The sequence below is a fragment of the Styela clava genome, chromosome 12 (assembly GCF_964204865.1).
Source record: "Styela clava chromosome 12, kaStyClav1.hap1.2, whole genome shotgun sequence".
NCBI lineage: Eukaryota > Metazoa > Chordata > Ascidiacea > Stolidobranchia > Styelidae > Styela > Styela clava.
The window spans coordinates 11,360,925-11,492,834 of NC_135261.1; the positions used below are offsets into that span (position 1 = coordinate 11,360,925).

The window sequence follows — 131,910 nt, forward strand, 5'->3', positions numbered from 1 at the left end:
GTTTTGCTTCCAAAGTTTGCATACGTGTATGAAAAATAAACTGTTTGTTCTAACACGAGGATATAAGTACTTCATACAAAACAATGAATTATAGAATATCTGAATTTTGTAACTTTATCACGAAAAATCAATTTTTAAGACTTACGATGGTCATGCATCTGAAGCGCACTTTCAATAGATTCGAAATCTTTTATTTGTGATATCATTTATACGGATATGACAGCTCTTGATTAAAAATATAATAATCTTTAAAATTGGTATTTAACTCAACATTTCGTGTTTTTGCCTTGAATGTGATGGAAATACACTCAAAATATTTAGTATTTTTAAATTTTACCATACTGAAGTAGGATTCAAATGTTTTGAGAATTCCAAATTCGGAAATAAAATTTTCGACTCTGAGACCTATGACGAAACGTGATGATTATTAATACCCTAATTAGTCTTCTCTTCAACGATAAACTCAAATTTTTAGGTAAGGTTCGAAATAATTGATTATCTTATAAATGAATGCAAACTTCACCAAATTCCCAATATTCGACCAACAGAAAACTCGGAATATCGATGGATGTTACTACAATTTTTATATTGCGATAAATGTTCCGTCCTCTAAATTCAAATTTAACGCGAATTCAAATTTTTACACTCGGAATTGGAAAAAAATCGATATAATGCGAACATATGTTGAATATATTTAATTTTTGCAAAGCTGACAACAATCAAATTTCAAAAAAATGGCTGGATATCACAAATATATTTTTTACCATAATACCTTCTGACATTGGTCCTCTCTCTATTTAACGCGAAATTCAGGGTCTTGAACTTGGAACCGGAATTCTTTAAATGATGCAATTATCTGATAAACATGAGGGCCATACACAAATATATGGACACGAGAACCGAAACGAAACAATTCACCATCAATTCCCAGAAAACCATGCAATGTGCTTAACGAAGCTGTATTTTAAAACAGCTAATGTACGATAACTTACCAGTATGTTTAAAATGTTCGTTCCAATTTGAAAATTTTGTCCGAAATCAGGCAATCCAATACACTGCGCTTTTTAGCCTAAATATGTAGACTCTTTGACTAGTTTGAAGACAGGCAATGATATGCCAATTCATAAATTTTGTCCTAAGTTAGGCAATGTCATGCTGATTTAAAATTTTTGTCCGGAGTTTTGCAATTCCATTTTTTTGGTTAACGAAATTTATTCCACTACCAGACATTTGATATGCTCGACACTTACGTTATTAGAACTGAAATCTTCAATATGTTTTCTGTTTATATTACAGTAATAGTTTGTAACGAAACTTTCCTTATGAAAAAGCCTGCGACTTGTTCTTCGCGACTTACCGTACCTCGATGAGCAACACATCGCTTAAAAGGCGCGCTATTCCTAATTTTGATCAGGTCATCGTACACGGAAAAAAAATTCCATGAATCCCACAAAAACTTTGGAAAGGAATAAAAGTTATAGCCTTCTAGCGAACAATACAATCTTTGACAACTGGAAATTTCAAAGCAATTGTTCCAGTATTTAGAAAAAAAAATAAAAGATCAGAAGAAAATAACAAGTACAACATAATAACAAAACAACATATCATCACCCTGATAAAACATTAGGTTCAATTTTTTCAAAATTCGGCAGGAATTTCGCTTGAATAGCGATGTTCTGGAAACATCAATGCACTTTCTTCACCAAAAAATTGTACGACATCTTAACGTCAAAAAACGACAACATAAGGAAAATCCATTTTCTAATCAATGTACATGTATTGTTAATATATAAAATAAAACCAATGAGCAACGGTGAATAATCGAATCACAGTTGAAAATAAGTGAATAGAGAATTTCTGTTCACCAAATGGCGTAATTCACAGACTCCGTGTTCTTTTCAGTTTTTTATAAAAAATGGCATTCTTGCATATTGTACTTTCTTGTTGTACCTTAATGGTTCATTATAGAGATGGATATTGGCATTAGATGTTAATTCCTTATATATGTACCAGGTACAAAGTGTATCCTTAATTGTTATAAAATGAAGATTTTTTATGAAACGAGAGTTATACCATAAATTTCCTTTCAGTAAACAATGTATTTCTATATCACGTAAATAATAAAGTTCAATGGTTTTCCAAATACTCTCTTTTGACTCATCTATGAGGTGATACAACCATTTCAGTTTTTAAAAAATAAAGGTACTTTCTGTTAGCGAGAATCATAACGTGTTTCTAATTTGATGACGTTTTACGTTGTTACGCAGACGTTGCAAACGTATCGACGCAGCATTATTGCGACAGAGTCCTGTTTCTCGATTAATCCCGGGAATTCTAAATTATCGCCACGCTGCTTCGATGAGTTGGCACCTTCTGTCCTTGTATACAGTGTAATCTATTGCGCTAGGAGTTGTTTATCGTGTTTAATATTGGGTTTACTATTCGCGGTTAGGATAAACGATTCGAATTGAAGTTAATAATTGGGTTTAAAATCAACGGTTCATACTGGAGTTGTAATGTAATGTAGGGATACAGTTTAGGGTTGTAATATAGTCCAAATAGAATGATAAATACTCTTTCTTGTATTTAGTCACATAAGTTAAGTTGTATTTACTTTGGATTATAAATTGTTGAATTGAGTTGCCTGGAGATCCTAAACATTCGGTATGTAAATATTGTTTTATCTTGTATGATTTATTCTGTAATTTAGTATTGTGAATACTATTTTATCCTATGTGATTTAATCCGTACATAATTGTGACATATGGTTATCTGCTAATTGGTGTGAATTGTTATTGCTTGTAAAAATGGTAATGCTGTTATATTTGATTAATTGTGCCATATAAGCTATTTAGTTTTATCTATTATTTTGGCAGAAAACCGTTCCATTAACAACGTTCCTTTACGTTCCTCATACCCGGTATCAAGATTTACGTTACGTTCCATTAACAACGTTCCTTTACGTTCCTCATACCCGGTATCAAGATTTACGTTACGTTCCATTAACAACGTTCCGTTTCCGGTACCCAGCAAGTTCTATTTTCCTGATTCATGTTCGAGATTTGATTTGAAGTGTCTGTTGATTGTTATTAAAGATATTCACCGATTTCAAGTTGAATTATATTGGGGCAGCATTTGAAATGCACAGAAGAATCTGGCGGCACTTTAACCGCTGTTTACAGACTTTAATTGCTTGAAAGCACGGACTAGTTGTAACAATTAACCGATATAGGTTTGGGGTCAGGACTGGGGTATTGGGACGCGTTTTTGAAGTCTCCAATCTCTTAATGTGCGTGAGAAGTAACCAGGCTACATAGAATCGAGCGCAACATTAAAGTTTTCGAATGCAGGAAAACTGAAGTTTTCTATTTCGAAATCAAACCAGAGTATTGTAAGCAGCAATTGAAAGATATCAAACTTTTCAATTGATCCTAGATTGAGTGAAGAAAGTTACTTAAAAGTCGAAATGGCTGCAAAACCAGTTTCACAAGAAGAACTGGAACGTTTATTGGCTGATCTGAATGGTCAGTATAGATCAGCAGAAGAATTGATGTTGAATCCAAGAAATAAGGAGATTCTACACTCCCAAGTAAAAGAAATAGATGCAATGTTTGTGGAGTATTCTAAAGCTTATGAAATACATGTTGCAGAACTGCCAGTAGATGAAGAGGCTCAAAGAGTAGCTAAAGAATCTTTCCAGAGAGAAAGTTATGGATATGAAGAGTTCAAAGCACATGTTGAAGAGTGGCTTTCCAGACAAGAAAGCACACAAATCGTTGAGAATCCTCCATGAAAACCACAATCTATAGCTAGTAGAAAATCATCTAATATGTCAAGACCTCGATCTGCAAGGACAGCATCGAGTTACAAAAGTACAAGTTCCAGTTACAAGAGAACTGAGGCAATAGCTGTCAGAGAACTTGCAAAATTGAAAATGAAGCAACTGTCAGAGTTGGAACAGGCGGAACGAAATACTCAAGAAATAAAATCAGCATCAGAAAGAGAAATAGGGCGATTACAAGCTATACACGAATATCAAGCCGCATGTGTAGAGGCTGAAATGTGGGAAAGAAGCTCTAATCGCAATGAAAGGGTCCAGTTTCAAGAAATGGACCACCGATAGCACAATTGGTAGAATGTGAAGCAGCACAGGCTGAAGTAAACACACCTCAAGTGGGTCAAACCAATTGTATTGTGCCTCCTAGAGAGCCACAAGTTAGATTATCCCTGGATCCGGTCCAGGAAGTGGTTGCGGAAGTGATGCATCCCGTTAATCAAGAATTTCGAACTAGACAAGGTGGAATGAGACAGGCTAATTTGGTGAGTCCTGTAGAAGTACCTAATATGCCATCACAAGATGTTGGCTCAATTCTTGCTACTATGACATCTACAATGCGTGACATGGTAGATTTACCTAAACCCGAATTACTTTCGTTTCATGGTTCACATGAAGAATATACAAGGTTCATGAATAGTTTCAAGATAAATATTGAGAACAAGATTTCAGATGACAATCTGAGATTGACTTACTTGCAACAGTTTTGCAAAGGTAAAGCAAGAGAATTGATTCGTCAATGTTCTGTATATCCTCCTACAGAAGGATTGACTTTAGCAAAGAGACTTCTAAGAGAAGCTTACGGAAGACCATTGTTGATTGCCAGAACTTATATGAAAGAGTTAATACATGGTCCAATGTTGAAACCAGATGATCGAGATAGTCTTCTGGATCTTTCTCATAAAATGGAAGAATGTTACCTAACGCTGTCGCATTGGAAGCAATATTCAGATCTAAATAATTTTGACAATATTGCTCAACTTTCATGTAGATTACCCTTGAAGTACCATAATAAATGGGAAGAGGAGGCAGCAGATTATGAGAATAGAAACATTGAACTAAAATTTGAACATCTTTTAAAGTTTGTCAAGAAAGCAGCAATTACGGCACAATCATCGATGGGCAAAGCTATGAGAGCTCATAAAGAGAGGGAAAAGGCTAAACACCCTCAAAAGAAGAGAATTTATGCAAATTCCACTTCAACAAGTGGTGATGGCAAACCTGAACAATCTACCGAGAGAAAAGGTACACTTGTGAGAAATAGATACAGATGTGTTATCTGTTCAAAAGATCATTTTCTTATTCATTGTCCAGAGTTTGAAAGAAAATCTGCAAGTGAACGCGAGGCTACAATTCGTGAATTTCATATTTGCAGAAACTGTTTATACATTGGTCATATGGCACGGCAATGTCGTAAGAATCCTGCATGTACTGAGAGAGGAGGTGGTGGCAGACATCATAGAATGCTTCATCGAAATGTTGCAGATACTAAGCGAAAAGAGCAAAGTACAAGTTCCGCTACTCAAACTGCTACATCGGGATCAACCTTAACGAACTATACCAGAAATTCAGCTGGAGTATACTTGAATATAGTTCCAGTGAAAGTATCCTCACCTCAAGGTAGAGAAATTGAAGTATACTGTTTCCTAGACGAGGGAAGCACCTCTTGTCTATGTGATAAAAGATTGATGGAACTTTTAGAGATGGATGGTGAACCAATGAGTTATTGCATTACTACTGTAAACACACCGAATCCACAGAAACAAGATGGATTCGCTCTTGACTTAACTGTTAAACCACTGAAAGGGGAAGGTTGTGTGACATTACATCGTGTGCTCACTGTGGATGAAATTCCGACAGTACCGAATAAATTACCTAAAAGGATTGAATTACAAAGACATGAATATCTCGAGGGTATTGAATTTCCAAAATTACCAGATGAAAGAGTGATGCTCATGATTGGCGTGAATGTACCTGAAGTATTCTGGGTAAAAGATGAAAGGCGTGGTACTACAACTGAACCAGTTGCAAAAAGAAGTATTCTTGGTTGGTCACTGGTTGGGCCTGCTTTTAATAAAGCTTCTCGGAATGAAAGTTTTCATGTACAAGTAAATCTTGCTGAAGTGAAAAGTGAAGATCTTCAACGACAAATTAGAGAGATGTGGGAAACAGATTTCAAAGATATATCATTGACTCCCACACCAACATTGTCAAGAGAAGATAAGTATGCATTACAACTGATGGAAGATAATATAAAGATGGTGGATGGACATTACCAATCTCCGTTACCATGGAAACCAGGATGTCCTGAATTTCCTAATAATCGTGATGCAGTTATGAGAAGAACCAACAATTTGGGAAAACGCTTGTTGAAGAATGATGTTTTAAGGGACAAATATTGCAGTACCATGGCTGAATTTATAAGGAAAAGACGGGCAAGGAAAATTCCTGCTGCTGAATTTGAAGCACCCATTCGTAAAGCGTGGTATCTTCCTCATCAACCCGTTACATCAGAACAGAAACCTGGTAAAGTACGCCTGGTATTTGATGCAGGTGCAAGATATTTGAACACATCACTGAATGATCAATTACTGCAAGGTCCAGATATGGCAAATGGATTGTTATCTGTTTTGCTACGTTTCAGAATGTACAAATATGGTATAACTGCAGATATAGAAGCTATGTTCTTACAAGCTCGTGTAACTCCTAGGGATGTTGATGCATTGAGATTCCTATTTTGGCCTGATGGAGATTTGACAAAAACTCCTGTCGATCATCAGATGTTAGTGCATTGTTTTGGAAATACATCAAGTCCATTTTGTGCAAATTACTGTTTAAGGAGAACTGCAGAGGATTTTGGAAAAGACTTTCCATCAGATATAAGTGACAATATCAAAGATAATTCATATATAGATAACTTCCTACTTGGAGCAGATAGTATATCTTACTTACTTACTGAACTTACTGAGCTTACTGAACTTACTTACTGAGGTTTTCATTTAAACAAATGGAGGAGTAATTCAGAAGAAATTATTTCTTGTGTTCCAGAAAAGGATAGAGCACAAATTCAAACAAACGTAAATTTAGACTCAAATCGTTTTGAACGAGTTTTGGGAGTTGTGTGGTTCGTGATAGAAGATTGCTTTGGATTTAATACAAAGCTGAAGACAAAACCTGCTACGAAAAGAGGAGTTCTAGCAATTCTTAGTTCCGTATTTGATCCCATGGGTATTGTATCACCTGTGATATTGCAAGCAAGACCTATATTCCAAGAGTTATGTCGTCAACAATTGGGATGGAATGAAACTATTGGAGCAAATGAACAAATAGCATGGGAAAGCTGGACTAAAGCAATTCCAGAATTATCAGAAGTCAAATTACCAAGATACATTAAACCGAATTCATTTGGGGTTATTGTTTCACAAGAATTACATCATTTTGGCGATGCATCACAAGTTGCCTATGGAACAGTTTCATATTTGAGGTTATCCGATGAAAACGGTCAAATTCACTGTTCATTTTTACTTGGAAAATCAAGATTGTGTCCTATCAAGACAATATGTTCACTTCCACGGCTGGAAATTACAGCTGCTGCGCTTTGTGTGCGAGTGGATATGTTTTTAAGACGTCAATTAAAATTTGAGAAGAATGTTAAGTCTATATTCTGGAGTGATAGTACAGCTACTATCCAATCAATTTACAATTCGTCGAAAAGATTTCCTACTTTCATAGCTAACCGATTAGCAAAAATTGAAGAAGGTTCAGAACCACATCAATGGCATTATGTTCCAAGTGAATTGAACCCAGCGGATTATGCATCCCGTGGAATGACAGCAAAGAAATTGATTGCAAAGAAATCATGGTTACAAGGACCAGAATTTCTCTACCAGAATGAAGAGAACTGGCCACAAATGCCAGTTAAATTACCAGATTTACCATTGGAATTTATTCTGAAGAAGCCAATTAACGTTCTAGTGAATCTAGTGACAGAGAATAAACCTTTGGACAAGTTTATCAACTAATATTCTTCATGGTATAAGTTGAAGAAAGCTACCGCATGGATTATCAGATTCAAAATTTATTTACAAGCTAAACCAACAGTTCAAAAAGGTAAATTGCAAACAGAAGAGTTGAGAAGATCCGAAAATGAGCTGATAAAGTATTTACAAAATTGTGAGTTGAATAAAGTTATTGCAAAGTTACAAAATTCTGATGTACAAGGGAAAAGTGTGCTTAGAAATTTGAAAATTGCACCTTCAATGCAAAAGTTGAATCCTGTTTTAATTGAAGGAATATTGAGAGTGGGTGGAAGATTGCAGAACGCACCCATAGAATTTGATTTGAAACATCCAATAATACTGCCAAGTAACCATCATATCACACAGTTGATTGTCAGAGAATACCATAAAAGTTCACATCATTGTGGAGCAAGTCATACATGGAATTTGCTGAGACAGAAGTTCTGGATTATCAATGGAGCTGTTGTTGTAAAGCGAAATATTCGTAACTGCATATTCTGCAAAAAGAGAAATGCAAAAAGAGAAAAGCAATTTATGGCTGACCTACCTAAAGAGCGTGTGACACCAGATCAACCACCATTCACATGTGTTGGAGTTGACAACTTCGGACCGTTGTTGGTGAAGCAAGGAAGAAGTTCTGTAAAGAGATGGGGCTTGATAATAACCTGTGCAACAACTAGAGCAGTGCATTTGGAAATTGTGCATAGTATGGATGTCAATTCATTTATTAATGGGTTAAGAAGATTCATAGCCAGAAGAGGCAAGATTTCAACCATTATTTGTGATAATGGGAGCAATTTTACAGCTGGAAATAAAGTATTGAAGAAAGAAATTCAAATTTGGAATTCCAGTAAAATGGGAGAATTTTGCAGACAAAGTGATATCATATTCAAGTTCAATCCTCCCACAGCTTCACACTGGAGGTTTCTATGAAAGACTCATCAGATCAGCAAGAAAGATACTGACTGCTTTATTGCATGATCAATTGGTTACTGATGAAGCGTTGTCTACTATATTTTGTGAAGTTGAAAGTCAATTGAATTCAAGACCACTTACACCTATTAGTATGGATCCTTTGGATGAAGAACCACTTTCACCAAATCATTTATTGTTGCTGAAGCATAAAGCAAATTTACCACCAGGAATATTTGACAAGAAAGATTGTTATGCGAGAAGAAGATGGCGTCAAATACAATATTTGGCTGACCAATTCTGGATAAGATGGTCCAGAGAAGTACTCGTCAATCTACAAGCTCGACATAAATGGTTGAAGAAGGAAGACAATTTCAAAGTCGATGATCTTGTGTTACTGGTTGACAACACAATACCAAGAGGGAAGTGGTTGACTGGCAGAATTATGGAAGTTATACCAGACAAATTTGGAGCTGTCAGACAAGTGACTGTCATAACTTCTCATGGGTTTTTAAGAAGACCAATAGCAAAACTTTGTATGATTCAGAGAGCTGATGAGTAATTCATTGTTAGTTGTATTACTTATTTGTGATGATTCTCACTTTTTCTTTTTGAATTGTAAGATGTATTCTCTTCGTTCCTACATCTGGGGCGGGGAATGTTAGCGAGAATCATAACGTGTTTCTAATTTGATGACGTTTTACGTTGTTACGCAGACGTTGCAAACGTATCGACGCAGCATTATTGCGACAGAGTCCTGTTTCTCGATTAATCCCGGGAATTCTAAATTATCGCCACGCTGCTTCGATGAGTTGGCACCTTCTGTCCTTGTATACAGTGTAATCTATTGCGCTAGGAGTTGTTTATCGTGTTTAATATTGGGTTTACTATTCGCGGTTAGGATAAACGATTCGAATTGAAGTTATTAATTGGGTTTAAAATCAACGGTTCATACTGGAGTTGTAATGTAATGTAGGGATACAGGTTAGGGTTGTAATATAGTCCAAATAGAATGATAAATACTATTTCTTGTATTTAGTCACATAAGTTAAGTTGTATTTACTTTGGATTATAAATTGTTGAATTGAGTTGCCTGGAGATCCTAAACATTCGGTATGTAAATATTGTTTTATCTTTTATGATTTATTCTGTAATTTAGTATTGTGAATACTATTTTATCCTATGTGATTTAATCCGTACATAATTGTGACATATGGTTATCTGCTAATTGATGTGAATTGTTATTGCTTGTAAAAATGGTAATGCTGTTATATTTGATTAATTGTGCCATATAAGCTATTTAGTTTTATCTATTATTTTGGCAGAAAACCGTTCCATTAACAACGTTCCTTTACGTTCCTCATACCCGGTATCAAGATTTACGTTACGTTCCATTAACAACGTTCCGTTTCCGGTACCCAGCAAGTTCTATTTTCCTGATTCATGTTCGAGATTTGATTTGAAGTGTCTGTTGATTGTTATTAAAGATATTCACCGATTTCAAGTTGAATTATATTGGGGCAGCATTTGAAATGCACAGAAGAATCTGGCGGCACTTTAACCGCTGTTTACAGACTTTAATTGCTTGAAAGCACGGACTAGTTGTAACAATTAACCGATATAGGTTTGGGGTCAGGACTGGGGTATTGGGACGCGTTTTTGAAGTCTCCAATCTCTTAATGTGCGTGAGAAGTAACCAGGCTACATAGAATCGAGCGCAACACTTTCAACGTCTACCATTTCAATTCCACCTTTCATTTTTGGGTCAATCAATGTTTTACGTTTGATTCTTCCCCAATTTGAATTCCATAAACGAAATATTAAAGAATTCAGTGATTTAACAAATTTTTTGGGAATAGTAACAGGTAAAAATGTAAATTGATATGTAAAGAGCGATAGAATTCATGATTTGATTACACATACTTTTCCTAGAATTGTTAAATTTCTCCTACGCCAAATTTGGATAATGTTTTGTACTTGCTGCAACATAAACGGTAAGTTAAGTTCATATAGTTGTTTCAAATCAGCCGTAATTGTAATTCTCAATAATTTAAACTCATAAGTCCAGTTGAGATTGTGATGAATATTTTGTTCAATTATGCCACATTCAGTTTCAATATTCATTGCTTGTGATTTTCAGCATTTGTTTTGCATCCTGATATAGTTCAGCTGTTCGAAATAAGGTTTCAATGCTTTTAGATGAATCATCAGTGAAGACTATTGTATCATCTGCAGCTAGGGCTATTTTAATTTCGTTTTCTGCAATTTTATATCCAGTGATATCTTTATTATTACGAACCATCGTTGCGAAAATTTCTATTACTACAAGGAATAAATACGATGAGATTGGGTCGCCCTGATTAAGCCCGAATGCTATTAGCGACTGGAACAGGAAACGCCATACGACACTATCAAATATCCAATCCAATAATTGTACCAGGTATTTCATTGTATGTTGTATGGTTTATTATATCGCAAAGTAATCGTATGTTTTCTCCCATTTGTCTGTTTTGAATAAAACCTCTTTGATCTTTGTGAATTATATTGTTCATTACTGTTTGGATTTGTGTCGTGAGAACTTTACTTAAAATTTTGTAATCCGTATTCAATAGAGTAATGGGTAGATAGTTTTTTAAATTATCGGCGTCTTTTCCTTTCTTCAATATGAGGGTTATTATTCCATCACATTGAGTTTGGCTCATGTGACCAGTGATACACGCCTGGTTATAACATTTCAGCAGAGAGTCTTTCAAATCTTCGCAAAAGATTTTAGGTTAATAACGACCAACTCGACTTAATAGCGCAGACATGCGGAGATAATATCATAACAACACAATTACACTTGGATATATAAAACAAGCCCATATTTGTCTGTGATGATAGATCGTCCGGAAAAAGAGCGTTGACAATGTAGTCATTTTTTCCTAACTCAGGCTTTTTTGTCGTTGTTTAATTGACCCCCGTGTCCATAAAATTAGACATTGTCTTCCTTAATATATATACGAATCATGGCAGAGCCCACAAACACTAAGACAGACACCTGGAAATTATACATTGTGAATAAAATAGTGTTTGCGTCCCAACGCCGCATCATCTCTTCTCCTTGTTTCGATGCAAGTTTCAATGACTTGCGCCATAAAATACATGCGTATAATGAAAAGAATTGTTCTATTCACAAAAGTCTAGTAATACTTTTTGGCGTTAGGATATTATACTTGTTGAAGGAGCAACTGGAACGCGTATTTAATTGAAACATTCTACGCAAATTGTTGAAATTAACTTTGGTTTGAAGATGAATGGGGTGATTTCCGAGTGCAATTATGCCTGAACACAAGTTTTAACAAATTTTGATGATGGCTGATCTTCGGTTTTCAATTATCCACTTCTTACAGGATGTAATCACAAACATTGTTTTGCTTACAATTTTTGAGCATCTATTATCTAAACAATGACATGTTTGGTTTGATTGACGTTGTCAAACGATATTTGACGCGAGTCAAAAGTCGAGTTGCACATTGGCATATAAAACTTTTCCAGAAATAGAAATATTTATGCATGAGAAGAATCCGGGAAATATTGATGATATATAGAAATTTGTTTCGAATTACAAAAATATATCTCAAAATCCATATTTTTAAAGGCGCCCAATATGAAACTGTCCGCTAGTTGCAGGGGATGTAGTTGAATTATTTTTTGGAGATTCAGTATTCTCGGAGAATGACAACGTCAATCAATCAATCAATCAATCTATCGAAACATCAACATTTTGCTTCTAAAGTCTGCATACGTGTATGCAAAATAAACTGTTTGCTCTACAATAAAGATATAAGTGTTTCATCGAAAAACAAATGTTTTACTTGTGTTTAATATGCATGTGTGATGTTCACACTCTTTGAGGCAGGGGTAGGCAACCTAAGGCCTGCGGGGCGAGAATCCTGCCCGCGACGTTTCACTGAAATATAGTAACAAAACACCCGTTTCGACGATTATATTCTATACGTAACAGAATTTATTGTGAGACGAGCAAATAAAGCAAATCATAACTATAGCGATTAAAAAAAAAACGTTACAAACTTGGCGCAAGACTCATTGCTGCTAAAAGGTCGCAAGTATGCAAGTATGCAATTATTTCGCTCACGACCAACTCGACCTAAAAGCGGGGACAAGCGAAAATGATATTATGACAACACAATTACACTTTGATATATGAATCAAATCCATATTTGCTTGTGATAATAGATCGTCCGTAAAAATGGCGTTGAAAATGTAGTTATTTCTTCTTAACTTGAACTTTTTTTCGTTGTGAATTGACCCTCGTGTCCATAAAATTGGACATTGCTCTCTTATATATATACGAATCATTGAAAGGTCTACAATTATTAGAAAGACAACAGTAATTACACATAGTAAATAAAATAACTGATGAAAACCCTTTTTCTTTGAAGGAGATCACAGGTCATGGAAGTTTAAGGACCGCTGTTAGGATAGGATAGGATTCACATATTTATCCCGGGGGAGAAGAAAGCCGATAAGACGGCTTATCCATATGGCGAACCACGGCCTCTCGTCCGGTTACCATTCCAAGTCCGGTATGTGATTAGTTATATTGTTTGTTTTTGAAAGCATGGACTTGGTGGTGGAGGAAGCTGTAACCGACCAGCCGTTACGTGAACCACCCAGCGACGGCGAGGAGTCCAGCAAGCCGCTCGCACATAACCATCCCTGCATGGGATTCGAACCTGCGAACCTACGCAGAGTAATTAGAGGTGCGGTGGCGAGCGTATTTCTAACGCTTCACCCGTTGAGCCACACCGCCGCGCCTGTTCTAGTTGCTGACGCGCCAACGTCGCATCATCTCTTCTCCTTGCTTGGATGCAAGTTTCAATGACTTGCGTCAAGACATACGTGTGCATAATGACGAGAATTGTTTTATTCAAGAAAGTCTACAAATAGATTTCGACGATGAGATTTTATACTTGTAGATAGAGCAACTGCACCGCGTTTTTTATTAAACATTCTTCGCAAATTGTTGAAACTGACTTCGGTTTGAAGATGAATGAAGTGATGTTCGAGTGCAATTATGCCTGAACACGAGTTCTAACAAATTTTGATGATGGCTGATTCTCGGTTTTCGATTATCCACTTCTTAAAGGGTGTAATCACAAACATTGTTTTGCTTACAATTTGTGAGCATCTATTATCTAAACAAAGACATGTTTGGTTTGATTGACGTTGTTAAACAATATTTGAAGCAATTCAAAAGTCGACACACATTAGCATGTTGAACTTCTCCAGAAATAGAAATATTTATGCATGAGCAGAATCCGGAAAATATTGATGAAGTATGGAAATTTCGTTCGAATTACAAAAAAAATATCTCAAAGTCCATATTTTTGAAGGCGCCTAATATGAAACTATCCGCTAGATGTTAGGTAAGCAGTTGAAATATTCTTTTCGGATTCAGTATTCTCGGAGAATGACAACGTCAATCAATCAATCAATCTATCGAAATATCAACGTTTTGCTTCCAAAGTTTGCATACATGTATGCAAAATAAATTGTTTGTTCTAACATACGGATATAAGTGCTTCATCGAAAACAAACGTTTTAAATGTGATATCATTTATACGGATATGACAGCTCTTCATCAAAAATATAATAATCTTCAAAATTGGTATTTAACTCGACATTTTGTGTTTTTGCCTTGAATGCGATGGAAATTCACTTAAATTATTTAGTACTTTTCAACTTTACCATGTTGAAGTAGGATTCAAATGTTTTGAGAATTCCAAATTCCAAAATAAAATTTTCGACTCCGAGACCTGTGACGAAACGTTATGAAACTGGATATTTCAACTTTATTGGTGTTGTCTCGACATTAATTCAATCGGTATCTTTTCATTTGGGGGTTGTGGTTGGCGTTAGATATATATAATATATGTTTAAATGCCAGCAATTGAACAGAACATAAAATTCGTTTTGAAATTAATTGGACTATTCTACACTAATTTCTGCTTTATCATTTTGAAGGTGAAAAAATAGTTCCAACTCCAATACCACTGACAACGAGTGAAATATTCTTCGTGTGCAAAATTCATGTTCAAATAACTCATATTACAGTGTTCAATCATTATGGCTATTTCAGATACAATGTTGATGCTCATATAATCAGGGAAAATTTTTGATTGATTGACGCTGTCAAGCATGAGAACGTCAATCAATCTATGATTCAAAAGTCGTACATTTTGATTGTTAAAATAATTGTATGCGTATGCCAATAAGTAAATAATAAAAATAAAGTGTCGTTGAAAAACTGCTATGTTTTTAGTAATGCTCTTCAATTGGATGTAATACCTGTTGACTAACTATCTTCAATCCTGAAGTTATATTTATATAAACAATGCGCACTGATGAAGTGAATAGCTATGCCGAGGTGGTATCCTATTAGTTGAAAAATAATGTACTTCACAATATAAAGATTAATTAACAATTACCATTTTACTAAATGCACAATGATGGAAGATTTAAATGAAATAAACTGAACTTTCTGTTATAACTACGGCATAGCGATTCGAGGCAAACATTTGTTGCGCTTATGACAATTTCAATCATTGTGGTCGAGACAAGAGATCACTAATGTAACATTAAAACCCAAATGAGCTGATACTTGAATTTGGAGGGAGGGGAGAAATCCTATATATACAAGCGCACAACAGGGCTTTGACAAGTCGTTGTTCAACAACCTGAATAAAGACGATCATGAAGATTCTATTGTTACTTCTAGGCTGTTTGGCCGTAAGTATTTGATAAATAGTGCCCTTCATGTCTTTTTATCAATTTTGCCAAAATTATAATGTTTACAGGTTGCCAATGCCGCTTTATACCAACCAAGTCATTGCGGATATGTTACTTACAATGTTGGGCAATTTTACCGAATCAATTACGGATGTTACAGTTTCCGAAGCTACTACTGTCCTGCTTGGTTCACAACGAAATATTACTCTAATGTTCTGAAGAGCTATCCAGGAGAGAAATGCACAGAGGATGGATTCGTAGGTAATTCAGAATTGTATCTTGATATGTTTTCCTGAATAATTTGAGAAACACACATTTTGAGGGCATGAATTTTTGTATTATAGAGATGACGGTCGACGTTTTTGAAGCTGAAGTTAAAAAACAATTGAAAGAAGTGGCCGATAAAATATATCTTGATATGCAACAAAAATATGAAGATTGGGATGAAACTGCAACAAATCAAAATACCGAGGCAAAGAAAAAGCACGAAGACGCTATCGAGGAATATGCAAAGCAGTATTTGAGGTTTGTATTTCTTCTTACAATTTTTTCTTACGTATTCTTTTTTTACTCAAATTACTAACATCGTGAATTTTTAGAATTACGGGATTGCAGGAAGAGTCAGAAGAAATGAAGGAGACCAACAAGAAGGCTATTGAAAATTATAATACAAAACTAGATTCATTGTTGGAAGAGGCAAAAAAAAATTATAACGATGACATGCAGAAAAGATACGCTTGTGTGCTGGAATATCACGAAAAACTTGTCGAGAGGTGGGTTACTGTAAGTTTAAATGTCCGTTTACAAGAGAACGAAAATTCGAACCTTTCTTATTTCAGGTCTGTTACATGCTTCACCAATCGTTTAGCTAAAATAGCAGAATACAAAGAAGCTCTCGAAAAGCGCGTGACAGAGTACGAGACAAAGTATAAATGTGTCATGGAAGCCATCGTGAAACAGAGATCTGAAGTGTTCCAAAAACTCATATACAGAGCCCATTGTAAGTTTTTTCTATTCTTTCGAATTTTGCACATACTTTTATTCATAATGGAACTTTACATCTAGGTTCTGAGGATTGGAACGAAGCAGAGGTTAATGCAGTTTTGGAGGCTTTCAAAACTAAAGAAACTCAATCATATCAAACACAGTTGGATGAATACACTACGAAGCTAACTGCAGCTATCGCAGAACTTGTGAAAAGCTACGCATGCGCTTATCAGTGCGCTTACGGCGGAACTCTCTGTTTTGGCAGAAGTCAATTTTACACCAATTGGTAATTATAAATAAATGGAAGGTACATAGTATATATCAATATAATTCTACTCCTGGTTTTTTCTTTATAGTCGAAGTATCGGGAAATGGTGGACGTACAGAATTACCACCCAAAGAAGTTGCTTCCGTTTCTTGACCTACAAATTCCAATACAGGACAATCCAATACAAGCAACTGAAAAAATGTGAAACCGGTTAGTGCAATTCCTAAAAATTTTCCACAATTGTCTTTATGTTTCACTGAATTTAATATTTTTATTACACTTAAGATGAAGTTAATATCACCGAACAAAAATTCAAAGAAGACCTTGATACCAAAGCTAAGACAATAATTGAATCTATGAAGAAAACATATGCTGAATGGTTTGCACAAGCAGAAATAACTAATCAGAAGGCATTGGAGTCTTTCAAAAAGATTGTTGATGAGAGACACAAATGTTTAATAACGTATTATAAAGCAAATTGCTTAGTAAAGTAAGTGTCACAGTGAATAAGTATATCATAAGATGACATTTGGCACAATTGCTCTTTATATTTCCAGAAACAATTGCATCACAGCAGACAACTTGACTTCCCTAGAAGAATATCAGAAATCATTAGACGAACAAAAGAAAGAAGCGATTGCAGAGTATGAAAAAAAGCTTGAGGAGCGCCTTTCTCGCGCTTCCAAGGCATACACTGACATGATTGATTGCCACGAGCAAAGGATCAATGAGCGAATTGCCAAATATGTTGCACAATATGCATCATGCCTATCTACCAGAAAGACAAAGATCGAAAACTACGAAAAGTGCTTATCGGAACGGTTTGAAAGAAGACTGAAATGCATTACAGAAAGATTGGAAAAGGTTGGCAGTGTGAAATTTTGTTCAAAAAATATGTATATATATTTATATAATTCTTGCAAAAATGTTTAGATTTCCCAACTCAGAATGGAACAGTATTTGAAACTGCTTGAATTTTATATGGGCAAACCACTCGGCAACGAAGCTCAAGCATTGTACGACGCCTACCAAGCAAAAACGGAGACGGAACTCGCCGATATAGTGACCAAGATTAAAGGAGACTGGGAGAAACATCTAAGTGATCTGAAGGAGCATTACGCTTGTGGATTCAAATGCACATACTGTGTGCAACTTCGAGAACTCAGGATCCATTATAATTATCGCTGCGTGTTACCCACGTCTTCATCTTATTGCTTTGCTTACAAGCAATTCTGGTAAGTCATAGATACGTAATTGAATTGAATCAAATTTTTCCCTGTTTAACAAATTCCTATTTTTAGCACGTACAAATCCTACCGCATTGTCAAGTATGGCGGATGCTTCAGATATGTCAGATGTGTATAAACGCCGGCAACATCAACCGAACGACAAGCGATCATGAAAATATTATTCATTTTAGTTTTAGATTAGGCTGATGAATTTATGCCAATTGCATTTACCATCTGATGATATTGACAATAAATTCTAAGCAAATGCAAATAGAAGTGTTAAAATGTGGTTAGAGGCAATGTTCCCTCTAATTTCTTGTAGTATGTGTGCGCAGAAATTTTGGTATGTGCGCACTTTTTTGGAAATGGCTAATATTTGTGCAAAAACCAATGAAGAAATTTTGGCGTTCTAACCGGGTAATGGGTGGGCCAACAACAAACTTTCTCAACCTACCAACCGAGAAAATTGTTACATTACATCGAAATACGTCTGTGCGCAGTAAATCTATGCGTGTGCGCAGCCTCTGAAAGCTGTGTGCGCGCGCACACGCGCACACCTTAGAGGGAACACTGGTTAGAGGCATCTGTAGTGACCGGGATTTGAAAGTACGTGTGGATTGAACACTATTTCTATACCTTTACATGTAAAATTGTATTATGTAATAACATCAGTTACATACTTCGCAAAGCACAAAGCGCATTATTTTTCGACATGCATGCTTCATACTCCGTGTAACCCCCTTTATTTGCGACCCGGTAACGCCAGGGTGCAAATAGTAGAAAAAGCTGTTGTGTGGAAAATGCATTTCCCAAATCCTTGTTCAAGCACAACCGATTTTTTCAAACTTATCATGAAAATTGTACTTCTAAAAATTGATAACGCGAGATGAAACCTTGAGCGATGCACAAGAAAACATCAAAATGGGAAATACAGGTCAACTTGTTACGTTCAGGAATGACAAATGTTGGATGAGAAATGGAATTATAATGAAAATAATGTCTCTGAACAATCATATTATTGCAAATTCCGCAATTACGAAATATTAATACCATAACGGTAATATTTATGCTCCGGAAAAGAAAGTTTAAGAATCCTCACGTAAACTTCACAATCTGGTAATAATGACAACATTAAATACAAAAACACCAGTAAAATTCAAATCATGCAAATCTCAGTATTTTCCGGTAACCGGGGCTTAAATTTGAAATATTCGTTTAAATTCACATATTTGTCCAGATAGTTTTGCAATAATTCAAGCATCTTCCAGATAAATTCAATTTTTACAGACTTGACGACATTTTTTGTAGAGTTCAAAATTCTACAAATTTTCTTCGAAATATTCGAAAATTTGAGATGTCATCAAAATTATACAATTGCGATATATTAGTCTTCTCTTCAACGATACACTCAAATTTTTAGGTAAGGTTCGAAATAATTGATTATTTTATAAATGAATGCAAATTTCACAAAATTGCCAATATTCGACCAACAGAAAATTCGGAACATCGATGGATGTTACTACAATTTTCATAGTGCGATGTTTTGTCTTCTATAAACCGCGAATTCTAATTTTTACACTCGGGATTGGAAAAAATCGATATAATGCGAATATCTTTTGAATATATTTAATTTTTACAAAGTTGACAACACTCAAATCTCAAAAATTGCTGGATATCACAAATATATTTTTTACCATAATACCTTCTGACATTGGTCCTCTCTCTATTTAACGCAAAATTCAGGGTCTTGAACTTGGAACCGGAATTCTTTAAATGATGCAATTATCTGATAAACATGAGGGCCTTACACAAATATATGGACACGAGAACCGAAACGAAACAATTCACCATCAATTCCCAGAAAACCATGCAATGTGCTTAACGAAGCTGTATTTTAAAACAGCTAATGTACGATAACTTACCAGTATGTTTAAAATGTTCGTTCCAATTTGAAAATTTTGTCCGAAATCAGGCAATCCAATACACTGCGCTTTTTAGCCTAAATATGTGGACTCTTTGACTAGTTTGAAGACAGGCAATGATATGCCAATTCATAAATTTTGTCCCAAGTTAGGCAATGTCATGCAAATTTAAAATTTTTGTCCGGAATTTTGCAATTCCATTTTTTTGGTTAATGAAATTTATTCCACTACCAGACATTTGATATGCTCGACACTTACGCTATTAGAACTGAAATCTTCAATATGTTTTCTGTTTATAATACAGTAATAGTTTGTAACGAAACTTTCTTTATGAAAAAGCCTGCGACTTGTTCTTCGCGACTTACCGTACCTCGATGAGCAACACATCGCTTAAAAGGCGTGCTATTCCTAATTTTGATCAGGTCATCGTACACGGAAAAAAAATTCCATGAATCCCACAAAAACTTTGGAAAGGAATAAAAGTTCTAGTCTTCTAGCGAACAATACAATCTTTGACCACTGGAAATTTCAAAGCAATTGTTCCAGTATTTAGAAAGAAAAATAAAAGATCAGAAGAAAATAACAAGTACAACATAATAACAAAACAACATATTATCACCCTGATAAAACATTAGGTTCAATTTTTTCGAAATTTGGCAGGAATTTCACTTGAATAGCGATGGTTCTGGAAACATCAATGCACTTTCATCACCAAAAAATTGTACGACATCTTAACGTCAAAAAACGACAACATAAGGAAAATCCAGTTTCTAATCAATGTACATGTATTGTTAATATAAAAAATAAAACCAATGCGCAACGGTGAACAATCGAATCACAGTTGAAAATAAGTGAATAGAGAATTCCTGTTCACCAAATGGTGTAATCCACAGACTCCGTGTTCTTTTCAGTTTTTTATAAAAAATGGCATTCTTGCATATTGTACTTTCTTGTTGTACCATAATGGTTCATTATAGAGATGGATATTGGCATTAGATGTTAATTCCTTATATAGGTACCAGGTACAAAGTGTATCCTTAATTGTTATAAAATGAAGATTTTTTATGAAACGAGAGTTATACCATAAATTTCCTTTCAGTAAACAATGTATTTCTATATCACGTAAATAATAAAGTTCAATGGTTTTCCAAATACTCTCTTTTGACTCATCTATGAGGTGATACAACCATTTCAGTTTTTGAAAAATAAAGGTACTTTCAACGTCTACCATTTCAATTCCACCTTTCATTTTTGGGCCAATCAATGTTTTACGTTTGATTCTTTCCCAATTTGAATTCCATAAAAAACGAAATATTAAAGAATTCAGTGATTTAACAAATTTTTTGGGAATAGTAACAGGTAAAAATGTAAATTGATATGTAAAGAGCGATAGAATTCATGATTTGATTACACATACTTTTCCTAGAATTGTTAAATTTCTCCTACGCCAAATTTGAATAATGTTTTGTACTTGCTGCAACATAAACGGTAAGTTAAGTTCATATAGTTGTTTCAAATCAGCCGTAATTGTAATTCTCAATAATTTAAACTCATAAGTCCAGTTGAGATTGTGATGAATATTTTGTTCAATTATGCCACATTCAGTTCCAATATTCATTGCTTGTGATTTTCAGCATTTGTTTTGCATCCTGATACAGTTCAGCTGTTCGAAATAAGGTTTCAATGCTTTTAGATGAATCATCAGTGAAGACTATTGTATCATCTGCAGCTAGGGCTATTTTAATTTCGTTTTCTGCAATTTTATATCCAGTGATATCTTTATTATTACGAACCATCGTTGCGAAAATTTCTATTACTACAAGGAATAAATACGATGAGATTGGGTCGCCCTGATTAAGCCCGAATGCTATTAGCGACTGGAACAGGAAACACCATACGACACTATCAAATATCCAATCCAATAATTGTACCAGGTATTTCATTGTATGTTGTATGGTTTATTATATCGCAAAGTAATCGTATGTTTTCTCCCATTTGTCTGTTTTGAATAAAACCTCTTTGCTCTTTGTGAATTATATTGTTCATTACTGTTTGGATTTGTGTCGTGAGAACTTTACTTAAAATTTTGTAATCCGTATTCAATAGCGTAATGGGTCGATAGTTTTTTAAATTATCGGCGTCTTTTCCTTTCTTCAATATGAGGGTTATTATTCCATCACATTGAGTTTGGCTCATGTGACCAGTGATACACGCCTGGTTATAACATTTCAGCAGAGAGTCTTTCAAATCTTCCCAAAAGATTTTATGTTAATAACGACCAACTCGACTTAATAGCGCAGACATGCGGAGATAATATCATAACAACACAATTACACTTGGATATATAAAACAAGCCCATATTTGTCTGTGATGATAGATCGTCCGGAAAAAGAGCGTTGACAATGTAGTCATTTTTTCCTAACTCAGGCTTTTTGTCGTTGTTTAATTGACCCCCGTGTCCATAAAATTAGACATTGTCTTCCCTAATATATATACGAATCATGACAGAGCCCACAAACACTAAGACAGACACCTGGAAATTATACATTGTGAATAAAATAGTGTTTGCGTCCCAACGCCGCATCATCTCTTCTCCTTGTTTCGATGCAAGTTTCAATGACTTGCGCCATAAAATACATGCGTATAATGAAAAGAGTTGTTCTATTCACAAAAGTCTAGTAATACTTTTTGGCGTTAGGATATTATACTTGTTGAAGGAGCAACTGGAACGCGTATTTAATTGAAACATTCTACGCAAATTGTTGAAATTAACTTTGGTTTGAAGATGAATGGGGTGATTTCCGAGTGCAATTATGCCTGAACACAAGTTTTAACAAATTTTGATGATGGCTGATCTTCGGTTTTCAATTATCCACTTCTTACAGGATGTAATCACAAACATTGTTTTGCTTACAATTTTTGAGCATCTATTATCTAAACAATGACATGTTTGGTTTGATTGACGTTGTCAAACGATATTTGACGCGAGTCAAAAGTCGAGTTGCACATTGGCATATAAAACTTTTCCAGAAATAGAAATATTTATGCATGAGAAGAATCCGGGAAATATTGATGATATATAGAAATTTGTTTCGAATTACAAAAATATATCTCAAAATCCATATTTTTAAAGGCGCCCAATATGAAACTGTCCGCTAGTTGCAGGGGATGTAGTTGAATTATTTTTTGGAGATTCAGTATTCTCGGAGAATGACAACGTCAATCAATCAATCAATCAATCTATCGAAACATCAACATTTTGCTTCTAAAGTCTGCATACGTGTATGCAAAATAAACTGTTTGCTCTACAATAAAGATATAAGTGTTTCATCGAAAAACAAATGTTTTACTTGTGTTTAATATGCATGTGTGATGTTCACACTCTTTGAGGCAGGGGTAGGCAACCTAAGGCCTGCGGGGCGAGAATCCTGCCCGCGACGTTTCACTGAAATATAGTAACAAAACACCCGTTTCGACGATTATATTCTATACGTAACAGAATTTATTGTGAGACGAGCAAATAAAGCAAATCATAACTATAGCGATTAAAAAAAAAACGTTACAAACTTGGCGCAAGACTCATTGCTGCTAAAAGGTCGCAAGTATGCAAGTATGCAATTATTTCGCTCACGACCAACTCGACCTAAAAGCGGGGACAAGCGAAAATGATATTATGACAACACAATTACACTTTGATATATGAATCAAATCCATATTTGCTTGTGATAATAGATCGTCCGTAAAAATGGCGTTGAAAATGTAGTTATTTCTTCTTAACTTGAACTTTTTTTCGTTGTGAATTGACCCTCGTGTCCATAAAATTGGACATTGCTCTCTTATATATATACGAATCATTGAAAGGTCTACAATTATTAGAAAGACAAGAGAGCTATGCTCAAATATATGGACACGTAGAGTCACATAATTTTGATGACGTCATAGCGAAAAAAAAGTAATAGCCTTCTGGAGAAAATTTTTATCTTTAACCACTAAAAATTTCAAAGCAATTGGTCCAGTATTCGAAGAGAAAAGCGACTTTTAAAAACGTGTCAAGCGGTACTGAGTTAGCAGTCAGGCAGCATCTTACCTGTACACTGTAGGCCCTATACGGTAATTGATCACAGAACAGTTGTTCCCTTGCAAATTTTATGTTGTTTACACTTTAGGACAGATAATTGATCACAGAACAATTCTTCCCTTTCAAATTTTATGTTGTTTCCAGTAGACTCTCATCAAAATAAACAAATATAGTAGGCTACAAGTGCTACAACGCTTGCATTACTGCACTGGTAGGACCGTGAAAGAATAAGTTACGGTAATTTCATTGTGGTAAGACACCGGTACCGGCACCAGTACCAGTATCGTACTTACGTACTGAGCTACCAGTACCGGTGAGCAGTCAGCCAGCATCTTACCTGTACACTGTAGGCCATATACGGTACCGTAATTGATCACAGAACAGTTGTTCCCTTGCAAATTTTATGTTGTTTACACTTTAGGACAGATAATTGATCACAGAACAATTCTTCCCTTTCAAATTTTATGTTGTTTCCAGTAGACTCTCGTCAAAATAAACAAATATAGTAGACTACAAGTGCTACAACCAGTACCAGTTGTATCGTACTTACGTACTGAGCTACCAGTACCGGTACCGAACCTGTAGGTCTGATATTCCGTTCCGCATACGATAGGCTATAAAACTTGCATTGCAGCATTAGTAATACCGCGGAAGGAATAAGTCAATTTCACTGCGTTACGGTACCTGTAGGGCAACTTACCAGTACCGGTACCGACCTACAGTAGCTGTAGTACTGAGCAAGACAATCGATCGCGAAACCGCTTGAAATAAGTGTAAAACAGTGTTCCCATGAGTAAAAATAAATACCGCGAAATTTTGTATGAAATATCATATCTCATAGGATTCATATAAAATTTAAGAATAAACAAAAGTAATAGCCTTCTAGCGAAAAAATTAATCTTTAACCACTGAAAATTTCAAAGCAATTGGTCCAGTATTCGAAGAGAAAAGCGACTTTTTAAAAACGTGTCAAAGAACAACAAGAACAAGAACAAGAACAAGAACAACAACAACATAATATTGAAACGATCGTTATGTCCACTACGTGTCCAACAACAGTAATTACACATAGTAAATAAAATAACTGATGAAAAACCTTTTTCTTTGAAGGAGATCACAGGTCATGGAAGTTTAAGGACCGCTGTTAGGATAGGATAGGATTCACATATTTATCCCGGGGGAGAAGAAAGCCGATAAGACGGCTTATCCATATGGCGAACCACGGCCTCTCGTCCGGTTACCATTCCAAGTCCGGTATGTGATTAGTTATATTGTTTGTTTTTGAAAGCATGGACTTGGTGGTGGAGGAAGCTGTAACCGACCAGCCGTTACGTGAACCACCCAGCGACGGCGAGGAGTCCAGCAATTCGCTCGCACATAACCATCCCTGCATGGGATTCGAACCTGCGAACCTACGCAGAGTAATTAGAGGTGCGGTGGCGAGCGTATTTCTAACGCTTCACCCGTTGAGCCACACCGCCGCGCCTGTTCTAGTTGCTGACGCGCCAACGTCGCATCATCTCTTCTCCTTGCTTGGATGCAAGTTTCAATGACTTGCGTCAAGACATACGTATGCATAATGACGAGAATTGTTTTATTCAAGAAAGTCTACAAATAGATTTCGACGATGAGATTTTATACTTGTAGATAGAGCAACTGCACCGCGTTTTTTATTAAACATTCTTCGCAAATTGTTGAAACTGACTTCGGTTTGAAGATGAATGAAGTGATGTTCGAGTGCAATTATGCCTGAACACGAGTTCTAACAAATTTTGATGATGGCTGATTCTCGGTTTTCGATTATCCACTTCTTAAAGGGTGTAATCACAAACATTGTTTTGCTTACAATTTGTGAGCATCTATTATCTAAACAAAGACATGTTTGGTTTGATTGACGTTGTTAAACAATATTTGAAGCAATTCAAAAGTCGACACACATTAGCATGTTGAACTTCTCCAGAAATAGAAATATTTATGCATGAGCAGAATCCGGAAAATATTGATGAAGTATGGAAATTTCGTTCGAATTACAAAAAAAATATCTCAAAGTCCATATTTTTGAAGGCGCCTAATATGAAACTATCCGCTAGATGTTAGGTAAGCAGTTGAAATATTCTTTTCGGATTCAGTATTCTCGGAGAATGACAACGTCAATCAATCAATCAATCTATCGAAATATCAACGTTTTGCTTCCAAAGTTTGCATACGTGTATGCAAAATAAATTGTTTGTTCTAACATACGGATATAAGTGCTTCATCGAAAACAAACGTTTTAAATGTGATATCATTTATACGGATATGACAGCTCTTCATCAAAAATATAATAATCTTCAAAATTGGTATTTAACTCGACATTTTGTGTTTTTGCCTTGAATGCGATGGAAATTCACTTAAATTATTTAGTACTTTTCAACTTTACCATGTTGAAGTAGGATTCAAATGTTTTGAGAATTCCAAATTCCAAAATAAAATTTTCGACTCCGAGACCTGTGACGAAACGTTATGAAACTGGATATTTCAACTTTATTGGTGTTGTCTCGACATTAATTCAATCGTTATCTTTTCATTTGGGGGTTGTGGTTGGCGTTAGATATATATAATATATGTTTAAATGCCAGCAATTGAACAGAACATAAAATTCGTTTTGAAATTAATTGGACTATTCTACACTAATTTCTGCTTTATCATTTTGAAGGTGAAAAAATAGTTCCAACTCCAATACCACTGACAGCGAGTGAAATATTCTTCGTGTGCAAAATTCATGTTCAAATAACTCATATTACAGTGTTCAATCATTATGGCTATTTCAGATACAATGTTGATGCTCATATAATCAGGGAAAATTTTTGATTGATTGACGCTGTCAAGCATGAGAACGTCAATCAATCTATGATTCAAAAGTCGTACATTTTGATTGTTAAAATAATTGTATGCGTATGCCAATAAGTAAATAATAAAAATAAAGTGTCGTTGAAAAACTGCTATGTTTTTAGTAATGCTCTTCAATTGGATGTAATACCTGTTGACTAACTATCTTCAATCCTGAAGTTATATTTATATAAGCAATGCGCACTGATGAAGTGAATAGCTATGCCGAGGTGGTATCCTATTAGTTGAAAAATAATGTACTTCACAATATAAAGATTAATTAACAATTACCATTTTACTAAATGCACAATGATGGAAGATTTAAATGAAATAAACTGAACTTTCTGTTATAACTACGGCATAGCGATTCGAGGCAAACATTTGTTGCGCTTATGACAATTTCAATCATTGTGGTCGAGACAAGAGATCACTAATGTAACATTAAAACCCAAATGAGCTGGTACTTGAATTTGGAGGGAGGGGAGAAATCCTATATATACAAGCGCACAACAGGGATTTGACAAGTCGTTGTTCAACAACCTGAATAAAGACGATCATGAAGATTCTATTGTTACTTCTAGGCTGTTTGGCCGTAAGTATTTGATAAATAGTGCCCTTCATGTCTTTTTATCAATTTTGCCAAAATTATAATGTTTACAGGTTGCCAATGCCGCTTTATACCAACCAAGTCATTGCGGATATGTTACTTACAATGTCGGGCAATTTTACCGAATCAATTACGGATGTTACAGTTTCCGAAGCTACTACTGTCCTGCTTGGTTCACAACGAAATATTACTCTAATGTTCTGAAGAGCTATCCAGGAGAGAAATGCACAGAGGATGGATTCGTAGGTAATTCAGAATTGTATCTTGATATGTTTTCCTGAATAATTTGAGAAACACACATTTTGAGGGCATGAATTTTTGTATTATAGAGATGACGGTCGACGTTTTTGAAACTGAAGTTAAAAAACAATTGAAAGAAGTGGCCGATAAAATATATCTTGATATGCAACAAAAATATGAAGATTGGGATGAAACTGCAACAAATCAAAATACCGAGGCAAAGAAAAAGCACGAAGACGCTATCGAGGAATATGCAAAGCAGTATTTGAGGTTTGTATTTCTTCTTACAATTTTTTCTTACGTATTCTTTTTTTACTCAAATTATTAACATCGTGAATTTTTAGAATTACGGGATTGCAGGAAGAGTCAGAAGAAATGAAGGAGACCAACAAGAAGGCTATTGAAAATTATAATACAAAACTAGATTCATTGTTGGAAGAGGCAAAAAAAAATTATAACGATGACATGCAGAAAAGATACGCTTGTGTGCTGGAATATCACGAAAAACTTGTCGAGAGGTGGGTTACTGTAAGTTTAAATGTCCGTTTACAAGAGAACGAAAATTCGAACCTTTCTTATTTCAGGTCTGTTACATGCTTCACCACTCGTTTAGCTAAAATAGCAGAATACAAAGAAGCTCTCGAAAAGCGCGTGACAGAGTACGAGACAAAGTATAAATGTGTCATGGAAGCCATCGTGAAACAGAGATCTGAAGTGTTCCAAAAACTCATATACAGAGCCCATTGTAAGTTTTTTCTATTCTTTCGAATTTTGCACATACTTTTATTCATAATGGAACTTTACATCTAGGTTCTGAGGATTGGAACGAAGCAGAGGTTAATGCAGTTTTGGAGGCTTTCAAAACTAAAGAAACTCAATCATATCAAACACAGTTGGATGAATACACTACGAAGCTAACTGCAGCTATCGCAGAACTTGTGAAAAGCTACGCATGCGCTTATCAGTGCGCTTACGGCGGAACTCTCTGTTTTGGCAGAAGTCAATTTTACACCAATTGGTAATTATAAATAAATGGAAGGTACATAGTATATATCAATATAATTCTACTCCTGGTTTTTTCTTTATAGTCGAAGTATCGGGAAATGGTGGACGTACAGAATTACCACCCAAAGAAGTTGCTTCCGTTTCTTGACCTACAAATTCCAATACAGGACAATCCAATACAAGCAACTGAAAAAATGTGAAACCGGTTAGTGCAATTCCTAAAAATTTTCCACAATTGTCTTTATGTTTCACTGAATTTAATATTTTTATTACACTTAAGATGAAGTTAATATCACCGAACAAAAATTCAAAGAAGACCTTGATACCAAAGCTAAGACAATAATTGAATCTATGAAGAAAACATATGCTGAATGGTTTGCACAAGCAGAAATAACTAATCAGAAGGCATTGGAGTCTTTCAAAAAGATTGTTGATGAGAGACACGAATGTTTAATAACGTATTATAAAGCAAATTGCTTAGTAAAGTAAGTGTCACAGTGAATAAGTATATCATAAGATGACATTTGGCACAATTGCTCTTTATATTTCCAGAAACAATTGCATCACAGCAGATAACTTGACTTCCCTAGAAGAATATCAGAAATCATTAGACGAACAAAAGAAAGAAGCGATTGCAGAGTATGAAAAAAAGCTTGAGGAGCGCCTTTCTCGCGCTTCCAAGGCATACACTGACATGATTGATTGCCACGAGCAAAGGATCAATGAGCGAATTGCCAAATATGTTGCACAATATGCATCATGCCTATCTACCAGAAAGACAAAGATCGAAAACTACGAAAAGTGCTTATCGGAACGGTTTGAAAGAAGACTGAAATGCATTACAGAAAGATTGGAAAAGGTTGGCAGTGTGAAATTTTGTTCAAAAAATATGTATATATATTTATATAATTCTTGCAAAAATGTTTAGATTTCCCAACTCAGAATGGAACAGTATTTGAAACTGCTTGAATTTTATATGGGCAAACCACTCGGCAACGAAGCTCAAGCATTGTACGACGCCTACCAAGCAAAAACGGAGACGGAACTCGCCGATATAGTGACCAAGATTAAAGGAGACTGGGAGAAACATCTAAGTGATCTGAAGGAGCATTACGCTTGTGGATTCAAATGCACATACTGTGTGCAACTTCGAGAACTCAGGATCCATTATAATTATCGCTGCGTGTTACCCACGTCTTCATCTTATTGCTTTGCTTACAAGCAATTCTGGTAAGTCATAGATACGTAATTGAATTGAATCAAATTTTTTCCTGTTTAACATATTCCTATTTTTAGCACGTACAAATCCTACCGCATTGTCAAGTATGGCGGATGCTTCAGATATGTCAGATGTGTATAAACGCCGGCAACATCAACCGAACGACAAGCGACCATGAAAATATTATTCATTTTAGTTTTAGATTAGGCTGATGAATTTATGCCAATTGCATTTACCATCTGATGATATTGACAATAAATTCTAAGCAAATGCAAATAGAAGTGTTACAATGTGGTTAGAGGCATCTGTAGTGACCGTGATTTGAAAGTACGTGTGGATTGAACACTATTTCTATACCTTTACATGTAAAATTGTATCATGCAATAACATCAGTTACAAACTTCGCAAAGCACAAAGCGCTTTATTTTTAGACATGCATGCTTCATACTCCTTGTAACCCCCTTTATTTGCGACCCGGTAACGCCAGGGTGCAAATAGTAGAAAAAGCTGTTGTGTGGAAAATGCATTTCCCAAATCCTTGTTCAAGCACAACCGATTTTTTCAAACTTATCATGAAAATTGTACTTCTAAAAATTGATAACGCGAGATGAAACCTTGAGCGATGCACAAGAAAACATCAAAATGGGAAATACAGGTCAACTTGTTACGTTCAGGAATGACAAATGTTGGATGAGAAATGGAATTATAATGAAAATAATGTCTCTGAACAATCATATTATTGCAAATTCCGCAATTACGAAATATTAATACCATAACGGTAATATTTATGCTCCGGAAAAGAAAGTTTAAGAATCCTCACGTAAACTTCACAATCTGTTAATAATGACAATATTAAATACAAAAACACCAGTAAAATTCAAATCATGCAAATCTCAGTATTTTCCGGTAACCGGGGCTTAAATTTGAAATATTCGTTTAAATTCACATATTTGTCCAGAAAGTTTTGCAATAATTCAAGCATCTTCCAGATAAATTCAATTTTTACAGACTTGACGACATTTTTTGTAGAGTTCAAAATTCTACAAATTTTCTTCGAAATATTCGAAAATTTGAGATGTCATCAAAATTATACAATTGCGATATATTAGTCTTCTCTTCAACGATAAACTCAAATTTTTAGGTAAGGTTCGAAATAATTGATTATTTTATAAATGAATGCAAATTTCACAAAATTGCCAATATTCGACCAACAGAAAATTCGGAACATCGATGGATGTTACTACAATTTTCATAGTGCGATGTTTTGTCTTCTATAAACCGCGAATTCTAATTTTTACACTCGGGATTGGAAAAACTCGATATAATGCGAATATCTTTTGAATATATTTAATTTTTACAAAGTTGACAACACTCAAATCTCAAAAATTGCTGGATATCACAAATATATTTTTTACCATAATACCTTCTGACATTGGTCCTCTCTCTACTTAACGCAAAATTCAGGGTCTTGAACTTGGAACCGGAATTCTTTAAATGATGCAATTATCTGATAAACATGAGGGCCATACACAAATATATGGACACGAGAACCGAAACGAAACAATTCACCATCAATTCCCAGAAAACCATGCAATGTGCTTAACGAAGCTGTATTTTAAAACAGGTAATGTACGATAACTTACCAGTTTTTTAAAATGTTCGTTCCAATTTGAAAATTTTGTCCGAAATCAGGCAATCCAATACACTGCGCTTTTTAGCCTAAATATGTGGACTCTTTGACTAGTTTGAAGACAGGCAATGATATGCCAATTCATAAATTTTGTCCCAAGTTAGGCAATGTCATGCAAATTTAAAATTTTTGTCCGGAATTTTGCAATTCCATTTTTTTGGTTAATGAAATTTATTCCACTACCAGACATTTGATATGCTCGACACTTACGCTATTAGAACTGAAATCTTCAATATGTTTTCTGTTTATAATACAGTAATAGTTTGTAACGAAACTTTCTTTATGAAAAAGCCTGCGACTTGTTCTTGGCGACTTACCGTACCTCGATGAGCAACACATCGCTTAAAAGGCGCGCTATTCCTAATTTTTATCAGGTCATCGTACACGGAAAAAAAATTCCATGAATCCCACAAAAACTTTGGAAAGGAATAAAAGTTATAGCCTTCTAGCGAACAATACAATCTTTGACCACTGGAAATTTCAAAGCAATTGTTCCAGTATTTAGAAAGAAAAATAAAAGATCAGAAGAAAATAACAAGTACAACATAGTAACAAAACAACATATTATCACCCTGATAAAACATTAGGTTCAATTTTTTCGAAATTTGGCAGGAATTTCGCTTGAATAGCGATGGTTCTGGAAACATCAATGCACTTTCTTCACCAAAAAATTGTACGACATCTTAACGTCAAAAAACGACAACATAAGGAAAATCCAGTTTCTAATCAATGTACATGTATTGTTAATATAAAAAATAAAACCAATGAGCAACGGTGAATAATCGAATCACAGTTGAAAATAAGTGAATAGAGAATACCTGTTCACCAAATGGCGTAATTCACAGACTCCGTGTTCTTTTCAGTTTTTTTAAAAAATGGCATTCTTGCATATTGTACTTTCTTGTTGTACCATAATGGTTCATTATAGAGATGGATATTGGCATTAGATGTTAATTCCTTATATATGTACCAGGTACAAAGTGTATCCTTAATTGTTATAAAATGAAGATTTTTTATGAAACGAGAGTTATACCATAAATTTCCTTTCAGTAAACAATGTATTTCTATATCACGTAAATAATAAAGTTCAATGGTTTTCCAAATAATCTCTTTTGACTCATCTATGAGGTGATACAACCATTTCAGTTTTTGAAAAATAAAGGTACTTTCAACGTCTACCATTGCAATTCCACCTTTCATTTTTGGGCCAATCAATGTTTTACGTTTGATTCTTTCCCAATTTGAATTCCATAAAAAACGAAATATAAAAGAATTCAGTGATTTAACAAATTTTTTGGGAATAGTAACAGGTAAAAATGTAAATTGATATGTAAATAGCGATAGAATTCATGATTTGATTACACATACTTTTCCTAGAATTGTTAAATTTCTCCTACGCCAAATTTGAATAATGTTTTGTACTTGCTGCAACATAAACGGTAAGTTAAGTTCATATAGTTGTTTCAAATCAGCCGTAATTGTAATTCTCAATACTTTAAACTCATAAGTCCAGTTGAGATTGTGATGAATATTTTGTTCAATTATGCCACATTCAGTTCCAATATTCATTGCTTGTGATTTTCAGCATTTGTTTTGCATCCTGACATAGTTCAGCTGTTCGAAATAAGGTTTCAATGCTTTCAGATGACTCATCAGTGAAGACTATTGTATCATCTGCAGCTAGGGCTATTTTAATTTGAGATTGGATCGCCGTGATTAAGCCCGAATGCTTTTAGTGACTGGAACAGGAAACACCATTCGACACTATCAAATATCCAATCCAATAATTGTACCAGGTATTTTATTGTATGTTGTATGGTTTATTATATCGCAAAGTAATCGTATGTTTTCTCCCATTTGTCTGTTTTGAATAAAACCTCTTTGATCTTTGTGAATTATATTGTTCATTACTGTTTGGATTTGTGTCGTGAGAACTTTACTTAAAATTTTGTAATCCGTATTCAATAGCGTAATGGGTAGATAGTTTTTTAAATTATCGGCGTCTTTTCCTTTCTTCAATATGAGGGTTATTATTCCATCACATTGAGTTTGGCTCATGTGACCAGTGATACACGCCTGGTTATAACATTTCAGCAGAGAGTCTTTCAAATCTTCGCAAAAGATTTTAGGTTAATAACGACCAACTCGACTTAATAGCGCAGACATGCGGAGATAATATCATAACAACACAATTACACTTGGATATATAAAACAAGCCCATATTTGTCTGTGATGATAGATCGTCCGGAAAAAGAGCGTTGACAATGTAGTCATTTTTTCCTAACTCAGGCTTTTTTGTCGTTGTTTAATTGACCCCCGTGTCCATAAAATTAGACATTGTCTTCCCTAATATATATACGAATCATGGCAGAGCCCACAAACACTAAGACAGACACCTGGAAATTATACATTGTGAATAAAATAGTGTTTGCGTCCCAACGCCGCATCATCTCTTCTCCTTGTTTCGATGCAAGTTTCAATGACTTGCGCCATAAAATACATGCGTATAATGAAAAGAATTGTTCTATTCACAAAAGTCTAGTAATACTTTTTGGCGTTAGGATATTATACTTGTTGAAGGAGCAACTGGAACGCGTATTTAATTGAAACATTCTACGCAAATTGTTGAAATTAACTTTGGTTTGAAGATGAATGGGGTGATTTCCGAGTGCAATTATGCCTGAACACAAGTTTTAACAAATTTTGATGATGGCTGATCTTCGGTTTTCAATTATCCACTTCTTACAGGATGTAATCACAAACATTGTTTTGCTTACAATTTTTGAGCATCTATTATCTAAACAATGACATGTTTGGTTTGATTGACGTTGTCAAACGATATTTGACGCGAGTCAAAAGTCGAGTTGCACATTGGCATATAAAACTTTTCCAGAAATAGAAATATTTATGCATGAGAAGAATCCGGGAAATATTGATGATATATAGAAATTTGTTTCGAATTACAAAAATATATCTCAAAATCCATATTTTTAAAGGCGCCCAATATGAAACTGTCCGCTAGTTGCAGGGGATGTAGTTGAATTATTTTTTGGAGATTCAGTATTCTCGGAGAATGACAACGTCAATCAATCAATCAATCAATCTATCGAAACATCAACATTTTGCTTCTAAAGTCTGCATACGTGTATGCAAAATAAACTGTTTGCTCTACAATAAAGATATAAGTGTTTCATCGAAAAACAAATGTTTTACTTGTGTTTAATATGCATGTGTGATGTTCACACTCTTTGAGGCAGGGGTAGGCAACCTAAGGCCTGCGGGGCGAGAATCCTGCCCGCGACGTTTCACTGAAATATAGTAACAAAACACCCGTTTCGACGATTATATTCTATACGTAACAGAATTTATTGTGAGACGAGCAAATAAAGCAAATCATAACTATAGCGATTAAAAAAAAAACGTTACAAACTTGGCGCAAGACTCATTGCTGCTAAAAGGTCGCAAGTATGCAAGTATGCAATTATTTCGCTCACGACCAACTCGACCTAAAAGAGGGGACAAGCGAAAATGATATTATGACAACACAATTACACTTTGATATATGAATCAAATCCATATTTGCCTGTGATAATAGATCGTCCGTAAAAATGGCGTTGAAAATGTAGTTATTTCTTCTTAACTTGAACTTTATTTCGTTGTGAATTGACCCTCGTGTCCATAAAATTGGACATTGCTCTCTTATATATATACGAATCATTGAAAGGTCTACAATTATTAGAAAGACAACAGTAATTACACATAGTAAATAAAATAACTGATGAAAACCCTTTTTCTTTGAAGGAGATCACAGGTCATGGAAGTTTAAGGACCGCTGTTAGGATAGGATAGGATTCACATATTTATCCCGGGGGAGAAGAAAGCCGATAAGACGGCTTATCCATATGGCGAACCACGGCCTCTCGTCCGGTTACCATTCCAAGTCCGGTATGTGATTAGTTATATTGTTTGTTTTTGAAAGCATGGACTTGATGGTGGAGGAAGCTGTAACCGACCAGCCGTTACGTGAACCACCCAGCGACGGCGAGGAGTCCAGCAATCCGCTCGCACATAACCATCCCTGCATGGGATTCGAACCTGCGAACCTACGCAGAGTAATTAGAGGTGCGGTGGCGAGCGTATTTCTAACGCTTCACCCGTTGAGCCACACCGCCGCGCCTGTTCTAGTTGCTGACGCGCCAACGTCGCATCATCTCTTCTCCTTGCTTGGATGCAAGTTTCAATGACTTGCGTCAAGACATACGTGTGCATAATGACGAGAATTGTTTTATTCAAGAAAGTCTACAAATAGATTTCGACGATGAGATTTTATACTTGTAGATAGAGCAACTGCACCGCGTTTTTTATTAAACATTCTTCGCAAATTGTTGAAACTGACTTCGGTTTGAAGATGAATGAAGTGATGTTCGAGTGCAATTATGCCTGAACACGAGTTCTAACAAATTTTGATGATGGCTGATTCTCGGTTTTCGATTATCCACTTCTTAAAGGGTGTAATCACAAACATTGTTTTGCTTACAATTTGTGAGCATCTATTATCTAAACAAAGACATGTTTGGTTTGATTGACGTTGTTAAACAATATTTGAAGCAATTCAAAAGTCGACACACATTAGCATGTTGAACTTCTCCAGAAATAGAAATATTTATGCATGAGCAGAATCCGGAAAATATTGATGAAGTATGGAAATTTCGTTCGAATTACAAAAAAAATATCTCAAAGTCCATATTTTTGAAGGCGCCTAATATGAAACTATCCGCTAGATGTTAGGTAAGCAGTTGAAATATTCTTTTCGGATTCAGTATTCTCGGAGAATGACAACGTCAATCAATCAATCAATCTATCGAAATATCAACGTTTTGCTTCCAAAGTTTGCATACGTGTATGCAAAATAAATTGTTTGTTCTAACATACGGATATAAGTGCTTCATCGAAAACAAACGTTTTAAATGTGATATCATTTATACGGATATGACAGCTCTTCATCAAAAATATAATAATCTTCAAAATTGGTATTTAACTCGACATTTTGTGTTTTTGCCTTGAATGCGATGGAAATTCACTTAAATTATTTAGTACTTTTCAACTTTACCATGTTGAAGTAGGATTCAAATGTTTTGAGAATTCCAAATTCCAAAATAAAATTTTCGACTCCGAGACCTGTGACGAAACGTTATGAAACTGGATATTTCAACTTTATTGGTGTTGTCTCGACATTAATTCAATCGTTATCTTTTCATTTGGGGGTTGTGGTTGGCGTTAGATATATATAATATATGTTTAAATGCCAGCAATTGAACAGAACATAAAATTCGTTTTGAAATTAATTGGACTATTCTACACTAATTTCTGCTTTATCATTTTGAAGGTGAAAAAATAGTTCCAACTCCAATACCACTGACAACGAGTGAAATATTCTTCGTGTGCAAAATTCATGTTCAAATAACTCATATTACAGTGTTCAATCATTATGGCTATTTCAGATACAATGTTGATGCTCATATAATCAGGGAAAATTTTTGATTGATTGACGCTGTCAAGCATGAGAACGTCAATCAATCTATGATTCAAAAGTCGTACATTTTGATTGTTAAAATAATTGTATGCGTATGCCAATAAGTAAATAATAAAAATAAAGTGTCGTTGAAAAACTGCTATGTTTTTAGTAATGCTCTTCAATTGGATGTAATACCTGTTGACTAACTATCTTCAATCCTGAAGTTATATTTATATAAACAATGCGCACTGATGAAGTGAATAGCTATGCCGAGGTGGTATCCTATTAGTTGAAAAATAATGTACTTCACAATATAAAGATTAATTAACAATTACCATTTTACTAAATGCACAATGATGGAAGATTTAAATGAAATAAACTGAACTTTCTGTTATAACTACGGCATAGCGATTCGAGGCAAACATTTGTTGCGCTTATGACAATTTCAATCATTGTGGTCGAGACAAGAGATCACTAATGTAACATTAAAACCCAAATGAGCTGATACTTGAATTTGGAGGGAGGGGAGAAATCCTATATATACAAGCGCACAACAGGGCTTTGACAAGTCGTTGTTCAACAACCTGAATAAAGACGATCATGAAGATTCTATTGTTACTTCTAGGCTGTTTGGCCGTAAGTATTTGATAAATAGTGCCCTTCATGTCTTTTTATCAATTTTGCCAAAATTGTAATGTTTACAGGTTGCCAATGCCGCTTTATACCAACCAAGTCATTGCGGATATGTTACTTACAATGTTGGGCAATTTTACCGAATCAATTACGGATGTTACAGTTTCCGAAGCTACTACTGTCCTGCTTGGTTCACAACGAAATATTACTCTAATGTTCTGAAGAGCTATCCAGGAGAGAAATGCACAGAGGATGGATTCGTAGGTAATTCAGAATTGTATCTTGATATGTTTTCCTGAATAATTTGAGAAACACACATTTTGAGGGCATGAATTTTTGTATTATAGAGATGACGGTCGACGTTTTTGAAGCTGAAGTTAAAAAACAATTGAAAGAAGTGGCCGATAAAATATATCTTGATATGCAACAAAAATATGAAGATTGGGATGAAACTGCAACAAATCAAAATACCGAGGCAAAGAAAAAGCACGAAGACGCTATCGAGGAATATGCAAAGCAGTATTTGAGGTTTGTATTTCTTCTTACAATTTTTTCTTACGTATTCTTTTTTTACTCAAATTACTAACATCGTGAATTTTTAGAATTACGGGATTGCAGGAAGAGTCAGAAGAAATGAAGGAGACCAACAAGAAGGCTATTGAAAATTATAATACAAAACTAGATTCATTGTTGGAAGAGGCAAAAAAAAATTATAACGATGACATGCAGAAAAGATACGCTTGTGTGCTGGAATATCACGAAAAACTTGTCGAGAGGTGGGTTACTGTAAGTTTAAATGTCCGTTTACAAGAGAACGAAAATTCGAACCTTTCTTATTTCAGGTCTGTTACATGCTTCACCACTCGTTTAGCTAAAATAGCAGAATACAAAGAAGCTCTCGAAAAGCGCGTGACAGAGTACGAGACAAAGTATAAATGTGTCATGGAAGCCATCGTGAAACAGAGATCTGAAGTGTTCCAAAAACTCATATACAGAGCCCATTGTAAGTTTTTTCTATTCTTTCGAATTTTGCACATACTTTTATTCATAATGGAACTTTACATCTAGGTTCTGAGGATTGGAACGAAGCAGAGGTTAATGCAGTTTTGGAGGCTTTCAAAACTAAAGAAACTCAATCATATCAAACACAGTTGGATGAATACACTACGAAGCTAACTGCAGCTATCGCAGAACTTGTGAAAAGCTACGCATGCGCTTATCAGTGCGCTTACGGCGGAACTCTCTGTTTTGGCAGAAGTCAATTTTACACCAATTGGTAATTATAAATAAATGGAAGGTACATAGTATATATCAATATAATTCTACTCCTGGTTTTTTCTTTATAGTCGAAGTATCGGGAAATGGTGGACGTACAGAATTACCACCCAAAGAAGTTGCTTCCGTTTCTTGACCTACAAATTCCAATACAGGACAATCCAATACAAGCAACTGAAAAAATGTGAAACCGGTTAGTGCAATTCCTAAAAATTTTCCACAATTGTCTTTATGTTTCACTGAATTTAATATTTTTATTACACTTAAGATGAAGTTAATATCACCGAACAAAAATTCAAAGAAGACCTTGATACCAAAGCTAAGACAATAATTGAATCTATGAAGAAAACATATGCTGAATGGTTTGCACAAGCAGAAATAACTAATCAGAAGGCATTGGAGTCTTTCAAAAAGATTGTTGATGAGAGACACGAATGTTTAATAACGTATTATAAAGCAAATTGCTTAGTAAAGTAAGTGTCACAGTGAATAAGTATATCATAAGATGACATTTGGCACAATTGCTCTTTATATTTCCAGAAACAATTGCATCACAGCAGATAACTTGACTTCCCTAGAAGAATATCAGAAATCATTAGACGAACAAAAGAAAGAAGCGATTGCAGAGTATGAAAAAAAGCTTGAGGAGCGCCTTTCTCGCGCTTCCAAGGCATACACTGACATGATTGATTGCCACGAGCAAAGGATCAATGAGCGAATTGCCAAATATGTTGCACAATATGCATCATGCCTATCTACCAGAGAGACAAAGATCGAAAACTACGAAAAGTGCTTATCGGAACGGTTTGAAAGAAGACTGAAATGCATTACAGAAAGATTGGAAAAGGTTGGCAGTGTGAAATTTTGTTCAAAAAATATGTATATATATTTATATAATTCTTGCAAAAATGTTTAGATTTCCCAACTCAGAATGGAACAGTATTTGAAACTGCTTGAATTTTATATGGGCAAACCACTCGGCAACGAAGCTCAAGCATTGTACGACGCCTACCAAGCAAAAACGGAGACGGAACTCGCCGATATAGTGACCAAGATTAAAGGAGACTGGGAGAAACATCTAAGTGATCTGAAGGAGCATTACGCTTGTGGATTCAAATGCACATACTGTGTGCAACTTCGAGAACTCAGGATCCATTATAATTATCGCTGCGTGTTACCCACGTCTTCATCTTATTGCTTTGCTTACAAGCAATTCTGGTAAGTCATAGATACGTAATTGAATTGAATCAAATTTTTTCCTGTTTAACATATTCCTATTTTTAGCACGTACAAATCCTACCGCATTGTCAAGTATGGCGGATGCTTCAGATATGTCAGATGTGTATAAACGCCGGCAACATCAACCGAACGACAAGCGACTATGAAAATATTATTCATTTTAGTTTTAGATTAGGCTGATGAATTTATGCCAATTGCATTTACCATCTGATGATATTGACAATAAATTCTAAGCAAATGCAAATAGAAGTGTTACAATGTGGTTAGAGGCATCTGTAGTGACCGTGATTTGAAAGTACGTGTGGATTGAACACTATTTCTATACCTTTACATGTAAAATTGTATCATGCAATAACATCAGTTACAAACTTCGCAAAGCACAAAGCGCTTTATTTTTAGACATGCATGCTTCATACTCCTTGTAACCCCCTTTATTTGCGACCCGGTAACGCCAGGGTGCAAATAGTAGAAAAAGCTGTTGTGTGGAAAATGCATTTCCCAAATCCTTGTTCAAGCACAACCGATTTTTTCAAACTTATCATGAAAATTGTACTTCTAAAAATTGATAACGCGAGATGAAACCTTGAACGATGCACAAGAAAACATCAAAATGGGAAATACAGGTCAACTTGTTACGTTCAGGAATGACAAATGTTGGATGAGAAATGGAATTATAATGAAAATAATGTCTCTGAACAATCATATTATTGCAAATTCCGCAATTACGAAATATTAATACCATAACGGTAATATTTATGCTCCGGAAAAGAAAGTTTAAGAATCCTCACGTAAACTTCACAATCTGTTAATAATGACAATATTAAATACAAAAACACCAGTAAAATTCAAATCATGCAAATCTCAGTATTTTCCGGTAACCGGGGCTTAAATTTGAAATATTCGTTTAAATTCACATATTTGTCCAGAAAGTTTTGCAATAATTCAAGCATCTTCCAGATAAATTCAATTTTTACAGACTTGACGACATTTTTTGTAGAGTTCAAAATTCTACAAATTTTCTTCGAAATATTCGAAAATTTGAGATGTCATCAAAATTATACAATTGCGATATATTAGTCTTCTCTTCAACGATAAACTCAAATTTTTAGGTAAGGTTCGAAATAATTGATTATTTTATAAATGAATGCAAATTTCACAAAATTGCCAATATTCGACCAACAGAAAATTCGGAACATCGATGGATGTTACTACAATTTTCATAGTGCGATGTTTTGTCTTCTATAAACCGCGAATTCTAATTTTTACACTCGGGATTGGAAAAACTCGATATAATGCGAATATCTTTTGAATATATTTAATTTTTACAAAGTTGACAACACTCAAATCTCAAAAATTGCTGGATATCACAAATATATTTTTTACCATAATACCTTCTGACATTGGTCCTCTCTCTATTTAACGCAAAATTCAGGGTCTTGAACTTGGAACCGGAATTCTTTAAATGATGCAATTATCTGATAAACATGAGGGCCATACACAAATATATGGACACGAGAACCGAAACGAAACAATTCACCATCAATTCCCAGAAAACCATGCAATGTGCTTAACGAAGCTGTATTTTAAAACAGCTAATGTACGATAACTTACCAGTATGTTTAAAATGTTCGTTCCAATTTGAAAATTTTGTCCGAAATCAGGCAATCCAATACACTGCGCTTTTTAGCCTAAATATGTGGACTCTTTGACTAGTTTGAAGACAGGCAATGATATGCCAATTCATAAATTTTGTTCTAAGTTAGGCAATGTCATGCAAATTTAAAATTTTTGTCCGGAATTTTGCAATTCCATTTTTTTGGTTAATGAAATTTATTCCACTACCAGACATTTGATATGCTCGACACTTACGCTATTAGAACTGAAATCTTCAATATGTTTTCTGTTTATAATACAGTAATAGTTTGTAACGAAACTTTCTTTATGAAAAAGCCTGCGACTTGTTCTTCGCGACTTACTGTACCTCGATGAGCAACACATCGCTTAAAAGGCGCGCTATTCCTAATTTTGATCAGGTCATCGTACACGGAAAAAAAATTCCATGAATCCCACAAAAACTTTGGAAAGGAATAAAAGTTATAGCCTTCTAGCGAACAATACAATCTTTGACCACTGGAAATTTCAAAGCAATTGTTCCAGTATTTAGAAAGAAAAATAAAAGATCAGAAGAAAATAACAAGTACAACATAGTAACAAAACAACATATTATCACCCTGATAAAACATTAGGTTCAATTTTTTCGAAATTTGGCAGGAATTTCGCTTGAATAGCGATGGTTCTGGAAACATCAATGCACTTTCTTCACCAAAAAATTGTACGACATCTTAACGTCAAAAAACGACAACATAAGGAAAATCCAGTTTCTAATCAATGTACATGTATTGTTAATATAAAAAATAAAACCAATGAGCAACGGTGAATAATCGAATCACAGTTGAAAATAAGTGAATAGAGAATACCTATTCACCAAATGGCGTAATTCACAGACTCCGTGTTCTTTTCAGTTTTTTTAAAAAATGGCATTCTTGCATATTGTACTTTCTTGTTGTACCATAATGGTTCATTATAGAGATGGATATTGGCATTGGATGTTAATTCCTTATATATGTACCAGGTACAAAGTGTATCCTTAATTGTTATAAAATGAAGATTTTTTATGAAACGAGAGTTATACCATAAATTTCCTTTCAGTAAACAATGTATTTCTATATCACGTAAATAATAAAGTTCAATGGTTTTCCAAATAATCTCTTTTGACTCATCTATGAGGTGATACAACCATTTCAGTTTTTGAAAAATAAAGGTACTTTCAACGTCTACCATTTCAATTCCACCTTTCATTTTTGGGCCAATCAATGTTTTACGTTTGATTCTTTCCCAATTTGAATTCCATAAAAAACGAAATATAAAAGAATTCAGTGATTTAACAAATTTTTTGGGAATAGTAACAGGTAAAAATGTAAATTGATATGTAAATAGCGATAGAATTCATGATTTGATTACACATACTTTTCCTAGAATTGTTAAATTTCTCCTACGCCAAATTTGAATAATGTTTGGTACTTGCTGCAACATAAACGGTAAGTTAAGTTCATATAGTTGTTTCAAATCAGCCGTAATTGTAATTCTCAATACTTTAAACTCATAAGTCCAGTTGAGATTGTGATGAATATTTTGTTCAATTATGCCACATTCAGTTCCAATATTCATTGCTTGTGATTTTCAGCATTTGTTTTGCATCCTGACATAGTTCAGCTGTTCGAAATAAGGTTTCAATGCTTTCAGATGACTCATCAGTGAAGACTATTGTATCATCTGCAGCTAGGGCTATTTTAATTTGAGATTGAATCGCCGTGATTAAGCCCGAATGCTTTTAGTGACTGGAACAGGAAACACCATTCGACACTATCAAATATCCAATCCAATAATTGTACCAGGTATTTTATTGTATGTTGTATGGTTTATTATATCGCAAAGTAATCGTATGTTTTCTCCCATTTGTCTGTTTTGAATAAAACCTCTTTGATCTTTGTGAATTATATTGTTCATTACTGTTTGGATTTGTGTCGTGAGAACTTTACTTAAAATTTTGTAATCCGTATTCAATAGCGTAATGGGTCGATAGTTTTTTAAATTATCGGCGTCTTTTCCTTTCTTCAATATGAGGGTTATTATTCCATCACATTGAGTTTGGCTCGTGTGACCAGTGATACACGCCTGGTTATAACATTTCAGCAGAGAGTCTTTCAAATCTTCCCAAAAGATTTTATGTTAATAACGACCAACTCGACTTAATAGCGCAGACATGCGGAGATAATATCATAACAACACAATTACACTTAGATATATAAAACAAGCCCATATTTGTCTGTGATGATAGATCGTCCGGAAAAAGAGCGTTCACAATGTAGTCATTTTTTCCTAACTCAGGCTTTTTTGTCGTTGTTTAATTGACCCTTGTGTCCATAAAATTAGACATTGTCTTCCCTAATATATATACGAATCCTGGCAGAGCCCACAAACACTAAGACAGACACCTGGAAATTATACATTGTGAATAAAATAGTGTTTGCGTCCCAACGCCGCATCATCTCTTCTCCTTGTTTCGATGCAAGTTTCAATGACTTGCGCCATAAAATACATGCGTATAATGAAAAGAATTGTTCTATTCACAAAAGCCTAGTAATACTTTTTGACGTTAAGATATTATACTTGTTGAAGGAGCAACTGGAACGCGTATTTAATTGAAACATTCTACGCAAATTGTTGAAATTAACTTTGGTTTGAAGATGAATGGGGTGATTTCCGAGTGCAATTATGCCTGAACACGAGTTTTAACAAATTTTGATGATGGCTGATCTTCGGTTTTCAATTATCCACTTCTTACAGGATGTAATCACAAACATTGTTTTGCTTACAATTTTTGAGCATCCATTATCTAAACAATGACATGTTTGGTTTGATTGACGTTGTCAAACGATATTTGACGCGAGTCAAAAGTCAAGTTGCACATTGGCATATAAAACTTTTCCAGAAATAGAAATATTTATGCATGAGAAGAATCCAGGAAATATTGATGATATATAGAAATTTGTTTCGAATTGCAAAAATATATCTCAAAATCCATATTTTTAAAGGCGCCCAATATGAAACTGTCCGCTAGTTGCAGGGGATGTAGTTGAATGTAGTAGAATCCCACCCGCGACGTTTCACTGAAATATAGTAACAAAACACCCGTTTCGACGATTATATTCTATACGTAACAAAATTTATTGTGAGACACGTGTAGACTAAATCATATTATAATCTAACAAGTAGAAAATTAATGAGCCTATAATTTCATTATAATTAGACAAATGTCAACAAAACGCAGAAACGTTGATGCTAGGTGCAAAGGGTTCAATGGCGCCAAAAATCTTCAAATGAAATTTTTTGATGCAATGTAATGAGGAAAGAAATCTATAGTCTATTCGAGAAATGTACCACTGCTTGATTTTTATTATAAAAAGTATCATCCGTTTGATTTCAAACTTTCTAGAATTATGTGCGCCCGCCATTATTGCCACCCTTGATTTTGGCCCGCGAGCGACAAAAGGTTGCCGACCCTTGCTTTAGAGATCGGGTGTGTAAGATCACTGTCTGTCAACAAATTATATGAAAAATTAAGACAAGATTTTCTAATTCAGATCTATTCATAACAGACACGCATTCATAAAACCTTCGGTACAAGTCTATTAAAATTTGACTAGAATTTCCCTTGCATTGCGATGGCTCTGGAAACACCAGTGCACGTCACAGAAACAAATGTACGGCATCTTAACTCCAAAAAATGACAATATAAGAAAAATCCAGTTTCTAATTAATGTTCATGTCTGGCTAATACAAAAAAAAAAACGAATGGACAACGGTAATAAAGCAAATCATAACTATAGCGATTAAAAAAAAAACGTTACAAACTTGGCGCAAGACTCATTGCTGCTAAAAGGTCGCAAGTATGCAATTATTTCGCTCACGACCAACTCGACCTAAAAGCGGGGACAAGCGGAAATGATATTATGACAACACAATTACACTTTGATATATGAATCAAATCCATATTTGCTTGTAATAATAGATCGTCCGTAAAAATGTAGGTATTTCTTCTTAACTTAAACTTTTTTTCGTTGTTAATTGACCCTCGTGTCCATAAAATTTGACATTGCTCTCTTATATATATACGAATCATTGAAAGGTCTACAATTATTAGAAAGACAACAGTAATCACACATGGTTAATAAAATAACTGATGAAAACCCTTTTCTTTGAAGGAGATCACAGGTCATGGAAGTTTGAGGACCGCTGTCAGGATAGGATGGGATTCACATATTTATCCCGGGGGAGAAGAAAGCCGATAAGACGGCTTATCCATATGGCGAACCACGGCCTCTCGTCCGGTTACCATTCCAAGTCCGGTATGTGATTAGTTATATTGTTTGTTTTTGAAAGCATGGACTTGGTGGTGGAGGAAGCTGTAACCGACCAGCCGTTACGTGAACCACCCAGCGACGGCGAGGAGTCCAGCAATCCGCTCGCACATAACCATCCCTGCATGGGATTCGAACCTGCGAACCTACGCAGAGTAATTAGAGGTGCGGTGGCGAGCGTATTTCTAACGCTTCACCCGTTGAGCCACACCGCCGCGCCTGTTCTAGTTGCTGACGCGCCAACGTCGCATCATCTCTTCTCCTTGCTTGGATGCAAGTTTCAATGACTTGCGTCAAGACATACGTGTGCATAATGACGAGAATTGTTTTATTCAAGAAAGTCTACAAATAGATTTCGACGATGAGATTTTATACTTGTAGATAGAGCAACTGCACCGCGTTTTTTATTAAACATTCTTCGCAAATTGTTGAAACTGACTTCGGTTTGAAGATGAATGAAGTGATGTTCGAGTGCAATTATGCCTGAACACGAGTTCTAACAAATTTTGATGATGGCTGATTCTCGGTTTTCGATTATCCACTTCTTAAAGGGTGTAATCACAAACATTGTTTTGCTTACAATTTGTGAGCATCTATTATCTAAACAAAGACATGTTTGGTTTGATTGACGTTGTTAAACAATATTTGAAGCAATTCAAAAGTCGACACACATTAGCATGTTGAACTTCTCCAGAAATAGAAATATTTATGCATGAGCAGAATCCGGAAAATATTGATGAAGTATGGAAATTTCGTTCGAATTACAAAAAAAATATCTCAAAGTCCATATTTTTGAAGGCGCCTAATATGAAACTATCCGCTAGATGTTAGGTAAGCAGTTGAAATATTCTTTTCGGATTCAGTATTCTCGGAGAATGACAACGTCAATCAATCAATCAATCTATCGAAATATCAACGTTTTGCTTCCAAAGTTTGCATACGTGTATGCAAAATAAATTGTTTGTTCTAACATACGGATATAAGTGCTTCATCGAAAACAAACGTTTTAAATGTGATATCATTTATACGGATATGACAGCTCTTCATCAAAAATATAATAATCTTCAAAATTGGTATTTAACTCGACATTTTGTGTTTTTGCCTTGAATGCGATGGAAATTCACTTAAATTATTTAGTACTTTTCAACTTTACCATGTTGAAGTAGGATTCAAATGTTTTGAGAATTCCAAATTCCAAAATAAAATTTTCGACTCCGAGACCTGTGACGAAACGTTATGAAACTGGATATTTCAACTTTATTGGTGTTGTCTCGACATTAATTCAATCGTTATCTTTTCATTTGGGGGTTGTGGTTGGCGTTAGATATATATAATATATGTTTAAATGCCAGCAATTGAACAGAACATAAAATTCGTTTTGAAATTAATTGGACTATTCTACACTAATTTCTGCTTTATCATTTTGAAGGTGAAAAAATAGTTCCAACTCCAATACCACTGACAACGAGTGAAATATTCTTCGTGTGCAAAATTCATGTTCAAATAACTCATATTACAGTGTTCAATCATTATGGCTATTTCAGATACAATGTTGATGCTCATATAATCAGGGAAAATTTTTGATTGATTGACGCTGTCAAGCATGAGAACGTCAATCAATCTATGATTCAAAAGTCGTACATTTTGATTGTTAAAATAATTGTATGCGTATGCCAATAAGTAAATAATAAAAATAAAGTGTCGTTGAAAAACTGCTATGTTTTTAGTAATGCTCTTCAATTGGATGTAATACCTGTTGACTAACTATCTTCAATCCTGAAGTTATATTTATATAAACAATGCGCACTGATGAAGTGAATAGCTATGCCGAGGTGGTATCCCATTAGTTGAAAAATAATGTACTTCACAATATAAAGATTAATTAACAATTACCATTTTACTAAATGCACAATGATGGAAGATTTAAATGAAATAAACTGAACTTTCTGTTATAACTACGGCATAGCGATTCGAGGCAAACATTTGTTGCGCTTATGACAATTTCAATCATTGTGGTCGAGACAAGAGATCACTAATGTAACATTAAAACCCAAATGAGCTGGTACTTGAATTTGGAGGGAGGGGAGAAATCCTATATATACAAGCGCACAACAGGGATTTGACAAGTCGTTGTTCAACAACCTGAATAAAGACGATCATGAAGATTCTATTGTTACTTCTAGGCTGTTTGGCCGTAAGTATTTGATAAATAGTGCCCTTCATGTCTTTTTATCAATTTTGCCAAAATTATAATGTTTACAGGTTGCCAATGCCGCTTTATACCAACCAAGTCATTGCGGATATGTTACTTACAATGTCGGGCAATTTTACCGAATCAATTACGGATGTTACAGTTTCCGAAGCTACTACTGTCCTGCTTGGTTCACAACGAAATATTACTCTAATGTTCTGAAGAGCTATCCAGGAGAGAAATGCACAGAGGATGGATTCGTAGGTAATTCAGAATTGTATCTTGATATGTTTTCCTGAATAATTTGAGAAACACACATTTTGAGGGCATGAATTTTTGTATTATAGAGATGACGGTCGACGTTTTTGAAGCTGAAGTTAAAAAACAATTGAAAGAAGTGGCCGATAAAATATATCTTGATATGCAACAAAAATATGAAGATTGGGATGAAACTGCAACAAATCAAAATACCGAGGCAAAGAAAAAGCACGAAGACGCTATCGAGGAATATGCAAAGCAGTATTTGAGGTTTGTATTTCTTCTTACAATTTTTTCTTACGTATTCTTTTTTTACTCAAATTATTAACATCGTGAATTTTTAGAATTACGGGATTGCAGGAAGAGTCAGAAGAAATGAAGGAGACCAACAAGAAGGCTATTGAAAATTATAATACAAAACTAGATTCATTGTTGGAAGAGGCAAAAAAAAATTATAACGATGACATGCAGAAAAGATACGCTTGTGTGCTGGAATATCACGAAAAACTTGTCGAGAGGTGGGTTACTGTAAGTTTAAATGTCCGTTTACAAGAGAACGAAAATTCGAACCTTTCTTATTTCAGGTCTGTTACATGCTTCACCACTCGTTTAGCTAAAATAGCAGAATACAAAGAAGCTCTCGAAAAGCGCGTGACAGAGTACGAGACAAAGTATAAATGTGTCATGGAAGCCATCGTGAAACAGAGATCTGAAGTGTTCCAAAAACTCATATACAGAGCCCATTGTAAGTTTTTTCTATTCTTTCGAATTTTGCACATACTTTTATTCATAATGGAACTTTACATCTAGGTTCTGAGGATTGGAACGAAGCAGAGGTTAATGCAGTTTTGGAGGCTTTCAAAACTAAAGAAACTCAATCATATCAAACACAGTTGGATGAATACACTACGAAGCTAACTGCAGCTATCGCAGAACTTGTGAAAAGCTACGCATGCGCTTATCAGTGCGCTTACGGCGGAACTCTCTGTTTTGGCAGAAGTCAATTTTACACCAATTGGTAATTATAAATAAATGGAAGGTACATAGTATATATCAATATAATTCTACTCCTGGTTTTTTCTTTTAGTCGAAGTATCGGGAAATGGTGGACGTACAGAATTACCACCCAAAGAAGTTGCTTCCGTTTCTTGACCTACAAATTCCAATACAGGACAATCCAATACAAGCAACTGAAAAAATGTGAAACCGGTTAGTGCAATTCCTAAAAATTTTCCACAATTGTCTTTATGTTTCACTGAATTTAATATTTTTATTACTCTTAAGATGAAGTTAATATCACCGAACAAAAATTCAAAGAAGACCTTGATACCAAAGCTAAGACAATAATTGAATCTATGAAGAAAACATATGCTGAATGGTTTGCACAAGCAGAAATAACTAATCAGAAGGCATTGGAGTCTTTCAAAAAGATTGTTGATGAGAGACACGAATGTTTAATAACGTATTATAAAGCAAATTGCTTAGTAAAGTAAGTGTCACAGTGAATAAGTATATCATAAGATGACATTTGGCACAATTGCTCTTTATATTTCCAGAAACAATTGCATCACAGCAGATAACTTGACTTCCCTAGAAGAATATCAGAAATCATTAGACGAACAAAAGAAAGAAGCGATTGCAGAGTATGAAAAAAAGCTTGAGGAGCGCCTTTCTCGCGCTTCCAAGGCATACACTGACATGATTGATTGCCACGAGCAAAGGATCAATGAGCGAATTGCCAAATATGTTGCACAATATGCATCATGCCTATCTACCAGAAAGACAAAGATCGAAAACTACGAAAAGTGCTTATCGGAACGGTTTGAAAGAAGACTGAAATGCATTACAGAAAGATTGGAAAAGGTTGGCAGTGTGAAATTTTGTTCAAAAAATATGTATATATATTTATATAATTCTTGCAAAAATGTTTAGATTTCCCAACTCAGAATGGAACAGTATTTGAAACTGCTTGAATTTTATATGGGCAAACCACTCGGCAACGAAGCTCAAGCATTGTACGACGCCTACCAAGCAAAAACGGAGACGGAACTCGCCGATATAGTGACCAAGATTAAAGGAGACTGGGAGAAACATCTAAGTGATCTGAAGGAGCATTACGCTTGTGGATTCAAATGCACATACTGTGTGCAACTTCGAGAACTCAGGATCCATTATAATTATCGCTGCGTGTTACCCACGTCTTCATCTTATTGCTTTGCTTACAAGCAATTCTGGTAAGTCATAGATACGTAATTGAATTGAATCAAATTTTTTCCTGTTTAACATATTCCTATTTTTAGCACGTACAAATCCTACCGCATTGTCAAGTATGGCGGATGCTTCAGATATGTCAGATGTGTATAAACGCCGGCAACATCAACCGAACGACAAGCGACCATGAAAATATTATTCATTTTAGTTTTAGATTAGGCTGATGAATTTATGCCAATTGCATTTACCATCTGATGATATTGACAATAAATTCTAAGCAAATGCAAATAGAAGTGTTAAAATGTGGTTAGAGGCAATGTTCCCTCTAATTTCTTGTAGTATGTGTGCGCAGAAATTTTGGTATGTGCGCACTTTTTTGGAAATGGCTAATATTTGTGCAAAAACCAATGAAGAAATTTTGGCGTTCTAACCGGGTAATGGGTGGGCCAACAACAAACTTTCTCAACCTACCAACCGAGAAAATTGTTACATTACATCGAAATACGTCTGTGCGCAGTAAATCTATGCGTGTGCGCAGCCTCTGAAAGCTGTGTGCGCGCGCACACGCGCACACCTTAGAGGGAACACTGGTTAGAGGCATCTGTAGTGACCGGGATTTGAAAGTACGTGTGGATTGAACACTATTTCTATACCTTTACATGTAAAATTGTATTATGTAATAACATCAGTTACATACTTCGCAAAGCACAAAGCGCATTATTTTTCGACATGCATGCTTCATACTCCGTGTAACCCCCTTTATTTGCGACCCGGTAACGCCAGGGTGCAAATAGTAGAAAAAGCTGTTGTGTGGAAAATGCATTTCCCAAATCCTTGTTCAAGCACAACCGATTTTTTCAAACTTATCATGAAAATTGTACTTCTAAAAATTGATAACGCGAGATGAAACCTTGAGCGATGCACAAGAAAACATCAAAATGGGAAATACAGGTCAACTTGTTACGTTCAGGAATGACAAATGTTGGATGAGAAATGGAATTATAATGAAAATAATGTCTCTGAACAATCATATTATTGCAAATTCCGCAATTACGAAATATTAATACCATAACGGTAATATTTATGCTCCGGAAAAGAAAGTTTAAGAATCCTCACGTAAACTTCACAATCTGGTAATAATGACAACATTAAATACAAAAACACCAGTAAAATTCAAATCATGCAAATCTCAGTATTTTCCGGTAACCGGGGCTTAAATTTGAAATATTCGTTTAAATTCACATATTTGTACAGATAGTTTTGCAATAATTCAAGCATCTTCCAGATAAATTCAATTTTTAAAGACTTGACGACATTTTTTGTAGAGTTCAAAATTCTACAAATTTTCTTCGAAATATTCGAAAATTTGAGATGTCATCAAAATTATACAATTGCGATATATTAGTCTTCTCTTCAACGATACACTCAAATTTTTAGGTAAGGTTCGAAATAATTGATTATTTTATAAATGAATGCAAATTTCACAAAATTGCCAATATTCGACCAACAGAAAATTCGGAACATCGATGGATGTTACTACAATTTTCATAGTGCGATGTTTTGTCTTCTATAAACCGCGAATTCTAATTTTTACACTCGGGATTGGAAAAAATCGATATAATGCGAATATCTTTTGAATATATTTAATTTTTACAAAGTTGACAACACTCAAATCTCAAAAATTGCTGGATATCACAAATATATTTTTTACCATAATACCTTCTGACATTGGTCCTCTCTCTATTTAACGCAAAATTCAGGGTCTTGAACTTGGAACCGGAATTCTTTAAATGATGCAATTATCTGATAAACATGAGGGCCTTACACAAATATATGGACACGAGAACCGAAACGAAACAATTCACCATCAATTCCCAGAAAACCATGCAATGTGCTTAACGAAGCTGTATTTTAAAACAGCTAATGTACGATAACTTACCAGTATGTTTAAAATGTTCGTTCCAATTTGAAAATTTTGTCCGAAATCAGGCAATCCAATACACTGCGCTTTTTAGCCTAAATATGTGGACTCTTTGACTAGTTTGAAGACAGGCAATGATATGCCAATTCATAAATTTTGTCCTAAGTTAGGCAATGTCATGCAAATTTAAAATTTTTGTCCGGAATTTTGCAATTCCATTTTTTTGGTTAATGAAATTTATTCCACTACCAGACATTTGATATGCTCGACACTTACGCTATTAGAACTGAAATCTTCAATATGTTTTCTGTTTATAATACAGTAATAGTTTGTAACGAAACTTTCTTTATGAAAAAGCCTGCGACTTGTTCTTCGCGACTTACCGTACCTCGATGAGCAACACATCGCTTAAAAGGCGTGCTATTCCTAATTTTGATCAGGTCATCGTACACGGAAAAAAAATTCCATGAATCCCACAAAAACTTTGGAAAGGAATAAAAGTTCTAGCCTTCTAGCGAACAATACAATCTTTGACCACTGGAAATTTCAAAGCAATTGTTCCAGTATTTAGAAAGAAAAATAAAAGATCAGAAGAAAATAACAAGTACAACATAATAACAAAACAACATATTATCACCCTGATAAAACATTAGGTTCAATTTTTTCGAAATTTGGCAGGAATTTCACTTGAATAGCGAGGGTTCTGAAAACATCAATGCACTTTCATCACCAAAAAATTGTACGACATCTTAACGTCAAAAAACGACAACATAAGGAAAATCCAGTTTCTAATCAATGTACATGTATTGTTAATATAAAAAATAAAACCAATGCGCAACGGTGAACAATCGAATCACAGTTGAAAATAAGTGAATAGAGAATTCCTGTTCACCAAATGGTGTAATCCACAGACTCCGTGTTCTTTTCAGTTTTTTATAAAAAATGGCATTCTTGCATATTGTACTTTCTTTTTGTACCATAATGGTTCATTATAGAGATGGATATTGGCATTAGATGTTAATTCCTTATATAGGTACCAGGTACAAAGTGTATCCTTAATTGTTATAAAATGAAGATTTTTTATGAAACGAGAGTTATACCATAAATTTCCTTTCAGTAAACAATGTATTTCTATATCACGTAAATAATAAAGTTCAATGGTTTTCCAAATACTCTCTTTTGACTCATCTATGAGGTGATACAACCATTTCAGTTTTTGAAAAATAAAGGTACTTTCAACGTCTACCATTTCAATTCCACCTTTCATTTTTGGGCCAATCAATGTTTTACGTTTGATTCTTTCCCAATTTGAATTCCATAAAAAACGAAATATTAAAGAATTCAGTGATTTAACAAATTTTTTGGGAATAGTAACAGGTAAAAATGTAAATTGATATGTAAAGAGCGATAGAATTCATGATTTGATTACACATACTTTTCCTAGAATTGTTAAATTTCTCCTACGCCAAATTTGAATAATGTTTTGTACTTGCTGCAACATAAACGGTAAGTTAAGTTCATATAGTTGTTTCAAATCAGCCGTAATTGTAATTCTCAATAATTTAAACTCATAAGTCCAGTTGAGATTGTGATGAATATTTTGTTCAATTATGCCACATTCAGTTCCAATATTCATTGCTTGTGATTTTCAGCATTTGTTTTGCATCCTGATACAGTTCAGCTGTTCGAAATAAGGTTTCAATGCTTTTAGATGAATCATCAGTGAAGACTATTGTATCATCTGCAGCTAGGGCTATTTTAATTTCGTTTTCTGCAATTTTATATCCAGTGATATCTTTATTATTACGAACCATCGTTGCGAAAATTTCTATTACTACAAGGAATAAATACGATGAGATTGGGTCGCCCTGATTAAGCCCGAATGCTATTAGCGACTGGAACAGGAAACACCATACGACACTATCAAATATCCAATCCAATAATTGTACCAGGTATTTCATTGTATGTTGTATGGTTTATTATATCGCAAAGTAATCGTATGTTTTCTCCCATTTGTCTGTTTTGAATAAAACCTCTTTGCTCTTTGTGAATTATATTGTTCATTACTGTTTGGATTTGTGTCGTGAGAACTTTACTTAAAATTTTGTAATCCGTATTCAATAGCGTAATGGGTCGATAGTTTTTTAAATTATCGGCGTCTTTTCCTTTCTTCAATATGAGGGTTATTATTCCATCACATTGAGTTTGGCTCATGTGACCAGTGATACACGCCTGGTTATAACATTTCAGCAGAGAGTCTTTCAAATCTTCCCAAAAGACTTTATGTTAATAACGACCAACTCGACTTAATAGCGCAGACATGCGGAGATAATATCATAACAACACAATTACACTTGGATATATAAAACAAGCCCATATTTGTCTGTGATGATAGATCGTCCGGAAAAAGAGCGTTGACAATGTAGTCATTTTTTCCAAACTCAGGCTTTTTTGTCGTTGTTTAATTGACCCCCGTGTCCATAAAATTAGACATTGTCTTCCCTAATATATATACGAATCATGGCAGAGCCCACAAACACTAAGACAGACACCTGGAAATTATACATTGTGAATAAAATAGTGTTTGCGTCCCAACGCCGCATCATCTCTTCTCCTTGTTTCGATGCAAGTTTCAATGACTTGCGCCATAAAATACATGCGTATAATGAAAAGAATTGTTCTATTCACAAAAGTCTAGTAATACTTTTTGGCGTTAGGATATTATACTTGTTGAAGGAGCAACTGGAACGCGTATTTAATTGAAACATTCTACGCAAATTGTTGAAATTAACTTTGGTTTGAAGATGAATGGGGTGATTTCCGAGTGCATTTATGCCTGAACACAAGTTTTAACAAATTTTGATGATGGCTGATCTTCGGTTTTCAATTATCCACTTCTTACAGGATGTAATCACAAACATTGTTTTGCTTACAATTTTTGAGCATCTATTATCTAAACAATGACATGTTTGGTTTGATTGACGTTGTCAAACGATATTTGACGCGAGTCAAAAGTCGAGTTGCACATTGGCATATAAAACTTTTCCAGAAATAGAAATATTTATGCATGAGAAGAATCCGGGAAATATTGATGATATATAGAAATTTGTTTCGAATTACAAAAATATATCTCAAAATCCATATTTTTAAAGGCGCCCAATATGAAACTGTCCGCTAGTTGCAGGGGATGTAGTTGAATTATTTTTTGGAGATTCAGTATTCTCGGAGAATGACAACGTCAATCAATCAATCAATCAATCTATCGAAACATCAACATTTTGCTTCTAAAGTCTGCATACGTGTATGCAAAATAAACTGTTTGCTCTACAATAAAGATATAAGTGTTTCATCGAAAAACAAATGTTTTACTTGTGTTTAATATGCATGTGTGATGTTCACACTCTTTGAGGCAGGGGTAGGCAACCTAAGGCCTGCGGGGCGAGAATCCTGCCCGCGACGTTTCACTGAAATATAGTAACAAAACACCCGTTTCGACGATTATATTCTATACGTAACAGAATTTATTGTGAGACGAGCAAATAAAGCAAATCATAACTATAGCGATTAAAAAAAAAACGTTACAAACTTGGCGCAAGACTCATTGCTGCTAAAAGGTCGCAAGTATGCAAGTATGCAATTATTTCGCTCACGACCAACTCGACCTAAAAGCGGGGACAAGCGAAAATGATATTATGACAACACAATTACACTTTGATATATGAATCAAATCCATATTTGCTTGTGATAATAGATCGTCCGTAAAAATGGCGTTGAAAATGTAGTTATTTCTTCATAACTTGAACTTTTTTTCGTTGTGAATTGACCCTCGTGTCCATAAAATTGGACATTGCTCTCTTATATATATACGAATCATTGAAAGGTCTACAATTATTAGAAAGACAACAGTAATTACACATAGTAAATAAAATAACTGATGAAAACCCTTTTTCTTTGAAGGAGATCACAGGTCATGGAAGTTTAAGGACCGCTGTTAGGATAGGATAGGATTCACATATTTATCCCGGGGGAGAAGAAAGCCGATAAGACGGCTTATCCATATGGCGAACCACGGCCTCTCGTCCGGTTACCATTCCAAGTCCGGTATGTGATTAGTTATATTGTTTGTTTTTGAAAGCATGGACTTGGTGGTGGAGGAAGCTGTAACCGACCAGCCGTTACGTGAACCACCCAGCGACGGCGAGGAGTCCAGCAATCCGCTCGCACATAACCATCCCTGCATGGGATTCGAACCTGCGAACCTACGCAGAGTAATTAGAGGTGCGGTGGCGAGCGTATTTCTAACGCTTCACCCGTTGAGCCACACCGCCGCGCCTGTTCTAGTTGCTGACGCGCCAACGTCGCATCATCTCTTCTCCTTGCTTGGATGCAAGTTTCAATGACTTGCGTCAAGACATACGTGTGCATAATGACGAGAATTGTTTTATTCAAGAAAGTCTACAAATAGATTTCGACGATGAGATTTTATACTTGTAGATAGAGCAACTGCACCGCGTTTTTTATTAAACATTCTTCGCAAATTGTTGAAACTGACTTCGGTTTGAAGATGAATGAAGTGATGTTCGAGTGCAATTATGCCTGAACACGAGTTCTAACAAATTTTGATGATGGCTGATTCTCGGTTTTCGATTATCCACTTCTTAAAGGGTGTAATCACAAACATTGTTTTGCTTACAATTTGTGAGCATCTATTATCTAAACAAAGACATGTTTGGTTTGATTGACGTTGTTAAACAATATTTGAAGCAATTCAAAAGTCGACACACATTAGCATGTTGAACTTCTCCAGAAATAGAAATATTTATGCATGAGCAGAATCCGGAAAATATTGATGAAGTATGGAAATTTCATTCGAATTACAAAAAAAATATCTCAAAGTCCATATTTTTGAAGGCGCCTAATATGAAACTATCCGCTAGATGTTAGGTAAGCAGTTGAAATATTCTTTTCGGATTCAGTATTCTCGGAGAATGACAACGTCAATCAATCAATCAATCTATCGAAATATCAACGTTTTGCTTCCAAAGTTTGCATACGTGTATGCAAAATAAATTGTTTGTTCTAACATACGGATATAAGTGCTTCATCGAAAACAAACGTTTTAAATGTGATATCATTTATACGGATATGACAGCTCTTCATCAAAAATATAATAATCTTCAAAATTGGTATTTAACTCGACATTTTGTGTTTTTGCCTTGAATGCGATGGAAATTCACTTAAATTATTTAGTACTTTTCAACTTTACCATGTTGAAGTAGGATTCAAATGTTTTGAGAATTCCAAATTCCAAAATAAAATTTTCGACTCCGAGACCTGTGACGAAACGTTATGAAACTGGATATTTCAACTTTATTGGTGTTGTCTCGACATTAATTCAATCGTTATCTTTTCATTTGGGGGTTGTGGTTGGCGTTAGATATATATAATATATGTTTAAATGCCAGCAATTGAACAGAACATAAAATTCGTTTTGAAATTAATTGGACTATTCTACACTAATTTCTGCTTTATCATTTTGAAGGTGAAAAAATAGTTCCAACTCCAATACCACTGACAACGAGTGAAATATTCTTCGTGTGCAAAATTCATGTTCAAATAACTCATATTACAGTGTTCAATCATTATGGCTATTTCAGATACAATGTTGATGCTCATATAATCAGGGAAAATTTTTGATTGATTGACGCTGTCAAGCATGAGAACGTCAATCAATCTATGATTCAAAAGTCGTACATTTTGATTGTTAAAATAATTGTATGCGTATGCCAATAAGTAAATAATAAAAATAAAGTGTCGTTGAAAAACTGCTATGTTTTTAGTAATGCTCTTCAATTGGATGTAATACCTGTTGACTAACTATCTTCAATCCTGAAGTTATATTTATATAAACAATGCGCACTGATGAAGTGAATAGCTATGCCGAGGTGGTATCCTATTAGTTGAAAAATAATGTACTTCACAATATAAAGATTAATTAACAATTACCATTTTACTAAATGCACAATGATGGAAGATTTAAATGAAATAAACTGAACTTTCTGTTATAACTACGGCATAGCGATTCGAGGCAAACATTTGTTGCGCTTATGACAATTTCAATCATTGTGGTCGAGACAAGAGATCACTAATGTAACATTAAAACCCAAATGAGCTGGTACTTGAATTTGGAGGGAGGGGAGAAATCCTATATATACAAGCGCACAACAGGGATTTGACAAGTCGTTGTTCAACAACCTGAATAAAGACGATCATGAAGATTCTATTGTTACTTCTAGGCTGTTTGGCCGTAAGTATTTGATAAATAGTGCCCTTCATGTCTTTTTATCAATTTTGCCAAAATTATAATGTTTACAGGTTGCCAATGCCGCTTTATACCAACCAAGTCATTGCGGATATGTTACTTACAATGTCGGGCAATTTTACCGAATCAATTACGGATGTTACAGTTTCCGAAGCTACTACTGTCCTGCTTGGTTCACAACGAAATATTACTCTAATGTTCTGAAGAGCTATCCAGGAGAGAAATGCACAGAGGATGGATTCGTAGGTAATTCAGAATTGTATCTTGATATGTTTTCCTGAATAATTTGAGAAACACACATTTTGAGGGCATGAATTTTTGTATTATAGAGATGACGGTCGACGTTTTTGAAACTGAAGTTAAAAAACAATTGAAAGAAGTGGCCGATAAAATATATCTTGATATGCAACAAAAATATGAAGATTGGGATGAAACTGCAACAAATCAAAATACCGAGGCAAAGAAAAAGCACGAAGACGCTATCGAGGAATATGCAAAGCAGTATTTGAGGTTTGTATTTCTTCTTACAATTTTTTCTTACGTATTCTTTTTTTACTCAAATTATTAACATCGTGAATTTTTAGAATTACGGGATTGCAGGAAGAGTCAGAAGAAATGAAGGAGACCAACAAGAAGGCTATTGAAAATTATAATACAAAACTAGATTCATTGTTGGAAGAGGCAAAAAAAAATTATAACGATGACATGCAGAAAAGATACGCTTGTGTGCTGGAATATCACGAAAAACTTGTCGAGAGGTGGGTTACTGTAAGTTTAAATGTCCGTTTACAAGAGAACGAAAATTCGAACCTTTCTTATTTCAGGTCTGTTACATGCTTCACCACTCGTTTAGCTAAAATAGCAGAATACAAAGAAGCTCTCGAAAAGCGCGTGACAGAGTACGAGACAAAGTATAAATGTGTCATGGAAGCCATCGTGAAACAGAGATCTGAAGTGTTCCAAAAACTCATATACAGAGCCCATTGTAAGTTTTTTCTATTCTTTCGAATTTTGCACATACTTTTATTCATAATGGAACTTTACATCTAGGTTCTGAGGATTGGAACGAAGCAGAGGTTAATGCAGTTTTGGAGGCTTTCAAAACTAAAGAAACTCAATCATATCAAACACAGTTGGATGAATACACTACGAAGCTAACTGCAGCTATCGCAGAACTTGTGAAAAGCTACGCATGCGCTTATCAGTGCGCTTACGGCGGAACTCTCTGTTTTGGCAGAAGTCAATTTTACACCAATTGGTAATTATAAATAAATGGAAGGTACATAGTATATATCAATATAATTCTACTCCTGGTTTTTTCTTTATAGTCGAAGTATCGGGAAATGGTGGACGTACAGAATTACCACCCAAAGAAGTTGCTTCCGTTTCTTGACCTACAAATTCCAATACAGGACAATCCAATACAAGCAACTGAAAAAATGTGAAACCGGTTAGTGCAATTCCTAAAAATTTTCCACAATTGTCTTTATGTTTCACTGAATTTAATATTTTTATTACACTTAAGATGAAGTTAATATCACCGAACAAAAATTCAAAGAAGACCTTGATACCAAAGCTAAGACAATAATTGAATCTATGAAGAAAACATATGCTGAATGGTTTGCACAAGCAGAAATAACTAATCAGAAGGCATTGGAGTCTTTCAAAAAGATTGTTGATGAGAGACACGAATGTTTAATAACGTATTATAAAGCAAATTGCTTAGTAAAGTAAGTGTCACAGTGAATAAGTATATCATAAGATGACATTTGGCACAATTGCTCTTTATATTTCCAGAAACAATTGCATCACAGCAGATAACTTGACTTCCCTAGAAGAATATCAGAAATCATTAGACGAACAAAAGAAAGAAGCGATTGCAGAGTATGAAAAAAAGCTTGAGGAGCGCCTTTCTCGCGCTTCCAAGGCATACACTGACATGATTGATTGCCACGAGCAAAGGATCAATGAGCGAATTGCCAAATATGTTGCACAATATGCATCATGCCTATCTACCAGAAAGACAAAGATCGAAAACTACGAAAAGTGCTTATCGGAACGGTTTGAAAGAAGACTGAAATGCATTACAGAAAGATTGGAAAAGGTTGGCAGTGTGAAATTTTGTTCAAAAAATATGTATATATATTTATATAATTCTTGCAAAAATGTTTAGATTTCCCAACTCAGAATGGAACAGTATTTGAAACTGCTTGAATTTTATATGGGCAAACCACTCGGCAACGAAGCTCAAGCATTGTACGACGCCTACCAAGCAAAAACGGAGACGGAACTCGCCGATATAGTGACCAAGATTAAAGGAGACTGGGAGAAACATCTAAGTGATCTGAAGGAGCATTACGCTTGTGGATTCAAATGCACATACTGTGTGCAACTTCGAGAACTCAGGATCCATTATAATTATCGCTGCGTGTTACCCACGTCTTCATCTTATTGCTTTGCTTACAAGCAATTCTGGTAAGTCATAGATACGTAATTGAATTGAATCAAATTTTTTCCTGTTTAACATATTCCTATTTTTAGCACGTACAAATCCTACCGCATTGTCAAGTATGGCGGATGCTTCAGATATGTCAGATGTGTATAAACGCCGGCAACATCAACCGAACGACAAGCGACCATGAAAATATTATTCATTTTAGTTTTAGATTAGGCTGATGAATTTATGCCAATTGCATTTACCATCTGATGATATTGACAATAAATTCTAAGCAAATGCAAATAGAAGTGTTACAATGTGGTTAGAGGCATCTGTAGTGACCGTGATTTGAAAGTACGTGTGGATTGAACACTATTTCTATACCTTTACATGAAAAATTGTATCATGCAATAACATCAGTTACAAACTTCGCAAAGCACAAAGCGCTTTATTTTTAGACATGCATGCTTCATACTCCTTGTAACCCCCTTTATTTGCGACCCGGTAACGCCAGGGTGCAAATAGTAGAAAAAGCTGTTGTGTGGAAAATGCATTTCCCAAATCCTTGTTCAAGCACAACCGATTTTTTCAAACTTATCATGAAAATTGTACTTCTAAAAATTGATAACGCGAGATGAAACCTTGAGCGATGCACAAGAAAACATCAAAATGGAAAATACAGGTCAACTTGTTACGTTCAGGAATGACAAATGTTGGATGAGAAATGGAATTATAATGAAAATAATGTCTCTGAACAATCATATTATTGCAAATTCCGCAATTACGAAATATTAATACCATAACGGTAATATTTATGCTCCGGAAAAGAAAGTTTAAGAATCCTCACGTAAACTTCACAATCTGTTAATAATGACAATATTAAATACAAAAACACCAGTAAAATTCAAATCATGCAAATCTCAGTATTTTCCGGTAACCGGGGCTTAAATTTGAAATATTCGTTTAAATTCACATATTTGTCCAGAAAGTTTTGCAATAATTCAAGCATCTTCCAGATAAATTCAATTTTTACAGACTTGACGACATTTTTTGTAGAGTTCAAAATTCTACAAATTTTCTTCGAAATATTCGAAAATTTGAGATGTCATCAAAATTATACAATTGCGATATATTAGTCTTCTCTTCAACGATAAACTCAAATTTTTAGGTAAGGTTCGAAATAATTGATTATTTTATAAATGAATGCAAATTTCACAAAATTGCCAATATTCGACCAACAGAAAATTCGGAACATCGATGGATGTTACTACAATTTTCATAGTGCGATGTTTTGTCTTCTATAAACCGCGAATTCTAATTTTTACACTCGGGATTGGAAAAACTCGATATAATGCGAATATCTTTTGAATATATTTAATTTTTACAAAGTTGACAACACTCAAATCTCAAAAATTGCTGGATATCACAAATATATTTTTTACCATAATACCTTCTGACATTGGTCCTCTCTCTATTTAACGCAAAATTCAGGGTCTTGAACTTGGAACCGGAATTCTTTAAATGATGCAATTATCTGATAAACATGAGGGCCATACACAAATATATGGACACGAGAACCGAAACGAAACAATTCACCATCAATTCCCAGAAAACCATGCAATGTGCTTAACGAAGCTGTATTTTAAAACAGCTAATGTACGATAACTTACCAGTATGTTTAAAATGTTCGTTCCAATTTGAAAATTTTGTCCGAAATCAGGCAATCCAATACACTGCGCTTTTTAGCCTAAATATGTGGACTCTTTGACTAGTTTGAAGACAGGCAATGATATGCCAATTCATAAATTTTGTCCTAAGTTAGGCAATGTCATGCAAATTTAAAATTTTTGTCCGGAATTTTGCAATTCCATTTTTTTGGTTAATGAAATTTATTCCACTACCAGACATTTGATATGCTCGACACTTACGCTATTAGAACTGAAATCTTCAATATGTTTTCTGTTTATAATACAGTAATAGTTTGTAACGAAACTTTCTTTATGAAAAAGCCTGCGACTTGTTCTTGGCGACTTACCGTACCTCGATGAGCAACACATCGCTTAAAAGGCGCGCTATTCCTAATTTTTATCAGGTCATCGTACACGGAAAAAAAATTCCATGAATCCCACAAAAACTTTGGAAAGGAATAAAAGTTATAGCCTTCTAGCGAACAATACAATCTTTGACCACTGGAAATTTCAAAGCAATTGTTCCAGTATTTAGAAAGAAAAATAAAAGATCAGAAGAAAATAACAAGTACAACATAGTAACAAAACAACATATTATCACCCTGATAAAACATTAGGTTCAATTTTTTCGAAATTTGGCAGGAATTTCGCTTGAATAGCGATGGTTCTGGAAACATCAATGCACTTTCTTCACCAAAAAATTGTACGACATCTTAACGTCAAAAAACGACAACATAAGGAAAATCCAGTTTCTAATCAATGTACATGTATTGTTAATATAAAAAATAAAACCAATGAGCAACGGTGAATAATCGAATCACAGTTGAAAATAAGTGAATAGAGAATACCTGTTCACCAAATGGCGTAATTCACAGACTCCGTGTTCTTTTCAGTTTTTTTAAAAAATGGCATTCTTGCATATTGTACTTTCTTGTTGTACCATAATGGTTCATTATAGAGATGGATATTGGCATTAGATGTTAATTCCTTATATATGTACCAGGTACAAAGTGTATCCTTAATTGTTATAAAATGAAGATTTTTTATGAAACGAGAGTTATACCATAAATTTCCTTTCAGTAAACAATGTATTTCTATATCACGTAAATAATAAAGTTCAATGGTTTTCCAAATAATCTCTTTTGACTCATCTATGAGGTGATACAACCATTTCAGTTTTTGAAAAATAAAGGTACTTTCAACGTCTACCATTTCAATTCCACCTTTCATTTTTGGGCCAATCAATGTTTTACGTTTGATTCTTTCCCAATTTGAATTCCATAAAAAACGAAATATTAAAGAATTCAGTGATTTAACAAATTTTTTGGGAATAGTAACAGGTAAAAATGTAAATTGATATGTAAATAGCGATAGAATTCATGATTTGATTACACATACTTTTCCTAGAATTGTTAAATTTCTCCTACGCCAAATTTGAATAATGTTTGGTACTTGCTGTAACATAAACGGTAAGTTAAGTTCATATAGTTGTTTCAAATCAGCCGTAATTGTAATTCTCAATACTTTAAACTCATAAGTCCAGTTGAGATTGTGATGAATATTTTGTTCAATTATGCCACATTCAGTTCCAATATTCATTGCTTGTGATTTTCAGCATTTGTTTTGCATCCTGACATAGTTCAGCTGTTCGAAATAAGGTTTCAATGCTTTCAGATGACTCATCAGTGAAGACTATTGTATCATCTGCAGCTAGGGCTATTTTAATTTGAGATTGGATCGCCGTGATTAAGCCCGAATGCTTTTAGTGACTGGAACAGGAAACACCATTCGACACTATCAAATATCCAATCCAATAATTGTACCAGGTATTTTATTGTATGTTGTATGGTTTATTATATCGCAAAGTAATCGTATGTTTTCTCCCATTTGTCTGTTTTGAATAAAACCTCTTTACTGTTTGGATTTGTGTCGTGAGAACTTTACTTAAAATTTTGTAATCTGTATTCAATAGCGTAATGGGTCGATAGTTTTTTAAATTATCGGCGTCTTTTCCTTTCTTCAATATGAGGGTTATTATTCCATCACATTGAGTTTGGCTCATGTGACCAGTGATACACGCCTGGTTATAACATTTCACCAGAGAGTCTTTCAAATCTTCCCAAAAGACTTTATGTTAATAACGACCAACTCGACTTAATAGCGCAGACATGCGGAGATAATATCATAACAACACAATTACACTTAGATATATAAAACAAGCCCATATTTGTCTGTGATGATAGATCGTCCGGAAAAAGAGCGTTCACAATGTAGTCATTTTTTCCTAACTCAGGCTTTTTTGTCGTTGTTTAATTGACCCCCGTGTCCATAAAATTAGACATTGTCTTCCCTAATATATATACGAATCCTGGCAGAGCCCACAAACACTAAGACAGACACCTGGAAATTATACATTGTGAATAAAATAGTGTTTGCGTCCCAACGCCGCATCATCTCTTCTCCTTGTTTCGATGCAAGTTTCAATGACTTGCGCCATAAAATACATGCGTATAATGAAAAGAATTGTTCTATTCACAAAAGCCTAGTAATACTTTTTGACGTTAAGATATTATACTTGTTGAAGGAGCAACTGGAACGCGTATTTAATTGAAACATTCTACGCAAATTGTTGAAATTAACTTTGGTTTGAAGATGAATGGGGTGATTTCCGAGTGCAATTATGCCTGAACACGAGTTTTAACAAATTTTGATGATGGCTGATCTTCGGTTTTCAATTATCCACTTCTTACAGGATGTAATCACAAACATTGTTTTGCTTACAATTTTTGAGCATCCATTATCTAAACAATGACATGTTTGGTTTGATTGACGTTGTCAAACGATATTTGACGCGAGTCAAAATTCAAGTTGCACATTGGCATATAAAACTTTTCCAGAAATAGAAATATTTATGCATGAGAAGAATCCAGGAAATATTGATGATATATAGAAATTTGTTTCGAATTGCAAAAATATATCTCAAAATCCATATTTTTAAAGGCGCCCAATATGAAACTGTCCGCTAGTTGCAGGGGATGTAGTTGAATGTAGTAGAATCCCACCCGCGACGTTTCACTGAAATATAGTAACAAAACACCCGTTTCGACGATTATATTCTATACGTAACAAAATTTATTGTGAGACACGTGTAGACTAAATCATATTATAATCTAACAAGTAGAAAATTAATGAGCCTATAATTTCATTATAATTAGACAAATGTCAACAAAACGCAGAAACGTTGATGCTAGGTGCAAAGGGTTCAATGGCGCCAAAAATCTTCAAATGAAATATTTTGATGCAATGTAATGAGGAAAGAAATCTATAGTCTATTCGAGAAATGTACCACTGCTTGATTTTTATTATAAAAAGTATCATCCGTTTGATTTCAAACTTTCTAGAATTATGTGCGCCCGCCATTATTGCCACCCTTGATTTTGGCCCGCGAGCGACAAAAGGTTGCCGACCCTTGCTTTAGAGATCGGGTGTGTAAGATCACTGTCTGTCAACAAATTATATGAAAAATTAAGACAAGATTTTCTAATTCAGATCTATTCATAACAGACACGCATTCATAAAACCTTCGGTACAAGTCTATTAAAATTTGACTAGAATTTCCCTTGCATTGCGATGGCTCTGGAAACACCAGTGCACGTCACAGAAACAAATGTACGGCATCTTAACTCCAAAAAATGACAACATAAGAAAAATCCAGTTTCTAATTAATGTCCATGTCTGGCTAATACAAAAAAAAAAACGAATGGACAACGGTAATAAAGCAAATCATAACTATAGCGATTAAAAAAAAAACGTTACAAACTTGGCGCAAGACTCATTGCTGCTAAAAGGTCGCAAGTATGCAATTATTTCGCTCACGACCAACTCGACCTAAAAGCGGGGACAAGCGGAAATGATATTATGACAACACAATTACACTTTGATATATGAATCAAATCCATATTTGCTTGTAATAATAGATCGTCCGTAAAAATGTAGGTATTTCTTCTTAACTTAAACTTTTTTTCGTTGTTAATTGACCCTCGTGTCCATAAAATTGGACATTGCTCTCTTATATATATACGAATCATTGAAAGGTCTACAATTATTAGAAAGACAACAGTAATCACACATGGTAAATAAAATAACTGATGAAAACCCTTTTCTTTGAAGGAGATCACAGGTCATGGAAGTTTGAGGACCGCTGTCAGGATAGGATAGGATTCACATATTTATCCCGGGGGAGAAGAAAGCCGATAAGACGGCTTATCCATATGGCGAACCACGGCCTCTCGTCCGGTTACCATTCCAAGTCCGGTATGTGATTAGTTATATTGTTTGTTTTTGAAAGCATGGACTTGGTGGTGGAGGAAGCTGTAACCGACCAGCCGTTACGTGAACCACCCAGCGACGGCGAGGAGTCCAGCAATCCGCTCGCACATAACCATCCCTGCATGGGATTCGAACCTGCGAACCTACGCAGAGTAATTAGAGGTGCGGTGGCGAGCGTATTTCTAACGCTTCACCCGTTGAGCCACACCGCCGCGCCTGTTCTAGTTGCTGACGCGCCAACGTCGCATCATCTCTTCTCCTTGCTTGGATGCAAGTTTCAATGACTTGCGTCAAGACATACGTGTGCATAATGACGAGAATTGTTTTATTCAAGAAAGTCTACAAATAGATTTCGACGATGAGATTTTATACTTGTAGATAGAGCAACTGCACCGCGTTTTTTATTAAACATTCTTCGCAAATTGTTGAAACTGACTTCGGTTTGAAGATGAATGAAGTGATGTTCGAGTGCAATTATGCCTGAACACGAGTTCTAACAAATTTTGATGATGGCTGATTCTCGGTTTTCGATTATCCACTTCTTAAAGGGTGTAATCACAAACATTGTTTTGCTTACAATTTGTGAGCATCTATTATCTAAACAAAGACATGTTTGGTTTGATTGACGTTGTTAAACAATATTTGAAGCAATTCAAAAGTCGACACACATTAGCATGTTGAACTTCTCCAGAAATAGAAATATTTATGCATGAGCAGAATCCGGAAAATATTGATGAAGTATGGAAATTTCGTTCGAATTACAAAAAAAATATCTTAAAGTCCATATTTTTGAAGGCGCCTAATATGAAACTATCCGCTAGATGTTAGGTAAGCAGTTGAAATATTCTTTTCGGATTCAGTATTCTCGGAGAATGACAACGTCAATCAATCAATCAATCTATCGAAATATCAACGTTTTGCTTCCAAAGTTTGCATACGTGTATGCAAAATAAATTGTTTGTTCTAACATACGGATATAAGTGCTTCATCGAAAACAAACGTTTTAAATGTGATATCATTTATACGGATATGACAGCTCTTCATCAAAAATATAATAATCTTCAAAATTGGTATTTAACTCGACATTTTGTGTTTTTGCCTTGAATGCGATGGAAATTCACTTAAATTATTTAGTACTTTTCAACTTTACCATGTTGAAGTAGGATTCAAATGTTTTGAGAATTCCAAATTCCAAAATAAAATTTTCGACTCCGAGACCTGTGACGAAACGTTATGAAACTGGATATTTCAACTTTATTGGTGTTGTCTCGACATTAATTCAATCGTTATCTTTTTATTTGGGGGTTGTGGTTGGCGTTAGATATATATAATATATGTTTAAATGCCAGCAATTGAACAGAACATAAAATTCGTTTTTAAATTAATTGGACTATTCTACACTAATTTCTGCTTTATCATTTTGAAGGTGAAAAAATAGTTCCAACTCCAATACCACTGACAACGAGTGAAATATTCTTCGTGTGCAAAATTCATGTTCAAATAACTCATATTACAGTGTTCAATCATTATGGCTATTTCAGATACAATGTTGATGCTCATATAATCAGGGAAAATTTTTGATTGATTGACGCTGTCAAGCATGAGAACGTCAATCAATCTATGATTCAAAAGTCGTACATTTTGATTGTTAAAATAATTGTATGCGTATGCCAATAAGTAAATAATAAAAATAAAGTGTCGTTGAAAAACTGCTATGTTTTTAGTAATGCTCTTCAATTGGATGTAATACCTGTTGACTAACTATCTTCAATCCTGAAGTTATATTTATATAAACAATGCGCACTGATGAAGTGAATAGCTATGCCGAGGTGGTATCCCATTAGTTGAAAAATAATGTACTTCACAATATAAAGATTAATTAACAATTACCATTTTACTAAATGCACAATGATGGAAGATTTAAATGAAATAAACTGAACTTTCTGTTATAACTACGGCATAGCGATTCGAGGCAAACATTTGTTGCGCTTATGACAATTTCAATCATTGTGGTCGAGACAAGAGATCACTAATGTAACATTAAAACCCAAATGAGCTGGTACTTGAATTTGGAGGGAGGGGAGAAATCCTATATATACAAGCGCACAACAGGGATTTGACAAGTCGTTGTTCAACAACCTGAATAAAGACGATCATGAAGATTCTATTGTTACTTCTAGGCTGTTTGGCCGTAAGTATTTGATAAATAGTGCCCTTCATGTCTTTTTATCAATTTTGCCAAAATTATAATGTTTACAGGTTGCCAATGCCGCTTTATACCAACCAAGTCATTGCGGATATGTTACTTACAATGTCGGGCAATTTTACCGAATCAATTACGGATGTTACAGTTTCCGAAGCTACTACTGTCCTGCTTGGTTCACAACGAAATATTACTCTAATGTTCTGAAGAGCTATCCAGGAGAGAAATGCACAGAGGATGGATTCGTAGGTAATTCAGAATTGTATCTTGATATGTTTTCCTGAATAATTTGAGAAACACACATTTTGAGGGCATGAATTTTTGTATTATAGAGATGACGGTCGACGTTTTTGAAGCTGAAGTTAAAAAACAATTGAAAGAAGTGGCCGATAAAATATATCTTGATATGCAACAAAAATATGAAGATTGGGATGAAACTGCAACAAATCAAAATACCGAGGCAAAGAAAAAGCACGAAGACGCTATCGAGGAATATGCAAAGCAGTATTTGAGGTTTGTATTTCTTCTTACAATTTTTTCTTACGTATTCTTTTTTTACTCAAATTATTAACATCGTGAATTTTTAGAATTACGGGATTGCAGGAAGAGTCAGAAGAAATGAAGGAGACCAACAAGAAGGCTATTGAAAATTATAATACAAAACTAGATTCATTGTTGGAAGAGGCAAAAAAAAATTATAACGATGACATGCAGAAAAGATACGCTTGTGTGCTGGAATATCACGAAAAACTTGTCGAGAGGTGGGTTACTGTAAGTTTAAATGTCCGTTTACAAGAGAACGAAAATTCGAACCTTTCTTATTTCAGGTCTGTTACATGCTTCACCACTCGTTTAGCTAAAATAGCAGAATACAAAGAAGCTCTCGAAAAGCGCGTGACAGAGTACGAGACAAAGTATAAATGTGTCATGGAAGCCATCGTGAAACAGAGATCTGAAGTGTTCCAAAAACTCATATACAGAGCCCATTGTAAGTTTTTTCTATTCTTTCGAATTTTGCACATACTTTTATTCATAATGGAACTTTACATCTAGGTTCTGAGGATTGGAACGAAGCAGAGGTTAATGCAGTTTTGGAGGCTTTCAAAACTAAAGAAACTCAATCATATCAAACACAGTTGGATGAATACACTACGAAGCTAACTGCAGCTATCGCAGAACTTGTGAAAAGCTACGCATGCGCTTATCAGTGCGCTTACGGCGGAACTCTCTGTTTTGGCAGAAGTCAATTTTACACCAATTGGTAATTATAAATAAATGGAAGGTACATAGTATATATCAATATAATTCTACTCCTGGTTTTTTCTTTTAGTCGAAGTATCGGGAAATGGTGGACGTACAGAATTACCACCCAAAGAAGTTGCTTCCGTTTCTTGACCTACAAATTCCAATACAGGACAATCCAATACAAGCAACTGAAAAAATGTGAAACCGGTTAGTGCAATTCCTAAAAATTTTCCACAATTGTCTTTATGTTTCACTGAATTTAATATTTTTATTACTCTTAAGATGAAGTTAATATCACCGAACAAAAATTCAAAGAAGACCTTGATACCAAAGCTAAGACAATAATTGAATCTATGAAGAAAACATATGCTGAATGGTTTGCACAAGCAGAAATAACTAATCAGAAGGCATTGGAGTCTTTCAAAAAGATTGTTGATGAGAGACACGAATGTTTAATAACGTATTATAAAGCAAATTGCTTAGTAAAGTAAGTGTCACAGTGAATAAGTATATCATAAGATGACATTTGGCACAATTGCTCTTTATATTTCCAGAAACAATTGCATCACAGCAGATAACTTGACTTCCCTAGAAGAATATCAGAAATCATTAGACGAACAAAAGAAAGAAGCGATTGCAGAGTATGAAAAAAAGCTTGAGGAGCGCCTTTCTCGCGCTTCCAAGGCATACACTGACATGATTGATTGCCACGAGCAAAGGATCAATGAGCGAATTGCCAAATATGTTGCACAATATGCATCATGCCTATCTACCAGAAAGACAAAGATCGAAAACTACGAAAAGTGCTTATCGGAACGGTTTGAAAGAAGACTGAAATGCATTACAGAAAGATTGGAAAAGGTTGGCAGTGTGAAATTTTGTTCAAAAAATATGTATATATATTTATATAATTCTTGCAAAAATGTTTAGATTTCCCAACTCAGAATGGAACAGTATTTGAAACTGCTTGAATTTTATATGGGCAAACCACTCGGCAACGAAGCTCAAGCATTGTACGACGCCTACCAAGCAAAAACGGAGACGGAACTCGCCGATATAGTGACCAAGATTAAAGGAGACTGGGAGAAACATCTAAGTGATCTGAAGGAGCATTACGCTTGTGGATTCAAATGCACATACTGTGTGCAACTTCGAGAACTCAGGATCCATTATAATTATCGCTGCGTGTTACCCACGTCTTCATCTTATTGCTTTGCTTACAAGCAATTCTGGTAAGTCATAGATACGTAATTGAATTGAATCAAATTTTTTCCTGTTTAACATATTCCTATTTTTAGCACGTACAAATCATACCGCATTGTCAAGTATGGCGGATGCTTCAGATATGTCAGATGTGTATAAATGCCGGCAACATCAACCGAACGACAAGCGACCATGAAAATATTATTCATTTTAGTTTTAGATTAGGCTGATGAATTTATGCCAATTGCATTTACCATCTGATGATATTGACAATAAATTCTAAGCAAATGCAAATAGAAGTGTTAAAATGTGGTTAGAGGCAATGTTCCCTCTAATTTCTTGTAGTATGTGTGCGCAGAAATTTTGGTATGTGCGCACTTTTTTGGAAATGGCTAATATTTGTGCAAAAACCAATGAAGAAATTTTGGCGTTCTAACCGGGTAATGGGTGGGCCAACAACAAACTTTCTCAACCTACCAACCAAGAAAATTGTTACATTACATCGAAATACGTCTGTGCGCAGTAAATCTATGCGTGTGCGCAGCCTCTGAAAGCTGTGTGCGCGCGCACACGCGCACACCTTAGAGGGAACACTGGTTAGAGGCATCTGTAGTGACCGGGATTTGAAAGTACGTGTGGATTGAACACTATTTCTATACCTTTACATGTAAAATTGTATTATGTAATAACATCAGTTACATACTTCGCAAAGCACAAAGCGCATTATTTTTCGACATGCATGCTTCATACTCCGTGTAACCCCCTTTATTTGCGACCCGGTAACGCCAGGGTGCAAATAGTAGAAAAAGCTGTTGTGTGGAAAATGCATTTCCCAAATCCTTGTTCAAGCACAACCGATTTTTTCAAACTTATCATGAAAATTGTACTTCTAAAAATTGATAACGCGAGATGAAACCTTGAGCGATGCACAAGAAAACATCAAAATGGGAAATACAGGTCAACTTGTTACGTTCAGGAATGACAAATGTTGGATGAGAAATGGAATTATAATGAAAATAATGTCTCTGAACAATCATATTATTGCAAATTCCGCAATTACGAAATATTAATACCATAACGGTAATATTTATGCTCCGGAAAAGAAAGTTTAAGAATCCTCACGTAAACTTCACAATCTGGTAATAATGACAACATTAAATACAAAAACACCAGTAAAATTCAAATCATGCAAATCTCAGTATTTTCCGGTAACCGGGGCTTAAATTTGAAATATTCGTTTAAATTCACATATTTGTCCAGATAGTTTTGCAATAATTCAAGCATCTTCCAGATAAATTCAATTTTTACAGACTTGACGACATTTTTTGTAGAGTTCAAAATTCTACAAATTTTCTTCGAAATATTCGAAAATTTGAGATGTCATCAAAATTATACAATTGCGATATATTAGTCTTCTCTTCAACGATACACTCAAATTTTTAGGTAAGGTTCGAAATAATTGATTATTTTATAAATGAATGCAAATTTCACAAAATTGCCAATATTCGACCAACAGAAAATTCGGAACATCGATGGATGTTACTACAATTTTCATAGTGCGATGTTTTGTCTTCTATAAACCGCGAATTCTAATTTTTACACTCGGGATTGGAAAAAATCGATATAATGCGAATATCTTTTGAATATATTTAATTTTTACAAAGTTGACAACACTCAAATCTCAAAAATTGCTGGATATCACAAATATATTTTTTACCATAATACCTTCTGACATTGGTCCTCTCTCTATTTAACGCAAAATTCAGGGTCTTGAACTTGGAACCGGAATTCTTTAAATGATGCAATTATCTGATAAACATGAGGGCCTTACACAAATATATGGACACGAGAACCGAAACGAAACAATTCACCATCAATTCCCAGAAAACCATGCAATGTGCTTAACGAAGCTGTATTTTAAAACAGCTAATGTACGATAACTTACCAGTATGTTTAAAATGTTCGTTCCAATTTGAAAATTTTGTCCGAAATCAGGCAATCCAATACACTGCGCTTTTTAGCCTAAATATGTGGACTCTTTGACTAGTTTGAAGACAGGCAATGATATGCCAATTCATAAATTTTGTCCTAAGTTAGGCAATGTCATGCAAATTTAAAATTTTTGTCCGGAATTTTGCAATTCCATTTTTTTGGTTAATGAAATTTATTCCACTACCAGACATTTGATATGCTCGACACTTACGCTATTAGAACTGAAATCTTCAATATGTTTTCTGTTTATAATACAGTAATAGTTTGTAACGAAACTTTCTTTATGAAAAAGCCTGCGACTTGTTCTTCGCGACTTACCGTACCTCGATGAGCAACACATCGCTTAAAAGGCGTGCTATTCCTAATTTTGATCAGGTCATCGTACACGGAAAAAAAAATCCATGAATCCCACAAAAACTTTGGAAAGGAATAAAAGTTCTAGCCTTCTAGCGAACAATACAATCTTTGACCACTGGAAATTTCAAAGCAATTGTTCCAGTATTTAGAAAGAAAAATAAAAGATCAGAAGAAAATAACAAGTACAACATAATAACAAAACAACATATTATCACCCTGATAAAACATTAGGTTCAATTTTTTCGAAATTTGGCAGGAATTTCACTTGAATAGCGAGGGTTCTGGAAACATCAATGCACTTTCATCACCAAAAAATTGTACGACATCTTAACGTCAAAAAACGACAACATAAGGAAAATCCAGTTTCTAATCAATGTACATGTATTGTTAATATAAAAAATAAAACCAATGCGCAACGGTGAACAATCGAATCACAGTTGAAAATAAGTGAATAGAGAATTCCTGTTCACCAAATGGTGTAATCCACAGACTCCGTGTTCTTTTCAGTTTTTTATAAAAAATGGCATTCTTGCATATTGTACTTTCTTGTTGTACCATAATGGTTCATTATAGAGATGGATATTGGCATTAGATGTTAATTCCTTATATAGGTACCAGGTACAAAGTGTATCCTTAATTGTTATAAAATGAAGATTTTTTATGAAACGAGAGTTATACCATAAATTTCCTTTCAGTAAACAATGTATTTCTATATCACGTAAATAATAAAGTTCAATGGTTTTCCAAATACTCTCTTTTGACTCATCTATGAGGTGATACAACCATTTCAGTTTTTGAAAAATAAAGGTACTTTCAACGTCTACCATTTCAATTCCACCTTTCATTTTTGGGCCAATCAATGTTTTACGTTTGATTCTTTCCCAATTTGAATTCCATAAAAAACGAAATATTAAAGAATTCAGTGATTTAACAAATTTTTTGGGAATAGTAACAGGTAAAAATGTAAATTGATATGTAAAGAGCGATAGAATTCATGATTTGATTACACATACTTTTCCTAGAATTGTTAAATTTCTCCTACGCCAAATTTGAATAATGTTTTGTACTTGCTGCAACATAAACGGTAAGTTAAGTTCATATAGTTGTTTCAAATCAGCCGTAATTGTAATTCTCAATAATTTAAACTCATAAGTCCAGTTGAGATTGTGATGAATATTTTGTTCAATTATGCCACATTCAGTTCCAATATTCATTGCTTGTGATTTTCAGCATTTGTTTTGCATCCTGATACAGTTCAGCTGTTCGAAATAAGGTTTCAATGCTTTTAGATGAATCATCAGTGAAGACTATTGTATCATCTGCAGCTAGGGCTATTTTAATTTCGTTTTCTGCAATTTTATATCCAGTGATATCTTTATTATTACGAACCATCGTTGCGAAAATTTCTATTACTACAAGGAATAAATACGATGAGATTGGGTCGCCCTGATTAAGCCCGAATGCTATTAGCGACTGGAACAGGAAACACCATACGACACTATCAAATATCCAATCCAATAATTGTACCAGGTATTTCATTGTATGTTGTATGGTTTATTATATCGCAAAGTAATCGTATGTTTTCTCCCATTTGTCTGTTTTGAATAAAACCTCTTTGCTCTTTGTGAATTATATTGTTCATTACTGTTTGGATTTGTGTCGTGAGAACTTTACTTAAAATTTTGTAATCCGTATTCAATAGCGTAATGGGTCGATAGTTTTTTAAATTATCGGCGTCTTTTCCTTTCTTCAATATGAGGGTTATTATTCCATCACATTGAGTTTGGCTCATGTGACCAGTGATACACGCCTGGTTATAACATTTCAGCAGAGAGTCTTTCAAATCTTCCCAAAAGATTTTATGTTAATAACGACCAACTCGACTTAATAGCGCAGACATGCGGAGATAATATCATAACAACACAATTACACTTGGATATATAAAACAAGCCCATATTTGTCTGTGATGATAGATCGTCCGGAAAAAGAGCGTTGACAATGTAGTCATTTTTTCCTAACTCAGGCTTTTTTGTCGTTGTTTAATTGACCCCCGTGTCCATAAAATTAGACATTGTCTTCCCTAATATATATACGAATCATGGCAGAGCCCACAAACACTAAGACAGACACCTGGAAATTATACATTGTGAATAAAATAGTGTTTGCGTCCCAACGCCGCATCATCTCTTCTCCTTGTTTCGATGCAAGTTTCAATGACTTGCGCCATAAAATACATGCGTATAATGAAAAGAATTGTTCTATTCACAAAAGTCTAGTAATACTTTTTGGCGTTAGGATATTATACTTGTTGAAGGAGCAACTGGAACGCGTATTTAATTGAAACATTCTACGCAAATTGTTGAAATTAACTTTGGTTTGAAGATGAATGGGGTGATTTCCGAGTGCATTTATGCCTGAACACAAGTTTTAACAAATTTTGATGATGGCTGATCTTCGGTTTTCAATTATCCACTTCTTACAGGATGTAATCACAAACATTGTTTTGCTTACAATTTTTGAGCATCTATTATCTAAACAATGACATGTTTGGTTTGATTGACGTTGTCAAACGATATTTGACGCGAGTCAAAAGTCGAGTTGCACATTGGCATATAAAACTTTTCCAGAAATAGAAATATTTATGCATGAGAAGAATCCGGGAAATATTGATGATATATAGAAATTTGTTTCGAATTACAAAAATATATCTCAAAATCCATATTTTTAAAGGCGCCCAATATGAAACTGTCCGCTAGTTGCAGGGGATGTAGTTGAATTATTTTTTGGAGATTCAGTATTCTCGGAGAATGACAACGTCAATCAATCAATCAATCAATCTATCGAAACATCAACATTTTGCTTCTAAAGTCTGCATACGTGTATGCAAAATAAACTGTTTGCTCTACAATAAAGATATAAGTGTTTCATCGAAAAACAAATGTTTTACTTGTGTTTAATATGCATGTGTGATGTTCACACTCTTTGAGGCAGGGGTAGGCAACCTAAGGCCTGCGGGGCGAGAATCCTGCCCGCGACGTTTCACTGAAATATAGTAACAAAACACCCGTTTCGACGATTATATTCTATACGTAACAGAATTTATTGTGAGACGAGCAAATAAAGCAAATCATAACTATAGCGATTAAAAAAAAAACGTTACAAACTTGGCGCAAGACTCATTGCTGCTAAAAGGTCGCAAGTATGCAAGTATGCAATTATTTCGCTCACGACCAACTCGACCTAAAAGCGGGGACAAGCGAAAATGATATTATGACAACACAATTACACTTTGATATCTGAATCAAATCCATATTTGCTTGTGATAATAGATCGTCCGTAAAAATGGCGTTGAAAATGTAGTTATTTCTTCTTAACTTGAACTTTTTTTCGTTGTGAATTGACCCTCGTGTCCATAAAATTGGACATTGCTCTCTTATATATATACGAATCATTGAAAGGTCTACAATTATTAGAAAGACAACAGTAATTACACATAGTAAATAAAATAACTGATGAAAACCCTTTTTCTTTGAAGGAGATCACAGGTCATGGAAGTTTAAGGACCGCTGTTAGGATAGGATAGGATTCACATATTTATCCCGGGGGAGAAGAAAGCCGATAAGACGGCTTATCCATATGGCGAACCACGGCCTCTCGTCCGGTTACCATTCCAAGTCCGGTATGTGATTAGTTATATTGTTTGTTTTTGAAAGCATGGACTTGGTGGTGGAGGAAGCTGTAACCGACCAGCCGTTACGTGAACCACCCAGCGACGGCGAGGAGTCCAGCAATCCGCTCGCACATAACCATCCCTGCATGGGATTCGAACCTGCGAACCTACGCAGAGTAATTAGAGGTGCGGTGGCGAGCGTATTTCTAACGCTTCACCCGTTGAGCCACACCGCCGCGCCTGTTCTAGTTGCTGACGCGCCAACGTCGCATCATCTCTTCTCCTTGCTTGGATGCAAGTTTCAATGACTTGCGTCAAGACATACGTGTGCATAATGACGAGAATTGTTTTATTCAAGAAAGTCTACAAATAGATTTCGACGATGAGATTTTATACTTGTAGATAGAGCAACTGCACCGCGTTTTTTTATTAAACATTCTTCGCAAATTGTTGAAACTGACTTCGGTTTGAAGATGAATGAAGTGATGTTCGAGTGCAATTATGCCTGAACACGAGTTCTAACAAATTTTGATGATGGCTGATTCTCGGTTTTCGATTATCCACTTCTTAAAGGGTGTAATCACAAACATTGTTTTGCTTACAATTTGTGAGCATCTATTATCTAAACAAAGACATGTTTGGTTTGATTGACGTTGTTAAACAATATTTGAAGCAATTCAAAAGTCGACACACATTAGCATGTTGAACTTCTCCAGAAATAGAAATATTTATGCATGAGCAGAATCCGGAAAATATTGATGAAGTATGGAAATTTCGTTCGAATTACAAAAAAAATATCTCAAAGTCCATATTTTTGAAGGCGCCTAATATGAAACTATCCGCTAGATGTTAGGTAAGCAGTTGAAATATTCTTTTCGGATTCAGTATTCTCGGAGAATGACAACGTCAATCAATCAATCAATCTATCGAAATATCAACGTTTTGCTTCCAAAGTTTGCATACGTGTATGCAAAATAAATTGTTTGTTCTAACATACGGATATAAGTGCTTCATCGAAAACAAACGTTTTAAATGTGATATCATTTATACGGATATGACAGCTCTTCATCAAAAATATAATAATCTTCAAAATTGGTATTTAACTCGACATTTTGTGTTTTTGCCTTGAATGCGATGGAAATTCACTTAAATTATTTAGTACTTTTCAACTTTACCATGTTGAAGTAGGATTCAAATGTTTTGAGAATTCCAAATTCCAAAATAAAATTTTCGACTCCGAGACCTGTGACGAAACGTTATGAAACTGGATATTTCAACTTTATTGGTGTTGTCTCGACATTAATTCAATCGTTATCTTTTTATTTGGGGGTTGTGGTTGGCGTTAGATATATATAATATATGTTTAAATGCCAGCAATTGAACAGAACATAAAATTCGTTTTGAAATTAATTGGACTATTCTACACTAATTTCTGCTTTATCATTTTGAAGGTGAAAAAATAGTTCCAACTCCAATACCACTGACAACGAGTGAAATATTCTTCGTGTGCAAAATTCATGTTCAAATAACTCATATTACAGTGTTCAATCATTATGGCTATTTCAGATACAATGTTGATGCTCATATAATCAGGGAAAATTTTTGATTGATTGACGCTGTCAAGCATGAGAACGTCAATCAATCTATGATTCAAAAGTCGTACATTTTGATTGTTAAAATAATTGTATGCGTATGCCAATAAGTAAATAATAAAAATAAAGTGTCGTTGAAAAACTGCTATGTTTTTAGTAATGCTCTTCAATTGGATGTAATACCTGTTGACTAACTATCTTCAATCCTGAAGTTATATTTATATAAACAATGCGCACTGATGAAGTGAATAGCTATGCCGAGGTGGTATCCCATTAGTTGAAAAATAATGTACTTCACAATATAAAGATTAATTAACAATTACCATTTTACTAAATGCACAATGATGGAAGATTTAAATGAAATAAACTGAACTTTCTGTTATAACTACGGCATAGCGATTCGAGGCAAACATTTGTTGCGCTTATGACAATTTCAATCATTGTGGTCGAGACAAGAGATCACTAATGTAACATTAAAACCCAAATGAGCTGGTACTTGAATTTGGAGGGAGGGGAGAAATCCTATATATACAAGCGCACAACAGGGATTTGACAAGTCGTTGTTCAACAACCTGAATAAAGACGATCATGAAGATTCTATTGTTACTTCTAGGCTGTTTGGCCGTAAGTATTTGATAAATAGTGCCCTTCATGTCTTTTTATCAATTTTGCCAAAATTATAATGTTTACAGGTTGCCAATGCCGCTTTATACCAACCAAGTCATTGCGGATATGTTACTTACAATGTCGGGCAATTTTACCGAATCAATTACGGATGTTACAGTTTCCGAAGCTACTACTGTCCTGCTTGGTTCACAACGAAATATTACTCTAATGTTCTGAAGAGCTATCCAGGAGAGAAATGCACAGAGGATGGATTCGTAGGTAATTCAGAATTGTATCTTGATATGTTTTCCTGAATAATTTGAGAAACACACATTTTGAGGGCATGAATTTTTGTATTATAGAGATGACGGTCGACGTTTTTGAAGCTGAAGTTAAAAAACAATTGAAAGAAGTGGCCGATAAAATATATCTTGATATGCAACAAAAATATGAAGATTGGGATGAAACTGCAACAAATCAAAATACCGAGGCAAAGAAAAAGCACGAAGACGCTATCGAGGAATATGCAAAGCAGTATTTGAGGTTTGTATTTCTTCTTACAATTTTTTCTTACGTATTCTTTTTTTACTCAAATTATTAACATCGTGAATTTTTAGAATTACGGGATTGCAGGAAGAGTCAGAAGAAATGAAGGAGACCAACAAGAAGGCTATTGAAAATTATAATACAAAACTAGATTCATTGTTGGAAGAGGCAAAAAAAAATTATAACGATGACATGCAGAAAAGATACGCTTGTGTGCTGGAATATCACGAAAAACTTGTCGAGAGGTGGGTTACTGTAAGTTTAAATGTCCGTTTACAAGAGAACGAAAATTCGAACCTTTCTTATTTCAGGTCTGTTACATGCTTCACCACTCGTTTAGCTAAAATAGCAGAATACAAAGAAGCTCTCGAAAAGCGCGTGACAGAGTACGAGACAAAGTATAAATGTGTCATGGAAGCCATCGTGAAACAGAGATCTGAAGTGTTCCAAAAACTCATATACAGAGCCCATTGTAAGTTTTTTCTATTCTTTCGAATTTTGCACATACTTTTATTCATAATGGAACTTTACATCTAGGTTCTGAGGATTGGAACGAAGCAGAGGTTAATGCAGTTTTGGAGGCTTTCAAAACTAAAGAAACTCAATCATATCAAACACAGTTGGATGAATACACTACGAAGCTAACTGCAGCTATCGCAGAACTTGTGAAAAGCTACGCATGCGCTTATCAGTGCGCTTACGGCGGAACTCTCTGTTTTGGCAGAAGTCAATTTTACACCAATTGGTAATTATAAATAAATGGAAGGTACATAGTATATATCAATATAATTCTACTCCTGGTTTTTTCTTTTAGTCGAAGTATCGGGAAATGGTGGACGTACAGAATTACCACCCAAAGAAGTTGCTTCCGTTTCTTGACCTACAAATTCCAATACAGGACAATCCAATACAAGCAACTGAAAAAATGTGAAACCGGTTAGTGCAATTCCTAAAAATTTTCCACAATTGTCTTTATGTTTCACTGAATTTAATATTTTTATTACTCTTAAGATGAAGTTAATATCACCGAACAAAAATTCAAAGAAGACCTTGATACCAAAGCTAAGACAATAATTGAATCTATGAAGAAAACATATGCTGAATGGTTTGCACAAGCAGAAATAACTAATCAGAAGGCATTGGAGTCTTTCAAAAAGATTGTTGATGAGAGACACGAATGTTTAATAACGTATTATAAAGCAAATTGCTTAGTAAAGTAAGTGTCACAGTGAATAAGTATATCATAAGATGACATTTGGCACAATTGCTCTTTATATTTCCAGAAACAATTGCATCACAGCAGATAACTTGACTTCCCTAGAAGAATATCAGAAATCATTAGACGAACAAAAGAAAGAAGCGATTGCAGAGTATGAAAAAAAGCTTGAGGAGCGCCTTTCTCGCGCTTCCAAGGCATACACTGACATGATTGATTGCCACGAGCAAAGGATCAATGAGCGAATTGCCAAATATGTTGCACAATATGCATCATGCCTATCTACCAGAAAGACAAAGATCGAAAACTACGAAAAGTGCTTATCGGAACGGTTTGAAAGAAGACTGAAATGCATTACAGAAAGATTGGAAAAGGTTGGCAGTGTGAAATTTTGTTCAAAAAATATGTATATATATTTATATAATTCTTGCAAAAATGTTTAGATTTCCCAACTCAGAATGGAACAGTATTTGAAACTGCTTGAATTTTATATGGGCAAACCACTCGGCAACGAAGCTCAAGCATTGTACGACGCCTACCAAGCAAAAACGGAGACGGAACTCGCCGATATAGTGACCAAGATTAAAGGAGACTGGGAGAAACATCTAAGTGATCTGAAGGAGCATTACGCTTGTGGATTCAAATGCACATACTGTGTGCAACTTCGAGAACTCAGGATCCATTATAATTATCGCTGCGTGTTACCCACGTCTTCATCTTATTGCTTTGCTTACAAGCAATTCTGGTAAGTCATAGATACGTAATTGAATTGAATCAAATTTTTTCCTGTTTAACATATTCCTATTTTTAGCACGTACAAATCCTACCGCATTGTCAAGTATGGCGGATGCTTCAGATATGTCAGATGTGTATAAACGCCGGCAACATCAACCGAACGACAAGCGACCATGAAAATATTATTCATTTTAGTTTTAGATTAGGCTGATGAATTTATGCCAATTGCATTTACCATCTGATGATATTGACAATAAATTCTAAGCAAATGCAAATAGAAGTGTTAAAATGTGGTTAGAGGCAATGTTCCCTCTAATTTCTTGTAGTATGTGTGCGCAGAAATTTTGGTATGTGCGCACTTTTTTGGAAATGGCTAATATTTGTGCAAAAACCAATGAAGAAATTTTGGCGTTCTAACCGGGTAATGGGTGGGCCAACAACAAACTTTCTCAACCTACCAACCGAGAAAATTGTTACATTACATCGAAATACGTCTGTGCGCAGTAAATCTATGCGTGTGCGCAGCCTCTGAAAGCTGTGTGCGCGCGCACACGCGCACACCTTAGAGGGAACACTGGTTAGAGGCATCTGTAGTGACCGGGATTTGAAAGTACGTGTGGATTGAACACTATTTCTATACCTTTACATGTAAAATTGTATTATGTAATAACATCAGTTACATACTTCGCAAAGCACAAAGCGCATTATTTTTCGACATGCATGCTTCATACTCCGTGTAACCCCCTTTATTTGCGACCCGGTAACGCCAGGGTGCAAATAGTAGAAAAAGCTGTTGTGTGGAAAATGCATTTCCCAAATCCTTGTTCAAGCACAACCGATTTTTTCAAACTTATCATGAAAATTGTACTTCTAAAAATTGATAACGCGAGATGAAACCTTGAGCGATGCACAAGAAAACATCAAAATGGGAAATACAGGTCAACTTGTTACGTTCAGGAATGACAAATGTTGGATGAGAAATGGAATTATAATGAAAATAATGTCTCTGAACAATCATATTATTGCAAATTCCGCAATTACGAAATATTAATACCATAACGGTAATATTTATGCTCCGGAAAAGAAAGTTTAAGAATCCTCACGTAAACTTCACAATCTGGTAATAATGACAACATTAAATACAAAAACACCAGTAAAATTCAAATCATGCAAATCTCAGTATTTTCCGGTAACCGGGGCTTAAATTTGAAATATTCGTTTAAATTCACATATTTGTCCAGATAGTTTTGCAATAATTCAAGCATCTTCCAGATAAATTCAATTTTTACAGACTTGACGACATTTTTTGTAGAGTTCAAAATTCTACAAATTTTCTTCGAAATATTCGAAAATTTGAGATGTCATCAAAATTATACAATTGCGATATATTAGTCTTCTCTTCAACGATACACTCAAATTTTTAGGTAAGGTTCGAAATAATTGATTATTTTATAAATGAATGCAAATTTCACAAAATTGCCAATATTCGACCAACAGAAAATTCGGAACATCGATGGATGTTACTACAATTTTCATAGTGCGATGTTTTGTCTTCTATAAACCGCGAATTCTAATTTTTACACTCGGGATTGGAAAAAATCGATATAATGCGAATATCTTTTGAATATATTTAATTTTTACAAAGTTGACAACACTCAAATCTCAAAAATTGCTGGATATCACAAATATATTTTTTACCATAATACCTTCTGACATTGGTCCTCTCTCTATTTAACGCAAAATTCAGGGTCTTGAACTTGGAACCGGAATTCTTTAAATGATGCAATTATCTGATAAACATGAGGGCCTTACACAAATATATGGACACGAGAACCGAAACGAAACAATTCACCATCAATTCCCAGAAAACCATGCAATGTGCTTAACGAAGCTGTATTTTAAAACAGCTAATGTACGATAACTTACCAGTATGTTTAAAATGTTCGTTCCAATTTGAAAATTTTGTCCGAAATCAGGCAATCCAATACACTGCGCTTTTTAGCCTAAATATGTGGACTCTTTGACTAGTTTGAAGACAGGCAATGATATGCCAATTCATAAATTTTGTCCTAAGTTAGGCAATGTCATGCAAATTTAAAATTTTTGTCCGGAATTTTGCAATTCCATTTTTTTGGTTAATGAAATTTATTCCACTACCAGACATTTGATATGCTCGACACTTACGCTATTAGAACTGAAATCTTCAATATGTTTTCTGTTTATAATACAGTAATAGTTTGTAACGAAACTTTCTTTATGAAAAAGCCTGCGACTTGTTCTTCGCGACTTACCGTACCTCGATGAGCAACACATCGCTTAAAAGGCGTGCTATTCCTAATTTTGATCAGGTCATCGTACACGGAAAAAAAATTCCATGAATCCCACAAAAACTTTGGAAAGGAATAAAAGTTCTAGCCTTCTAGCGAACAATACAATCTTTGACCACTGGAAATTTCAAAGCAATTGTTCCAGTATTTAGAAAGAAAAATAAAAGATCAGAAGAAAATAACAAGTACAACATAATAACAAAACAACATATTATCACCCTGATAAAACATTAGGTTCAATTTTTTCGAAATTTGGCAGGAATTTCACTTGAATAGCGAGGGTTCTGAAAACATCAATGCACTTTCATCACCAAAAAATTGTACGACATCTTAACGTCAAAAAACGACAACATAAGGAAAATCCAGTTTCTAATCAATGTACATGTATTGTTAATATAAAAAATAAAACCAATGCGCAACGGTGAACAATCGAATCACAGTTGAAAATAAGTGAATAGAGAATTCCTGTTCACCAAATGGTGTAATCCACAGACTCCGTGTTCTTTTCAGTTTTTTATAAAAAATGGCATTCTTGCATATTGTACTTTCTTGTTGTACCATAATGGTTCATTATAGAGATGGATATTGGCATTAGATGTTAATTCCTTATATAGGTACCAGGTACAAAGTGTATCCTTAATTGTTATATAAATGAAGATTTTTTATGAAACGAGAGTTATACCATAAATTTCCTTTCAGTAAACAATGTATTTCTATATCACGTAAATAATAAAGTTCAATGGTTTTCCAAATACTCTCTTTTGACTCATCTATGAGGTGATACAACCATTTCAGTTTTTGAAAAATAAAGGTACTTTCAACGTCTACCATTTCAATTCCACCTTTCATTTTTGGGCCAATCAATGTTTTACGTTTGATTCTTTCCCAATTTGAATTCCATAAAAAACGAAATATTAAAGAATTCAGTGATTTAACAAATTTTTTGGGAATAGTAACAGGTAAAAATGTAAATTGATATGTAAAGAGCGATAGAATTCATGATTTGATTACACATACTTTTCCTAGAATTGTTAAATTTCTCCTACGCCAAATTTGAATAATGTTTTGTACTTGCTGCAACATAAACGGTAAGTTAAGTTCATATAGTTGTTTCAAATCAGCCGTAATTGTAATTCTCAATAATTTAAACTCATAAGTCCAGTTGAGATTGTGATGAATATTTTGTTCAATTATGCCACATTCAGTTCCAATATTCATTGCTTGTGATTTTCAGCATTTGTTTTGCATCCTGATACAGTTCAGCTGTTCGAAATAAGGTTTCAATGCTTTTAGATGAATCATCAGTGAAGACTATTGTATCATCTGCAGCTAGGGCTATTTTAATTTCGTTTTCTGCAATTTTATATCCAGTGATATCTTTATTATTACGAACCATCGTTGCGAAAATTTCTATTACTACAAGGAATAAATACGATGAGATTGGGTCGCCCTGATTAAGCCCGAATGCTATTAGCGACTGGAACAGGAAACACCATACGACACTATCAAATATCCAATCCAATAATTGTACCAGGTATTTCATTGTATGTTGTATGGTTTATTATATCGCAAAGTAATCGTATGTTTTCTCCCATTTGTCTGTTTTGAATAAAACCTCTTTGCTCTTTGTGAATTATATTGTTCATTACTGTTTGGATTTGTGTCGTGAGAACTTTACTTAAAATTTTGTAATCCGTATTCAATAGCGTAATGGGTCGATAGTTTTTTAAATTATCGGCGTCTTTTCCTTTCTTCAATATGAGGGTTATTATTCCATCACATTGAGTTTGGCTCATGTGACCAGTGATACACGCCTGGTTATAACATTTCAGCAGAGAGTCTTTCAAATCTTCCCAAAAGATTTTATGTTAATAACGACCAACTCGACTTAATAGCGCAGACATGCGGAGATAATATCATAACAACACAATTACACTTGGATATATAAAACAAGCCCATATTTGTCTGTGATGATAGATCGTCCGGAAAAAGAGCGTTGACAATGTAGTCATTTTTTCCTAACTCAGGCTTTTTTGTCGTTGTTTAATTGACCCCCGTGTCCATAAAATTAGACATTGTCTTCCCTAATATATATACGAATCATGGCAGAGCCCACAAACACTAAGACAGACACCTGGAAATTATACACTGTGAATAAAATAGTGTTTGCGTCCCAACGCCGCATCATCTCTTCTCCTTGTTTCGATGCAAGTTTCAATGACTTGCGCCATAAAATACATGCGTATATTGAAAAGAATTGTTCTATTCACAAAAGTCTAGTAATACTTTTCGACGTTAAGATATTATACTTGTTGAAGGAGCAACTGGAACGCGTATTTAATTGAAACATTCTACGCAAATTGTTGAAATTAACTTTGGTTTGAAGATGAATGGGGTGATTTCCGAGTGCAATTATGCCTGAACACGAGTTTTAACAAATTTTGATGATGGCTGATCTTCGGTTTTCAATCACCACTTCTTACAGGATGTAATCACAAACATTGTTTTGCTTACAATTTTTGAGCATCTATTATCTAAACAATGACATGTTTGGTTTGATTGACGTTGTCAAACGATATTTGACGCGAGTCAAAAGTCGAGTTGCACATTGGCATATAAAACTTTTCCAGAAATAGAAATATTTATGCATGAGAAGAATCCGGGAAATATTGATGATATATAGAAATTTGTTTCGAATTGCAAAAATATATCTCAAAATCCATATTTTTAAAGGCGCCCAATATGAAACTGTCCGCTAGTTGCAGGGGATGTAGTTGAATTATTTTTTGGAGATTCAGTATTCTCGGAGAATGATAACGTCAATCAATCAATCAATCAATCTATCGAAACATCAACATTTTGCTTCTAAAGTCTGCATACGTGTATGCAAAATAAACTGTTTGCTCTACAATAAAGATATAAGTGTTTCATCGAAAAACAAATGTTTTATTTGTGTTTAATATGCATGTGTGGTGTTCACACTCTTTGAGGCAGGGGTAGGCAACCTAAGGCCTGCGGGGCGAGAATCCTGCCCGCGACGTTTCACTGAAATATAGTAACAAAACACCCGTTTCGACGATTATATTCTATACGTAACAGAATTTATTGTGAGACACGTGTAGACTAAATCATATTATAATCTAACAAGTAGAAAATTAATGAGCCTATAATTTCATTATAATTAGACAAATGTCAACAAAACGCAGAAACGTTGATGCTAGGTGCAAAGGGTTCAATGGCGCCAAAAATCTTCAAATGAAATATTTTGATGCAATGTAATGAGGAAAGAAATCTATAGTCTATTCGAGAAATGTACCACTGCTTGATTTTTATTATAAAAAGTATCATCCGTTTGATTTCAAACTTTCTAGAATTATGTGCGCCCGCCATTATTGCCACCCTTGATTTTGGCCCGCGAGCGACAAAAGGTTGCCGACCCCTGCTTTAGAGATCGGGTGTGTAAGATTTTCTAATTCAGATCTATTCATAACAGACACGCATTCATAAAACCTTCGGTACAAGTCTATTAAAATTTGGCTAGAATTTCCCTTGCATTGCGATGGCTCTGGAAACACCAGTGCACGTCACAGAAACAAATGTACGGCATCTTAACTCCAAAAAATGACAACATAAGAAAAATCCAGTTTCTAATTAATGTTCATGTCTGGCTAATACAAAAAATAAAACGAATGGACAACGGTAATAAAGCAAATCATAACTATAGCGATTAAAAAAAAACGTTACAAACTTGGCGCAAGACTCATTGCTGCTAAAAGGTCGCAAGTATGCAAGTATGCTATTATTTCGCTCACGACCAACTCGACCTAAAAGCGGGGACAAGCGAAAATGATATTATGACAACACAATTACACTTTGATATATGAATCAAATCCATATTTGCTTGTGATAATAGATCGTTCGTAAAAATGGCGTTGAAAATGTAGTTATTTCTTCTTAACTTAAACTTTTTTTCGTTGTTAATTGACCCTCGTGTCCATAAAATTGGACATTGCTCTCTTATATATATACGAATCATTGAAAGGTCTACAATTATTAGAAAGACAACAGTAATTACACATGGTAAATAAAATAACTGATGAAAACCCTTTTTCTTTGAAGGAGATCACAGGTCATGGAAGTTTGAGGACCGCTGTTAGGATAGGATAGGATTCACATATTTATCCCGGGGGAGAAGAAAGCCGATAAGACGGCTTATCCATATGGCGAACCACGGCCTCTCGTCCGGTTACCATTCCAAGTCCGGTATGTGATTAGTTATATTATTTGTTTTCGAAAGCATGGACTTGGTGGTGGAGGAAGCTGTAACCGACCAGCGGTTACGTGAACCACCCAGCGACGGCGAGGAGTCCAGCAATCCTCTCGCACATAACCATCCCTGCATGGGATTCGAACCTGCGAACCTACGCAGAGTAATTAGAGGTGCGGTGGCGAGCGTATTTCTAACGCTTCACCCGTTGAGCCACACCGCCGCGCCTGTTCTAGTTGCTGACGCGCCAACGTCGCATCATCTCTTCTCCTTGCTTGGATGCAAGTTTCAATGACTTGCGTCAGGACATACGTGTGCATAATGACGAGAATTGTTTTATTCAAGAAAGTCTACAAATAGATTTCGACGATGAGATTTTATACTTGTAGATAGAGCAACTGCACCGCGTTTTTTATTAAACATTCTTCGCAAATTGTTGAAACTGACTTCGGTTTGAAGATGAATGAAGTGATGTTCGAGTGCAATTATGCCTAAACACGAGTTCTAACAAATTTTGATGATGGCTGATTCTCGGTTTTCGATTATCCACTTCTTAAAGGGTGTAATCACAAACATTGTTTTGCTTACAATTTGTGAGCATCTATTATCTAAACAAAGACATGTTTTGTTTGATTGACGTTGTTAAACAATATTTGAAGCAATTCAAAAGTCGACACACATTAGCATGTTGAACTTCTCCAGAAATAGAAATATTTATGCATGAGCAGAATCCGGAAAATATTGATGAAGTATGGAAATTTCGTTCGAATTACAAAAAAAATATCTCAAAGTCCATATTTTTGAAGGCGCCTAATATGAAACTATCCGCTAGATGTTAGGTAAGCAGTTGAAATATTCTTTTCGGATTCAGTATTCTCGGAGAATGACAACGTCAATCAATCAATCAATCTATCGAAATATCAACGTTTTGCTTCCAAAGTTTGCATACGTGTATGCAAAATAAATTGTTTGTTCTAACATACGGATATAAGTGCTTCATCGAAAACAAACGTTTTAAATGTGATATCATTTATACGGATATGACAGCTCTTCATCAAAAATATAATAATCTTCAAAATTGGTATTTAACTCGACATTTTGTGTTTTTGCCTCGAATGCGATGGAAATTCACTTAAAATATTTAGTACTTTTCAACTTTACCATGTTGAAGTAGGATTTAAATGTTTTGAGAATTCCAAATTCCAAAATAAAATTTTCGACTCCGAGACCTGTGACGAAACGTTATGAAACTGGATATTTCAACTTTATTGGTGTTGTCTCGACATTAATTCAATCGTTATCTTTTCATTTGGGGGTTGTGGTTGGCGTTAGATATATATAATATATGTTTAAATGCCAGCAATTGAACAGAACATAAAATTCGTTTTTAAATTAATTGGACTATTCTACACTAATTTCTGCTTTATCATTTTGAAGGTGAAAAAATAGTTCCAACTCCAATACCACTGACAACGAGTGAAATATTCTTCGTGTGCAAAATTCATGTTCGAATAACTCATATTACAGTGTTCAATCATTATGGCTATTTCAGATACATTGTTGATGCTCATATAATCAGGGAAAATTTTTGATTGATTGACGCTGTCAAGCATGAGAACGTCAATCAATCTATGATTCAAAAGTCGTACATTTTGATTGTTAAAATAATTGTATGCGTATGCCAATAAGTAAATAATAAAAATAAAGTGTCGTTGAAAAACTGCTATGTTTTTAGTAATGCTCTTCAATTGGATGTAATAGCTGTTGACTAACTATCTTCAATCCTGAAGTTATATTTATATAAACAATGCGCACTGATGAAGTGAATAGCTATGCCGAGGTGGTATCCTATTAGTTGAAAAATAATGTACTTCACAATATAAAGATTAATTAACAATTACCATTTTACTAAATGCACAATGATGGAAGATTTAAATGAAATAAACTGAACTTTCTGTTATAACTACGGCATAGCGATTCGAGGCAAACATTTGTTGCGCTTATGACAATTTCAATCATTGTGGTCGAGACAAGAGATCACTAATGTAACATTAAAACCCAAATGAGCTGGTGCTTGAATTTGGAGGGAGGGGAGAAATCCTATATATACAAGCGCACAACAGGGCTTTGACAAGTCGTTGTTCAACAACCTGAATAAAGACGATCATGAAGATTCTATTGTTACTTCTAGGCTGTTTGGCCGTAAGTATTTGATAAATAGTGCCCTTCATGTCTTTTTATCAATTTTGCCAAAATTATAATGTTTACAGGTTGCCAATGCCGCTTTATACCAACCAAGTCATTGCGGATATGTTACTTACAATGTCGGGCAATTTTACCGAATCAATTACGGATGTTACAGTTTCCGAAGCTACTACTGTCCTGCTTGGTTCACAACGAAATATTACTCTAATGTTCTGAAGAGCTATCCAGGAGAGAAATGCACAGAGGATGGATTCGTAGGTAATTCAGAATTGTATCTTGATATGTTTTCCTGAATAATTTGAGAAACACACATTTTGAGGGCATGAATTTTTGTATTATAGAGATGACGGTCGACGTTTTTGAAGCTGAAGTTAAAAAACAATTGAAAGAAGTGGCCAATAAAATATATCTTGATATGCAACAAAAATATGAAGATTGGGATGAAACTGCAACAAATCAAAATACCGAGGCAAAGAAAAAGCACGAAGACGCTATCGAGGAATATACAAAGCAGTATTTGAGGTTTGTATTTCTTCTTACAATTTTTTCTTACGTATTCTTTTTTTAGTCAAATTACTAACATCGTGAATTTTTAGAATTACGGGATTGCAGGAAGAGTCAGAAGAAATGAAGGAGACCAACAAGAAGGCTATTGAAAATTATAATACAAAACTAGATTCATTGTTGGAAGAGGCAAAAAAAAATTATAACGATGACATGCAGAAAAGATACGCTTGTGTGCTGGAATATCACGAAAAACTTGTCGAGAGGTGGGTTACTGTAAGTTTAAATGTCCGTTTACAAGAGAACGAAAATTCGAACCTTTCTTATTTCAGGTCTGTTACATGCTTCACCACTCGTTTAGCTAAAATAGCAGAATACAAAGAAGCTCTCGAAAAGCGCGTGACAGAGTACGAGACAAAGTATAAATGTGTCATGGAAGCCATCGTGAAACAGAGATCTGAAGTGTTCCAAAAACTCATATACAGAGCCCATTGTAAGTTTTTCTATTCTTTCGAATTTTGCACATACTTTTATTCATAATGGAACTTTACATCTAGGTTCTGAGGATTGGAACGAAGCAGAGGTTAATGCAGTTTTGGAGGCTTTCAAAACTAAAGAAACTCAATCATATCAAACACAGTTGGATGAATACACTACGAAGCTAACTGCAGCTATCGCAGAACTTGTGAAAAGCTACGCATGCGCTTATCAGTGCGCTTACGGCGGAACTCTCTGTTTTGGCAGAAGTCAATTTTACACCAATTGGTAATTATAAATAAATGGAAGGTACATAGTATATATCAATATAATTCTACTCCTGGTTTTTTCTTTATAGTCGAAGTATCGGGAAATGGTGGACGTACAGAATTACCACCCAAAGAAGTTGCTTCCGTTTCTTGACCTACAAATTCCAATACAGGACAATCCAATACAAGCAACTGAAAAAATGTGAAACCGGTTAGTGCAATTCCTAAAAATTTTCCACAATTGTCTTTATGTTTCACTGAATTTAATATTTTTATTACACTTAAGATGAAGTTAATATCACCGAACAAAAATTCAAAGAAGACCTTGATACCAAAGCTAAGACAATAATTGAATCTATGAAGAAAACATATGCTGAATGGTTTGCACAAGCAGAAATAACTAATCAGAAGGCATTGGAGTCTTTCAAAAAGATTGTTGATGAGAGACACAAATGTTTAATAACGTATTATAAAGCAAATTGCTTAGTAAAGTAAGTGTCACAGTGAATAAGTATATCATAAGATGACATTTGGCACAATTGCTCTTTATATTTCCAGAAACAATTGCATCACAGCAGATAACTTGACTTCCCTAGAAGAATATCAGAAATCATTAGACGAACAAAAGAAAGAAGCGATTGCAGAGTATGAAAAAAAGCTTGAGGAGCGCCTTTCTCGCGCTTCCAAGGCATACACTGACATGATTGATTGCCACGAGCAAAGGATCAATGAGCGAATTGCCAAATATGTTGCACAATATGCATCATGCCTATCTACCAGAAAGACAAAGATCGAAAACTACGAAAAGTGCTTATCGGAACGGTTTGAAAGAAGACTGAAATGCATTACAGAAAGATTGGAAAAGGTTGGCAGTGTGAAATTTTGTTCAAAAAATATGTATATATATTTATATAATTCTTGCAAAAATGTTTAGATTTCCCAACTCAGAATGGAACAGTATTTGAAACTGCTTGAATTTTATATGGGCAAACCACTCGGCAACGAAGCTCAAGCATTGTACGACGCCTACGAAGCAAAAATGGAGACGGAACTCGCCGATATAGTGACCAAGATTAAAGGAGACTGGGAGAAACATCTAAGTGATCTGAAGGAGCATTACGCTTGTGGATTCAAATGCACATACTGTGTGCAACTTCGAGAACTCAGGATCCATTATAATTATCGCTGCGTGTTACCCACGTCTTCATCTTATTGCTTTGCTTACAAGCAATTCTGGTAAGTCATAGATACGTAATTGAATTGAATCAAATTTTTTCCTGTTTAACATATTCCTATTTTTAGCACGTACAAATCCTACCGCATTGTCAAGTATGGCGGATGCTTCAGATATGTCAGATGTGTATAAACGCCGGCAACATCAACCGAACGACAAGCGACCATGAAAATATTATTCATTTTAGTTTTAGATTAGGCTGATGAATTTATGCCAATTGCATTTACCATCTGATGATATTGACAATAAATTCTAAGCAAATGCAAATAGAAGTGTTACAATGTGGTTAGAGGCATCTGTAGTGACCGGGATTTGAAAGTACGTGTGGATTGAACACTATTTCTATACCTTTACATGTAAAATTGTATTATGTAATAACTTCAGTTACATACTTCGCAAAGCACAAAGCGCTTTATTATTCGACATGCATGCTTCATACTCCGTGTAACCCCCTTTATTTGCGACCCGGTAACGCCAGGGTGCAAATAGTAGAAAAAGCTGTTGTGTGGAAAATGCATTTCCCAAATCCTTGTTCAAGCACAACCGATTTTTTCAAACTTATCATGAAAATTGTACTTCTAAAAATTGATAACGCGAGATGAAACCTTGAGCGATGCACAAGAAAACATCAAAATGGGAAATACAGGTCAACTTGTTACGTTCAGGAATGACAAATGTTGGATGAGAAATGGAATTATAATGAAAATAATGTCTCTGAACAATCATATTATTGCAAATTCCGCAATTACGAAATATTAATACCATAACGATAATATTTTTGCTCCGGAAAAGAAAGTTTAAGAATCCTCACGTAAACTTCACAATCTGTTAATAATGACAATATTAAATACAAAAACACCAGTAAAATTCAAATCATGCAAATCTCAGTATTTTCCGGTAACCGGGGCTTAAATTTGAAATATTCGTTTAAATTCACATATTTGTCCAGAAAGTTTTGCAATAATTCAAGCATCTTCCAGATAAATTCAATTTTTACAGACTTGACGACATTTTTTGTAGAGTTCAAAATTCTACAAATTTTCTTCGAAATATTCGAAAATTTGAGATGTCATCAAAATTATACAATTGCGATATATTAGTCTTCTCTTCAACGATAAACTCAAATGTTTAGGTAAGGTTCGAAATAATTGATTATTTTATAAATGAATGCAAATTTCACAAAATTGCCAATATTCGACCAACAGAAAATTCGGAACATCGATGGATGTTACTACAATTTTCATAGTGCGATGTTTTGTCTTCTATAAACCGCGAATTCTAATTTTTACACTCGGAATAGGAAAAAATCGATATAATGCGAATATCTTTTGAATATATTTAATTTTTACAAAGTTGACAACACTCAAATCTCAAAAATTGCTGGATATCACAAATATATTTTTTACCATAATACCTTCTGACATTGGTCCTCTCTCTATTTAACGCAAAATTCAGGGTCTTGAACTTGGAACCGGAATTCTTTAAATGATGCAATTATCTGATAAACATGAGGGCCTTACACAAATATATGGACACGAGAACCGAAACGAAACAATTCACCATCAATTCCCAGAAAACCATGCAATGTGCTTAACGAAGCTGTATTTTAAAACAGCTAATGTACGATAACTTACCAGTATGTTTAAAATGTTCGTTCCAATTTGAAAATTTTGTCCGAAATCAGGCAATCCAATACACTGCGCTTTTTAGCCTAAATATGTAGACTCTTTGACTAGTTTGAAGACAGGCAATGATATGCCAATTCATAAATTTTGTCCTAAGTTAGGCAATGTCATGCTAATTTAAAATTTTTGTCCGGAGTTTTGCAATTCCATTTTTTTGGTTAATGAAATTTATTCCACTACCAGACATTTGATATGCTCGACACTTACGCTATTAGAACTGAAATCTTCAATATGTTTTCTGTTTATAATACAGTAATAGTTTGTAACGAAACTTTCCTTATGAAAAAGCCTGCGACTTGTTCTTCGCGACTTACCGTACCTCGATGAGCAACACATCGCTTAAAAGGCGCGCTATTGCTAATTTTGATCAGGTCATCGTACACGGAAAAAAAATTCCATGAATCCCACAAAAACTTTGGAAAGGAATAAAAGTTATAGCCTTCTAGCGAACAATACAATCTTTGACAACTGGAAATTTCAAAGCAATTGTTCCAGTATTTAGAAAAAAAAATAAAAGATTAGAAGAAAATAACAAGTACAACATAATAACAAAACAACATATTATCACCCTGATAAAACATTAGGTTCAATTTTTTCGAAATTCGGCAGGAATTTCGCTTGAATAGCGATGGTTCTGGAAACATCAATGCACTTTCTTCACCAAAAAATTGTACGACATCTTAACGTCAAAAAACGACAACATAAGGAAATCCAGTTTCTAATCAATGTACATGTATTGTTAATATATAAAATAAAACCAATGAGCAACGGTGAATAATCGAATCACAGTTGAAAATAAGTGAATAGAGAATTTCTGTTCACCAAATGGCGTAATTCACAGACTCCGTGTTCTTTTCAGTTTTTTATAAAAAATGGCATTCTTGCATATTGTACTTTCTTGTTGTACCATAATGGTTCATTATAGAGATGGATATTGGCATTAGATGTTAATTCCTTATATATGTACCAGGTACAAAGTGTATCCTTAATTGTTATAAAATGAAGATTTTTTATGAAACGAGAGTTATACCATAAATTTCCTTTCAGTAAACAATGTATTTCTATATCACGTAAATAATAAAGTTCAATGGTTTTCCAAATACTCTCTTTTGACTCATCTATGAGGTGATACAACCATTTCAGTTTTAAAAAAATAAAGGTACTTTCTGTTAGCGAGAATCATAACGTGTTTCTAATTTGATGACGTTTTACGTTGTTACGCAGACGTTGCAAACGTATCGACGCAGCATTATTGCGACAGAGTCCTGTTTCTCGATTAATCCCGGGAATTCTAAATTATCGCCACGCTGCTTCGATGAGTTGGCACCTTCTGTCCTTGTATACAGTGTAATCTATTGCGCTAGGAGTTGTTTATCGTGTTTAATATTGGGTTTACTATTCGCGGTTAGGATAAACGATTCGAATTGAAGTTAATAATTGGGTTTAAAATCAACGGTTCATACTGGAGTTGTAATGTAATGTAGGGATACAGTTTAGGGTTGTAATATAGTCCAAATAGAATGATAAATACTGTTTCTTGTATTTAGTCACATAAGTTAAGTTGTATTTACTTTGGATTATAAATTGTTGAATTGAGTTGCCTGGAGATCCTAAACATTCGGTATGTAAATATTGTTTTATCTTGTATGATTTATTCTGTAATTTAGTATTGTGAATACTATTTTATCCTATGTGATTTAATCCGTACATAAGTGTGACATATGGTTATCTGCTAATTGGTGTGAATTGTTATTGCTTGTAAAAATGGTAATGCTGTTATATTTGATTAATTGTGCCATATAAGCTATTTAGTTTTATCTATTATTTTGGCAGAAAACCGTTCCATTAACAACGTTCCTTTACGTTCCTCATACCCGGTATCAAGATTTACGTTACGTTCCATTAACAACGTTCCTTTACGTTCCTCATACCCGGTATCAAGATTTACGTTACGTTCCATTAACAACGTTCCGTTTCCGGTACCCAGCAAGTTCTATTTTCCTGATTCATGTTCGAGATTTGATTTGAAGTGTCTGTTGATTGTTATTAAAGATATTCACCGATTTCAAGTTGAATTATATTGGGGCAGCATTTGAAATGCACAGAAGAATCTGGCGGCACTTTAACCGCTGTTTACAGACTTTAATTGCTTGAAAGCACGGACTAGTTGTAACAATTAACCGATATAGGTTTGGGGTCAGGACTGGGGTATTGGGACGCGTTTTTGAAGTCTCCAATCTCTTAATGTGCGTGAGAAGTAACCAGGCTACATAGAATCGAGCGCAACATTAAAGTTTTCGAATGCAGGAAAACTGAAGTTTTCTATTTCGAAATCAAACCAGAGTATTGTAAGCAGCAATTGAAAGATATCAAACTTTTCAATTGATCCTAGATTGAGTGAAGAAAGTCACTTAAAAGTCGAAATGGCTGCAAAACCAGTTTCACAAGAAGAACTGGAACGTTTATTGGCTGATCTGAATGGTCAGTATAGATCAGCAGAAGAATTGATGTTGAATCCAAGAAATAAGGAGATTCTACACTCCCAAGTAAAAGAAATAGATGCAATGTTTGTGGAGTATTCTAAAGCTTATGAAATACATGTTGCAGAACTGCCAGTAGATGAAGAGGCTCAAAGAGTAGCTAAAGAATCTTTCCAGAGAGAAAGTTATGGATATGAAGAGTTCAAAGCACATGTTGAAGAGTGGCTTTCCAGACAAGAAAGCACACAAATCGTTGAGAATCCTCCATCAAAACCACAATCTATAGCTAGTAGAAAATCATCTAATATGTCAAGACCTCGATCTGCAAGGACAGCATCGAGTTACAAAAGTACAAGTTCCAGTTACAAGAGAACTGAGGCAATAGCTGTCAGAGAACTTGCAAAATTGAAAATGAAGCAACTGTCAGAGTTGGAACAGGCGGAACGAAATACTCAAGAAATAAAATCAGCATCAGAAAGAGAAATAAGGCGATTACAAGCTATACACGAATATCAAGCCGCATGTGTAGAGGCTGAAGTGTGGGAAAGAAGCTTTAATCGCAATGAAAGGGTCCAGTTTCAAGAAATGGACCACCGATAGCACAATTGGTAGAATGTGAAGCAGCACAGGCTGAAGTAAACACACCTCAAGTGGGTCAAACCAATTGTATTGTGCCTCCTAGAGAGCCACAAGTTAGATTATCCCTGGATCCGGTCCAGGAAGTGGTTGCGGAAGTGATGCATCCCGTTAATCAAGAATTTCGAACTAGACAAGGTGGAATGAGACAGGCTAATTTGGTGAGTCCTGTAGAAGAACTAATATGCCATCACAAGATGTTGGCTCAATTCTTGCTACTATGACATCTACAATGCGTGACATGGTAGATTTACCTAAACCCGAATTACTTTCGTTTCATGGTTCACATGAAGAATATACAAGGTTCATGAATAGTTTCAAGATAAATATTGAGAACAAGATTTCAGATGACAATCTGAGATTGACTTACTTGCAACAGTTTTGCAAAGGTAAAGCAAGAGAATTGATTCGTCAATGTTCTGTATATCCTCCTACAGAAGGATTGACTTTAGCAAAGAGACTTCTAAGAGAAGCTTACGGAAGACCATTGTTGATTGCCAGAACTTATATGAAAGAGTTAATACATGGTCCAATGTTGAAACCAGATGATCGAGATAGTCTTCTGGATCTTTCTCATAAAATGGAAGAATGTTACCTAACGCTGTCGCATTGGAAGCAATATTCAGATCTAAATAATTTTGACAATATTGCTCAACTTTCATGTAGATTACCCTTGAAGTACCATAATAAATGGGAAGAGGAGGCAGCAGATTATGAGAATAGAAACATTGAACTAAAATTTGAACATCTTTTAAAGTTTGTCAAGAAAGCAGCAATTACGGCACAATCATCGATGGGCAAAGCTATGAGAGCTCATAAAGAGAGGGAAAAGGCTAAACACCCTCAAAAGAAGAGAATTTATGCAAATTCCACTTCAACAAGTGGTGATGGCAAACCTGAACAATCTACCGAGAGAAAAGGTACACTTGTGAGAAATAGATACAGATGTGTTATCTGTTCAAAAGATCATTTTCTTATTCATTGTCCAGAGTTTGAAAGAAAATCTGCAAGTGAACGCGAGGCTACAATTCGTGAATTTCATATTTGCAGAAACTGTTTATACATTGGTCATATGGCACGGCAATGTCGTAAGAATCCTGCATGTACTGAGAGAGGAGGTGGTGGCAGACATCATAGAATGCTTCATCGAAATGTTGCAGATACTAAGCGATACTTGCAGATACTGTTTCCTAGACGAGGGAAGCACCTCTTGTCTATGTGATAAAAGATTGATGGAACTTTTAGAGATGGATGGTGAACCAATGAGTTATTGCATTACTACTGTAAACACACCGAATCCACAGAAACAAGATGGATTCGCTCTTGACTTAACTGTTAAACCACTGAAAGGGGAAGGTTGTGTGACATTACATCGTGTGCTCACTGTGGATGAAATTCCGACAGTACCGAATAAATTACCTAAAAGGATTGAATTACAAAGACATGAATATCTCGAGGGTATTGAATTTCCAAAATTACCAGATGAAAGAGTGATGCTCATGATTGGCGTGAATGTACCTGAAGTATTCTGGGTAAAAGATGAAAGGCGTGGTACTACAACTGAACCAGTTGCAAAAAGAAGTATTCTTGGTTGGTCACTGGTTGGGCCTGCCTTTAATAAAGCTTCTCGGAATGAAAGTTTTCATGTACAAGTAAATCTTGCTGAAGTGAAAAGTGAAGATCTTCAACGACAAATTAGAGAGATGTGGGAAACAGATTTCAAAGATATATCATTGACTCCCACACCAACATTGTCAAGAGAAGATAAGTATGCATTACAACTGATGGAAGATAATATAAAGATGGTGGATGGACATTACCAATCTCCGTTACCATGGAAACCAGGATGTCCTGAATTTCCTAATAATCGTGATGCAGTTATGAGAAGAACCAACAATTTGGGAAAACGCTTGTTGAAGAATGATGTTTTAAGGGACAAATATTGCAGTACCATGGCTGAATTTATAAAGAAAAGACGGGCAAGGAAAATTCCTGCTGCTGAATTTGAAGCACCCATTCGTAAAGCGTGGTATCTTCCTCATCAACCCGTTACATCAGAACAGAAACCTGGTAAAGTACGCCTGGTATTTGATGCAGGTGCAAGATATTTGAACACATCACTGAATGATCAATTACTGCAAGGTCCAGATATGGCAAATGGATTGTTATCTGTTTTGCTACGTTTCAGAATGTACAAATATGGTATAACTGCAGATATAGAAGCTATGTTCTTACAAGCTCGTGTAACTCCTAGGGATGTTGATGCATTGAGATTCCTATTTTGGCCTGATGGAGATTTGACAAAAACTCCTGTCGATCATCAGATGTTAGTGCATTGTTTTGGAAATACATCAAGTCCATTTTGTGCAAAGTACTGTTTAAGGAGAACTGCAGAGGATTTTGGAAAAGACTTTCCATCAGATATAAGTGACAATATCAAAGATAATTCATATATAGATAACTCCCTACTTGGAGCAGATAGTATATCTTACTTACTTACTGAATGTGGAGGTTTTCATTTAAACAAATGGAGGAGTAATTCAGAAGAAATTATTTCTTGTGTTCCAGAAAAGGATAGAGCACAAATTCAAACAAACGTAAATTTAGACCCAAATCGTTTTGAACGAGTTTTGGGAGTTGTGTGGTTCGTGATAGAAGATTGCTTTGGATTTAATACAAAGCTGAAGACAAAACCTGCTACGAAAAGAGGAGTTCTAGCAATTCTTAGTTCCGTATTTGATCCCATGGGTATTGTATCACCTGTGATATTGCAAGCAAGTCCTATATTCCAAGAGTTATGTCGTCAACAATTGGGATGGGATGAAACTATTGGAGCAAATGAACAAATAGCATGGGAAAGCTGGACTAAAGCAATTCCGGAATTATCAGAAGTCAAATTACCAAGATACATTAAACCGAATTCATTTGGGGTTATTGTTTCACAAGAATTACATCATTTTGGCGATGCATCACAAGTTGCCTATGGAACAGTTTCATATTTGAGGTTATCCGATGAAAACGGTCAAATACACTGTTCATTTTTACTTGGAAAATCAAGATTGTGTCCTATCAAGACAATATGTTCACTTCCACGGCTGGAAATTACAGCTGCTGCGCTTTGTGTGCGAGTGGATATGTTTTTAAGACGTCAATTAAAATTTGAGAAGAATGTTAAGTCTATATTCTGGAGTGATAGTACAGCTACTATCCAATCAAATTACAATTCGTCGAAAAGATTTCCTACTTTCATAGCTAACCGATTAGCAAAAATTGAAGAAGGTTCAGAGCCACATCAATGGCATTATGTTCCAAGTGAATTGAACCCAGCGGATTATGCATCCCGTGGAATGACAGCAAAGAAATTGATTGCAAAGAAATCATGATTACAAGGACCAGAATTTCTCTACCAGAATGAAGAGAACTGGCCACAAATGCCAGTTAAATTACCAGATTTACCATTGGAATTTATTCTGAAGAAGCCAATTAACGTTCTAGTGAATCTAGTGACAGAGAATAAACCTTTGGACAAGTTTATCAACTATTATTCTTCATGGTATAAGTTGAAGAAAGCTACCGCATGGATTATCAGATTCAAAATTTATTTACAAGCTAAACCAACAGTTCAAAAAGGTAAATTGCAAACAGAAGAGTTGAGAAGATCCGAAAATGAGCTGATAAAGTATTTACAAAATAGTGAGTTGAATAAAGTTATTGCAAAGTTACAAAATTCTGATGTACAAGGGAAAAGTGTGCTTAGAAATTTGAAAATTGCACCTTCAATGCAAAAGTTGAATCCTGTTTTAATTGAAGGAATATTGAGAGTGGGTGGAAGATTGCAGAACGCACCCATAGAATTTGATTTGAAACATCCAATAATACTGCCAAGTAACCATCATATCACACAGTTGATTGTCAGAGAATACCATAAAAGTTCACATCATTGTGGAGCAAGTCATACATGGAATTTGCTGAGACAGAAGTTCTGGATTATCAATGGAGCTGTTGTTGTAAAGCGAAATATTCGTAATTGCATATTCTGCAAAAAGAGAAATGCTTCGATGGGTAAGCAATTTATGGCTGACCTACCTAAAGAGCGTGTGACACCAGATCAACCACCATTCACATGTGTTGGAGTTGACAACTTCGGACCGTTGTTGGTGAAGCAAGGAAGAAGTTCTGTAAAGAGATGGGGCTTGATAATAACCTGTGCAACAACTAGAGCAGTGCATTTGGAAATTGTGCATAGTATGGATGTCAATTCATTTATTAATGGGTTAAGAAGATTCATAGCCAGAAGAGGCAAGATTTCAACCATTATTTGTGATAATGGGAGCAATTTTACAGCTGGAAATAAAGTATTGAAAGAAGAAATTCAAATTTGGAATTCCAGTAAAATGGGAGAATTTTGCAGACAAAGTGATATCATATTCAAGTTCAATCCTCCCACAGCTTCACACTTTGGAGGTTTCTATGAAAGACTCATCAGATCAGCAAGAAAGATACTGACTGCTTTATTGCATGATCAATTGGTTACTGATGAAGCGTTGTCTACTATATTTTGTGAAGTTGAAAGTCAATTGAATTCAAGACCACTTACACCTATTAGTATGGATCCTTTGGATGAAGAACCACTTTCACCAAATCATTTATTGTTGCTGAAGCATAAAGCAAATTTACCACCAGGAATATTTGACAAGAAAGATTGTTATGTGAGAAGAAGATGGCGTCAAATACAATATTTGGCTGACCAATTCTGGATAAGATGGTCCAGAGAAGTACTCGTCAATCTACAAGCTCGACATAAATGGTTGAAGAAGGAAGACAATTTCAAAGTCGATGATCTTGTGTAACTGGTTGACAACACAATACCAAGAGGGAAGTGGTTGACTGGCAGAATTATGGAAGTTATACCAGACAAATTTGGAGCTGTCAGACAAGTGACTGTCAAAACTTCTCATGGGTTTTTAAGAAGACCAATAGCAAAACTTTGTATGATTCAGAGAGCTGATGAGTAATTCATTGTTAGTTGTATTACTTATTTGTGATGATTCTCACTTTTTCTTTTTGAATTGTAAGATGTATTCTCTTCGTTCCTACATCTGGGGCGGGGAATGTTAGCGAGAATCATAACGTGTTTCTAATTTGATGACGTTTTACGTTGTTACGCAGACGTTGCAAACGTATCGACGCAGCATTATTGCGACAGAGTCCTGTTTCTCGATTAATCCCGGGAATTCTAAATTATCGCCACGCTGCTTCGATGAGTTGGCACCTTCTGTCCTTGTATACAGTGTAATCTATTGCGCTAGGAGTTGTTTATCGTGTTTAATATTGGGTTTACTATTCGCGGTTAGGATAAACGATTCGAATTGAAGTTATTAATTGGGTTTAAAATCAACGGTTCATACTGGAGTTGTAATGTAATGTAGGGATACAGGTTAGGGTTGTAATATAGTCCAAATAGAATGATAAATACTGTTTCTTGTATTTAGTCACATAAGTTAAGTTGTATTTACTTTGGATTATAAATTGTTGAATTGAGTTGCCTGGAGATCCTAAACATTCGGTATGTAAATATTGTTTTATCTTGTATGATTTATTCTGTAATTTAGTATTGTGAATACTATTTTATCCTATGTGATTTAATCCGTACATAATTGTGACATATGGTTATCTGCTAATTGATGTGAATTGTTATTGCTTGTAAAAATGGTAATGCTGTTATATTTGATTAATTGTGCCATATAAGCTATTTAGTTTTATCTATTATTTTGGCAGAAAACCGTTCCATTAACAACGTTCCTTTACGTTCCTCATACCCGGTATCAAGATTTACGTTACGTTCCATTAACAACGTTCCTTTACGTTCCTCATACCCGGTATCAAGATTTACGTTACGTTCCATTAACAACGTTCCGTTTCCGGTACCCAGCAAGTTCTATTTTCCTGATTCATGTTCGAGATTTGATTTGAAGTGTCTGTTGATTGTTATTAAAGATATTCACCGATTTCAAGTTGAATTATATTAGGGCAGCATTTGAAATGCACAGAAGAATCTGGCGGCACTTTAACCGCTGTTTACAGACTTTAATTGCTTGAAAGCACGGACTAGTTGTAACAATTAACCGATATAGGTTTGGGGTCAGGACTGGGGTATTGGGACGCGTTTTTGAAGTCTCCAATCTCTTAATGTGCGTGAGAAGTAACCAGGCTACATAGAATCGAGCGCAACACTTTCAACGTCTACCATTTCAATTCCACCTTTCATTTTTGGGCCAATCAATGTTTTACGTTTGATTCTTTCCCAATTTGAATTCCATAAAAAACGAAATATTAAAGAATTCAGTGATTTAACAAATTTTTTGGGAATAGTAACAGGTAAAAATGTAAATTGATATGTAAAGAGCGATAGAATTCATGATTTGATTACACATACTTTTCCTAGAATTGTTAAATTTCTCCTACGCCAAATTTGAATAATGTTTTGTACTTGCTGCAACATAAACGGTAAGTTAAGTTCAAATAGTTGTTTCAAATCAGCCGTAATTGTAATTCTCAATAATTTAAACTCATAAGTCCAGTTGAGATTGTGATGAATATTTTGTTCAATTATGCCACATTCAGTTCCAATATTCATTGCTTGTGATTTTCAGCATTTGTTTTGCATCCTGATATAGTTCAGCTGTTCAAAATAAGGTTTCAATGCTTTTAGATGAATCATCAGTGAAGACTATTGTATCATCTGCAGCTAGGGCTATTTTAATTTCGTTTTCTGCAATTTTATATCCAGTGATATCTTTATTATTACGAACCATCGTTGCGAAAATTTCTATTACTACAAGGAATAAATACGATGAGATTGGGTCGCCCTGATTAAGCCCGAATGCTATTAGCGACTGGAACAGGAAACACCATACGACACTATCAAATATCCAATCCAATAATTGTACCAGGTATTTCATTGTATGTTGTATGGTTTATTATATCGCAAAGTAATCGTATGTTTTCTCCCATTTGTCTGTTTTGAATAAAACCTCTTTGATCTTTGTGAATTATATTGTTCATTACTGTTTGGATTTGTGTCGTGAGAACTTTACTTAAAATTTTGTAATCCGTATTCAATAGAGTAAGGGGTAGATAGTTTTTTAAATTATCGGCGTCTTTTCCTTTCTTCAATATGAGGGTTATTATTTCATCACATTGAGTTTGGCTCATGTGACCAGTGATACACGCCTGGTTATAACATTTCAGCAGAGAGTCTTTCAAATCTTCCCAAAAGACTTTATGTTAATAACGACCAACTCGACTTAATAGCGCAGACATGCGGAGATAATATCATAACAACACAATTACACTTGGATATATGAAACAAGCCCATATTTGTCTGTGATGATAAATCGTCCGGAAAAAGAGCGTTGACAATGTAGTCATTTTTTCCTAACTCAGGCTTTTTTGTCGTTGTTTATTTGACCCTCGTGTCCATAAAATTAGACATTGTCTTCCCTAATATATATACGAATCTTGGCAGAGCCCACAAACACTAAGACAGACACCTGGAAATTATACATTGTGAATAAAATAGTGTTTGCGTCCCAACGCCGCATCATCTCTTCTCCTTGTTTCGATGCAAGTTTCAATGACTTGCGCCATAAAATACATGCGTGTATTGAAAAGAATTGTTCTATTCACAAAAGTCTAGTAATACTTTTTGACGTTAAGATATTATACTTGTTGAAGGAGCAACTGGAACGCGTATTTAATTGAAACATTCTACGCAAATTGTTGAAATTAACTTTGGTTTGAAGATGAATGGGGTGATTTCCGAGTGCAATTATGCCTGAACACGAGTTTTAACAAATTTTGATGATGGCTGATCTTCGGTTTTCAATTATCCACTTCTTACAGGATGTAATCACAAACATTGTTTTGCTTACAATTTTTGAGCATCCATTATCTAAACAATGACATGTTTGGTTTGATTGACGTTGTCAAACGATATTTGACGCGAGTCAAAAGTCAAGTCGCACATTGGCATATAAAACTTTTCCAGAAATAGAAATATTTATGCATGAGAAGAATCCGGGAAATATTGATGATATATAGAAATTTGTTTCGAATTGCAAAAATATATCTCAAAATCCATATTTTTAAAGGCGGAAGCGGATTTTTATCATGGCAGAGCCCACAAACACTAAGACAGACCCCTGGAAATTATACACTGTGAATAAAATAGTGTTTGCGTCCCAACGCCGCATCATCTCTTCTCCTTGTTTCGATGCAAGTTTCAATGACTTGCGACATAAAATACATGCGTATATTGAAAAGAATTGTTCTATTCACAAAAGTCTAGTAATACTTTTTGACGTTAAGATATTATACTTGTTGAAGGAGCAACTGGAACGCATATTTAATTGAAACATTCTACGCAAATTGTTGAAATTAACTTTGGTTTGAAGATGAATGGGGTGATTTCCGAGTGCAATTATGCCTGAACACGAGTTTTAACAAATTTTGATGATGGCTGATCTTCGATTTTCAATTATCCACTTCTTACAGGATGTAATCACAAACATTGTTTTGCTTACAATTTTTGAGCATCCATTATCTAAACAATGACATGTTTGGTTTGATTGACGTTGTCAAACGATATTTGACGCGAGTCAAAAGTCAAGTTGCACATTGGCATATAAAACTTTTCCAGAAATAGAAATATTTATGCATGAGAAGAATCCGGGAAATATTGATGATATATAGAAATTTGTTTCGAATTACAAAAATATATCTCAAAATCCATATTTTTAAAGGCGCCCAATATGAAACTGTCCGCTAGTTGCAGGGGATGTAGTTGAATTATTTTTTGGAGATTCAGTATTCTCGGAGAATGATAACGTCAATCAATCAATCAATCAATCTATCGAAACATCAACATTTTGCTTCTAAAGTCTGCATACGTGTATGCAAAATAAACTGTTTGCTCTACAATAAAGATATAAGTGTTTCATCGAAAAACAAATGTTTTATATGTGTTTAATATGCATGTGTGGTGTTCACACTCTTTGAGGCAGGGGTAGGCAACCTAAGGCCTGCGGGGCGAGAATCCTGCCGGCGACGTTTCACTGAAATATAGTAACAAAACACCCGTTTCGACGATTATATTCTATACGTAACAGAATTTATTGTGAGACACGTGTAGACTAAATCATATTATAATCTAACAAGTAGAAAATTAATGAGCCTATAATTTCATTATAATTAGACAAATGTCAACAAAAGTCAGAAACGTTGATGCTAGGTGCAAAGGGTTCAATGGCGCCAAAAATCTTCAAATGAAATTTTTTGATGCAATGTAATGAGGAAAGAAATCTATAGTCTATTCGAGAAATGTACCACTGCTTGATTTTTATTATAAAAAGTATCATCCGTTTGATTTCAAACTTTCTAGAATTATGTGCGCCCGCCTTTATTGCCACCCTTGATTTTGGCCCGCGAGCGACAAAAGGTTGCCGACCCTTGCTTTAGAGATCGGGTGTGTAAGATCACTGTCTGTCAACAAATTATATGAAAAATTAAGACAAGATTTTCTAATTCAGATCTATTCATAACAGACACGCATTCATAAAACCTTCGGTACAAGTCTATTAAAATTTGACTAGAATTTCCCTTGCATTGCGATGGCTCTGGAAACACCAGTGCACGTCACAGAAACAAATGTACGGCATCTTAACTCCAAAAAATGACAACATAAGAAAAATCCAGTTTCTAATTAATGTTCATGTCTGGCTAATACAAAAAATAAAACGAATGGACAACGGTAATAAAGCAAATCATAACTATAGCGATTAAAAAAAAACGTTACAAACTTGGCGCAAGACTCATTGCTGCTAAAAGGTCGCAAGTATGCAAGTATGCTATTATTTCGCTCACGACCAACTCGACCTAAAAGCGGGGACAAGCGAAAATGATATTATGACAACACAATTACACTTTGATATATGAATCAAATCCATATTTGCTTGTGATAATAGATCGTTCGTAAAAATGGCGTTGAAAATGTAGTTATTTCTTCTTAACTTAAACTTTTTTTCGTTGTTAATTGACCCTCGTGTCCATAAAATTGGACATTGCTCTCTTATATATATACGAATCATTGAAAGGTCTACAATTATTAGAAAGACAACAGTAATTACACATGGTAAATAAAATAACTGATGAAAACCCTTTTTCTTTGAAGGAGATCACAGGTCATGGAAGTTTGAGGACCGCTGTTAGGATAGGATAGGATTCACATATTTATCCCGGGGGAGACGAAAGCCGATAAGACGGCTTATCCATATGGCGAACCACGGCCTCTCGTCCGGTTACCATTCCAAGTCCGGTATGTGATTAGTTATATTGTTTGTTTTTGAAAGCATGGACTTGGTGGTGGAGGAAGCTGTAACCGACCAGCCGTTACGTGAACCACCCAGCGACGGCGAGGAGTCCAGCAATCCGCTCGCACATAACCATCCCTGCATGGGATTCGAACCTGCGAACCTACGCAGAGTAATTAGAGGTGCGGTGGCGAGCGTATTTCTAACGCTTCACCCGTTGAGCCACACCGCCGCGCCTGTTCTAGTTGCTGACGCGCCAACGTCGCATCATCTCTTCTCCTTGCTTGGATGCAAGTTTCAATGACTTGCGTCAGGACATACGTGTGCATAATGACGAGAATTGTTTTATTCAAGAAAGTCTACAAATAGATTTCGACGATGAGATTTTATACTTGTAGATAGAGCAACTGCACCGCGTTTTTTATTAAACATTCTTCGCAAATTGTTGAAACTGACTTCGGTTTGAAGATGAATGAAGTGATGTTCGAGTGCAATTATGCCTGAACACGAGTTCTAACAAATTTTGATGATGGCTGATTCTCGGTTTTCGATTATCCACTTCTTAAAGGGTGTAATCACAAACATTGTTTTGCTTACAATTTGTGAGCATCTATTATCTAAACAAAGACATGTTTTGTTTGATTGACGTTGTTAAACAATATTTGAAGCAATTCAAAAGTCGACACACATTAGCATGTTGAACTTCTCCAGAAATAGAAATATTTATGCATGAGCAGAATCCGGAAAATATTGATGAAGTATGGAAATTTCGTTCGAATTACAAAAAAAATATCTCAAAGTCCATATTTTTGAAGGCGCCTAATATGAAACTATCCGCTAGATGTTAGGTAAGCAGTTGAAATATTCTTTTCGGATTCAGTATTCTCGGAGAATGACAACGTCAATCAATCAATCAATCTATCGAAATATCAACGTTTTGCTTCCAAAGTTTGCATACGTGTATGCAAAATAAATTGTTTGTTCTAACATACGGTTATAAGTGCTTCATCGAAAACAAACGTTTTAAATGTGATATCATTTATACGGATATGACAGCTCTTCATCAAAAATATAATAATCTTCAAAATTGGTATTTAACTCGACATTTTGTGTTTTTGCCTTGAATGCGATGGAAATTCACTTAAAATATTTAGTACTTTTCAACTTTACCATGTTGAAGTAGGATTCAAATGTTTTGAGAATTCCAAATTCCAAAATAAAATTTTCGACTCCGAGACCTGTGACGAAACGTTATGAAACTGGATATTTCAACTTTATTGGTGTTGTCTCGACATTAATTCAATCGTTATCTTTTCATTTGGGGGTTGTGGTTGGCGTTAGATATATATAATATATGTTTAAATGCCAGCAATTGAACAGAACATAAAATTCGTTTTTAAATTAATTGGACTATTCTACACTAATTTCTGCTTTATCATTTTGAAGGTGAAAAAATAGTTCCAACTCCAATACCACTGACAACGAGTGAAATATTCTTCGTGTGCAAAATTCATGTTCGAATAACTCATATTACAGTGTTCAATCATTATGGCTATTTCAGATACATTGTTGATGCTCATATAATCAGGGAAAATTTTTGATTGATTGACGCTGTCAAGCATGAGAACGTCAATCAATCTATGATTCAAAAGTCGTACATTTTGATTGTTAAAATAATTGTATGCGTATGCCAATAAGTAAATAATAAAAATAAAGTGTCGTTGAAAAACTGCTATGTTTTTAGTAATGCTCTTCAATTGGATGTAATAGCTGTTGACTAACTATCTTCAATCCTGAAGTTATATTTATATAAACAATGCGCACTGATGAAGTGAATAGCTATGCCGAGGTGGTATCCTATTAGTTGAAAAATAATGTACTTCACAATATAAAGATTAATTAACAATTACCATTTTACTAAATGCACAATGATGGAAGATTTAAATGAAATAAACTGAACTTTCTGTTATAACTACGGCATAGCGATTCGAGGCAAACATTTGTTGCGCTTATGACAATTTCAATCATTGTGGTCGAGACAAGAGATCACTAATGTAACATTAAAACCCAAATGAGCTGGTACTTGAATTTGGAGGGAGGGGAGAAATCCTATATATACAAGCGCACAACAGGGCTTTGACACGTCGTTGTTCAACAACCTGAATAAAGACGATCATGAAGATTCTATTGTTACTTCTAGGCTGTTTGGCCGTAAGTATTTGATAAATAGTGCCCTTCATGTCTTTTTATCAATTTTGCCAAAATTATAATGTTTACAGGTTGCCAATGCCGCTTTATACCAACCAAGTCATTGCGGATATGTTACTTACAATGTCGGGCAATTTTACCGAATCAATTACGGATGTTACAGTTTCCGAAGCTACTACTGTCCTGCTTGGTTCACAACGAAATATTACTCTAATGTTCTGAAGAGCTATCCAGGAGAGAAATGCACAGAGGATGGATTCGTAGGTAATTCAGAATTGTATCTTGATATGTTTTCCTGAATAATTTGAGAAACACACATTTTGAGGGCATGAATTTTTGTATTATAGAGATGACGGTCGACGTTTTTGAAGCTGAAGTTAAAAAACAATTGAAAGAAGTGGCCGATAAAATATATCTTGATATGCAACAAAAATATGAAGATTGGGATGAAACTGCAACAAATCAAAATACCGAGGCAAAGAAAAAGCACGAAGACGCTATCGAGGAATATGCAAAGCAGTATTTGAGGTTTGTATTTCTTCTTACAATTTTTTCTTACGTATTCTTTTTTTACTCAAATTACTAACATCGTGAATTTTTAGAATTACGGGATTGCAGGAAGAGTCAGAAGAAATGAAGGAGACCAACAAGAAGGCTATTGAAAATTTTAATACAAAACTAGATTCATTGTTGGAAGAGGCAAAAAAAAATTATAACGATGACATGCAGAAAAGATACGCTTGTGTGCTGGAATATCACGAAAAACTTGTCGAGAGGTGGGTTACTGTAAGTTTAAATGTCCGTTAACAAGAGAACGAAAATTCGAACCTTCCTTATTTCAGGTCTGTTACATGCTTCACCACTCGTTTAGCTAAAATAGCAGAATACAAAGAAGCTCTAGAAAAGCGCGTGACAGAGTACGAGACAAAGTATAAATGTGTCATGGAAGCCATCGTGAAACAGAGATCTGAAGTGTTCCAAAAACTCATATACAGAGCCCATTGTAAGTTTTTTCTATTCTTTCGAATTTTGCACATACTTTTATTCATAATGGAACTTTACATCTAGGTTCTGAGGATTGGAACGAAGCAGAGGTTAATGCAGTTTTGGAGGCTTTCAAAACTAAAGAAACTCAATCATATCAAACACAGTTGGATGAATACACTACGAAGCTAACTGCAGCTATCGCAGAACTTGTGAAAAGCTACGCATGCGCTTATCAGTGCGCTTACGGCGGAACTCTCTGTTTTGGCAGAAGTCAATTTTACACCAATTGGTAATTATAAATAAATGGAAGGTACATAGTATATATCAATATAATTCTACTCCTGGTTTTTTCTTTATAGTCGAAGTATCGGGAAATGGTGGACGTACAGAATTACCACCCAAAGAAGTTGCTTCCGTTTCTTGACCTACAAATTCCAATACAGGACAATCCAATACAAGCAACTGAAAAAATGTGAAACCGGTTAGTGCAATTCCTAAAAATTTTCCACAATTGTCTTTATGTTTCACTGAATTTAATATTTTTATTACACTTAAGATGAAGTTAATATCACCGAACAAAAATTCAAAGAAGACCTTGATACCAAAGCTAAGACAATAATTGAATCTATGAAGAAAACATATGCTGAATGGTTTGCACAAGCAGAAATAACTAATCAGAAGGCATTGGAGTCTTTCAAAAAGATTGTTGATGAGAGACACAAATGTTTAATAACGTATTATAAAGCAAATTGCTTAGTAAAGTAAGTGTCACAGTGAATAAGTATATCATAAGATGACATTTGGCACAATTGCTCTTTATATTTCCAGAAACAATTGCATCACAGCAGATAACTTGACTTCCCTAGAAGAATATCAGAAATCATTAGACGAACAAAAGAAAGAAGCGATTGCAGAGTATGAAAAAAAGCTTGAGGAGCGCCTTTCTCGCGCTTCCAAGGCATACACTGACATGATTGATTGCCACGAGCAAAGGATCAATGAGCGAATTGCCAAATATGTTGCACAATATGCATCATGCCTATCTACCAGAAAGACAAAGATCGAAAACTACGAAAAGTGCTTATCGGAACGGTTTGAAAGAAGACTGAAATGCATTACAGAAAGATTGGAAAAGGTTGGCAGTGTGAAATTTTGTTCAAAAAATATGTATATATATTTATATAATTCTTGCAAAAATGTTTAGATTTCCCAACTCAGAATGGAACAGTATTTGAAACTGCTTGAATTTTATATGGGCAAACCACTCGGCAACGAAGCTCAAGCATTGTACGACGCCTACCAAGCAAAAACGGAGACGGAACTCGCCGATATAGTGACCAAGATTAAAGGAGACTGGGAGAAACATCTAAGTGATCTGAAGGAGCATTACGCTTGTGGATTCAAATGCACATACTGTGTGCAACTTCGAGAACTCAGGATCCATTATAATTATCGCTGCGTGTTACCCACGTCTTCATCTTATTGCTTTGCTTACAAGCAATTCTGGTAAGTCATAGATACGTAATTGAATTGAATCAAATTTTTTCCTGTTTAACATATTCCTATTTTTAGCACGTACAAATCCTACCGCATTGTCAGGTATGGCGGATGCTTCAGATATGTCAGATGTGTATAAACGCCGGCAACATCAACCGAACGACAAGTGACCATGAAAATATTATTCATTTTAGTTTTAGATTAGGCTGATGAATTTATGCCAATTGCATTTACCATCTGATGATATTGACAATAAATTCTAAGCAAATGCAAATAGAAGTGTTACAATGTGGTTAGAGGCATCTGTAGTGACCGGGATTTGAAAGTACGTGTGGATTGAACACTATTTCTATACCTTTACATGTAAAATTGTATCATGCAATAACATCAGTTACATACTTCGCAAAGCACAAAGCGCTTTATTTTTAGACATGCATGCTTCATACTCCTTGTAACCTCCTTTATTTGCGACCCGGTAACGCCAGGGTGCAAATAGTAGAAAAAGCTGTTGTGTGGAAAATGCATTTCCCAAATCCTTGTTCAAGCACAACCGATTTTTTCAAACTTATCATGAAAATTGTACTTCTAAAAATTGATAACGCGAGATGAAACCTTGAGCGATGCACAAGAAAACATCAAAATGGGAAATACAGGTCAACTTGTTACGTTCAGGAATGACAAATGTTGGATGAGAAATGGAATTATATTGAAAATAATGTCTCTGAACAATCATATTATTGCAAATTCCGCAATTACGAAATATTAATACCATAACGGTAATATTTATGCTCCGGAAAAGAAAGTTTAAGAATCCTCACGTAAACTTCACAATCTGTTAATAATGACAATATTAAATACAAAAACACCAGTAAAATTCAAATCATGCAAATCTCAGTATTTTCCGGTAACCGGGGCTTAAATTTGAAATATTCGTTTAAATTCACATATTTGTCCAGAAAGTTTTGCAATAATTCAAGCATCTTCCAGATAAATTCAATTTTTACAGACTTGACGACATTTTTTGTAGAGTTCAAAATTCTACAAATTTTCTTCGAAATATTCGAAAATTTGAGATGTCATCAAAATTATACAATTGCGATATATTAGTCTTCTCTTCAACGATAAACTCAAATTTTGACAATTTTGAATGACAAATGTTGGATGAGAAATGGAATTATAATGAAAATAATGTCTCTGAACAATCATATTATTGCAAATTCCGCAATTACGAAATATTAATACCATAACGGTAATATTTATGCTCCGGAAAAGAAAGTTTAAGAATCCTCACGTAAACTTCACAATCTGTTAATAATGACAATATTAAATACAAAAACACCAGTAAAATTCAAATCATGCAAATCTCAGTATTTTCCGGTAACCGGGGCTTAAATTTGAAATATTCGTTTAAATTCACATATTTGTCCAGAAAGTTTTGCAATAATTCAAGCATCTTCCAGATAAATTCAATTTTTACAGACTTGACGACATTTTTTGTAGAGTTCAAAATTCTACAAATTTTCTTCGAAATATTCGAAAATTTGAGATGTCATCAAAATTATACAATTGCGATATATTAGTCTTCTCTTCAACGATAAACTCAAATTTTTAGGTAAGGTTCGAAATAATTGATTATTTTATAAATGAATGCAAATTTCACAAAATTGCCAATATTCGACCAACAGAAAATTCGGAACATCGATGGATGTTACTACAATTTTCATAGTGCGATGTTTTGTCTTCTATAAACCGCGAATTCTAATTTTTACACTCGGGATTGGAAAAAATCGATATAATGCGAATATCTTTTGAATATATTTAATTTTTACAAAGTTGACAACACTCAAATCTCAAAAATTGCTGGATATCACAAATATATTTTTTACCATAATACCTTCTGACATTGGTCCTCTCTCTATTTAACGCAAAATTCAGGGTCTTGAACTTGGAACCGGAATTCTTTAAATGATGCAATTATCTGATAAACATGAGGGCCATACACAAATATATGGACACGAGAACCGAAACGAAACAATTCACCATCAATTCCCAGAAAACCATGCAATGTGCTTAACGAAGCTGTATTTTAAAACAGCTAATGTACGATAACTTACCAGTATGTTTAAAATGTTCGTTCCAATTTGAAAATTTCGTCCGAAATCAGGCAATCCAATACACTGCGCTTTTTAGCCTAAATATGTGGACTCTTTGACTAGTTTGAAGACAGGCAATGATATGCCAATTCATAAATTTTGTCCTAAGTTAGGCAATGTCATGCAAATTTAAAATTTTTGTCCGGAATTTTGCAATTCCATTTTTTTGGTTAATGAAATTTATTCCACTACCAGATATTTGATATGCTCGACACTTACGCTATTAGAACTGAAATCTTCAATATGTTTTCTGTTTATAATACAGTAATAGTTTGTAACGAAACTTTCTTTATGAAAAAGCCTGCGACTTGTTCTTCGCGACTTACCGTACCTCGATGAGCAACACATCGCTTAAAAGGCGCGCTATTCCTAATTTTGATCAGGTCATCGTACACGGAAAAAAAATTCCATGAATCCCACAAAAACTTTGGAAAGGAATAAAAGTTATAGCCTTCTAGCGAACAATACAATCTTTGACCACTGGAAATTTCAAAGCAATTGTTCCAGTATTTAGAAAGAAAAATAAAAGATCAGAAGAAAATAACAAGTACAACATAATAACAAAACAACATATTATCACCCTGATAAAACATTAGGTTCAATTTTTTCGAAATTTGGCAGGAATTTCGCTTGAATAGCGATGGTTCTGGAAACATCAATGCACTTTCTTCACCAAAAAATTGTACGACATCTTAACGTCAAAAAACGACAACATAAGGAAAATCCAGTTTCTAATCAATGTACATGTATTGTTAATATAAAAAATAAAACCAATGAGCAACGGTGAATAATCGAATCACAGTTGAAAATAAGTGAATAGAGAATTCCTGTTCACCGAATGGTGTAATTCACAGACTCCGTGTTCTTTTCAGTTTTTTATAAAAAATGGCATTCTTGCATATTGTACTTTCTTGTTGTACCATAATGGTTCATTATAGAGATGGATATTGGCATTAGATGTTAATTCCTTATATATGTACCAGGTACAAAGTGTATCCTTAATTGTTATAAAATGAAGATTTTTTATGAAACGAGAGTTATACCATAAATTTCCTTTCAGTAAACAATGTATTTCTATATCACGTAAATAATAAATTTCAATGGTTTTCCAAATAATCTCTTTTGACTCATCTATGAGGTGATACAACTATTTCAGTTTTTTAAAAATAAAGGTACTTTCAACGTCTACCATTTCAATTCCACCTTTCATTTTTGGGCCAATCAATGTTTTACGTTTGATTCTTTCCCAATTTGAATTCCATAAAAAACGAAATATTAAAGAATTCAGTGATTTAACAAATTTTTTGGGAATAGTAACAGGTAAAATGTAAATTGATATGTAAATAGCGATAGAATTCATGATTTGATTACACATACTTTTCCTAGAATTGTTAAATTTCTCCTACGCCAAATTTGAATAATGTTTTGTACTTGCTGCAACATAAACGGTAAGTTAAGTTCATATAGTTGTTTCAAATCAGCCATAATTGTAATTCTCAATACTTTAAACTCATAAGTCCAGTTGAGATTGTGATGAATATTTTGTTCAATTATGCCACATTCAGTTCCAATATTCATTGCTTGTGATTTTCAGCATTTGTTTTGCATCCTGACATAGTTCAGCTGTTCGAAATAAGGTTTCAATGCTTTCAGATGACTCATCAGTGAAGACTATTGTATCATCTGCAGCTAGGGCTATTTTAATTTGAGATTGGATCGCCGTGATTAAGCCCGAATGCTTTTAGTGACTGGAACAGGAAACACCATTCGACACTATCAAATATCCAATCCAATAATTGTACCAGGTATTTTATTGTATGTTGTATGGTTTATTATATCGCAAAGTAATCGTATGTTTTCTCCCATTTGTCTGTTTTGAATAAAACCTCTTTGATCTTTGTGAATTATATTGTTCATTACTGTTTAGATTTGTGTCGTGAGAACTTTACTTAAAATTTTGTAATCCGTATTCAATAGCGTAATGGGTCGATAGTTTTTTAAATTATCGGCGTCTTTTCCTTTCTTCAATATGAGGATTATTATTCCATCACATTGAGTTTGGCTCATGTGACCAGTGATACACGCCTGGTTATAACATTTCACCAGAGAGTCTTTCAAATCTTCCCAAAAGACTTTATGTTAATAACGACCAACTCGACTTAATAGCGCAGACATGCGGAGATAATATCATAACAACACAATTACACTTAGATATATAAAACAAGCCCATATTTGTCTGTGATGATAGATCGTCCGGAAAAAGAGCGTTCACAATGGAGTCATTTTTTCCTAACTCAGGCTTTTTTGTCGTTGTTTAATTGACCCCCGTGTCCATAAAATTAGACATTGTCTTCCCTAATATATATACGAATCCTGGCAGAGCCCACAAACACTAAGACAGACACCTGGAAATTATACATTGTGAATAAAATAGTGTTTGCGTCCCAACGCCGCATCATCTCTTCTCCTTGTTTCGATGCAAGTTTCAATGACTTGCGCCATAAAATACATGCGTATAATGAAAAGAATTGTTCTATTCACAAAAGCCTAGTAATACTTTTTGACGTTAAGATATTATACTTGTTGAAGGAGCAACTGGAACGCGTATTTAATTGAAACATTCTACTCAAATTGTTGAAATTAACTTTGGTTTGAAGATGAATGGGGTGATTTCCGAGTGCAATTATGCCTGAACACGAGTTTTAACAAATTTTGATGATGGCTGATCTTCGGTTTTCAATTATCCACTTCTTACAGGATGTAATCACAAACATTGTTTTGCTTACAATTTTTGAGCATCTATTATCTAAACAATGACATGTTTGGTTTGATTGACGTTGTCAAACGATATTTGACGCGAGTCAAAAGTCGAGTTGCACATTGGCATATAAAACTTTTCCAGAAATAGAAATATTTATGCATGAGAAGAATCCGGGAAATATTGATGATATATAGAAATTTGTTTCGAATTACAAAAATATATCTCAAAATCCTTATTTTTAAAGGCGCCCAATATGAAACTGTCCGCTAGTTGCAGGGGATGTAGTTGAATTATTTTTTGGAGATTCAGTATTCTCGGAGAATGACAACGTCAATCAATCAATCAATCTATCGAAACATCAACATTTTGCTTCTAAAGTCTGCATACGTGTATGCAAAATAAACTGTTTGCTCTACAATAAAGATATAAGTGTTTCATCGAAAAACAAATGTTTTATTTGTGTTTAATATGCATGTGTGGTGTTCACACTCTTTGAGGCAGGGGTAGGCAACCTAAGGCCTGCGGGGCGAGAATCCTGCCCGCGACGTTTCACTGAAATATAGTAACAAAACACCCGTTTCGACGATTATATTCTATACGTAACAGAATTTATTGTGAGACACGTGTAGACTAAATTATATTATAATCTAACAAGTATAAAATTAATGAGCCTATAATTTCATTATAATTAGACAAATGTCAACAAAACGCAGAAACGTTGATGCTAGGTGCAAAGGGTTCAATGGCGCCAAAAATCTTCAAATGAAATTTTTTGATGCAATGTAATGAGGAAAGAAATCTATAGTCTATTCGAGAAATGTACCACTGCTTGATTTTTATTATAAAAAGTATCATCCGTTTGATTTCAAACTTTCTAGAATTATGTGCGCCCGCCATTATTGCCACCCTTGATTTTGGCCCGCGAGCGACAAAAGGTGTAAGATTTTCTAATTCAGATTTTCTAATTCAGATCTATTCATAACAGACACGCATTCATAAAACCTTCGGTACAAGTCTATTAAAATTTGGCTAGAATTTCCCTTGCATTGCGATGGCTCTGGAAACACCAGTGCACGTCACAGAAACAAATGTACGGCATCTTAACTCCAAAAAATGACAACATAAGAAAAATCCAGTTTCTAATTAATGTTCATGTCTGGCTAATACAAAAAATAAAACGAATGGACAACGGTAATAAAGCAAATCATAACTATAGCGATTAAAAAAAACGTTACAAACTTGGCGCAAGACTCATTGCTGCTAAAAGGTCGCAAGTATGCAAGTATGCTATTATTTCGCTCACGACCAACTCGACCTAAAAGCGGGGACAAGCGAAAATGATATTATGACAACACAATTACACTTTGATATATGAATCAAATCCATATTTGCTTGTGATAATAGATCGTTCGTAAAAATGGCGTTGAAAATGTAGTTATTTCTTCTTAACTTAAACTTTTTTTCGTTGTTAATTGACCCTCGTGTCCATAAAATTGGACATTGCTCTCTTATATATATACGAATCATTGAAAGGTCTACAATTATTAGAAAGACAACAGTAATTACACATGGTAAATAAAATAACTGATGAAAACCCTTTTTCTTTGAAGGAGATCACAGGTCATGGAAGTTTGAGGACCGCTGTTAGGATAGGATAGGATTCACATATTTATCCCGGGGGAGAAGAAAGCCGATAAGACGGCTTATCCATATGGCGAACCACGGCCTCTCGTCCGGTTACCATTCCAAGTCCGGTATGTGATTAGTTATATTGTTTGTTTTTGAAAGCATGGACTTGGTGGTGGAGGAAGCTGTAACCGACCAGCCGTTACGTGAACCACCCAGCGACGGCGAGGAGTCCAGCAATCCGCTCGCACATAACCATCCCTGCATGGGATTCGAACCTGCGAACCTACGCAGAGTAATTAGAGGTGCGGTGGCGAGCGTATTTCTAACGCTTCACCCGTTGAGCCACACCGCCGCGCCTGTTCTAGTTGCTGACGCGCCAACGTCGCATCATCTCTTCTCCTTGCTTGGATGCAAGTTTCAATGACTTGCGTCAGGACATACGTGTGCATAATGACGAGAATTGTTTTATTCAAGAAAGTCTACAAATAGATTTCGACGATGAGATTTTATACTTGTAGATAGAGCAACTGCACCGCGTTTTTTATTAAACATTCTTCGCAAATTGTTGAAACTGACTTCGGTTTGAAGATGAATGAAGTGATGTTCGAGTGCAATTATGCCTGAACACGAGTTCTAACAAATTTTGATGATGGCTGATTCTCGGTTTTCGATTATCCACTTCTTAAAGGGTGTAATCACAAACATTGTTTTGCTTACAATTTGTGAGCATCTATTATCTAAACAAAGACATGTTTTGTTTGATTGACGTTGTTAAACAATATTTGAAGCAATTCAAAAGTCGACACACATTAGCATGTTGAACTTCTCCAGAAATAGAAATATTTATGCATGAGCAGAATCCGGAAAATATTGATGAAGTATGGAAATTTCGTTCGAATTACAAAAAAAATATCTCAAAGTCCATATTTTTGAAGGCGCCTAATATGAAACTATCCGCTAGATGTTAGGTAAGCAGTTGAAATATTCTTTTCGGATTCAGTATTCTCGGAGAATGACAACGTCAATCAATCAATCAATCTATCGAAATATCAACGTTTTGCTTCCAAAGTTTGCATACGTGTATGCAAAATAAATTGTTTGTTCTAACATACGGTTATAAGTGCTTCATCGAAAACAAACGTTTTAAATGTGATATCATTTATACGGATATGACAGCTCTTCATCAAAAATATAATAATCTTCAAAATTGGTATTTAACTCGACATTTTGTGTTTTTGCCTTGAATGCGATGGAAATTCACTTAAAATATTTAGTACTTTTCAACTTTACCATGTTGAAGTAGGATTCAAATGTTTTGAGAATTCCAAATTCCAAAATAAAATTTTCGACTCCGAGACCTGTGACGAAACGTTTTGAAACTGGATATTTCAACTTTATTGGTGTTGTCTCGACATTAATTCAATCGTTATCTTTTCATTTGGGGGTTGTGGTTGGCGTTAGATATATATAATATATGTTTAAATGCCAGCAATTGAACAGAACATAAAATTCGTTTTTAAATTAATTGGACTATTCTACACTAATTTCTGCTTTATCATTTTGAAGGTGAAAAAATAGTTCCAACTCCAATACCAGTGACAACGAGTGAAATATTCTTCGTGTGCAAAATTCATGTTCGAATAACTCATATTACAGTGTTCAATCATTATGGCTATTTCAGATACATTGTTGATGCTCATATAATCAGGGAAAATTTTTGATTGATTGACGCTGTCAAGCATGAGAACGTCAATCAATCTATGATTCAAAAGTCGTACATTTTGATTGTTAAAATAATTGTATGCGTATGCCAATAAGTAAATAATAAAAATAAAGTGTCGTTGAAAAACTGCTATGTTTTTAGTAATGCTCTTCAATTGGATGTAATAGCTGTTGACTAACTATCTTCAATCCTGAAGTTATATTTATATAAACAATGCGCACTGATGAAGTGAATAGCTATGCCGAGGTGGTATCCTATTAGTTGAAAAATAATGTACTTCACAATATAAAGATTAATTAACAATTACCATTTTACTAAATGCACAATGATGGAAGATTTAAATGAAATAAACTGAACTTTCTGTTATAACTACGGCATAGCGATTCGAGGCAAACATTTGTTGCGCTTATGACAATTTCAATCATTGTGGTCGAGACAAGAGATCACTAATGTAACATTAAAACCCAAATGAGCTGGTACTTGAATTTGGAGGGAGGGGAGAAATCCTATATATACAAGCGCACAACAGGGCTTTGACAAGTCGTTGTTCAACAACCTGAATAAAGACGATCATGAAGATTCTATTGTTACTTCTAGGCTGTTTGGCCGTAAGTATTTGATAAATAGTGCCCTTCATGTCTTTTTATCAATTTTGCCAAAATTATAATGTTTACAGGTTGCCAATGCCGCTTTATACCAACCAAGTCATTGCGGATATGTTACTTACAATGTCGGGCAATTTTACCGAATCAATTACGGATGTTACAGTTTCCGAAGCTACTACTGTCCTGCTTGGTTCACAACGAAATATTACTCTAATGTTCTGAAGAGCTATCCAGGAGAGAAATGCACAGAGGATGGATTCGTAGGTAATTCAGAATTGTATCTTGATATGTTTTCCTGAATAATTTGAGAAACACACATTTTGAGGGCATGAATTTTTGTATTATAGAGATGACGGTCGACGTTTTTGAAGCTGAAGTTAAAAAACAATTGAAAGAAGTGGCCGATAAAATATATCTTGATATGCAACAAAAATATGAAGATTGGGATGAAACTGCAACAAATCAAAATACCTAGGCAAAGAAAAAGCACGAAGACGCTATCGAGGAATATGCAAAGCAGTATTTGAGGTTTGTATTTCTTCTTACAATTTTTTCTTACGTATTCTTTTTTTACTCAAATTACTAACATCGTGAATTTTTAGAATTACGGGATTGCAGGAAGAGTCAGAAGAAATGAAGGAGACCAACAAGAAGGCTATTGAAAATTTTAATACAAAACTAGATTCATTGTTGGAAGAGGCAAAAAAAAATTATAACGATGACATGCAGAAAAGATACGCTTGTGTGCTGGAATATCACGAAAAACTTGTCGAGAGGTGGGTTACTGTAAGTTTAAATGTCCGTTAACAAGAGAACGAAAATTCGAACCTTCCTTATTTCAGGTCTGTTACATGCTTCACCACTCGTTTAGCTAAAATAGCAGAATACAAAGAAGCTCTCGAAAAGCGCGTGACAGAGTACGAGACAAAGTATAAATGTGTCATGGAAGCCATCGTGAAACAGAGATCTGAAGTGTTCCAAAAACTCATATACAGAGCCCATTGTAAGTTTTTTCTATTCTTTCGAATTTTGCACATACTTTTATTCATAATGGAACTTTACATCTAGGTTCTGAGGATTGGAACGAAGCAGAGGTTAATGCAGTTTTGGAGGCTTTCAAAACTAAAGAAACTCAATCATATCAAACACAGTTGGATGAATACACTACGAAGCTAACTGCAGCTATCGCAGAACTTGTGAAAAGCTACGCATGCGCTTATCAGTGCGCTTACGGCGGAACTCTCTGTTTTGGCAGAAGTCAATTTTACACCAATTGGTAATTATAAATAAATGGAAGGTACATAGTATATATCAATATAATTCTACTCCTGGTTTTTTCTTTATAGTCGAAGTATCGGGAAATGGTGGACGTACAGAATTACCACCCAAAGAAGTTGCTTCCGTTTCTTGACCTACAAATTCCAATACAGGACAATCCAATACAAGCAACTGAAAAAATGTGAAACCGGTTAGTGCAATTCCTAAAAATTTTCCACAATTGTCTTTATGTTTCACTGAATTTAATATTTTTATTACACTTAAGATGAAGTTAATATCACCGAACAAAAATTCAAAGAAGACCTTGATACCAAAGCTAAGACAATAATTGAATCTATGAAGAAAACATATGCTGAATGGTTTGCACAAGCAGAAATAACTAATCAGAAGGCATTGGAGTCTTTCAAAAAGATTGTTGATGAGAGACACAAATGTTTAATAACGTATTATAAAGCAAATTGCTTAGTAAAGTAAGTGTCACAGTGAATAAGTATATCATAAGATGACATTTGGCACAATTGCTCTTTATATTTCCAGAAACAATTGCATCACAGCAGATAACTTGACTTCCCTAGAAGAATATCAGAAATCATTAGACGAACAAAAGAAAGAAGCGATTGCAGAGTATGAAAAAAAGCTTGAGGAGCGCCTTTCTCGCGCTTCCAAGGCATACACTGACATGATTGATTGCCACGAGCAAAGGATCAATGAGCGAATTGCCAAATATGTTGCACAATATGCATCATGCCTATCTACCAGAAAGACAAAGATCGAAAACTACGAAAAGTGCTTATCGGAACGGTTTGAAAGAAGACTGAAATGCATTACAGAAAGATTGGAAAAGGTTGGCAGTGTGAAATTTTGTTCAAAAAATATGTATATATATTTATATAATTCTTGCAAAAATGTTTAGATTTCCCAACTCAGAATGGAACAGTATTTGAAACTGCTTGAATTTTATATGGGCAAACCACTCGGCAACGAAGCTCAAGCATTGTACGACGCCTACCAAGCAAAAACGGAGACGGAACTCGCCGATATAGTGACCAAGATTAAAGGAGACTGGGAGAAACATCTAAGTGATCTGAAGGAGCATTACGCTTGTGGATTCAAATGCACATACTGTGTGCAACTTCGAGAACTCAGGATCCATTATAATTATCGCTGCGTGTTACCCACGTCTTCATCTTATTGCTTTGCTTACAAGCAATTCTGGTAAGTCATAGATACGTAATTGAATTGAATCAAATTTTTTCCTGTTTAACATATTCCTATTTTTAGCACGTACAAATCCTACCGCATTGTCAGGTATGGCGGATGCTTCAGATATGTCAGATGTGTATAAACGCCGGCAACATCAACCGAACGACAAGTGACCATGAAAATATTATTCATTTTAGTTTTAGATTAGGCTGATGAATTTATGCCAATTGCATTTACCATCTGATGATATTGACAATAAATTCTAAGCAAATAGAAGTGTTACAATGTGGTTAGAGGCATCTGTAGTGACCGGGATTTGAAAGTACGTGTGGATTGAACACTATTTCTATACCTTTACATGTAAAATTGTATCATGCAATAACATCAGTTACATACTTCGCAAAGCACAAAGCGCTTTATTTTTAGACATGCATGCTTCATACTCCTTGTACCCTCCTTTATTTGCGACCCGGTAACGCCAGGGTGCAAATAGTAGAAAAAGCTGTTGTGTGGAAAATGCATTTCCCAAATCCTTGTTCAAGCACAACCGATTTTTTCAAACTTATCATGAAAATTGTACTTCTAAAAATTGATAACGCGAGATGAAACCTTGAGCGATGCACAAGAAAACATCAAAATGGGAAATACAGGTCAACTTGTTACGTTCAGGAATGACAAATGTTGGATGAGAAATGGAATTATAATGAAAATAATGTCTCTGAACAATCATATTATTGCAAATTCCGCAATTACGAAATATTAATACCATAACGGTAATATTTATGCTCCGGAAAAGAAAGTTTAAGAATCCTCACGTAAACTTCACAATCTGTTAATAATGACAATATTAAATACAAAAACACCAGTAAAATTCAAATCATGCAAATCTCAGTATTTTCCGGTAACCGGGGCTTAAATTTGAAATATTCGTTTAAATTCACATATTTGTCCAGAAAGTTTTGCAATAATTCAAGCATCTTCCAGATAAATTCAATTTTTACAGACTTGACGACATTTTTTGTAGAGTTCAAAATTCTACAAATTTTCTTCGAAATATTCGAAAATTTGAGATGTCATCAAAATTATACAATTGCGATATATTAGTCTTCTCTTCAACGATAAACTCAAATTTTTAGGTAAGGTTCGAAATAATTGATTATTTTATAAATGAATGCAAATTTCACAAAATTGCCAATATTCGACCAACAGAAAATTCGGAACATCGATGGATGTTACTACAATTTTCATAGTGCGATGTTTTGTCTTCTATAAACCGCGAATTCTAATTTTTACACTCGGGATTGGAAAAAATCGATATAATGCGAATATCTTTTGAATATATTTAATTTTTACAAAGTTGACAACACTCAAATCTCAAAAATTGCTGGATATCACAAATATATTTTTTACCATAATACCTTCTGACATTGGTCCTCTCTCTATTTAACGCAAAATTCAGGGTCTTGAACTTGGAACCGGAATTCTTTAAATGATGCAATTATCTGATAAACATGAGGGCCATACACAAATATATGGACACGAGAACCGAAACGAAACAATTCACCATCAATTCCCAGAAAACCATGCAATGTGCTTAACGAAGCTGTATTTTAAAACAGCTAATGTACGATAACTTACCAGTATGTTTAAAATGTTCGTTCCAATTTGAAAATTTCGTCCGAAATCAGGCAATCCAATACACTGCGCTTTTTAGCCTAAATATGTGGACTCTTTGACTAGTTTGAAGACAGGCAATGATATGCCAATTCATAAATTTTGTCCTAAGTTAGGCAATGTCATGCAAATTTAAAATTTTTGTCCGGAATTTTGCAATTCCATTTTTTTGGTTAATGAAATTTATTCCACTACCAGATATTTGATATGCTCGACACTTACGCTATTAGAACTGAAATCTTCAATATGTTTTCTGTTTATAATACAGTAATAGTTTGTAACGAAACTTTCTTTATGAAAAAGCCTGCGACTTGTTCTTCGCGACTTACCGTACCTCGATGAGCAACACATCGCTTAAAAGGCGCGCTATTCCTAATTTTGATCAGGTCATCGTACACGGAAAAAAAATTCCATGAATCCCACAAAAACTTTGGAAAGGAATAAAAGTTATAGCCTTCTAGCGAACAATACAATCTTTGACCACTGGAAATTTCAAAGCAATTGTTCCAGTATTTAGAAAGAAAAATAAAAGATCAGAAGAAAATAACAAGTACAACATAATAACAAAACAACATATTATCACCCTGATAAAACATTAGGTTCAATTTTTTCGAAATTTGGCAGGAATTTCGCTTGAATAGCGATGGTTCTGGAAACATCAATGCACTTTCTTCACCAAAAAATTGTACGACATCTTAACGTCAAAAAACGACAACATAAGGAAAATCCAGTTTCTAATCAATGTACATGTATTGTTAATATAAAAAATAAAACCAATGAGCAACGGTGAATAATCGAATCACAGTTGAAAATAAGTGAATAGAGAATTCCTGTTCACCGAATGGTGTAATTCACAGACTCCGTGTTCTTTTCAGTTTTTTATAAAAAATGGCATTCTTGCATATTGTACTTTCTTGTTGTACCATAATGGTTCATTATAGAGATGGATATTGGCATTAGATGTTAATTCCTTATATATGTACCAGGTACAAAGTGTATCCTTAATTGTTATAAAATGAAGATTTTTTATGAAACGAGAGTTATACCATAAATTTCCTTTCAGTAAACAATGTATTTCTATATCACGTAAATAATAAAGTTCAATGGTTTTCCAAATAATCTCTTTTGACTCATCTATGAGGTGATACAACTATTTCAGTTTTTTAAAAATAAAGGTACTTTCAACGTCTACCATTTCAATTCCAGCTTTCATTTTTGGGCCAATCAATGTTTTACGTTTGATTCTTTCCCAATTTGAATTCCATAAAAAACGAAATATTAAAGAATTCAGTGATTTAACAAATTTTTTGGGAATAGTAACAGGTAAAATGTAAATTGATATGTAAATAGCGATGGAATTCATGATTTGATTACACATACTTTTCCTAGAATTGTTAAATTTCTCCTACGCCAAATTTGAATAATGTTTTGTACTTGCTGCAACATAAACGGTAAGTTAAGTTCATATAGTTGTTTCAAATCAGCCATAATTGTAATTCTCAATACTTTAAACTCATAAGTCCAGTTGAGATTGTGATGAATATTTTGTTCAATTATGCCACATTCAGTTCCAATATTCATTGCTTGTGATTTTCAGCATTTGTTTTGCATCCTGACATAGTTCAGCTGTTCGAAATAAGGTTTCAATGCTTTCAGATGACTCATCAGTGAAGACTATTGTATCATCTGCAGCTAGGGCTATTTTAATTTGAGATTGGATCGCCGTGATTAAGCCCGAATGCTTTTAGTGACTGGAACAGGAAACACCATTCGACACTATCAAATATCCAATCCAATAATTGTACCAGGTATTTTATTGTATGTTGTATGGTTTATTATATCGCAAAGTAATCGTATGTTTTCTCCCATTTGTCTGTTTTGAATAAAACCTCTTTGATCTTTGTGAATTATATTGTTCATTACTGTTTAGATTTGTGTCGTGAGAACTTTACTTAAAATTTTGTAATCCGTATTCAATAGCGTAATGGGTCGATAGTTTTTTAAATTATCGGCGTCTTTTCCTTTCTTCAATATGAGGGTTATTATTCCATCACATTGAGTTTGGCTCATGTGACCAGTGATACACGCCTGGTTATAACATTTCACCAGAGAGTCTTTCAAATCTTCCCAAAAGACTTTATGTTAATAACGACCAACTCGACTTAATAGCGCAGACATGCGGAGATAATATCATAACAACACAATTACACTTAGATATATAAAACAAGCCCATATTTGTCTGTGATGATAGATCGTCCGGAAAAAGAGCGTTCACAATGGAGTCATTTTTTCCTAACTCAGGCTTTTTTGTCGTTGTTTAATTGACCCCCGTGTCCATAAAATTAGACATTGTCTTCCCTAATATATATACGAATCCTGGCAGAGCCCACAAACACTAAGACAGACACGTGGAAATTATACATTGTGAATAAAATAGTGTTTGCGTCCCAACGCCGCATCATCTCTTCTCCTTGTTTCGATGCAAGTTTCAATGACTTGCGCCATAAAATACATGCGTATAATGAAAAGAATTGTTCTATTCACAAAAGCCTAGTAATACTTTTTGACGTTAAGATATTATACTTGTTGAAGGAGCAACTGGAACGCGTATTTAATTGAAACATTCTACTCAAATTGTTGAAATTAACTTTGGTTTGAAGATGAATGGGGTGATTTCCGAGTGCAATTATGCCTGAACACGAGTTTTAACAAATTTTGATGATGGCTGATCTTCGGTTTTCAATTATCCACTTCTTACAGGATGTAATCACAAACATTGTTTTGCTTACAATTTTTGAGCATCTATTATCTAAACAATGACATGTTTGGTTTGATTGACGTTGTCAAACGATATTTGACGCGAGTCAAAAGTCGAGTTGCACATTGGCATATAAAACTTTTCCAGAAATAGAAATATTTATGCATGAGAAGAATCCGGGAAATATTGATGATATATAGAAATTTGTTTCGAATTACAAAAATATATCTCAAAATCCATATTTTTAAAGGCGCCCAATATGAAACTGTCCGCTAGTTGCAGGGGATGTAGTTGAATTATTTTTTGGAGATTCAGTATTCTCGGAGAATGACAACGTCAATCAATCAATCAATCTATCGAAACATCAACATTTTGCTTCTAAAGTCTGCATACGTGTATGCAAAATAAACTGTTTGCTCTACAATAAAGATATAAGTGTTTCATCGAAAAACAAATGTTTTATTTGTGTTTAATATGCATGTGTGGTGTTCACACTCTTTGAGGCAGGGGTAGGCAACCTAAGGCCTGCGGGGCGAGAATCCTGTCCGCGACGTTTCACTGAAATATAGTAACAAAACACCCGTTTCGACGATTATATTCTATACGTAACAGAATTTATTGTGAGACACGTGTAGACTAAATTATATTATAATCTAACAAGTATAAAATTAATGAGCCTATAATTTCATTATAATTAGACAAATGTCAACAAAACGCAGAAACGTTGATGCTAGGTGCAAAGGGTTCAATGGCGCCAAAAATCTTCAAATGAAATATTTTGATGCAATGTAATGAGGAAAGAAATCTATAGTCTATTCGAGAAATGTACCACTGCTTGATTTTTATTATAAAAAGTATCATCCGTTTGATTTCAAACTTTCTAGAATTATGTGCGCCCGCCATTATTGCCACCCTTGATTTTGGCCCGCGAGCGACAAAAGGTTGCCGACCCCTGCTTTAGAGATCGGGTGTGTAAGATTTTCTAATTCAGATCTATTCATAACAGACACGCATTCATAAAACCTTCGGTACAAGTCTATTAAAATTTGGCTAGAATTTCCCTTGCATTGCGATGGCTCTGGAAACACCAGTGCATGTCACAGAAACAAATGTACGGCATCTTAACTCCAAAAAATGACAACATAAGAAAAATCCAGTTTCTAATTAATGTTCATGTCTGGCTAATACAAAAAATAAAACGAATGGACAACGGTAATAAAGCAAATCATAACTATAGCGATTAAAAAAAAACGTTACAAACTTGGCGCAAGACTCATTGCTGCTAAAAGGTCGCAAGTATGCAAGTATGCTATTATTTCGCTCACGACCAACTCGACCTAAAAGCGGGGACAAGCGAAAATGATATTATGACAACACAATTACACTTTGATATATGAATCAAATTCATATTTGCTTGTGATAATAGATCGTTCGTAAAAATGGCGTTGAAAATCTAGTTATTTCTTCTTAACTTAAACTTTTTTCGTTGTTAATTGACCCTCGTGTCCATAAAATTGGACATTGCTCTCTTATATATATACGAATCATTGAAAGGTCTACAATTATTAGAAAGACTACAGTAATTACACATGGTAAATAAAATAACTGATGAAAACCCTTTTTCTTTGAAGGAGATCACAGGTCATGGAAGTTTGAGGACCGCTGTTAGGATAGGATAGGATTCACATATTTATCCCGGGGGAGAAGAAAGCCGATAAGACGGCTTATCCATATGGCGAACCACGGCCTCTCGTCCGGTTACCATTCCAAGTCCGGTATGTGATTAGTTATATTGTTTGTTTTTGAAAGCATGGACTTGGTGGTGGAGGAAGCTGTAACCGACCAGCCGTTACGTGTACCACCCAGCGACGGCGAGGAGTCCAGCAAGCCGCTCGCACATAACCATCCCTGCATGGGATTCGAACCTGCGAACCTACGCAG

The 131,910-nt window shown here is 34.8% G+C and overlaps 14 protein-coding genes and 1 long non-coding RNA gene across 15 annotated transcripts; all 15 read left to right on the forward strand.

Annotated features, from left to right (window-relative positions):
• Positions 1-2,579: 2,579 nt before the first annotated feature.
• On the forward strand, positions 2,580-3,959 carry LOC144430833 (uncharacterized). Its single transcript, XM_078118960.1, has 2 exons — positions 2,580-2,664; positions 2,877-3,959. The coding sequence occupies exon 2, from the start codon at positions 3,467-3,469 to the stop codon at positions 3,791-3,793; it is 327 nt and encodes a 108-aa protein (XP_077975086.1). The 5' UTR covers positions 2,580-2,664; positions 2,877-3,466; the 3' UTR covers positions 3,794-3,959.
• Positions 3,830-10,487, forward strand: LOC120341749 (uncharacterized). The gene is made up of 4 exons (XM_078118420.1): positions 3,830-4,048; positions 4,093-6,772; positions 6,884-9,879; positions 10,092-10,487. Exons 1-3 carry the CDS (start codon positions 3,830-3,832, stop codon positions 7,855-7,857), a joined length of 3,873 nt encoding a protein of 1,290 aa, XP_077974546.1. The 3' UTR covers positions 7,858-9,879; positions 10,092-10,487.
• LOC144430477 (uncharacterized) lies at positions 8,095-9,328 on the forward strand. The gene is made up of 2 exons (XM_078118421.1): positions 8,095-8,670; positions 8,765-9,328. The coding sequence occupies exons 1-2, from the start codon at positions 8,095-8,097 to the stop codon at positions 9,326-9,328; spliced, it is 1,140 nt and encodes a 379-aa protein (XP_077974547.1).
• A 5,023-nt stretch (positions 10,488-15,510) lies between the features above and the next one.
• On the forward strand, positions 15,511-18,321 carry LOC144430535 (uncharacterized). Its single transcript, XM_078118537.1, has 11 exons — positions 15,511-15,561; positions 15,630-15,822; positions 15,906-16,086; positions 16,161-16,334; positions 16,401-16,561; positions 16,627-16,834; positions 16,905-17,026; positions 17,102-17,306; positions 17,374-17,680; positions 17,750-18,051; positions 18,118-18,321. Exons 1-11 carry the CDS (start codon positions 15,526-15,528, stop codon positions 18,179-18,181), a joined length of 1,953 nt encoding a protein of 650 aa, XP_077974663.1. The 5' UTR covers positions 15,511-15,525; the 3' UTR covers positions 18,182-18,321.
• A 9,029-nt stretch (positions 18,322-27,350) lies between these two features.
• LOC144430513 (uncharacterized) lies at positions 27,351-30,265 on the forward strand. Its single transcript, XM_078118508.1, has 11 exons — positions 27,351-27,505; positions 27,574-27,766; positions 27,850-28,030; positions 28,105-28,278; positions 28,345-28,505; positions 28,571-28,778; positions 28,849-28,970; positions 29,046-29,250; positions 29,318-29,624; positions 29,694-29,995; positions 30,062-30,265. Exons 1-11 carry the CDS (start codon positions 27,470-27,472, stop codon positions 30,123-30,125), a joined length of 1,953 nt encoding a protein of 650 aa, XP_077974634.1. The 5' UTR covers positions 27,351-27,469; the 3' UTR covers positions 30,126-30,265.
• A 7,509-nt stretch (positions 30,266-37,774) lies between these two features.
• LOC144430527 (uncharacterized) lies at positions 37,775-40,585 on the forward strand. The gene is made up of 11 exons (XM_078118519.1): positions 37,775-37,825; positions 37,894-38,086; positions 38,170-38,350; positions 38,425-38,598; positions 38,665-38,825; positions 38,891-39,098; positions 39,169-39,290; positions 39,366-39,570; positions 39,638-39,944; positions 40,014-40,315; positions 40,382-40,585. The coding sequence occupies exons 1-11, from the start codon at positions 37,790-37,792 to the stop codon at positions 40,443-40,445; spliced, it is 1,953 nt and encodes a 650-aa protein (XP_077974645.1). The 5' UTR covers positions 37,775-37,789; the 3' UTR covers positions 40,446-40,585.
• Positions 40,586-48,355: 7,770 nt separating this feature from the next.
• LOC144411706 (uncharacterized) lies at positions 48,356-51,270 on the forward strand. Its single transcript, XM_039397234.2, has 11 exons — positions 48,356-48,511; positions 48,580-48,772; positions 48,856-49,036; positions 49,111-49,284; positions 49,351-49,511; positions 49,577-49,784; positions 49,854-49,975; positions 50,051-50,255; positions 50,323-50,629; positions 50,699-51,000; positions 51,067-51,270. Exons 1-11 carry the CDS (start codon positions 48,476-48,478, stop codon positions 51,128-51,130), a joined length of 1,953 nt encoding a protein of 650 aa, XP_039253168.2. The 5' UTR covers positions 48,356-48,475; the 3' UTR covers positions 51,131-51,270.
• Positions 51,271-59,050: 7,780 nt separating this feature from the next.
• Positions 59,051-61,965, forward strand: LOC144430511 (uncharacterized). Its single transcript, XM_078118503.1, has 11 exons — positions 59,051-59,205; positions 59,274-59,466; positions 59,550-59,730; positions 59,805-59,978; positions 60,045-60,205; positions 60,271-60,478; positions 60,549-60,670; positions 60,746-60,950; positions 61,018-61,324; positions 61,394-61,695; positions 61,762-61,965. Exons 1-11 carry the CDS (start codon positions 59,170-59,172, stop codon positions 61,823-61,825), a joined length of 1,953 nt encoding a protein of 650 aa, XP_077974629.1. The 5' UTR covers positions 59,051-59,169; the 3' UTR covers positions 61,826-61,965.
• A 7,744-nt stretch (positions 61,966-69,709) lies between these two features.
• Positions 69,710-72,624, forward strand: LOC144430520 (uncharacterized). Its single transcript, XM_078118516.1, has 11 exons — positions 69,710-69,865; positions 69,934-70,126; positions 70,210-70,390; positions 70,465-70,638; positions 70,705-70,865; positions 70,931-71,138; positions 71,208-71,329; positions 71,405-71,609; positions 71,677-71,983; positions 72,053-72,354; positions 72,421-72,624. The coding sequence occupies exons 1-11, from the start codon at positions 69,830-69,832 to the stop codon at positions 72,482-72,484; spliced, it is 1,953 nt and encodes a 650-aa protein (XP_077974642.1). The 5' UTR covers positions 69,710-69,829; the 3' UTR covers positions 72,485-72,624.
• A 7,780-nt stretch (positions 72,625-80,404) lies between these two features.
• LOC144430514 (uncharacterized) lies at positions 80,405-83,319 on the forward strand. The gene is made up of 11 exons (XM_078118509.1): positions 80,405-80,560; positions 80,629-80,821; positions 80,905-81,085; positions 81,160-81,333; positions 81,400-81,560; positions 81,626-81,833; positions 81,903-82,024; positions 82,100-82,304; positions 82,372-82,678; positions 82,748-83,049; positions 83,116-83,319. Exons 1-11 carry the CDS (start codon positions 80,525-80,527, stop codon positions 83,177-83,179), a joined length of 1,953 nt encoding a protein of 650 aa, XP_077974635.1. The 5' UTR covers positions 80,405-80,524; the 3' UTR covers positions 83,180-83,319.
• An 8,400-nt stretch (positions 83,320-91,719) lies between these two features.
• Positions 91,720-94,594, forward strand: LOC144430523 (uncharacterized). Its single transcript, XM_078118518.1, has 11 exons — positions 91,720-91,835; positions 91,904-92,096; positions 92,180-92,360; positions 92,435-92,608; positions 92,675-92,835; positions 92,900-93,107; positions 93,178-93,299; positions 93,375-93,579; positions 93,647-93,953; positions 94,023-94,324; positions 94,391-94,594. Exons 1-11 carry the CDS (start codon positions 91,800-91,802, stop codon positions 94,452-94,454), a joined length of 1,953 nt encoding a protein of 650 aa, XP_077974644.1. The 5' UTR covers positions 91,720-91,799; the 3' UTR covers positions 94,455-94,594.
• Positions 94,595-97,476: 2,882 nt separating this feature from the next.
• On the forward strand, positions 97,477-99,087 carry LOC120338118 (uncharacterized). Its single transcript, XM_078118325.1, has 2 exons — positions 97,477-97,628; positions 97,841-99,087. The coding sequence occupies exon 2, from the start codon at positions 98,431-98,433 to the stop codon at positions 99,085-99,087; it is 657 nt and encodes a 218-aa protein (XP_077974451.1). The 5' UTR covers positions 97,477-97,628; positions 97,841-98,430.
• A 4,915-nt stretch (positions 99,088-104,002) lies between these two features.
• Positions 104,003-106,175, forward strand: LOC144430732 (uncharacterized). Its single transcript, XR_013479690.1, has 2 exons — positions 104,003-104,689; positions 104,902-106,175. It is a non-coding gene; the product is annotated as an uncharacterized LOC144430732 (long non-coding RNA).
• A 5,459-nt stretch (positions 106,176-111,634) lies between these two features.
• Positions 111,635-114,464, forward strand: LOC144430505 (uncharacterized). The gene is made up of 11 exons (XM_078118496.1): positions 111,635-111,704; positions 111,773-111,965; positions 112,049-112,229; positions 112,304-112,477; positions 112,544-112,704; positions 112,770-112,977; positions 113,048-113,169; positions 113,245-113,449; positions 113,517-113,823; positions 113,893-114,194; positions 114,261-114,464. Exons 1-11 carry the CDS (start codon positions 111,669-111,671, stop codon positions 114,322-114,324), a joined length of 1,953 nt encoding a protein of 650 aa, XP_077974622.1. The 5' UTR covers positions 111,635-111,668; the 3' UTR covers positions 114,325-114,464.
• An 8,441-nt stretch (positions 114,465-122,905) lies between these two features.
• On the forward strand, positions 122,906-125,809 carry LOC120330333 (uncharacterized). Its single transcript, XM_078118493.1, has 11 exons — positions 122,906-123,059; positions 123,128-123,320; positions 123,404-123,584; positions 123,659-123,832; positions 123,899-124,059; positions 124,125-124,332; positions 124,403-124,524; positions 124,600-124,804; positions 124,872-125,178; positions 125,248-125,549; positions 125,616-125,809. Exons 4-11 carry the CDS (start codon positions 123,690-123,692, stop codon positions 125,677-125,679), a joined length of 1,512 nt encoding a protein of 503 aa, XP_077974619.1. The 5' UTR covers positions 122,906-123,059; positions 123,128-123,320; positions 123,404-123,584; positions 123,659-123,689; the 3' UTR covers positions 125,680-125,809.
• Positions 125,810-131,910: the final 6,101 nt, after the last annotated feature.

Coding starts and splice junctions, on each gene's coding strand:
- LOC144430833 (XM_078118960.1), top strand. CDS start 3,467: ATGGCTGCAAAACCAGTTTCACAAGAAGAACTGGAACGTTTATTGGCT.
- LOC120341749 (XM_078118420.1), top strand. CDS start 3,830: ATGTCAAGACCTCGATCTGCAAGGACAGCATCGAGTTACAAAAGTACA. Junction 4,049..4,092: donor ACGAATATCAAGCCGCATGT/GTAGAGGCTGAA, acceptor TCGCAATGAAAG/GGTCCAGTTTCAAGAAATGG. Junction 6,773..6,883: donor CTTCCTACTTGGAGCAGATA/GTATATCTTACT, acceptor CTTGTGTTCCAG/AAAAGGATAGAGCACAAATT.
- LOC144430477 (XM_078118421.1), top strand. CDS start 8,095: ATGCAAAAGTTGAATCCTGTTTTAATTGAAGGAATATTGAGAGTGGGT. Junction 8,671..8,764: donor ATTTTACAGCTGGAAATAAA/GTATTGAAGAAA, acceptor ATCCTCCCACAG/CTTCACACTGGAGGTTTCTA.
- LOC144430535 (XM_078118537.1), top strand. CDS start 15,526: ATGAAGATTCTATTGTTACTTCTAGGCTGTTTGGCC. Junction 16,562..16,626: donor ACTCATATACAGAGCCCATT/GTAAGTTTTTTC, acceptor CTTTACATCTAG/GTTCTGAGGATTGGAACGAA. Junction 17,307..17,373: donor AAAGCAAATTGCTTAGTAAA/GTAAGTGTCACA, acceptor TTATATTTCCAG/AAACAATTGCATCACAGCAG.
- LOC144430513 (XM_078118508.1), top strand. CDS start 27,470: ATGAAGATTCTATTGTTACTTCTAGGCTGTTTGGCC. Junction 28,971..29,045: donor ACTGAAAAAATGTGAAACCG/GTTAGTGCAATT, acceptor ATTACACTTAAG/ATGAAGTTAATATCACCGAA. Junction 29,625..29,693: donor TTACAGAAAGATTGGAAAAG/GTTGGCAGTGTG, acceptor AAAAATGTTTAG/ATTTCCCAACTCAGAATGGA.
- LOC144430527 (XM_078118519.1), top strand. CDS start 37,790: ATGAAGATTCTATTGTTACTTCTAGGCTGTTTGGCC. Junction 39,099..39,168: donor AGTCAATTTTACACCAATTG/GTAATTATAAAT, acceptor TTTTCTTTATAG/TCGAAGTATCGGGAAATGGT. Junction 39,571..39,637: donor AAAGCAAATTGCTTAGTAAA/GTAAGTGTCACA, acceptor TTATATTTCCAG/AAACAATTGCATCACAGCAG.
- LOC144411706 (XM_039397234.2), top strand. CDS start 48,476: ATGAAGATTCTATTGTTACTTCTAGGCTGTTTGGCC. Junction 49,785..49,853: donor AGTCAATTTTACACCAATTG/GTAATTATAAAT, acceptor TTTTTCTTTTAG/TCGAAGTATCGGGAAATGGT. Junction 50,630..50,698: donor TTACAGAAAGATTGGAAAAG/GTTGGCAGTGTG, acceptor AAAAATGTTTAG/ATTTCCCAACTCAGAATGGA.
- LOC144430511 (XM_078118503.1), top strand. CDS start 59,170: ATGAAGATTCTATTGTTACTTCTAGGCTGTTTGGCC. Junction 59,731..59,804: donor TATGCAAAGCAGTATTTGAG/GTTTGTATTTCT, acceptor GTGAATTTTTAG/AATTACGGGATTGCAGGAAG. Junction 61,325..61,393: donor TTACAGAAAGATTGGAAAAG/GTTGGCAGTGTG, acceptor AAAAATGTTTAG/ATTTCCCAACTCAGAATGGA.
- LOC144430520 (XM_078118516.1), top strand. CDS start 69,830: ATGAAGATTCTATTGTTACTTCTAGGCTGTTTGGCC. Junction 69,866..69,933: donor TACTTCTAGGCTGTTTGGCC/GTAAGTATTTGA, acceptor TAATGTTTACAG/GTTGCCAATGCCGCTTTATA. Junction 72,355..72,420: donor TTTGCTTACAAGCAATTCTG/GTAAGTCATAGA, acceptor TCCTATTTTTAG/CACGTACAAATCATACCGCA.
- LOC144430514 (XM_078118509.1), top strand. CDS start 80,525: ATGAAGATTCTATTGTTACTTCTAGGCTGTTTGGCC. Junction 80,822..80,904: donor CACAGAGGATGGATTCGTAG/GTAATTCAGAAT, acceptor TTTGTATTATAG/AGATGACGGTCGACGTTTTT. Junction 81,561..81,625: donor ACTCATATACAGAGCCCATT/GTAAGTTTTTTC, acceptor CTTTACATCTAG/GTTCTGAGGATTGGAACGAA.
- LOC144430523 (XM_078118518.1), top strand. CDS start 91,800: ATGAAGATTCTATTGTTACTTCTAGGCTGTTTGGCC. Junction 92,609..92,674: donor CACGAAAAACTTGTCGAGAG/GTGGGTTACTGT, acceptor TTCTTATTTCAG/GTCTGTTACATGCTTCACCA. Junction 93,580..93,646: donor AAAGCAAATTGCTTAGTAAA/GTAAGTGTCACA, acceptor TTATATTTCCAG/AAACAATTGCATCACAGCAG.
- LOC120338118 (XM_078118325.1), top strand. CDS start 98,431: ATGGCTGCAAAACCAGTTTCACAAGAAGAACTGGAACGTTTATTGGCT.
- LOC144430505 (XM_078118496.1), top strand. CDS start 111,669: ATGAAGATTCTATTGTTACTTCTAGGCTGTTTGGCC. Junction 111,966..112,048: donor CACAGAGGATGGATTCGTAG/GTAATTCAGAAT, acceptor TTTGTATTATAG/AGATGACGGTCGACGTTTTT. Junction 114,195..114,260: donor TTTGCTTACAAGCAATTCTG/GTAAGTCATAGA, acceptor TCCTATTTTTAG/CACGTACAAATCCTACCGCA.
- LOC120330333 (XM_078118493.1), top strand. CDS start 123,690: ATGAAGGAGACCAACAAGAAGGCTATTGAAAATTTTAATACAAAACTA. Junction 123,833..123,898: donor CACGAAAAACTTGTCGAGAG/GTGGGTTACTGT, acceptor TCCTTATTTCAG/GTCTGTTACATGCTTCACCA. Junction 124,060..124,124: donor ACTCATATACAGAGCCCATT/GTAAGTTTTTTC, acceptor CTTTACATCTAG/GTTCTGAGGATTGGAACGAA.